General features: G+C 37.5%; 1 pseudogene; it reads left to right on the top strand.

Annotated features, from left to right (window-relative positions):
• The first annotated feature begins 38,000 nt into the window (after window positions 1–38,000).
• Window positions 38,001–86,892, top strand: LOC106846933 (heat shock-related 70 kDa protein 2-like; annotated as a pseudogene).
• The last annotated feature ends 57,287 nt before the right edge of the window (window positions 86,893–144,179 follow it).

Raw genomic sequence — 144,179 nt, 5'->3', positions numbered from 1 at the left:
TTTTAAAATATTAGTTCTGTCTTCTCCTCCACCTGTAGAATTTCTACAATTTTATCCTAAAGAAGACTAATTCTTCCCTCTATAAGATCAATTCTATTTCTTAATGATTCTAGATTATTAGTTATTTCATTAATTCTGTTCTTCATATCCAGAATTTCTGCTCGATTTTTTTTATGGTTTCAGTCTCTTTGATGAAGAGAGTCATTTTATTGCTGGGCTCCTTGAACTGTCTTTCCATGTTTTCTTGTAAGTTGTTGAGTTTCTATATGATGGCTATTTTGAATTCTCTGTCATTTAGGTTCTATATTTCTGTGTCTTCAGTGTTAGTTTCTGGAAAATTGTCATTTTCCTTCTGGTTTGAATTGTTGCTGCAGTTTATCATGGTGTTTGATGAACTATTCTTTTATCAGGACACTTTTGGTATTCTTAGGGAGCAGATTCCTCCTGTTACTGCTAATGCAGAGCAGGAACAGTGTTTCTGGTCCCACCCCATCTACTGGAAGCTGTATTATGGGTGCTTGCCCCAGCCTAGGATGCCTTCAGACATTTGTGTGGACTGTCCTTGGTGGGCGGAGCTTCCACTCTAGGCAAAGGCCACTCTTTGGTGCCTCAGGGTTCTGTGAGCTCCCCCTCCCTGCCAGAAAGTGATCACCAGTCAGTTCAAAGCCACCATGCCTATTCCCACAGCTGCCTTGAACTCATTCCCTCTTTAGGAGAGGTGCTGGGAGCATTTGTGCATGCCTGGGAAGTATTTGTCCCAGCCAGAAATCTGCTGAGGTCACTGTTTACCATCTGCAGTCCACAAGGCCACTGAGTTTGATGGGCGGGGCTTCCTCACTGAGACCTGAGCTATGGCTGCTCCTTAACAGCTCTGGGGCACGGTGGGCTCCCCATCCCCGCCAGGAGAGTAAGCATGTGTGAGATCAAAACTGCCACGTCTGTTCCCCCAGCCACTTGGGACACATTTCCTACTTGGGAGTGCTGCTGTGATCATTGACACACGCCTGGGAACTGTTTGTCCAAGTGCGGAAATCTGCCGAGGTCCTTGTTTTGGATCCACAGTCTGAGGGCCACTGAGCTGGTGGGCAGAGCTTCCCTGCTGAGACCGGGGCTGTGTCTGCTCTTTTATGGCACAGAGGCGTAGTGGGTGCTCTTTCTCCACAGGACAGTGACCACGAATGTGGGATAAGGGTTACTGCCTCCTCCTCTTATGGTCGCCCCTCTGTGTGTTCCCACTTTCTGGGAACTTGCAGCAGGTTGGAAAGCGTTTGTGTGCATGCATGGCATTGCCAGGGGAGAGCAGGGTGAGCTCACCTATCTCAACCACTTCCTGGGGGACCAGACCATCCACCCCCAGATGTATAGCTGTGCATGTCTGTCAGGCATCCTGTTTTTCTGTGTGGGCTTCCTTCATTGGTCAGCGAGTCTCCATTTAGTTGTAGCCCAAAAGGGGGAGAGATGAAGGGAATAGTTCACTCTGCCATGCTGCTGATGTCACCTTCCAGAAATTAACTATTTCAAAAGAAGTCAAGAATGGATCCAATTTTAAAGCAGAGATTCCTTTCATATTGTGAAAATCCATGCAATATTAATATGTCTTGTATACTTATATTGTTCCTTGCCACTGTTTTCTAACACAGAAAATGATAAAATACATGAGATAAAGCAATCCACTATTACCCAGACAGCATAGAAAAGTGTGAGATTCTGACTTTTTGAGCCTACAATGTGGAGTGAATGTTTTAGACATTCAGGGGGTCACTGGTATGTTGGTGGTGGCGGCTAATGTTGTTGTGTGTATGTTTCTTGTGTTTCCCATTCATGAGGAAATCTCATCCTCTTGTGTACAGAAAGACTTGCCTAGGTTTGCCTCTAGATCTTGAAGCTTGCCTCTGGCAGTGAAATTCCTAACCAGGCAAATCAGAATGAAATGGGGCTCTCATATGAATCAGACCCATTTAGGAACTCACCTGCTTACTGAACAAAAGTAGCAAACCCCAGTGGGAGCAAAAGTGCTGATTAGGAAGCGTAGGTGTCTCTTTCTAGCAGTTAGAATTAAACACTTTTTTGCAGTGTGGCCTGGGGACATTTTCAACTGTGACCTCTCCCATTACTTTCTAAGGAAACAAAATAAAAATTTTTCCATCGCTCTAGGACTCTATCCCATACTATAGCAAAGGTGAAAGTTTAGTACCTCTCTAACTAATTTCATGAAAATAATCTTTTCATTCTATAGGAAGCAGCCTCCAATTTGTGCTGTTGCTGCACTGTAAAAGAAAATGCAATGATAAGACTCTTGGAACATTCAGCAAGTACTTTTTATAGATTCTACTTTACACAAAAAGTGCCCAGCATGTGGAGTCAAAATAGGATTTAGTAAAAGAGGGAAACAAACCAAACAAAGTTGAAAAACATTGAAATATATAGCTATTTCAGTAGTTCTATTTTCTCCTACTGCAGTTTATTAATTGGGTTTTAAACACATATCTACAACTCCTCCTGAGTTCAAATTCGTCATTTACCTAAAACTATTGTCTGGTATCTCAAAGCATACACAACAAATCTCATGATTCTTCAGAAGTTCTTTACAAGTTAATTGGCAAGTGAGGAATTCTGGATCCTTTGATGAATGTGTACTGTGTGCCAGGCCAGAGATCTGGAGTAGGGACAATTATTGCTGGACACTGATCACATACTGATTTGAGTGTGTGCAATTTGTTAGGGCAATTTGGGAGCATGACTTAGAATTACAGATTGAGGCAGCAGTATAAACAGAAACATTTGTCTGCTGCTCTATCACAGATTCAGCCCATATAATATAGTCCACTTGTTCATTTCTTCCCACAATTGAAGATTTGTTGGCCCATTTTTTGCTGCTGGTAGAATATATCTCAGACCAACTATGGTTATAATCTTACATAATTTCTTATTTTTAAGTTAATATACTCTTATTTCAATTTTTACATCAAGGATGCAGTTTAATGAGTTTTGAAACAAGTATAATTGCGTATCATTGCACATAAGATATAAAATATTTCAGAGGGATGTCAGCATCATGGCAGAATGAGTTGCTCCCTTTGTCTCACCCCTTTAAGTTACAACTAAATGGACACCCATTAACCAACAGATTCCCTACACAACACAACAAGATGCATGAGAGATCCATGCAGCTATATGTCTGAATATGGGTGGATTGGAACCCCAGGAAGCAGTGGAACTAGGGGAGTGGCCCCCTCCTCCTCTCCAGTGGCAGAGATCCAAATTGTGGATCCTCACACAGTGGCCAGCACAGCTGTGAGTACAAACATGGGCAGCAGGGCCCATGGGTGAATGCTTGAGGAGTGAAGGTGGGCCAGCCCATGGGAGTGCCCACTGTGCTGTATCAGCCCCACCTGCACGAATGCTCCCCACCAAGTGGTGGTGGCTCAGCTTGCACAAAGGCACCCAACCTGAGTGGTGGCCCTGGCCATAAGAGTGTGACACATCCACTGAGCTTAGCAGCCCGGCCCACACAAAGGCACCCCACTGAGTGGCTGTGGCCAGTCCTAGTGAATGTAGAGCAGCTGACTGGCACAACTATGAGCAGATGGGGTGGAAACAGAAAAAAAATTCCCTACACCTCCAATCGTGGTAGGTGGAATCTATGACCAGAAGCAACAAGAACCATGGTGGAACTGGTGACCGAGCCCCTAGTGGCAGCAACCCTAATACCAGCTTCACCAGCAGTGGGGGCTGTATCCAAGTTCCCAGGACCCTACCAATGACAGTCACACCAATGAACCCAGCAGCCCTGGCAGTGGTGCAACCAGCACCCTAAGAAAATCCTGGAATAGCAGTGTAGGTGGTGTACGGGACATCAGCATTGGGTCCTGTGGTGAGACAGGACCAACACAAGATCCAGGTGACCAGAACCAAAGTAATCAATGCTGGACCCAAATAAGAAAAGGTGATTACTACCACAAATGTGCCAGCAGAGGATCAGTTCATCAAGCACCGTGCATAACTGCAGTAAAACTGCAGAGAAGAAGGAAAAGTACAACTGTCCATAAACCAAGCCTGAGGTCACAGAAGACTACAATCTGACAGAAAATTCAAAATAGCTGTCATAAAGAAACTCAACAAGTTACAAGAAAACTCAGAAAGATATTTCAATGAGCTCAGGAATAAAACTAATGAACAGAAGAATACGTCACCAAAGAGATTGAATCCCTAAAAAAGAAACTAAATAGAAATTCTGGATGTGAAGAACACAATTAATAAGATAAATATTGTAAAAAGCACAAAAAGTAGAGGAGACATTATGGAGGAGCAAATTAGTGAACTTGAAGATAGAAACCTAGAAGTGCTTCAGCTGGAGGAGGAGAGAGAACTAAGATTTTAAAAAGATGAAGAAATTCTTCAAGAAATATGCAACTCAATTAGGAAAAGTAATATAAGGATTATAGGTATCCCCGAGGGAAAAGAGTGGGAGTAAGGAGCAGAGAGCTTGTTCAAAGAAATAATAGCGGAGAACTTCCAAAACCTGAGGAAAGAACTGGACTTACAAGTACATGAAGCCAATAGAACTCCTAATTGCATCAACGCAACAAGACCTTCTCCAAGGCATGTAATATTAAAACTGTCAAAAGTCAATGACAAAGAAAAAACATTAAGGGCAGCAAGAGAGAAAATAACCTACCAAGGAACCCTGATCAGTCTTTCAGTGGATTTCTCCACAGAAACCTTTCAGGCTAGGAGAGAATAGAATGATATATTCAAAATACTGAAAGACAAAAACTATCAAGCAAGAATACTCTATTCAGCGAATTATCCTTGAGATATGACAGAGAAATAAAAGCTTTCCCAAATGGACAAAAGCTGAGGGGGTTCATTGCTACTAGATGTGCCTTACAAGAAATGCTCAAGGGATCACTCCTACCTGAAACAAAAAGGCACAGTTTTACAAAGCCTTGAGCAAGGGGATAAATAGACAGGCAAAATCAGAAAATTGAAGCTCTCCAATAGAATAGATTACCAAATAATTATAACATAAAGTATAAAGGGAAAGAAAGTATCAAAAATTTAGTCAAAACTCACAACACAAAAAATAATAATTTGTGACAGCAAAAACAGAAGGGGGAGAGGAAGGGATGGAACCTGTTTAGGCTAACGGAGATAAGAGGCTATGAGAAAATGGACTATCTGATCTATGAGAACATTTATACAAACCTCATGGTAACCACAATACAAAAAATCAGACCAGAGTCACAAATCATAAATAAAGAGAAAACTGAGAAAACCAAGGGAAAAGAAATAATGGAAATATAGAACAACCTGAAAACAATAAATAAAATAGCAATATTAATACCTCATATATAACTAATCACTCTAAATGTAAATTGATTGAATGCACCAGTCAAAAGATGCAGAGTGGCTGGAAGGATTAAAAAACAAGACCCAACAATATGCTGGTGCCAGGAAACATGTCAGCTCTAAAGACCAACATAGATTCAGAGTGAAGGGATGGAATAAGATACTCCAAGCAAATGGCAAGCAAAAGAAAGTAAGTGTAGTCATACTTATAACCAACAAAGAAGACTTCAAGATAAAAAAGTTAATGAGAGACAAAGTTGGATATTATATAATGATAAAAGGGACATTCTACCAAGAAGATGTAACACATTAATGTATATGCACCTAACATAGGAGCACCAAAGTATATAAAGCAACTATTAACAGAGCTAAAGGGAAAAATTGACAGCAACACAATAATAGTAGGGGACCTTAACATCCCACTTACATCAATGAATAGATCACCCAGATGGAAAGTCAACAAGGAAAGAGTGACCAGACCAGATAGACTTAATAGATAAATATAGGACATTTTATCCAAATACAGCAGAATACACATTCTTATCAAGTGTACATGGAACATTCTCAAAGATAGACCATATGTTGGGAAACAAGTCCAGTCTGAATAAATTTAAGAAGATTTAAATCATACCAAGCATCTTTTCCAACCACAATCCTATGAAACTAGAAATCAACTACTAGAGAAAAGCAAGGAAAGTCACAAATTTGTGGAGACTAAACAACATGCTACCGAACAACCATTGGATCAATGAACAAATCAAATGATAAATCAAAAGATACCTGGAGATGAATGAAAATGAAAATACAACACACCAACTCTCATGGGATGCAGCAAAACTAGCACTAAGAGAGAAATTTATAGCAATACAGGCCTATCCCAAGAAACAGGAAAAATATCAAAAAAGTAATCTTAAACTTAAAAGAACTAGAAAAAAAAGAACAAGCAAAGCACAAACTCAGGAGAAGGAAGAAAATAATAAAAATCTGAGCAGAAATAAATGAAATAGAGTCTAAAAAAATTATAGAAAGGATCAATGAAACTAAGAGTTGATTCTCTGAGAAGATAAACAAAATTGACCAACCCTTAGCCAGACTCACTAAGAAAAGAAGAGAGAAGATTCAGATAAATAAAATTAGAAATTAAAGAGGAGAAATTACAACAGACATCACAGAAATACAATGGATTATAAAAGAATACTATGAAAAGCTATATGTCAACAAATTTAATAACCAGGAAGAAATGGATAAGTTCTTAGAATCATACAACCTTGGAAAACTGAGTCAAGAAGAAAAAGAGAACCTTAATAGACCAATCACAAGTAAAGAGATTGAAACAGTAATCAAAAACTTCCCAAAAAACAAAAGTTCAAGACCAGATGACTTCTCTGGAGAATTCTACCAAAACATTCAAAGAAGATATAATACCTATCCTCCTCAAATTATTCTGAAATATTGAAGAAGATGGGACACTTCTGAACTCATTCTACAAAGCCAACAGTATTCTGATACCAAAACTGACAAGGACAGCACAAAAAATTGAAATTACAGGTCAATATCACTGATGAATATACATGCAAAAATCCTCAATGAAATATTAACAAATAGATTACAACAATATATTAAAAGGATTATGCACCATGATCAAGTGGGATTTATTCCAGGGATGTAGGAATGGTTCAGCATTTGCAAATCAATCAACATTATAAACCACACTAACAAAATGAGGAATAAAAATCACATGGTCCTCTCAATAGATACAGACAAAGCATTTGACAAAATCCAGCATCCACTTATGATAAAAACTCTCAATAAATGGGTATAGAAGGAAAATACGTCAACATAATAAAGGCCATATACGACAAACTCACAGCCAACATCATACTTAATGGTGAAAACCTGAAAGCCATTCCTCTGAGAAGAGGAAAAAGATAAAGATGCCCATTCTTGCCACTCTTATTCAACATAGTACTGGAAGTTTTGGCCAGAGCAATTAAGCAAGAAGGGAAACAAAAGGGGTCCAAATAGAAACGGAGGAAGTAAAACTCTCACTGTTTGCAAGTGACATGACATGATTCTACATATAGAAAACCCTAAATAATACACAACAAAACTATTAGAAATGATCAACAACTACAGCAAATTTGCAGGGTACAAAATCAACTTGTAAAAATCAGTTACATTTCTAGACACTAATAATGAATTAACTCAAAGAGAACTCAAGAATACAATCCCATTTACAACTGCAACAAAAAGAATAAAATATCTAAGAATAAATTTAACCAAGGTGGTGAAAGACCTATACACTGAAAAATGTAAGACATTATTGTAAGACATCAAAGAAGACACAAAGAAATTGAAAGATATCCCGTGCTCATGGATTGAAAGAATACACATAGTTAAAATGTCCATATTACCTAAAGCAATCTACAGACTCAGTGCAATCCCAATCAGAATCCCAATGACATTCTTCATGGAAAAAGAACGAAGAATCCTAAAATTTGCAACAACAAAAGACACCAAATAGCCAAAGCAATCCTGAGAAAAAAGAACAATACTGGAGGTATCACAATCCCTGACTTCAAAATATACTACAAAGCTATAGTAATCAAAACGGCATGGGAGTGGCAGAAAAAAACAGATACACAAGATGATCAGTGGAACAGAATTGAGAGCCCAGAAATAAAATCACACATCTATGGACAGTTAATCTTTGAAAAGGTGCCAGGAACATATAATGAAGCAGGAAAGTTTCTTCAGCAAAGCGTGCTGGGAAAACTGGACAGCCATGTGCAAAAGAGTGAAAGTAGACCATTATCTTATATCAGACACAAAAATTAACTCATAATGGTTTAAAGACTTGAATGTAAGACCTGAAAGCATAAAACTCCTAGAGGAAAATATAGGCAGTACACTCTTTGACATTGATCTTAGCAGTATCTTTTCAAATACCATGTCTATTCAGGCAAGGGAAACAAAAGAAAAAATAAATGGGAATACATCAGACTAAAAAGCTTCTGCAAGGCAAAGGAAACCATGAACAAAACTAAAAGACAGCACACCAACTGGGAGAAAATATTTGCAAATCATATATCTGACAAGCTATTGATTTCCAAAATATATGAAGAACTCATACAAGTCAACAACAAAAAAATGAACAACTCGATCAAAAAGTGGGCAGAGGATATGAATAGACATTTCTCGAATGAAGATGTATGGATGACCAACAGGTACATGAAAAGATGTTGAACATCACTAGTTATTAGAGAAATGCAAATCAAAACTACAATGAGACATCACCTTATGCCTGTCAGAATGGCTATTATTAAAAAGACAAGAAATAACAAATGATGGAGAGGATCATGGGAGAAGGGAACCTTCATATACTATTGGTGGGAATACAAACTGCTGCAGTCTTTATGGAAAACAGTATGGAGATGCCTCAAATAATTAAAAATTGAAATACCACATGACCCAGCTATCCCACTACTGAGTATTTAATCAAAGAATATGAAATCAACAATTCAAAGAGATTTATATATCCCTATGTTCATTACAGCATTATTCACAACAGCCAAGATGTGGAAGCAACTCAAGTGCCCATCAATGGATGAATTGATAAAGATGTGATATATATATATACAATGGAATACTTACTACTCAGCCACAAAAAAGACAAAATTGTGCCATTTGCAACTACATGGGTAAACCTTGAGGGTATTATGCTAAGTGAAATAAGCCAGACAGAGAAAGACAAACTCCACATGATTTCACTCATATGTGGAAGACAGAGAAACACATGGAAAAAGAGAACAGATTAGTGGTTACTGGAGGGGAAGGGGTTTGGTGGAGGGTGAAAGGGGTACATATGTATGGTGACAGATAAAAACTAGATTATTGGTGGTGAACATGATGCAGTCTATACAAAAACTGGCATATATATATCAGTTTCTGTGTAGATATATGACATACATATCATATATATATATATATATATACACATAGTATATAATGGGCAGAATAGTTTCTAAACCACTGAAGAAGATGAAAACAAACAGCAGACCAAGGACTTGTCAGGGAACAGACCACATGAGGGAACAAAATAACAATGAAAGTAAAATAGAATAAATGAGCAAAATGAGATGAAATAAATTTGATATGACAATAAAGATAAATGGTTTAAAATTTCATTTTGGACACTTGTTGACCTATCCATCTGTCATTCTCTCTGTTTCTTGCAAGCACAAGTCATCTGTCATGTGGAACCTAAAAATGCATTGAGCTCTCTCTGAAGGAACATCCTAGAAAACAAGATGTAAAGAGAAATGCAATGATTTTTCTAAAAGAATCAAGTATATGCTCTGTACAAGAGATAGACCTAAAACAAAGTGACACTAATATGTTGAACATAAAGTGCAAACAAAAACAAAAACTAAAACCAAATATATGCAAGTCATATCCAACTAAGGCTATATTATTAGAGAAAAGATTAGGAAAAATTCAAGATATTGTCATGTATTATCTTCCTGTTGTGGTTCCTATGTGAGAGAGAGAGAAATTTAGGCTGAAGGTGACTTATTTGAAAGCAGAGTGGCAAGAAGATATGACTTCACTAAGAGTTTCGTCTACCTACAAAAACAGAAAGCAATTTAAGAGACAAGGAGTTTATTTGGGATCAAAGAATTGCAATTCCAGGAGCATGGATTCAAGTAGAAATCCAAGTAGTGTCTCGATTACAGAGTAAAAGCAAGGAGTTTTCATGAGAAAAGGAAGGGGATAATTGCAACAGTTGAAAGAGGAAAGAAAAAAATTACTATTGGTGTTAGCAAGCTAAGCTACTCTTGCTTATAAATTGATTGGCTATTGATTCTATCTTCAGAAAGTCCACAATCCTCAGTCTTTGTGATCAGGATGTCCATTCTCCTGCTGACTTCCCAAACAATTACTTGTAAAACAATTGTCATTTTGGCTGTGTCCAAATGTTTGGCCCAGTTCAAGGTTCAAGAGAGCAAGGCAGTTTTTCTGGAAAGGCAGCTCCAACTCCATTTTACAGTGGTTCCACTACAGTCAATTTTGACAGTTTTAAGAAAATAGGCTGGATATTTATAGGAGGTTAGCACTGCAATGCAAGCAAAGTTCGATCTGAAGCACATCTACTAAGATCAGAGGAAAAAGAGAGAGAAAGATAGTGTTAGATAGTGCGCTCTCTGCTCCCAATATCTGGCTCCTAGTTAGACTAACCTACCTAGGGCTACAGCAATAATCCAGACAAGCTTTGACAGAGGAAAAGAGAGAAAAAGACACATGAAAAGCAGTATGAAGTATGAGTTTATTCTTGCCAAAATTCTTTACCTGAATAGAATGGAATAAAAAGACTCATCTTCCAGTTTAGAGCAGAGAAACAATTTATATGATACCAAGGGGAAACAATCAGATAAATTCAAATGTGGGACAGTGTAGAAAATAATTAGACTGATTTCTTTAAATATCAATGTTTTGAAATAGATAATATTGTAGATTAAATGAGACTAAAGATACATGATGACCAAATGCAAAAAGAAAAATATATGAAAGATATTTAGGGTACAGTGGTAAAATTTTAAAAAAGATTGTATATTAGAAGGTATTTAGAAATGTTAGTTTTCTTGGGCTGGTGATAGTTTTGTGTAATGTAGGGAAATGTTTTTAATTTTAGAAGAGACATGCTCAAGTTTTAGGGATGAAGAGTTATGGTTCCTGGGACTTCGTTCCAAATTGCTCAAGAAAAAACATCCACATATACACAAACATGCATTCGTATATATGCACATCTGGATAAATGTGGCATAATGTTACCAATTCTTGAATATCTGTGGTGAATTATGGGGAATCATTATTCCAGGAGTGGCTGCCTGGTTAAAAGTGTGGGCTTTGCTGTGAAACCCACTACTTGTTTGGTAATACCCCAACATCATGACATTCTGGAACTATAAAGTTTAAAAAAATCAGCGTAATTCTGAAGGAAAAAAAGCAACTACGTTGCATAGCACATAGCACTTTATTGAAAGGTTGGGTGGAGAGCACTGGATAAGGAAAGTAAAGGAATTCCAAGTTAAAACCGGGGGTTAGAATGTCATAAACGTGGCTTTCATCATGTGTGCCCCTTTGGCTTATGAAAGTGAATCAAGTTTATGTTTTTATTTTTGTTTCATTTGGGTTTTTTTGGTTAACATTAATCTGTTTTACTCATTTCTAACTGCAGGAAACTGACACCTGAATCTCAATTCCTGAATATCTCACAGCCATTTTAATCATATTCCAAACGATATGGACCTGTTCCCAAACTGGCAAGGGCTTGAACAATTCTCCCTGGTCTGCTAGACAGTGCAGAAAGTTCATCAAGCTTGTTTCTTGTTTATTGCATGGAAGGTCTATTCATCACCCAAAGCACCTCCAACGTTCAGTTGGAACCTGAAGAGAGAGATGTTTTGCTAACTGCATCTAGTACCTACAATTACCATGAAAGTGAAATGCCCTGTTTCCTGGATGGGCATGCACTTATTTTACTACTACTAAAGTGATTGATTTATGGATGGCTTTTAGGAGTAAATTTTAGTGCCTGTCTATGAAATATGTCTTATGAAAATACAAATTTACTGTCACAGAACCTGACCTCTGTTCTGTTATAGCCAGGAATAGAATCTGCTATTCTCCAATTTTGATGTCCCTTTTAAATTCTCTTCAATCTCAATCAGGTTTCAGTTTTCAATTTGACAATTTCTGTACAATCAGTCTTCTTTTTCTTCAAGTTCTTTATAATTAAAAGTCTATGTGTGTGTGTGTGTGTGTGTGTGTGTGTGTGTGTGTGCTTGCGTGTATGATAGAGAAAGAGAGACAGGACGAAGGAGAGAAAAGGAAAGAGTAAGGGAGGAGTACACAGATCATTTTTATGTGTTTGACTTTCACTAATTGAGACGCAGCTTATCAAAGATGTTGGGAGACCCAAGTGTTTATCTGTTCATTTGTTCACCCTTTTTCATTTATCAAAAATTAATTGTGTTCATTAAACATTTCTTGCGTATCCATTCTGGGCCAGGCCCACACTGGGGACATGGAGATGAATAAGACAAGCTTCTCCATTTAAGAAATTCCTAATCTGGTAGGGAAGACGGAAAAGTCCAGAGGTTGTCTTGGGATGCTGGGGTATAAGAGAAAGGATTCCCCACTCATTCTTGGAGGCCAGAGAGTTGGGTTCTAGATCTGCCACTTTCTGGATTTCAGGCTTTGGGCAAGTTACTTCTCTTCTTAGGATCTCAGTTCTTGTATCTAAAGTGAGAGAAATGTTTTAATTTCAGAGGAAAAGTTCCAACTATATCGAAAACTCCTCTGACTTGACTTAAAACCAAAGAATTAAGTTCAAAAGTAGAATATCAATATTGTGCTTCCTACAGGACACATTTGCATCTAGTTAGTCCTTCAGACATTCTAACTCTGAGAAATCCTTCACTTTGTCCAATAAATCCCTAGTTTAGAAGAATTTTTTTATGTGTCCATAGTGCTTCATCCTCATCTCATTCTGCTGATATTTATGAGCTCACCTGTCTGCCTAGATTATCATGTTGTACCATCTATTTTGGTTAGTCCTCAGTCATTCTGCAGTTTTTATTATCTATAATACTTGGTAAGAAATATGTAATATGACTGGCTTTTGTTTGCAATATATGCCTTTCTGATTCCAAAACTAGATTGTCACTCCTTAAAGGTACCCTGTTAGTCCTCTCCATTGTATCTAGTTCTCACACATGCATTCATTTATTCATCCAATTACCATTTACTAACCATTTATTGTAAGCTGAGGCATTAAGATAAATGCTTACTTATCTCATTTAATCTGAATAAGAACCATTTAAGTAGGCACAGTCATTATTCCCATTTTACACTTGAAAAACAGGCTGTGTAAAGGAGGAAAAATAATTTTCCCTCTATCCTTCTAGATTCTTGGCTGTGACACACCTTGCAATAAAAAAAAGTTAACAGGAGAAAAACAAGTCTAATACATATATACCTCCTGTATACATGGGAGAGACCCAGGAAAACCAAGTACCTCCCCAAATTAGTCCAAGCCTCCAAGCCACCATCTCAAATATCATCTCCAGCTAATGACAAAAGAAAGATGTTGGAGGGAGGGAACAATGAGCTATTGGATGTTTTCAGGAAAAGTAGAGTAAACAAGGGTAAGATTGTTATGCAGATTTAAGTTAGGGGCCTTCTCCATTGATAAGAGTTTCTAGAGATTTAGAGTCATCCTTCTCTTCCTGGTACAGAGAGGGAGACACCCTTACAAATGGAGATTTCCATTACAAACATAAATGTCCCTTAGAAAAGGGCAACTTCTACTGGTTTTCAGAGCTCCACCTGTGTCTGGTGTTTCTTAAAAATAATCAACTCTGGGGCCAGCCCAGTGGTGCAGTGGTTAAGTTCGCACATTCTGCTTCTCGGCGGCCTGGGGTTTGCCAGTTCAGATCCTGGGTTCGGACATGGCACCACTTGGCAAAAGCCATGCTGTGGTAGGCGTCCCACATATAACGTAGAGGAAGATGGGCACGGTTGTTAGCTCAGGGCCAGTTTTCCTCAGCAAAAAGAGGACTGGCAATAGTTAGCTAAGGGCTAATCTTCCTCAAAAAAAAAAATAATCAGCTCAAAATAATCATTATGCCAAAGAAGCATATTTAGGGTAACATATTATGCTCCCCTTCAACCTCCATCATCTAGCACAGTTGGGCTAGTATTTTGGAAAGGCAAAGACTAATAAAGTTTTAACATTAAAAGTAACAGTTTTGTCACTCAATACATCATTTTATGGGTTGTCTTTTGCACACATTTTCCTGTTTCCATAGAAATTAATAAACAAGTTATAGTTAATTTTGAGGGATACAAAAATTAATATTATAAAATTTTAAGTTTGAGACAAATGTTTCAAGTAAGACATTGAACTTTACATTTTTGATGAAGACGATCTTTGTTCTATAAAAATCCCAGTGCTCTAGATGGACAGACATGTTTCTGCTTTCTCCATTAATACTTTATCTTTCATTTCCAGGCCAACGGGAAAGAAAGGTGAAAAAGGAAAAATGATTAACAACAAATACAACTATATTTCCCTTGTAATTTATTTTCATGGCTGATGTTGGTGAAACAAAAATGAAAATTAAAACTCTTCCTTCCCTAAAAAAATACTAATAAAGTAGTGCTTCAATGTGATAAGATAAAAAAAAAGAAAAACTTAATATCAGCTTGTTTTCTGCATATATTTGTGAGTGGAGATGAAATATTGCTTGGAGAGTTGAAATTCTCAACATTGCAGTATTCATAGTTCTGATCATGAATTTCTGAAGCAGAATATGCATAATTTGTGATACATTTTGCCTAGAGAAGTTTCCCCAAAGCCCCACAGAGAAAACCCAAAATATAGCCAGATTCATCAAACAGGACTACTGTTTTCCACGCAGACCTTTCCATGTTTTATTTTTCAGTGATTCCTGAAGCAGTCTCTGAAATTCCAAAGCAGGCTGACTGAATTCTTTGAACATTGGCACAAATATTAATAGTAATGAATTCATTTGTGTTTCAGTAGTGGACAACTTTATTTCAGTTACTAAAGATGCCCAGTACCATTCTGAGGGTAAAAGAAAAGCATAAAGTGGTCACTAGAAAGCAGGACAAGGGGAGGGTACTAAACATTTGGGCTCACTTAGCAAACTTGCCCTTAGGCTGCTTTTCTTTCCATGTGTCTCTGACCATCTACATTACAGTCATGCACCATATAACAATGTTTCTTTCAATGATGGACCACACATATGATGGTGATCCCATAAGATTATAATGGAGCTGAAAAATCCCTATTGCCTAGTGATGTTATAGCTGTCTTAATGTCGTAGTGCAATGGATTACTCACATGTTTGTGGTGATGCTGGTGCAAACAAATTTACTGCACTGCCAGTCATATAAAAATATACACACAAAGTATGTACAGTACATAATACTTGATAATGAAAATAAACAATTGTTACTGGTTTATGTATTTACTATATTATACTTCTATCATTATTTTAGAGTATATGCTTTCTACTTATTAAAAAACCAAGTTTATTGTAAAACTGTATGCAGTGTTATGCTGGCAACAACTCATACATCTCATGTTTACCACATCTCTTGATTTCATCACTTCTTTTGTGCTTGATTTAATCTTGTATCATTTTGATCATCTTGGCTCATAAGTGTACAAAATCCACTGCTAATGTTGCCAGTAAGAGGCCACATAAAGTGATTAATCTGGAAGTGAAATTAAAAGTGATTAAGATCTACAAAGGTGGAAAGTCAGTAATGGTTATTACTCACCAGTCAGGCATGTCCCATTCCACCATAGCTACAATCTTGAAGAACAAGAACAAAGTGATGGAAACTGTTAGAGGGTCTGCTTCATTGAAGGCAACGAGACTTAGAAAAATTTGAGAAGGGCTAATATCAGATATGGAAAAACTTCAAATGACCTAGATTGAAGACCACACACAGAAGCATGTCCCTCTCAACACCATGACCAAAGCAAAAAATTTGTTTGTGATGTTGAAAGGACAGGCTGGATCCAACTACAGTGTTGAATTTACTGCTAGATCTGGATGGTTTAAATGACTCAAGACTCATTATTCATTACATGATGTGAAAGCGAGTGGTGAGTCTGTGAGTGCTGATGTGAAGGCAGCTGAAGAATTTTTGGAAATTCTAGATAAACTGCTTCTGGAGGAAGATTACTTGCCAAAGCAAATATTCAATGCGGATGAAAACTTCCTATTCTGGAAATGGATTCCTGAAGAGACTTTCATCCATAAGAAGTCCAAGTCAATCCTAAGTTTCAAGGCTTTTAAGGACAGGATGACCATCTTGCTTGGGGACAATGTTGCAGGCTACAAATTGAAACCAATAGTGATCTGGTACAGTGCAAATCCTAGGGCCTTCAAGCAAATCAATAATCACATGCTGCCAGTGTACTAAAGGAGCAATAAGAAGTCATGGATGACTCAGCTTCTCTTCTAAGATGCCTTCCAGAATTGCTTTGCCATCAAAATGGAGAACTACTGTTTGGAGACTAATATACTTTCAAGATTTTACTTACTGTTGATAATGCTCCCAGACATCTTCCTTTTATTGGTGATCTTCATTCCAATATCAAAGTGGTGTTTCTGTTTCCAAAACCATTATTGGATCAAAGACTTATAGCAGGTTTTAAGGCCTGCTACCTGAGGAAGATCTTTCCCCAGGCTATTGCTGCAACTGAGGAAGGAAGACACTGATGCAATTATGGAAGGATTAGAATATCTATGAGTACATCAGGAACCTTGCTTGGGCTTGGAGTGATGTCACCAAGGAGTTTATAAATGGTATCTGGAAGAAGACACTCAAGAGGTTTGTCCATGACTTCAAAGGATTTGCTAAGATTGAGGAGGTTGCAAACATCAACAGGGCTGTGGCTGAGACCGCAAACAGCTTTAACCTGGGTGTGGATGAGGGTGACATTGAGGAGCTCCCAGAGGTGCTTCCTGAGGAACTGACTAGTGAGGAGTTGCTGGAATTGGAACAGGAACACATAGCTGAAGAAGAAGCAAGAGAAAAGGAACTGCAGGAAAAGAAAAAGAAGGACTCCCAAGAAAATTCACAGTGCAGGGTTCAGCAGAATCTTTTGCAGACTTCAACAAGCTCATTAAAAAGTTTGAAAACATGAACCTCAACGCCAAAAGTTTTCATTAATAGAGAGGAATGTTCCTGGTGCATTATCCACTTATAAGCAAATCTATGATTAAAAAAAGAAACAAGCCAAGAAAACCACCATGGACATATTTCTGAAAGGTGTGGTGCCTCCTCAAGAGCCTCAGGTGGGTCCTGTAGGAGGTATTCCAGAAGAGAGCATTGTTATCATAGGAGATGACAGCTCCATGTGTGTTATTGTCCCTGAAGACCTTCTAGTGGGACAAGATGTGGAGGTGCAAGACAGCAATATTTGATGCTCTTGACCCTGTGTAGGCCCAGGCTAACGTGTGTGTTTGTATCTTAATTTTTAATAAAAATGTTTCAAAAATAAAAACAAAATTAAAAAGTAGAAATAGAAAGAAGCCTATAGAATAAGGATGTTAAGAAAAGGCTCTCTGGAGCAGAGACTTGAAGGATGAGTAAACTCTTCTTGTGAATAACAAGCGAGTGGGTGGTCTATCCCAGGCATTAGAGTGACATGAACAAAGGCAAGAGGTGAGAGAGAAGATGGCTTGTGTAGGAAATTACAAGTATTACTGGAAACTGAATAGGAGGGGCATTGTAAGAGCGAAGACTTACAGTCACCTGATCATGAAAGAGAATGTTTGATGCACTAACAAGTTGGGGCTTTATCTTGAGGGCACTGGGGAATGATTAGAGTGTTTTGAGCAGAGGAGTAAAGTGTCAGGTTCATGAAGCAAGTATAAATGTACTCTAAAACGCTTGTTGCAAGAAATGGCACAAAATTTAGTTTCAACTAAAATCAAGTTTAATTTGGCTTTGAGTGTACCCTCCCCTTTGCCAGGATAGGAAGAATTTAATATTGCTCATGTTGTCTTGAGTTCTTGCTCTTTTTTCTAACTTGCATAGATTCTTTGTCTGTTTTTATTTAAGTTACTGTTTCAGGGTGAATTCAGGGTGATTTTTTTACCTTTGTTTTTTATGATGCTTATAATATCAAATTATATTTTATTAATTAATACTTAAGTAATTTTAATAGGAAACCATAGACCCACATAGTTAAAAATCTATTTGAAAAAACAATTCTAAAATTTCCAGAAAGAAATAATTTCACATGTAGTTTATTTTAGATTTCCATGTGTATGGACTGTACCTTATATTATAACCTCTACAACGTACTGTGTAGTGTGCTATACGAGACGAAATGGAAAGAATGATGTGCTTGTCTCCTTCTTTCTGAAAATCCTACCCCCTTTCTCCCAGGTCAAAGGGCTTTGGTCTCCTCAACATCAGTGTTTCTCAATGGATGCAAACTCCAAAACGAAAGCCTGTATATGTGAGTGTCTTCCAGGTATTCTATAACTTTAGATTTTTAATCTAGTAGACACGGTAAGATGATTGTCACCTCCTTTGACAAAGAAGCTATAGAGAAGGAAAACTCATTTCCACTCTATTCTTCTAGGTTGTTGGCTGAGGCACCCCCTCCAGCAATAAAAAGACAGATTAACATGAGAAAAACAAACAGAAGTTTAATAACATGGATACCTTTTGTATACATGGGAGATACCGAGGAAAACTGAGTAACTTCCCAAAATGACCCAAGCCACCACCTTAAATACCATCTCCAGCTAAAAACAAAAGAAGATGTTGGGAGTAAGGGCACCCAGTTATGGGTGGTTATCAGGAAGAGCACAATAAACAAGGGTAAGGTTGTGATGCAGATTTAGGTTGTTGCCTTCTCCATGGATAAGAGTTTCTAGAGATTTAGGGCCATCCTTCTCTTCCTGGTACAGAGAGGGAGACACCCTTACAAATGGAGATTTCCCTTATAAATAAACGTCTCTTACAAAGAGTAGCTTCTATTTGGTTCTCAGAGCTTCTCCTGCATCTGCAGTTTCTCAAAATAATCAGCCCCAAATAATCTTTATGGCAAAGAGGCATATTTTGTGGTAGCAAATTTTGCTCCCTTTCTAAGCAAATACAGAAAACACAAAGAGTTTGACTGCTTTCTTGGGTTGGGAGAGGAAAGTGTATATTTTTCCCTGAGGGGAACAGACTATACCACCTCAAAATGTGCCATTTTGGCATGTGGATAATTTTGAGATGAAAGCAATTAAGACCTAGCAGACTCAACAAAAGCTTTTTACCTCTCCCTTAACTGACTAAAAGAAGTTAGGTGACCTGTGCCAAGAAGAGACCTATTACCAGAAGAACTTTTTGTATCAGAAAGACTTATCTGCATGGCAAGACAAAGATTTGTTCACCAAACATTTGCTCTTCTCATTTTCCTGTGAATTGTCTTCCTCCCCTTTGAAGCCCCAGACCCTTACCTTCTTCTGCTCAGCTCAGGATGGTGTATAAGCCTCAATTGCCTGACTGCCTTTGAGTCTTCATGTCTTTGTGGGGCTCCTGTACATGCATAATTAAATTTGTTTTCTCCTATTAATTTGTCTTACATCAATTTGATTATTAGACCAGCCAAAGGACCTAGAAAGGAAGAAAGGGAAAGTTTTCTGCCCCTACACTGGACTCTTCCAAAAGCACTTCAGCAAAAATAACAAAACACAAAGCAATATCCTAATAAGGTATCTAGGCACAACTGCTTTGAAGAAAGTTTAGTATCATTTCTGAGAGTAGGACTGGGAGTGTGGTTTGAGACAGACTGGACACTCGATAAACTAGTAAGGAAATTTATTCAATCATTCACCCATTACCTCAATAAATATTTCCTGCTCTGTGCAAAGCTCTTTCTAAGAACTGAAGATGCAATGGTGAATAAGAGAGATATAGATACTTGCCCTTATGAAGCTCACATTATTTTTGAGGATGAAAGCAAATAAACAAAACGAATTAGTAGAGATCATGGAATAGCAGATTGTGATAAGTGCTGTGGACAAAATGAAGCAGAGAAGGGACAGGAGAGATAATGGGGAAAGGTGAATTTTATATAGGGCAGTCAGGGAAGACCTCACTGAGAAAATGACATGTGAGTAAAGACCTGAAGATGTTGAGACAATAAGCCACAAGGATACCAAAGTGAAGAGAACCCTCCAGGTAGAGGGAAAAGTACATGTAAAAGCCTTGAGGTGAGGTGGGAGCTGGATCTCCTTCTGAGCTTTTACTTTTTGTTCCATGTGTCAGTCTCTCTCCATTTCTCCCTCTCTCTCTGCCAATATCACACTGCCCTAACAGCTATAGCTTAACAGTAAAGTGTGTGTAAACTCACTTTATTTTGTTTATTTAGTAAGGTCTTGAATATTCTTTGTTCTTTGATATAAATTTCAGAATCAGATTGCCAATTTTCTTGCAAAGACTTGTTAGGATTTTAATTGGTATTTAACAGAACCTATAGATCAGTTTGGGGAGAATATCTTTATGATATTGAATCTTTTACATGAACACTGTACATGACCCTAATTATTTAGCTCTTCTTAGTAATGTATTTCAATACCATTTTACAATGTTCTCTATACAAGTCTTGGCCATCTTTTGATAGATTTATTCTGAGGAAGTTCTTATTTTGTTAATATTATAGAACACATCCTTTAAAAATATATTTTCTAATTCTACTTCAAGTATATAGCAGTATAATTGAACATAGCATAGTGACTGCGAGCTTGGTCGGTAGAGGTAGCCTATCTAGGTTTGAATCCTGGCTCTGACACAACTATTAAATAAATATGCTTAAATTACTAAAATTCTCTGTGACTCAGTTTCCTAGAGTGTAAAATAGGAATAATACATTGTTGGGTTGTTGTGATTATTGAAGTTTGTTAATATAGCTAAAGTGCTTATGATAGCACCTGCCTCAGAATAAATGCTATGTAAATGAATATACTTCCTCTTGTTGTTAATATTATATATTAGTTTTATATACAGTCTCCATATTAACTTTTCATATGTCTCATAATCTGAGGTAATTTTTGTCTTTCTTTGTAGACAGTAAGCCAAATTGTCTGCAAATAATGACACTTTGGTTTCTTCCTCTCCAATTCTTACACCTTTGCTTATTTTTACCCTTGTCTCACTTTCTGGCTAGATCTTACAGAACAAAGTAGAATAATAAGGATGAGAGTGAACCTCTTTGTCTCTTTCCAGATTTTAAGAAGAATGCTTCAGATGTTACATAATTAATAATGATGTTTAGTATAGATTTTTAACAGATAACCCTTTTTTCAGATTAAGCCAGTTCTTTTCAATCTACATGGATGCTACAGAAGACCCCCCCTTCTCTTTGTGGAAAATTGGAATCATGTGGGCTAGTCCAACCTTAAGAGTCCATTATTCAGTGTTTTCACGAACCACGGTGAACTTTTAGATAATTTCTGAATTCTTAATCTAGCTACTGTAATAGCTAGTTAAATCCTGAAGCTTCAAAATAAGAAAATCAGCGTAGAAAAATTCTTAGACCTGTGCAAGGGGTTCAGGTTCAGTTAGTGGAAGCAGCAGAAGGTTCTCCTTATATCCCATGTTTTAGCAAGGCTCCTGTGAGGTGTTTAAATGTGAGAATGCACTTGGTGCTACTCAGTGAGGCTGCATTATGAATTAATAATGTTCTCTGGTGAATAGGCCTTTCACCACATTTCTGCATAAACTAACAACTTATAATGGTGGCTCTGCCTAGAACTAAACAACATGAGCAGTAAAAATAAGTTTGGGGAGCATCATTTAAGGACAGTTTATACAAAGGAAATTGCTGTCATGCTTTCTTGAAATTTTAATTATCCAATTAGATTCTGAATTTTAACAACTGTTTACCTTTAAGAAAATAATGCAATTATGTTCAGAGCAGTTATTTTACCAGACAATAAAACTATAGGAAACTAGAAAATTCTCTCTTGTGATTCATAGAAAACAAGGATGAGAACATATACTAAAGGGAAAACGAAAGATAGAAGTTAATGTGTTAGCGGCTCCCAAGGGACTCAAAACAGCATTAAATATCAGTGGGGAGTAGACTTGACTTGTTTTCTTTCAAAATTACTTTTACATTCCCACCCCAAATGTTGCATCTCAATGTTTTAGCTGGTGCCATTTTAAAATTCATCAAAGTACATACATATGGCACAGACCAAGTTCATCTGGAATCCACAAAGTTCAAAGGCTTCGTATTATCATCTTCACAATGCTGGGATGAAGAGAGCAAAAAAATCAGTCTTTTAAAAATTTAGGCCTTTATATTAAGCATCCTGGGTTCAGCAATATTAGAGGAGCTATTTTGAGTTGTTTGCATATAAATCTGTAAAACATCTTTTGTATGGATTACCTTGGAGGGCTAGGTTTTTCAGTAGACACTCATTTGATGAACAAGCATTTATTTATTTATTTATTTATTTAGAGGAAGACTAGCCCTGAGCTAACATCTGCTGCCAATCCTCCTCTTTTTGCTGAGGAAGATTGGTCCTGAGCTAACGTCCCTGCCCATCTTCCTCTACTTTATATGTGGGATGCCTGCCACAGCGTGGCTTGCCAGGCAGTGCCATGTCCACACCCAGGATCAGAACCTGTGAACCGCAGGCCACCGTAGCAGAACGTGTGAACTTAACTGCTGTGCCACCGGGCCAGCCCCAGCAAGCATTTATCAAGTACCCATGTGTCAGGCTCTGTGGTGAGTCAGTCAAAGTTGCTGTCTGGTAGAACTCACATTAGGCTAGGAATGACAAACAGAAAAGTACAATGTAGTATGATAAGTGTTCATAAAGGTAAGCATTGAGGGTTGCGAAAATATTGAGGAAGACTCAGCTACCCTTGTCCATAGCATTTGGGATGGGGTCAGGGAAGGTTTCAAAGAAGCACTGGCTTGTGAATGGGAAGTTGAAGGAGTGAGCTTCTCTGGTTCCGGAGGAGCAGGGCTAGCTTTATGGGTGTGCCACCTGTGTAGTCACTTCCAGCCCCATGCATAGAAGGAACCCATGCTTGGTTTAAGTTCTGCTGTTGCCATCTTGAATTTGTGAAGGTGCTCCACATTTTCACATTTTCATTTTACATGGGGCCTTGTAAATTATGTAGCCAGTCCTGCAGAAGAAATGAGACTATTTAAAAAATCTGCATACTCTCTACCTAAAGGGGCTACCAGACTGTAATGAGAGCAAGCAGTTCAAAGTGAGAAAGAAAATGATGCAATGAAATGGATTGAGTGCTGTAAAGATATGGATGAAACATCAAGGCAAGTGAGACAAAAGATCAATTAATTTTTCCTCAGCTGGGGTGGGATGGAGAAGGAGATACTGAGGTACCTTGTGAAAAAAAAAATAAAGCAATTGAGTTAGGCCTTTTTCCTACTTCACAACAGGTGAAGAAAGATATTTCAGTCTGAGAGCATAACAAATGCAAAGAAAGGAAAGCATTCATTCGCTGAATAAATATGTCTTGATTGCTGTCTGTGTTTCAGGCACTATTCCAGGTACTTGGAGATAGAACAGTTAACAAAATAAAGTCTCTTCCTTGATAGAGCTTACATTTTAGTGAGAGATCTGGACAATAAACAAATAAGTGATTAAACTTACAAGTCATATGATAGTAAGTACTATGAAGAAAAAATAAAGCTAGACAGGAAGATAGAGAATGGGGAGGCTGTGTTCAAAATGTGGTTTCTGAGGTGGTGACATTTGAGTAGAGACTTGAATGAAGTAAGAAAGCAAGGAATGTAGAGGAAACAGCCAGCAAGTTCAAATTCCTGAGGCAGGAATAGCACTAAGACCTAAGAAATTATGAATGCTAATGTGAGTGAAGCTGAGTTAGGAAGGGAAAGGGTGGCAGGCAATGATGTTGGAGACCTAGACAGCGATCAGGCCATGGAGGGCCTTGTAGACCATGGTAAGGACTTTGGGTTTGATTCAAAGTGAGATGGTTGCCATTAGAGAATTAAGAGCAAGGGAAGAGCATGTCTAAGTGGTAATGTGAAGGGTTACCTTGGTTGTTCTGTGGATAACAGATTCTAGAAAGGCAAGCGTGGAAACAGATGAGATAATGATGGTGACATTGTCTAGAGTGGTTGTGGTGGAGGCATTGAGATGTGTTTAGATTTGGGTATATATTGAAGGCAGAGGCAACATGATTTGTTGATGGATTAGATGTGGAGTGTACAAAAGGACGCTTCCATGTTTATGGATGGCCTGAGAAAATGGACGAAGTGAGTTGCTATTTACTTTGGGACAGTCCTGTACACATTATGCTCAAGGGGGCTGGCTTAGGTCGTGAGAAATGGAGTTTAAAATTTGAATAAGAAAAGGAGAGGAAATATGGATGAAGAGAGCGGTGGAAGCTATCTCAAGCTGGGTCTTATAGATTAGGCGGAGTTTGAAATTACCCTAAGGATTTTAAGTCACAAAATAGCATAGTAAATACTTCATTTCAGAAGGATTATTTTGACCACCATGTAGAAACTCCTTTGGAGAAGTGGGAGAGGGACCAATGAGGAGGCCACTGTAATAGTCCATACAAGAAATGGTAAAAGTGCTAGCAGTTGATTTAGAGAAGAGGGGATGAATTTGAGAGAAAGTCATGGATTCTTTTGCAGATCAAATATTTTCTGAGCACCTGTTTTCTAGGCATCATTCTTGGGGCTTGCTGATAGGCCAGTGAATAAAACAGATAACGATTTATGCCCTCATATGTCTTACATTGTAATGAGAGGAGAAAGACAAGAAAGTAAATAAGTACTGCATGAAGGAGTTAAAATAATGATAAATTCTATGGAGAAAAATGTTGCTGAGAAGGAAGATAGTGTAGGAGAGGGGTTGCAGTTCTAAATATGGAAATCACAACAGGCCTCACTGAGAAAGTGACTATTTGAGTAAAGATCAAAGGCTTTGATTTTGAATTTCTATAAATCCATTCATTCATTCTACAAATATTTATTGACTGTATACTGTGTTCCCAGATACTTTGTTAGGTACTGTCATTCAGTAGAGCTTGATTTTCATTATTCCATAATATCCGGAAGCATAAACAATGAAAATTATGTTTCTAAAAGGCCTTGGTAATGTTTGCATTGCAACCACCATGGCCCTTTGGGATCTTAGAAAGCTCCCAGCTATTCTTTATTGAATGCCCCCACAGGCCAAATGTCACTACTAGAATAGCTGTTATGGGAACTCAGTGGAGGAGTTAAAATATTTGGCCGCTGTATTCAAGGACTCTAGCGAACTAAATGGGGATATAACCTGAGGTTTAATCTGATAATAGTACTCTTTGAAAATACTTGTATAATTGAAATAATATAGGAGAGGATGTTGTAAATTATAAAGCCAGATCTCATTGGAGAGACCTTCCCTAGTGACCTTATCTAAAATAGCAGCATTCCCACAAACACCGTTCCCTTCTCAACTCTTCTGCTTCATTCTTCTCCATATCACTTATCACGTGCTGACATCTTATCTGTTTCAGTAAGTTATTTGAGTTTTTTGCCTGTCTCTTCAACCAGAATGTAAGTTCCATGAGGTCAGGGATTTTCTGTTTTGTTCACTGCTGAATTCTCAATGTTCACTACAATGCCTGGCACATGCTGTGAACTCTCATTCTTTTAAAAAGAACTTTAAGTTGTTAAATATATGCCTAAATATAAATATATTTAGGCAGGAAGAAGAAGTGGAGAAAGAAGAACAGGACAATCAGGAAGAGGAAGACTAGGATGATTATGTTATAAGCTCCTGACCCCGTAAAAGTTGGCATCAGTAGTAAATTTTGTGAGATGCGTCTGTACAGTCTGAGCCAATCTTCTCTGGTCTGTTGGCATGTATTTTTGGAATAGCTGGTCAGGTAGGGTGGCCAACCATTCCAGTTTCCCTGAGACTGAGGCTTTTTCCAAGACATGGGATCTTCAATGTTAAGACTGAGCAAGTTTTGGGCAGACAAGGATGGTTGGTCACCCTCTGGTCAAGGGTATGGGTGCCATTTGAGAATGCGAAATGTGACCAAGTTAGTACAATGTAATGTTCATATTCCAGCTCTTCTACTTACCCACCCTATGAATTTGGCAATTCCTTTTCCACCATGAGGTCTTTATTTTCAACATATAGAGAATAAAGACTTGGGCTGGCTGTTTTCTAATGGTCCTTCCAGCTCTAACAGTGTGTAGTTCTTATTGCTATACATAGGAATAGAACACATTATATTGATACACTGCAGTGACCTTCTTAACAACAAGTGAATTAGTTAGCCAACTGACTCCAAACATTTAATTTGATAATTGGAATAACATTTCTTGCCACTGGAAAATGGCATATACATGTGTTCTAAAATTTTATTCCAGAAGACCTAGCACACAATATTTGTGTTATTTTTTCAAATTCAAGTCATTTATGTTGGAGCTGACTCCAATAAGATTCCCCCCATGCTTTTGATGTGGTCCTTGTTGCCCTTAGTTTGATTAGGCAAGTGGAGTAGGCTGTTATTTTAATGACCCTGAGAAAAGACCTTTGTCTGCCCCAAATTGTTCACACATTTGCCCCTGATGCCTTAAAGTCTGTTAAAATAATGGTATAAAGTTTCTAAGAGAAATACATCTGTATGTATCATAATATATTCACATTCTCTCATTCAAAATGGAGTATAAATACCTGATATTACAATTTTTTTTCAGCATAGGTAATAAGGGGAGAATAAGAAGACACAGAGGGCTAAAAGACCAAGATTGGGAAGAAGGCAAAGAGCTTACGTTTGAACTGGAAAGGCTACAGAATCACACATCTCCATTCTGCCCAAGACATCATTATGGACCATATAGCCCCAGATCGTTGTAATCCTCTCAGAGCTGGGTCCCCAGATTAGTCAAGTGCAATGATAACTTTCTATCTCATGCTCCTTATTGTTTTTCTTTTTTCTCCCTCAAACTGATTTACTACTTCAGCACTGATGACATTGACATTTATCTGACCTACAATCTTCATGAGTTCTCTTAACTCTAATCAATTCCCAGATCGTTCACATGAAATTTGGGCTTATACATAACTGCAGTTAATATTAGATGTCAGAATGGAGTGAAAACATTTGCTGTGGGTGGTAAATTTACATGGAAAGAGTAAATTTTTACCTCTCTTGCTTTCTTGCCTGCATTTGGTCCAACTTCTACATGTACTCTGTCATATTCACTTGTACCTTTACCTTTCCTTCTAACCCTACAGTCTGTCTTGGTTTTGCCTTGATACTTCTTATTAAATCCATTTCCTCCCTTCAGTTTCAAACCGTATTGATGATAGCCTTTTCTTAAATAAAGCTAGTCTCATATTTTCAACCATGATTTAGAGATACCACGTTTGGATGCCATCCTTTAGTTTGTCCTTACTTTCCAAAATACAGTAGTTTTATATTGGCCAGACTATATAACTAAAAGCAAATATGTTCATATGCTCCTAGGATTTCTTGGTCTTCAAGGTGCCTCAGGGGCCATTTATTTGCAATTCCATATGTGGTGCTTGAGTACCTTCTGGTTTGTGCTTGAATATCTCAAATGATAGGAGCTCAACACTTTGGGAAGCAGCTCAATATAACATAGGACAGCTCCATCTGTTATAAATATCTGCCTTACTTCAGACTGAAGTCTGTCTCTATAGATGGATGGCCATGGATTCTAGCTCTACTCCTTGACACTACCCAGAACAAATCTCTCTTGTCCAAGTAATAGCCATTTAGAGATTTAAAGAGATCAATGTCATTGTGTTCTACCTAAATCTTACCTTCTCCAACTGCATGCTCCTGTTCCTACACAAATTCCTCATATGACACAGTTGCAAGTTGCTTCACTATCAGTGATTGTCTTCTCTGGTCATACTCCTGGGCATGGCACTCACTCCACAGACGTCTCTTAGAACTAATGGAGAATACATATTACCTGAAATAGGCAGAAATTTTGCTTCTAGCACCTAAATTTTCAGTAACTATTTTTTTAGCACTCATATTGCACTAGTGGTTCTCAAATAGTCGTCCCTGGACCAGCAGCATCAGCGTCAGCTTCACCTGAGAACTTGTTACAAACACAAATTCTGAGACTAGACTCCAGACCTATTAAATCAGACACTCTAGAGGTGGAGCCCAACAAACTGTTTTAACAAGCCCTCTTGGTGATTCTGATGTATGCTTAAGTTTGAAAACTGCTATACTCTAGACTGATTGATAGTCAGCTCCCTAAATATCTCTTCTACATGCTGCTTCTCTGCCAAACCTCCTGTACCCAGTTCTTATGTATCTGGCTTCTGTTTGCCCAATTATACTGCATATCATCAGATTCATTCCGCTGCCTCATTTTGTCAAATGCTTCTTAGATTCTGATTCTGGAGTGACATCACCAAGATGGTGAGATGGGTCATTCCTGACTTCACTCTCCCTCACAAGAAAAACAAATAACCACTCTTCATGGACAAGACAACACTGAGAGAATCCTAGAACATGGGAGTGAGGCTGAAGCACCCTCTGTACCACAGAGACCAAGACAGACTGCACTAGAAGGTTAGGAGGAGTGGCTACACACTGACTGTGTTGCCCCTCCCTCAGGCCAGCACAGCACCGTGCTGAGAGAATTGTGCTTCTGTTCGACAGTATACTTGCTAACCTTCATAAATTTGGCTCTGTGTCGACTGCAGTTTCATAACTTGAATCAAATATTTGTTTAGAAAATTTTCGTTTGTCTGAAAAGTTATGTTCATAATTTTCCTCAAAGGAAAATTATGTTTCTAAATCACAGAAACTGACAGCTTCTGAAGGGGACTGTGTCCGAAGCAATCTCTTGTGGTTCCATCTACTTGTCTGGAAAAGTTAGAGCTTGAGGCAAGTACTGGAGAGATATGTTAAAGGTTCAGAAACGTATTTCTCATTTCTCCCTTGGTCCAGAATGGGCCTCTAATCCACAAAGTGAACAGGAAGCAATTAATCAACTCTTCTGGCAGCTTTATCTCAGACTAGCTCTATGATTCTCACTCAGCCCTGACTTCACTTTGGAATCACCTCGGGAGATCTGAAAAATAGCGTACCTAAGGATTTGATTCACTTGGTTTGGAGTGAGGTCTAGGCGTGGATTTTTTAAAAATAGTTTCTGACATGAATCTAATGAGTAGCTAAGATTGATTGAGAAACACTGAAATAGGGATTTTTAGGGACTTTGGCATTTATCTGTGTGAGATGGGAGCCATGGCAGAGTTTTGAGCAATGGAGTGGCATGATCTGACTTATGGGTTAGTAGGATAACTGGTTTCCCTGTTGAGAAGAAGATAAGATATGTGACACAAAAGAGATGCAGACAAAGTGCTACGGGCTTTGAAAGAAATGAGAGCTCACTGCTCAGAGATGATTAGGGAGTCTTCACAGAGGACTAGGCTAGGATTTATGAGAAGTAGATTTTGAAGCTGGGCAAAGCAGACACATGAGAGGAATTCCAAGTATATGAAATGGCATGAACCATGGCAGGGAATATTTGCAGAATGGCAAGGACATATGGCTAATAACATTGCAAGTCAGAAACAAGAGAAGACAGGTAAATTGAGGCTTTAGGGGAGGAAAAATTTTTCCTTTTCTCCCTTCTAGGTTCTTTGGCTGGTCTAATACAGTTATGAGCAGCATAATGACATTTCGGTCAATGACAGACTGAATATGTGACAGTTGTCCCATAAAATCAGTACAATGTAGCCTAGATGTGTAATAGGCTATACTACCTAGGTTTGTGTAAGTACACGCTGATGTTTGCACAGTGACAAAATCACCTAAAGACACGTTTCTCAGAACATACCCCCATTATTAAGTGATGCATGACTGTAATTAAATAGACATAAAACAGATTAACAGGAGAAAAAACAAACTTAGTTTTGCATGTATGGGAGCTCGTAGGAAGATGAGACTCAAAGAAGTGACCAAAGCAGGCAGCTTTTGTATCTTATAGACAAAGAAACAATAAATTTGCGAAGAACTGACAACACAAAGCGGTTTGGGCCTGGGGTAGTAAATTAATAAAGAAACAACAAGGTTTGTTCATACAGCCTTCTCGGTCTTGGATTTCTTTTCTCTGGTGATAAGGATGTCTTTCTTTCTCCTAGTATATGGAGGATACTTTTCACATGGGAGATGTATGCTCTGCATTTAGGGGAGCAAAGGAGGGTCAGAGTGTCCTTGCACTGACTGTTTCTTAAGTATCTTTAATTCAAAATAATCAATATGCCAAAATGACATATTTGGGGGCAGTCTGCCTTGAACCCCATCAAGGCTATATCTTTGCAGGTCTTGAATGCCAGGCTCAGCATTTTAAACTTATTACTACAAGCTGGAAAAAGCAGTTGAGTGCTTTCAAGCAGAAAAATGACACTACCAAAGGTATGTTTGGCTGTTTCTTCTCATCTATCTCCCCACATCCAATTGCTTATTAAAAATCCATATTCTGTCTATGACATTTCTCCCAAATTCCCCCTCTCTCCTTCCTGACTACTATCACTCCCTCTGAGCTGAAGTCCCCATTCTCTAAATGAACAGTGCCAACAATCTCTTCATTGGCATGCCAGCATGTGCTATGACTTCTCCTCTCTAGTCTCACTGCCTCCAGTATCTTTTTAGCACAAATCTAAGTATGTTATCTTATTTCTTAAAAATCGTCACTTGTTTCCTACTGTCCTTACTATTGCACCTCTTAATTGGTGTAACTGAAGTATTTCTTCCAGCGGAAGAGTATGAACACATGCTTCCATGAGTGCAGGGGCTGAAAAGGCCTGTTTATATAAGCATGAATTTCCTTTGAAGTTTCATGATTTCATCTTTGCAATGCATGTGAATTCTGCTCTCTACTTTATATGTCAACTGAATATAAGCATTTTTCTTATAATCTTTCTATAAAATTAATATTTTTTGAAGATGTATTAAATTTTCTCATTACCTTCAAATATAGCAGTGCACTGTCTTCCTTTTGCATCCCATTGCAGTCAAGACCCTTTTTAATTGGTCCTAAGATTCTTCACTAGCTTTTCTCCTGTCCTGAAATGCACACACACACACATCCTAACCTTACTTTTCTCTTTACCTTACCAGCCACGTGGAAATTCTTTTTTTTTTTTTTTGAGGAAGATCAGCCCTGAGCTAACATCTGCTGCCAATTCTCCTCTTGTCGATGAGGAAGACTGTCCCTGAGCTAACATCCGTGCCCATCTTCCTCTACTTTATATGTGGGATGCCTGTGACAGCGTGGCTTGCCAAGCGGTGCCATGTCCGCACCCAGGATTCAAAATGGCGAACCCCGGGCTGCCGAAGCAGAACGTGTGCACTTAACCGTTGTGCCACTGGGCTGGCCCCACATGGAAATTCTTAGTAGTGTTGTATCACAAGCACTCCTTCATGTTGCTATACTTTTAAAAATCATTGCTTTCAAAGGTTGTATAGTATTTGATTGGCCATTCTCTGCTGTTAAACATTTAGGTTTTTCTTTTTAATTTTATTGCGGTAACATTGGATTATAACATTATATAGCTTTCAGATGTACATCGTAATATATTTTGAATTCTGTGTAGATTACATCATGTTCACCACCCAAAAACTAATTATAGTCCATCACCTCACATGTGAGCCTAATTACCGCTTTTGCCCTCCCCCCTCCCCCTTTCCTCTATGGTAACCACCAATCCAATCTCTGTTGCTATGTCTTTGTTTGTTGCTGTTTTTATTTTCTACTTATGAGTGAGATCATATGGTATTTGACTTTCTCCCTCTGACTTCTTTCACTCAGCATCATACCCTCAAGGTCCATCCATACTGCCACAAATGGCTGGATTTCATCATTTATTATGGCTGAGTAGTATTCCATTGTGTATATATACCACATCTTCTTTATCCATTCGTCCCTTGATGGGCACCTAGGTTGCTTCCAAGTCTTGGCTATTGTGAATAGTGCTGCAATGAGCATAGGGGTGCATGTACCTTTATGCATTTGTGTTTTCAAGTTCTTTGGATAAACACCCAGCAGTGGAATAGCTGGATCATATGGTAGATCTATCCTTAATTTTCTGAGGATACTCCATACTGCTTTCCACAGTGGCTGCACCAGTTTGCAGTCCCACCAGCAGTGCACGAGGGTTCCCTTCTCTCCACATCCTCTCCAACACTTGTTGTTTCCTGTCTTGTTAATTATAGCCATTCTGACTGGATTGAGGTGATACCTCATTGTAGTTTTGATTTGCATTTTCCTGATAGCTAATGATGTTGAGCATCTTTTCGTATGCCTGTTGGCCATCCGCATATCTTCTTTGGAGAAATCTCTGTTCAGATCTTTTGCCCATTTTTTTAATTGGGTTGTTGTTTTTTTGTTGTTGTTGAGCTGTATGAGTTCTTTGTATATTTTGGATACTAACCCCTTATCTGATATATGGTTTGCAAATATTTTCTCTGAGTTGTGAGGTCGTCTTTTTGTTTTCTTAATAGTTTCCTTTGCTGTGCAGAAGCTTTTTAGTTTGATGTAGTCCCATTTGTTCATTTTTTCTTCTGTTTCCTTTGCCTAGTCAGACACGATACTTGAAAATATCCTGCTAAGACTGATGTCAAAGAGCATACTGCCTATGTTTTCTTCTAGAAGTTTCGTGGTTTCAGGTCTTACATTGAAGTCTTTAATCCATTTTGAGTTCGTTTTTGTGCATGGCATAAGGTAATGGTCTACTTTCATTCTTTTGCATGTGGCTGTCCAGTTTTCCCAACACCATTTATTGAAGAGACTCTCCTGTCTCCATTGTATGCTCTTGGCTCCCTTGTCGAATATTAGCTGTCCATAGCTGTGTGGGTTTATTTCTGGACTGTCGATTCTGTTCCATTGATCTGTGTGTCTGTTTTTGTGCCAGTACAATGCTGTTTTGGTTACTATGGTTTTGTAGTATATCTTGAAATCAGGGAGTGTGATACTTCTAACTTTGTTCTTTTTTCTCAAGGAATCCTTTGCATATTTGGAGTCTTTTCTTGTTCCATATAAATTTTAGGATTCTTCGTTCTATTTCTGTGAAAAATGTAGTTGGAACTTTGATGGGGATTGCGTTGAATCTATAGACTGCTTTAGGAAGTATGGACATTTTAACCAGGTTAATTCTTCTAATCCAAGAGCATGTACTATCTTTCCATTTGTTTGTGTCTTCTTCAATTTATTTCAGCAATGTTTTACAGTATTCGGTGTACAGATCTTTCACCTCTTTGGTTAAGTTTATTCCTAGGTATTTTATTCTTTTTGTTGCAATTGTAAATGGGATTGTATTCTTAATTTCTCTTTCTGCTATTTCGTTGTTGGTGTATAGAAACGCAACTGATTTTTGTATGTTGATTTTGTATCCTGCAACTTGACTGTATTCACTTATTATTTCTAAAAGTTTTTTAGTGGAACTTTTAGAATTTTCTATATATGAAATCATGGTGTCTGCAAAGAGGGACAGTTTCACTTCTTCATTTCCAATATGGGTCCCTTTTAATTCTTTTTCTTGCCTGATTGCTCTGGCTAGGACTTCCAACACTATGCTAAATAAGAGTGGTGACAGTGGGCATCCCTATCTGGTTCCTGTTCTTAGAGGGATAGCTTTCAGTTTTTCTCCATTGAGAATGATATTTGCTCTGAGTTTGTCATATATGGCCTTTATTGTGTTGAGGTATTTTCCTTCTATACCCATTTTATTTAGAGTTTTTATCATAAATGGATACTGTATCTTGTCAAATGCTTTCTCTGCATCTATTGAGATGATCATGTGATTTTTATTGTTCATTTTGTTAATGTGATGTATCATGTTGATAGATTTGTGGATGTTGAACCATCCCTGCATCCCCGGAATGAAACCCACTTGATCATGATGTATGATCTTTTTAATGTATTGTTGTATTCCGTTTGCTAGTATTTTGTTGAGGATTTTTGCATCGATGTTCATCAGTGATATTGACCTATAATTTTCCTTTTTTGTGTTGTCCTTGTCTGGTTATGGTATCAGGATAATGTTGGCTTCGTGGAAGGACTTAGGAAGTCTCCCCTCATGTTCAATTTTTTTGAAGAGTTTGAGAAGGATAGGTATTAAGTCTTCTTTGAATGTTTGGTAGAATTCACCAGGGAAGCCATCTGGTCCTGGACTTTTATTTTTTGGGAGGTTTATGATTGTTGTTTCTATCTCTTTACTGGTGATTGGTCTATTCAAAATCTCTATTTCTTCTTCGTCCTGTTTTGGAAGGTTGTATGTTTCTAAGAATTTATCCATTTTTTATAGATTATCCAATTTGTTGCTGTATAGCTTTTCATATATTCTCTTATTAACTTTTGTATTTCTGAGGTGTTTGTTGTAATTTCTCCTCTTTCGTTTCTGATTTATTGAACCTTCACTGTTTTTTTCTTGGTCACTGGAGCTAAGGTTTTGTCAATTTTGTTTATCTTTTCAAAGAACCAGCTCTTGGTTTCATTAATTTTTTCTATTGTTTTTTAGTCTCTATTGCATTTATTTCTGCTCTGATTTTTATTACTTCCTTCCTTCTGCAGATTTGGGGCATTGTTTGTTCTACATTTTCCAGTCCCTTTAGATGCACTGCTAGATTGTTTATTTGGGAATTTTCTTCTTTGTTGAGGTAGGCCTGAACTTCTATAAACTTCCCTCTGAGACCTGCTTTTGCTGTATCCCATAGATTTTGGCAAGTCTTATTTTCATTTTCATTTGTCTCCAGGAATATTTTGATTTCTCCTTTGATTTCTTCACTGACCCAATCGTTATTCAGCAGCATTTTGTTTAATCTCCACATTTTTGTGGCTTTTCTGGTTTTCTTCCTGGAGTTGATGTCTAGTTTCATACCTTTGTGTTCAGAAAAGATGCATGGTATTATTTTGATCTTCTTAAAGTTATTGAGACTTGTTTTTTGGCCTAATATGTGACCAATCCTGGAGAATGTTCCATGAGAACTTGAAAAGAATGTGTATTCTGTTGTTTTTGGATGAAATGTCCTATGTTTATCCACTACGTCCATCTGGTCAAATGTGTCGTTTAGGGCCAGTGTTTCCTTATTGATCTTCTGTTTGGATGACCTATCCATTGGTGTAAGTGGAGTGTTAAAGTCCCCTACTATTGTTGTGTGACTGTCTATTTCTCCTTTTATGTCTGTTAATAATTGCTTCATATACTTAGGTGCTCCTATGTTGGGTGCATAGATATTTACAAGTGTTATATCTTCTTGTTGAGTTGTCCCCCTTATCATTATGTAGTGCCCTTCTTTGTCTCTTATTATAGTTTTTGTTTTAAAGCCTATTTTGTCTGATATAAGTATTGCTACCCCTGCTTTCTTTTCTTTGCCATTTGCATGGAATATCTTTTTCCATCCTTTCACTTTCAGTTTCTGAGAGTCTTTTGGTCTGAAGTGTGTCTCTTGTATGTAGCACATATATCTGTCTTGTTTATTTATCCAATTGGCCACTCTATGCCTTTTGATTGGAGCATTTAGTCCATTGACATTTAAAGTAGCTATTGATAAATATGTATTTATTGCCATTTTGTTACTTTTTTTTCTGGTTGTTTTAGTAATTCTTCTCTGTTCCTTTCTTTTTCTCTTGTTCTTGCTCTTGATTTTCCCTTGTGGTTTGATGGCTTTCTTTAATAATATGTTTGATTTCTTTTGTCTTACTTATTTGCTTACTTATTATATGTTTCTTATTTGTGATTACCATGAGGATCCTATTTAATATTCTATGTATATAACAGTCTGTATTGAGTTGATGGACTCTTTAGCATGATCTATTTCTAAAAGCTGTGCTTTCTCACTCCCCTCCTCCCACATTTTATGTTTTTGAAATCACATCTAGTCTCTTGTTTTGTGTGTGTCTATCCATTACCCTCTTATCACAGAAATAGGTAATTTTAGTACTTTTGTCTTTTAATCTTCATTTTATCTTCACAGCTGGTTGATCTGCTACCTTTACTATACTTTTATCTTTACAGTGATTTTATTGCCTGGGTTTTTGGGGGGCTTTTTTCAATAATTTTGTTTTATCCCTATTTGTGGTCATTGCTTTCCTACTTAAATAAGTCCCTTCAGTATTTCTTGTAGCACTGGTTTCTTGGTGATAAATTCCTTTAATTTTTGATTGTCTGGGAAGCTCTTTATCTCTCCTTCCATTCTGAATGACAACCTTGATGGATAGAGTATTCTTGGCTGTAGGTTTTTTCCTTTGAGCACTTTAAATACATCATGCCGTTCTCTTCTCACCTGTAGGGTTTTGGCTGAGAAGTTGGTGGATAGCCTTATGGGCTTTCCTTTGTATGTCACTTGTTGCCTTTCTCTTGCTGCTTTTAGGATTCTCTCTTTATCTTTAATTTTGGACATTTTCATTATAACATCTCTTGGTGTGGGCCTCATTGTACTTATCTTGTTTGGAGCTCTCTGTGCTTTCTGTACTTGGATGTCTGTTTCCTTTCTTAGGTTAGGAAAATTTTCATCTATTATTTCTTCAAATAAATTTTCTGCCCCTTTGTCTCTCTCTTCTCCTTCTGGGACACCTATAATACGAATGTTAGTGTGCTTGATATTGTCCAAGAGTTTTCTTAGACCATTCTCATTCTGTCTAATTCTTTTTTCTGTTCAGCTTGGGTGATTTCCTCTAGTCTTTCATCTAGCTTCCTGGTATGTTCTTCTGTATCCTCCACTCTGCTGTTGAGTCCCTCTCGTGAATTTGTCCTCCCCAGTATTGTATTCTTCACTTCTGATTGGTTCTTTTTTATATTTTCCAGTTCTTTGTTGATGAGCTCACTGTGTTCATCCAGTCTTGTCCCAATATCTGTGAGCATCCTTATGAGATTTTATTTGAACTCTTTGTCATGTAGCTCACTTATTTCTGTTTCATTTAGTCATTTTTCTGGGGTTTTGTCCTCTTCCCTTGCTTGGAATGTATTCCTTTGTCTCCTCATTATGACTCTTTCTCTGTGCTTATATCTATGTATTAGGTGAGTCAGCTGTGTCTCCTGATCTTGCAGAAGTGGCTTTATGTAAGGGATGCCTTTTGAGGCCCAGCAGTGTGCTTCCCTCTCATCACCAGTCCAAATGATCCAGGAGTGACCCCTTTGTGGGCTACTTGCCTTCTTCTACTGTGGCAGGGTTGCTCTTACTTCAGGTTCCCAGGGAGTCTAGTCTTTCCTTCCCTGGCCAGCTGTTTGTGAATCTGGTTTGGGGAGCCTCAGAAACATTGGCTACAAGGTCTAACAGCACACTTCTGTGGCAGTTTTCCTGTTAATTGGGTAGGTACCCAGTGTAGCTGGTTGCTAGGCTCAGGGGCTTACAGTTGCTATAGGCCTCAGGCCTACAAGGCTGTTGTCAGTTCTCTTAGGGGTGCAGCTGATTGGGGCTTGCCCTAGGCACAGGAGCACTCAATTATTTCAGGCTTTGGAAGGTGGGGCTTATCCTTTTTATGGCTATTTGTGAGGCACAGGTCTTCTGCCAGTGATAAACCTCACCCCGTACAGTACCACATACACTGTCAACACAGTCCTGGTCCAGGCACACTTCCCTACTCCCTGGAGCATACCCTGAGCCCCCACTGCAGAGGCCCCCACCTCTCCACCAAAGCCCCCCACAGTTCACCGCATCCTCACATAGGCCCTGCCCTACAGAGGTGGACACACTCACCTGCCTGTAGAGAATCAAGGCACCCAGTCAATGCAGGCTGACAAGTAGCCTGACTTGCTGTAGTAGTCTTGCTACAAGCAAAAGAAAAGGAAAAAGAATTAGGCAGAATAAGAATGGTCTAAGGGAACTCTTGGACAGTAGTCTTGCTGCAGCAAGTAGCAGGCTTGCTGTTGGGTGGGGCCAGTCCCTAGGGCAGGCTGCCTGCCCTGGCTGAACTGGAGTAAATCTGTGCTGTAGTGTGTGTGGCAGACCACTGGGCTAACAGGCCAAGGGAAGAACATCAATGGCATCCGCCGGGGTCTGTGTCAGCATGCTTGGACCAGGTCAGAACAATGGCCCCCACCAATTTCTCAGTCTTCAGAGAGATCCCTCCTCTCACTGAGATGCCCCCAGACCCTGCCAGGTGAGTATCTTTTCACCAAAGGACTGTCAGCCTTCTCTCTGGAGATTTTAGGTTGCTGAGACAGGTGAGTTTGTGCGTGGGCCCTTTAAGACATGGGTCTTTTCAGCTTTTGGCTGATAGCTTTTCTGGGGGTATCCACACTACAGTTAATAGCAAGTGAAGCCAGATAGTAAGACCCTCGTCTCAGTTGTGCTGAGTCTGAAGGCTGCTTATAGCAGTATCAGCACCTGCTCCAGACCTCACTCCTCCAGGGAGGGCTGTGTACCTTAGCGTGGCTCCTGCCTGGCCAGCTAAGAAATTCTGCTGCTCCTGAAAGTGGCTTTTTTTCTCTCCAGCAGGAATTTCTGCCTCTTCTGCTTTAGTCAGGACTCTCCCTTGTTGTGGGGGTTCTTTTTATCCAGTTTTCAGTTTTCAATCCAGGGTAATTTTTCCAAAAATAGTTGTAACCTGGTTGTGTTTGTGGGAGGAGATGAGTTAAGAGACTGCTTACACTACCATCTTGATGAGATCCAACATTTAGGTTTTTATAATTCTGAGATGTTTTACATGATCTTTATGTGCATATCTTTTTTTAATTCCTTAGGATAGATTTCCAGAAATAGAATTACTGGGTCAAAAGCAATGAAGAGCTTTGCGATTCTTCATATTTATTTCCAAATTGCTTTCCAAAAGTAATGTAAAAGAGTACTGGCTTCTCTGCCCCTTACCCTTCTCAAAGCTCTTACCAGTACTGGGGATTAGCATCTAAATCAATAGATCATAACTTGTATCTCATCTTTGTTTTAATGTATCTTGCTGATTCTTTGGGTCATGATATATTTGTTTGGTATTTGTTTGTTTTTGTGAAATTGTTTAATTTCCCTTGCTTATCTACTTGGGTCTTTATTGATTTTGATAATCTCTCTCTATATTTAGAATATTAATCCTCTGCTCTTTGATCTTAGAGACTTGTGCATTTGACCAAAAGAAGTAACACAGCTCTAAATTGTACTCAGAAATTCCAAATATTACAGTTTCCTAGGGAAAGAACTTCTGGGAGAATGGTATTGGTGAGAAATGTGTGGTGTGTTGGTTTAGCTGGTATATTTTCAGAAATCATAATATAATTTCACAATGAAGATATTTCTCAGTGGTGGGTAGGTTGTAATACCAAAATCTAAGCTTACCTTGTGTTTAATTTATCATTATTTCTCCACTTTTCCCTGTGCAATGCACATTTACTCATAATACTGTTCTCAGGACTTTGCTTTTTGTTCAGCTAGTTTTGCTGAATGAATACCCTAACTCACCCAAACTTTTCAGGTATGTGTGAACACAGACCATGTGACATAGAATTACTTGTATGTGTTTCCCTCCATTCATTAGAATGATAATTATGAAGGGTGTTTCCCCAAAAAAGGTTTTTATGAAAATTCTCAGAAAGTCATTTTCCATAACTATTTTATGGTTCAAATTAATCTAAAAAGTACAATTATAATATCTTTGATTACTAAAGTTACAAAAATATTCCATTTGGAACAAACCCCACAGCATCACTAGAGCTCATATGAAGATCTTGTCTCTAGGCGACAGTGGGGTAGAGGTGGGAGATGATCCAATTTTTTCTCTAGTTAGGCATGTTCTTTTGCTACAGTTCTCTGATGTGCAGTTATATTGGAAGTCCTCACCTCCACTTCCCATCCAAATCTAGACAGAATTTGAAATATTGGTGGCTATGTGTGCAGTGGTGGTGGCTGGACATAAAAGAGGCTGTTTATCCTCTCAGAGACAATCATAATGATGGATCTCAGCATTTTCATAGACTCTATACTTTTTAGAGAAGACTCTGAGGCTTTTCCTCTTGATATTCCTCAAATCCACTAAGGCTGTACTTTGCACATGATAGATGCTCAATAAATATCTGGGATGTAAGCAGGAAGTTGACAAATGTAAACCACTGTGGAGCGAAAATAGTGTGAATTTAAAAGTGAAACTCCTCAGTAAAGTGTACATATGGAAACATGCCGAAGAATAGTTGTAAAGACTATGGCAAATTTAATGTCAACTTTTTATTAGGCAAGTTTGTCAGTTGTTTGTGCTTTACTCATAGATTGGGAGCACTGGTTGAGAATGAGCTTCCAGCCAGGGGACATTTGTTAGTGATGTTGGTGGGTAAGGAAAATATGGCCTATCTCTGGGTAGCACTCTAATTCTACATTGAGAGGGGAGGAGAGAGAGAGAATAAATTATCATAATATTTCAAATTTCCCTGTCCCCAAATTAAGTGAAATCAAAAGGATGAGCATTACATACAGAGTATTCAGAATATTCAGTCTCAGTCTGCCCTTTGCCACCACAGCTTAAGATTTATTATTCAATTTGACTTTCAGAAAGAAGGATGCCACTTTCTACTGTAAAAATCTCACCACCTTTGCCACAGTTTGCTGAGAGTTCTAGCTTTGCCTTGATGTTTCTTCTTTGGAATCAGGACTAAGTGGGTGCTCTCCCAGAGAAATTTGAGGAAAATCAGGTTGATGTGTCCTATTGCTTTACCTGGTCTTCTGTTTCATATCAGGTATTAGGAAGCAAAGTAATGTGTAGGTGGTACTCTCATTCTCTCTCAGTTGGGGCTTGCAATGCCTTATAAATTGTAGACATAGTCATTTTGCTTCAGTTAAGTGATGGCTGTACCATCTGTCCACTTTTTCTGTGCTGTGCAGAATCTCAGATGATGTTTAATATTAAAAATCATTGCCCCAGGAGAATATTTTATGACATTTTACAAATTGCTTTTTTATGCAGTGTGAAGTGCTCTGAATCACTGCAAGTCAAGGCTTTTGTCAAGATGAGACTGAAGGGTGAATTCAAATAAGTGGAATTGAGTGAGGTTAAAGTGAAAAATGGAAAGTTTGGAAAGTGCAGAGAAAGGCCCCCAATCCAAAAGATGTAGACCCTTCTAAGGACTGTGTTCCCCACTCCAAAGCAATCTGAGCAAGAGTCCATTCTACAGGTCAGGGGCACTCAAAGCATGGAGTTGGGGAGTGCTTGGGTTAGTTTCTAGAAAACTGTTGTCAGTGCTGTTGTAAATAAGGTAATATATAGAAATACACTACTATATTACCTGGTATGTTGTAAGCATCGTAAATAGCAGCTATTAGGTACAGCAATATCATAGTAGAAAAACAATCATGTGACCAAATCTCAGTTTCCCCACTTCTTGACTATATGGCCTTGGGCAAGTAACCTGATGTATCTGAGCCTCAGCTTTCTTTGCGGTAAAATGGAGACAATGATAATACTTCAGCTCTTAGAGATGTTGTGAGGTTTAAATCAGATCAAAGCATATCTAACCCCTAGAACAAAATTTAACCCACAATAAGCTTTCAAAGAGTGGCTGCTATAACTATAATGACCATTGTTTGCAACATCACTGGATTTCACATGAGTGTTTCTGCTGCAGTCTTTTTTCTAGCTACTCCCAGACTGTTTTCTCTACTGCATTGGTTTTTCACCCTTCCCCAAAGAATGGATTGCTATGCTTCTCTTATGATAGTGATTGCGTTTGATCTCTTCTGAATTCACCATTAAAAAATAATTCAACCCCACTCATTTAGCATGAGAGGAAACAGGGTCCAAAGAAGAAAGAGATCGCTCAGCTCATGCAGTTTTGGGACTGGCAGGACTGAGCAGGGACTCCTTGTCTGGGGACCTTTCCTCAGTGCCATCATTGCCTCTCTTAAGGGCCTGCCTTCCTCAGTCACCCAGATCATTCCCAGAGTACATTCAGACTTATGAGGAGAAGCCTCCCTACTCACACCTTGCGAGTAGAGAGGTTATTTTCTTAGTTTTGCTTTTGTTTTGTATTCCTGACACTAGATTGAAATAAAATTAAAAATTCAGTTCCTCAGTCATGCAAGACACATTTCAAGTTGTCAATAGCCATGTGTGACTAGGGGCTACCACACTGTGTAGCATAGATACAGAACATTATTCTCATTGCAGAGAGTTCTATTGGACAGCAAGTTTCTACAGCCTTCTCCCACTAAGGATAGGCTTCAGAAAATCAGGCTCCGAACTGGGCCAGGTCCTACCTTGGCTGCCTCCTCGCTGGATTCACTGAACACAGAGTTTGCCCTCTTCTCTCTATCTATGGCCAGAGGGGAAAGTCACTTTATTTCCATTGTTGTGTCTTTCTCTATATCTATCTGATATATCTAGATATCAAAATATATTATATCCCGGTGTTGTTTTAGATGAGAAAGTCTTAGTTTCTTGTGCACTGTCTCTTAGTGGACCAGTCTGATAGGAAAAGAGCAAAGGAGCTGCTCTTTGTGCAGTCCATGGTTATGACACTTTCTGTTACTTATACATAAGAGTCCCTGGCCATCAGGAAGAAAGGGGTCCATCAGGTTGTAACACTGACTTATAGAGCAGCTATGCTGCTTTAATGGAGATGAGGGTAAGGGATTGTAAAGCACATAGTAAAATAACTTTTCCTCAGTATCTCAAAGAGACATCTGCACAGCCATGTCCATTGCAGCATTACATGCAGCCAAGATATGATAACAACCTAAGTGTCTGTCAACGGATGAATGGATAAAGAAGATGTCATACACACACACTGTAATATTATTCTGCCATGAGAAAGAAGAAAATCTTGCCATTTGTGGCAACGTGGATGGACCTTGAGGGCATTATGCTAAATGACATGTCAGACAGAGAAAGACAAATACTGTATGATCTCTCTTATATGTGGAATCTAAAAGAGCCAAACTTGTGAAAACAGAGTAAAATTGTAATTACCAGGAGCTGGGGAGTAGGGGAATTGGGGAGATGTTGTTTAAGGGTATAAACGTGCAACTACTAGATAAATAAGTTCTGGAGATCTAATGCACAGCCTGGCAATTATAGTTAACAATACTGTATTATAAATCTCAAAGTTGCTAAGAGGTCTTAATTGTTCTCACCACAAAAATGAAATCATGTGACTTGATAGTGGTGTTAGCTAACACTACTGTGTAATTGTATTGCAACATATAAATGTATCAAACCAACGCATTGCACACCTTAAACCTACACAATGTTATATGTCAATTACATCTCAATTAAAAATGTTTAAATTAGCTTTACATATTACCTTTCACATACTTGTGCATATACAATTCATTTGCTGATAATTTATGTTTTGGAAATTTGATTAGTTGCTTTTTTTCCTGGAAAAAAGTGGAGAAAAGGAGATTAATCAAAAGCTATGTCTTAAACACTTCTGTGACATAACCTTTACTGAGGCCTTACCCTGTGCCAGGAACTATATGCTTAACACTGGGCCAAAAGTATGGGGAGTGAGAGAGAGGGAGGGGCCAAGACTGGATTTGAGGGCTTGAGTAATAGGATGATGCCAAACGCTGAAATGTGGAAAGCTGGGGAGGGGACAGAGCAGTTTCCAACTCAGACGCAGATTCTCCTGCTGTGTTTTTATATTCCTAAAATCACGTTACTGGAAATCCAGTAGAGAGTGGAAGGGACCAGATTACCATCGCAAATCCTCATGGAAGTGTCATTTTAGAAGGATGTTTAACTTCCATAACATTTAGGCGGGCATAAACTGTCACAACCCAATAGATGTTATTTCTGAGGACAATTTCCACTGAATTTTTTCTAGTCTAGAACATTAGAGTATTGTTACTTTTTAAATTATGGAAGTGTTAAATGATTACAGAAATTTTAGAAAATACTAAAATGTATTAAAAGGTATTTTGAAACGTCATCCATAACTTCGTGCTTCAAAACAACATTATTAACATCTTGGTAAATTTGCTTCATGCCACAGATATTTTAAGGAGCATCTTCCATGTGCCAGGGACTTATTGGGCGATGGAAGTTTACAAAGAAATAAAACAGGCAGAGCTCCTACCCTCAGGGAGCTTACATTATAGAAGCAAAGAAAAACAATGAATTATTAAATAAAATAATGTAGAGTATTGTGAAGAAAAGCGTAGCAGTGTAAAGGCAATAAAGAGTGATGGCAGTACAATTGTAAATAAACAGACAGGAAGTTGAAGGACATGGTATTTGCTACTGAAGTTGTATTAAAAAAAAGGATCCAGCTATGTGGAGATCAGAGGGAAAAGCATTCCAGGGAATAGAAAATAGATCGCAAAACCTAGTGCTGGAAGCCATTGGATATACTCAAGGAGATAATGAAAGGTCAATGTGGCTGCAGCATTGACAGACAGAAGGCGAGTATTACAAGCTGAAGTTGGAGAAATAGGCCAAAAGAAAAAGAATTTTTATCTTGTAAGTGTGATGGGAAGACATCACAGTGTGATAATCATGGGAGAAATGTGACCTGATTTATATTTAAGGAGATCACACTGATTGACATACGAAGTGTGATCATGCTGGGAACGTCCTGTGTTGGATCCTTTGTTTGCTGGATCCCATCTTTTTCTCTTTCTTGGCTTCCTCTCTTATTTTGATGTAGCAAATTTTCCATAGCTTTATTTTTAAAAGTGCAAAGAAGATAAATTTGTAGGCACTGCTTATCTGAAAATATATTTTCCACACACTGTTGATTGATACTTTTTTCTTGACATAAAATTCTAAGTTGAATATCATTTTCTCTCATTTCTAAGACATTGTTTCATTATCAAATTAGCTTCCAATAATGCCGTTGAAGTTTGATGGACTATAACTCCAGATTCTTTGAATGTGACCTATTGTTCTAAACTCTCTGTAAACTTTCAGACCTTTCTCTTCATCCCTGGAATTCTGAAATTTCATGATATGCCTTTGTATGGTGCGTATATCATTTAATGTGATAGGGAAATGGCAGAACCTTACAAATTATAATCTCTTGTCCTTCAGTTCTAGGAATCGTTATTGTATTCTAGGAATCATTTAAAAATATGTCTTCTCTGTCTCTTCTTTCTTCCTTCTTTTCTCTCTTCCTCCCCTTCCTCCCTCTTTTCCCTTCCTTCCTACCTTCTTTGCTTCTTTCCTTTCTTCCTTCCATCCTCCTCCCTTCCTCTCTCTCTCTGCAACTCATTATAATTTGGATATCTTAAATTAATTCTTTAATTTGCTTATTTTTTTGTCTACTATGTTTCTGATCTTTAAGTTTCACTTTCTGCGCTATATACTGATTCTTATTACTCAGTTTGTAATGATATTTAAAAAAATTCTTGGAATCATATTTTTATTTTCTAAGACCATTTTCTTATTTGGGGGATGTTTCTTTTTTAATATTATCCTGTCCTATTTTATGGATTTAATATTTCATCTTATTTTTCTGAGATTAATGATTATTAATGATAAATTTTGCTCCTTAAATTATTTCTGTTTCTTCTTAGTTTTTTCTTGTTTATTTATTAGGGTCTCTATCTTTCCTTTGGAGAATTTTCTCAAATGTCTGTTGTCCCTTGGCTGTCTACATATTTAAGAGTGAAACAGTGAAAATACATTTGGACGTTTTGAGCAAATACAGTTGCTGTTGACTGGTGGACTTCAGTGTGGCAGATGCCCATGTATTCGTACTGTACCTTTAAGTCGTTTATCCAGAAATAAGTATTCTAATCTTCCCCCTTAGGATCTAGCCTGCATTCTGAGAACCATACTGGTGGAGGGAGATCAGAAATATACATTTACCTATGTTTTCCTAAGTTCTTTAATGACTTGATACTTTACATATAACTTCTTAATCCATTTAGAATGCATGATAATATAACACAATGTAATATACATATTGTAATGCAACATAACATAACGTAACATAATATAAATCAAGTTCCATATATATAGTCCAGTGGCCTCAGCCAGAGAGCCTGAGTTTGAATCTTGTCTCCACCATCACTAATTGCATGACCTTTTGCAATTTGTTGACTCTCTCTATGTGTCAATTTCCTCTGAGTAAAATGAGGATAATAAAGGAATCTACTACATAGGGTTTTTGTGAGTATTACAATGTGTTAATATATGTAAAACATTTAGAACAGTTCTTGGCATACAGTAAGCACAATCTAAGAATTAGCTATCATTATTAATGACTCTGTATCAGTACCAGAGTGTTATAATACTACAATTATAGTATTTTCAAACCTGTGAAAGAGGAATTAGACTTTTCTCTGTGGCCTCATCTGATAAAACTAGGACTAGTTAAAGGAAGCCTTGGGGAGATGAACTTTGGTCAAAATAAGGAAAAGAAGGGCTTTGCTAACCATTGTAAGTACCCAAAGATGGAACTGACCACCTCAAGATTGAATGAGTTTCCTGTCAATGAAAATGTTCAAAAGAATGTTTGTGAACCATTTTGTGGTACTGTTAGAAGGTGTTCCTAGTAGTAAAAGACACTTTGCATTCAATGAACATGGAAGCACTTTTAAAAATCTGATATTTTACAATCCCAACACTGTAATATAATCAGAGAACATGAATGGTAAAAAGGGCAGAAAAAGCAGCATCAACTTGATCCTAGTTTTTAACGAGTCTACAATTTTAACCAGGCAAAAATAAGAGGTCTTTGTTAAACTATGATGGGGGATCATATAGAACAGAGCTAAAATCACATGTATATGGAAAGAATTATGGGAAAACAAGTTAAGTACGGAGAAAATATAAAAATTTAGTTAAGTTTTAGGATGTCTAGGCAAAACTGGTTCACATGAACAAAAGAAATTAAATCAGATTCCTCCTCCTCAGTGATATATAGTTCAATAAAATGAACAATCGATGTCATTGCAGTTGGTATTAAATATAATGTTAAAAGTGGGTGGCCAATGGTTGTGAAGAAAAGAAAAATCATTTAAACTTTAAAGCAAAAAATCTTTCCCGGCTTAGTATGAGCAAGTGTGTTTGTTAATGCTCTGAAATTCAGAAATCATTCCCCTTCCTTCAAGTATTGAGTTATACTATTTAAAGACACCTTTATCTCCAATTTTATGTCTCTTAAATTTTATTTTCTTTTCGAATAATTACTGAATTCTGCTAGCAATAACACTCATTGTGACTGTTGTATGTATTTAAAGATCCTAAGTAAGCACTGAGGAGATTGAAAGCAAATGACCCTGAGTGTCCATGAGAAAACTAACTCACCAGGAGTGAGTCGTAGGCTTTGAGTTGTTTTTCCAGTAGGGAGATCATATGCACATTCAGCTCCTGCTCTTTCTGTGTACCCCAAGACACACATTTATGAAGCGCTAGGTTTAGGTACCACCCAGAGTCACAGAACCTGAATATCTTGAGACGTGAGATCTAGGTCGGGAATGAAAGTAGAGGATAGAACTTAAGAATACAACTTCCGGAACCAGCACATCTTGTACGATCTTGAGTATGTGCTTAACCTTGCTGAGCATCAGTTATCTTTATTTATCATGGGGATAATAATACTACGCCATAGGGTTGATGTGAGGATGAATAGAGATGATGTATATACAATCACTTGCAAGAAGCCTAGCATATAGTAGGCTCTTACATACTGAATTATGAAAAGTGATCCTTAGTCCCTGTAAGACTTGGGAAAAGGCACAAGGTATTGGAAATCAATATGGATAAAAGAAAGCACAAACCATATCTCCCTGTCTGACAGAGTTACTCTGGCCCTTCAGGTATAAAAATCTTAACCCCACTCATTCTTTCTACTCTCCCTCCAGCTCTCCAAACTTCTGCATCTTCCCAGCTCACTGGTGGTAACTAAGCCACTCAGTGGCGACTTCCACATCGACTTTCCTTGCACCCTCGGTGTCCCACACTTTGACTGACTCACATGAGGAACTGGATTGGGCTTTATCCCACAGGGAAGTATTGCAGGTTGTCCCTCATTAAACTCTTCCCCACTTGCCACACATCTTTCCTCATCCCATATTCTCGGGCTCTTGACAAACCTGTGCTGCAGATCACTGGACCATAGGTAACTGAGCTATGGGATAGGGTGACAAAGCCACCTTAATACATAGTCTAAACGTGAGTACTTCAATATTCTCTGTTAAATGTGGCTAGATGGAAGCATACATTTCCTAGTCTTTAAAAATAGATTCATCAACTTTCACCAGTACTGAGCTGACCTTGATAGGTGCCTTTCATTGTATTATAATTCAGTGCTGAAAGAAGTCTTTACCAACAGCCCAATTGCATAACATCAAGGGAATGGTAAAGTAAATTATGGTACATCCACATGATGGCTATTAAAATGATGTTTACAAAGGCTTTTTAATGACAAGGGAAAATGTTAATGATATAATGCCTACTGAATAAAAATAGGCTACAAAAATGTTCCGCATAATATGATTTAAACCATCTAATAAAATATGATATATATGTATATTACTGTATGTACAATAATAATTTAGAATATTAAGAACACATATAGCAAGTGTAAAAAGTATTTAAGCATGCACATATGCATATGTGTGTGTGTGTGTGTGTGTGTATAATATACTAGAAATAAACATAATGTTAACAGTGATTATCTATAGGTGAAGAAATTACAGGTGATTTTTATTTTTTATTTTCTCTTCTTTTTCCCCCTTGATATCCTACAATATACAAGCAATGCTTTTATAACCTGCAGAAAATAAACATTTCTTATTCCACAGTTATTTAACCAAAGTTAATTTTGTTTGAGCTGTGAAATCAATTCATCATCTAGGTATTTGAGAGCTGAATGTGACTGCTTCTCATCTTGAGTGCAAATGGTTTCCCTAGACTTGCAAGGCCAAAGGAGTAGCTTGACCCTGCAAACTGTGGTTTAAAAATATGCTAAGTAGGGGCTGGCCTAGTGGTGTAGTAGTTAAGTTCTCAAGCTCTGCTTCAGCGGCCTGGGGTTCTCAGGTTTGGATCCCGGGTGTGGACTTATGCATTGCTCATCAAGCCCTGCTATGGTGGTATCCCACATACAAAAACAAAAAAAAATGGAGGAGGATGGGCACAGATGTTAGCTGAGGGACAATCTTCCTCAGCAAAAAAAGGAAGATTGGCAATGGCTGTTTGCTCAGGGCCAATCTTCCACACCAAAAAAAAAAAATATATATATATATATATATATTTATATATGCGCTAATTAGTCAAAGAAGTATACAAATACAGACTGTGCTATGAGCCAAATCCTGTTCTATGAAGTGGGGTTGCAATAAGCTGAATAATGACCTCCCCCAAGATATTTTCCATGTCTTAATTTCTGGAACCTCTGAGTATCACTTTATATGGGGGAAAAAACAGGTTTTGTAGATGTGATTAAGTGAATATGTTGAGATAGTGTTCCACATGCAATCACACATATCCTTGAAAAGCAGAAGGTGAAGGGAGATTAGACACAAACAGAAGAGGAGAATACAATGTGACCATGGAGGCAGAGATTGGAGTGGCGTGAACACAAGCCAAGTGATGCTGGCTACCACAAGAAGCTAGAAGCAGCAAGGAACGGATTCTATCCTACAGCCTCTGCAGGGAGTAGGGCCTAGCTAACACCTCGATTTTGGCCCAGTGAAACTGAGTTCAGACTTCTGGCCTTCAGAACTGTGAGAGAATAAAATTCTGTTATTTTAAGCCACCAGGTTTGTGGTAATTTGTTACAACACCCAGAGGAATACAATTCTTGGTTATAGAGACATGCGTGAAACATGGCCCTTGGCTATGAAGATTTCAAAGACTACAGAGGTAGAGTAAGGCATAAAGAGAGAAAATTATTATTATGTTGTTAAAAGTGACTGACTCCCTGTGAGGTCTGAAGAAGTCTTCCTGGAGGAGAGGTGATATTGGAGCTAGGGCTTGGAGGATTAGTATGTGAAAGCAACAGGATTTGCCAGCCAGCTTTCTGGGATAGGGGGTATCAGCCCTTTGAGGGAAACGGTTTGTGGTTTCAGTCCCATTTCGTTAGCATAGTGCTTAACTGGGGCAGTAGAGGGTAGGGCACAGTGGAGAGGCTACTAAACTGAGAGTAAAGATATACGTGTTTGTCATTGTTATGTCACTAATTAACTGTGTGACTTTGGGCAAGTCACATCTTTAATCTATGCAAAACTTTAAAATGCAAAGTTTGGGCTAGATTTCTAAGGGTCTCTTGCCATTCTAAATTTTCCTTAAGTCTATGTTTTGACAACACTGGGGGAGTGAAAATTGAGAACCAGTGTATATACACTGGTAAACTGCAAGTATTTATAAGTGGTCATGAAACCTAAATTACAGGGGCCGGCCAGTGACCCAGTGGTTAAGGTTGCGCGCTCCGCTTCAGAGGCTCAGGGTTTCGCCGTTCGAATCCTGGGCATGGACATGACGCCACTCGTCAGGCCATGCTGAGGCAGCGTCCCACATGCCACAACTAGAAGGACCCACAACTAGAATATACAACTGTGTACTGGGGAGATTTGGGGAGAAAAAAACCCTCAAATTACAAACTTAAAATAAAGTAGAGAATGCATTGCTTTGAGAATGGATTTCTGTGAATGTAATTCCGTGTAAATATTTGCACACTTATGCAACACTCAGACACTTGGAAAACATACAGACATTTATTCCATAGTATTGTGTTTGCCAAATTTTCGACTATTCGAATTTTTATGTTAAGTTAAAATAGATTCCTGGCCTATGTTTAAAGAATAGAACTATAGACACTGAATTGGGATCCAAGGGAGAAAAGATAAATGAGAGCCCAAAAGGTTAGCACTGGGTGAAAAATGTTTTTTAGTCTCCATGTTATGTCACAGTGATGAATTGTAAGATGCAGAGGCTGAAATGGTTTAATCAACCCTGCTTCCTAAAAAAACTTGATCGGATTCTTTACTGAAGCCTTAATAAGAAGGTTAAGACTGTCCCCTAGGGTAGAAGGTTAGATGAAGCAACCTTTGCTTATGACAGCACTTCAGATCATGGGCAGGATTGACTCAGTGGCTTGAAAGAGCAGGAAGAGAGATAGAAAGTCAGAGCTATTATTCAATTTCTTTTCCCTACTAATTGAAGGAAGAACCAAGCTCATTGTTTGCTTTCCTCATGGCATTATGACCAGTCTCCTCCTATCATACTATAGATAGCATTGCATCCAGTGGCACATATTGGTACATGAATCTTAAGTCTTCTGTAAGGTAAGACTTTCCTGAGGAAGTGCTCTAAGAGGAGCCACAGTTAGTCTGGTGAAGGGAGAATTGGGTGTTGTGCAATGTGAGCTATCAGGCAAAGACAACAACAAGAACAATGGGCCAGGTGAGAAAAAGCTTGTTGTGAGGACAGAACTATGCCTGCCTCGATGTTGCCGGGACATAAATTGAGGGGCAGAGACTGTTGAAAATAGAGGCGAGAGAGTCCACCAAAAGGCCCCATCACAGAGCCTTTGTATTTCTAGCCAAGAAGCTTGGATTTGAACCTGTAAGCCAATGGAGAACCTTCAAAAGCAATGCTGACATTTGAGTCAGATGGCCCCATAGCTGGAGGGATCCACGCAGAGGAGGAAACCATTTGAATTCCATATGTAACTAGTGCTATGCATTTTACAAAGCTTACTGAATAACTGGTAGAATTGATAAAGGAAATGATAAAAGTACACATCAATCAATTGTATAAACTAAGGGTCAGAACAATGGTGCTAACTTAAGGCAGTGAGTTGAGGGCAGATTCAAGGGCCGGGATTTCTTCTGGGTAAGTTATTTACACTAGCAGTTCTTGCAATTCAGTTGCCTGAAGACAGATTCTATTTGTTTTAAAGAACCATGTCCTGAATTAAGGTGAAGTTCCCTAGTAGGACTTTTTAAAGTCTCTTTACTTATCTTTCTGTCTTTGGCCTTTCTTCCCTTAATTCCGTTTTACACAGTGTGATCTGATTTATCTATCAAAGCAAGACTGATCATGCCCTTGTCACAAAATCACCATTGACTCACATCCCCATTAAACCACTGCCTAAAAATACAAATCTAGATTTTTCTGTCCTCAGCTCTGTGGTTCCAAGCCAAGGTTTTCACATTCTCTCTCATTATTCCTTTTCGTATACCATATATTACATCCAAACTAAACTACACTTTGCTTCTAATATTGTGTGCTTCCAACCATACTTGTCCATAATGTCTTTGTCATCTGTGCACATTCGCCTTCTATCATCTTTTAGGGCCCAGCTCAGGTGTTGGCTCCTCTATGATGCTTTCCCTAATCCACCTTGCAAAATTCAAGCTGGATGTCTTCTCTCCTTCCCCCACCCTCTTCATGGTATTTTGTCTATGTCTGTCTTATAGTTCCTTGAATTTTCTACTTTGTATTGTATATGATGGTCCCTCAGCTAAGCTCACTGAGAAAGAAGATCATATCTTATTCATCATTCTAAACTCCATTTTTTATGTGGTTGCCTCTGTCTGGAATCCTTTTCTTTCATCTAGAGAAGGCCTGTACCCCTTTTAAGGCCTATTTCATTGATTATGTGACTTGTGTTTTTCCTGGCTTTCTTTTTCCCACCATAGGAGAACGTATCACCCACCCTTAGTACACCCATAACATTTTGTTCATTCCATTATGACCCCTAAAAAGTAAGCATTAGGTAAATACTGGAGTTCGGCTCATGCAGTTGTTACTCTTTTTGTTTGCTCATCACACTGACAATAAGGAACAATGGTATGGAATCTGAAAGCATGGACTCTTTCTAGACATGCAAGGATACCACAACCGATATCTTTTGTGAAAGTATAATCAAATCCATGAGTGATGCCAGTGTCCAGGTGCATTAAGCCTTGTGCCTTTGATGGTTATTCGACATTTCTTTCTTCTGATTGGCAATGTAGAAGCTACCACACCTAGGATCAAGCGTGCTGGAATGGCTCATCCTTCCTTCCTCATCACTGCTCCTCATTCTCACAGTTATTCTCTGAAACACAAAGATTTCAAACACATATAGAGTATTTCCAATTCATCTTCACTTGACTGATAAAAATATTGTTCTTTAGGAGTCATTCGTTTCTCAGAATCTCTACAGGAGTTATTTTTAAAAAAACATTATTTGCAAACTGACTCTGTTGTGACTTGAATGAGATTAGGATTGAACTAGCTCTCATGGAGTATGTAGACCCATTTTATCAAGAGGGATTTTCAGTGAGTATATTATTGCAGGCACCATATCTACATAGGTGAGTGTCAGATGAGGAGGACGGTCTTGCTCAAGTGCTTTAAATTTCAACTCACTTTGAAACTCACTTTTCAGGCATCATTTCAGGGCTGGAACCCAGGTGAGGTGAGTGAGGCATTCATCTGAAGTGACAAATTTAATATGGCACAGGGTGGAATTATGCCTGTATTTAAAAGTTTGTGTTTTTTTTTATCTAGATTTTGATCAATTTTGATTTTTAAAATGTTGTATTAAAGCATTGTTTACCTTGCTGACTGAGTTTTGTGGCATCCCCCTTAATTTTGCATTTGAGGTGAATGCTTCACTCACCTCACACTAGCCCTGGCCTTTCTTGGTTTATAGCATTGACACACCAAGGCTCACACTCCTTCTGTCTGCCTCACCCCTGGACCTTCACAATGAGTGACTAACTCTTATGTCAGGCATGATGGCATCTCTGCATGGTTTATCAGGATCAATGTATTCAATGTATACTTTCACTCATGAGTAACTCTTGATGTGCTATGTCTGGTCATGTGTTTTGGGTGCTATATTAACTTTACTGAGATACCCAAACAGTCCAAACTGTGCCTGTTTTGTTTGTGAAATCTGGAGTGTGCTTCAGCAGGTAGTGAGAGCTAAGGGATTGGTATGTTTTTGAGAAGTTTGGTAATTCTTCAGGATGAAGAGGACTGACTGTAAGGAAGTAAAATAATTTCTACTTTTGGTATAGTAGTGTGTAAGACATTTGTTTTGCTTAAAAGATTAATTCTTTATAAGAAATGCATTATCCATCTCTATTTTTTGTTTTCTTGATTCATATGCATCCAATGGTACTAGGTAAGGAGGAGCGTTTTTAGTCTCTAAAGACTGTGGCACATGATGATGGGCTTTTTCAATGACCTCTGCTATACAGCACTGTACCTAGCTACTTAGGAATAAAAATTAATAATAAGCACACGAATTCAAGGGCATCTGTCCAAATTCTCAGATGGATTTCCCCAGTGCCTTTAAAATCTAATAATAGTTCACACAGTACATGCTCTCACAGAGCTTTCCACTCCAGCTTATTAATCATCAGTGCTCCATGATTTTTCTTACAGAGCTTATAACCTAACTTTAATAATGTTGGGAAATGTCAGAGGAGCTAATGTTTAATCTTCAAGTATTTTTTATTTGAATCAGACAAAGATTGTGGTCTGCTTTTTTGGAACTTTAAGCATGACCAGAAATTTATATTTTTATATACAGCATAAATGTCAGCAATAGGATTGAGAACCAGAGATGTAAGGACCCTTGGAAGGTATACTTTGCAATGCTTCACTTTCACAGATAGAGATATTGAGACCACAAGGATAATACTGTTCTTACAATCCATTCTTCCTCACCTTAGACATGTGTGGCATGTGCCTTTATTTAATGAAAAAAAATATATGGATGTAAATACATATTTGTTAATAGTCATCTATGTGATGCAATCTTCTTTTCTGTTAAAAAATAATAAGTGTTCTCGTGTGGTATTGGGCTAATTACTATATACAGTGAATTAAATGGACAAGATTTCTCTGAGCTTTTATTACCCCCGTGCTTTTAAATCACTTTACAAATATTCTTCAGTAATTTTTTCATTTCTTCTTTCACATATAAATATTTCTTCTAAAAATTAAAATTATTTCATTTTTTTGAGCAAAATATGGGTATTGCAAAGGGAGAAAGGAGTAAGACAAAGCAGAACAGTTTTTTCAATAACATTTTGGGGGGTATATAAAACATTTGAGTCAAAAACATTAGATTTTTCGAAGTGTATTCTTATTCCATTGCTATCTAGTATATTGGGGTGCACAAAGATCTGGGTAAAGGGGCTGGAATCAGATCAGACTATCATTCCAGAATCTGCTGTCTTCCAGCCTGAATTTGTCTTGGTTGAGACTTCATGGTGCAAACCCCACGCCTATGGAAGTGGGCGTGTAGACTATTCCTGGTGTTTATGGAAGATTTCCCATTAGTTAAACTGAATGAAAAATACTCATTTAATACTATTTTTTCACGATTTGAGGCACTGGTTATATAATAGTGTACATGACTCAAGGAGTTACGTTGTTGTGGAAATAAGAAACACCCTCTAATAGGGAAATTCAATTCCTGACTCTTGGTTTATGGATGGTATATTGGCTACTATACTAACAAGGAGCTGAACTAAATGCTTCTCAGATCAGACACTGCAATTTCACTATAGAAGTGAGCTGGCTAACAGGAGCACACTTCTACTAGCATCTGTATAAACTATGGGCAGTGTTCAAAATAGAATGCAAAATGAAAACTTTGTCATGCCTCCTCTAGATTTATAGGAAAATCTTGAGTTGAAACTGCGTTTTTACTTAGGACATATCCTTCAAACACTTATTACATTGACAACTGAAGCCATGGTAGATGAACGAAGTGATTGATGGTGGCTTGTGCAAGTGTAGCCTAAAGGTACATGAAATCATGAATATCACCACATGACATTCTCCTTCATGGACACTTTAAAAAGTGTTTGCTTTGTAGAAACTGTGATAGAGAGATGTAAACAAAGGCAGTAGAGTGCTTGTGTATAGTTCCCCTGTGAACTTGACATGTGAATTAGACCACAATAGATGTACACAGCAACCTTCTTTCTTCTAGGCACTAAGTGTGCACAAGCATGTGATATGAGGCTCTTTCTATTTTTTTCTCTTAATATCCTTTTATTTCATTAGTTTGTTGGTAAGGCCTACCTGGGCATATTATTAACAACATAATGCTCAGTTCCTTAGGAACTTACTTGTCAGGAGAGTGAAAATATACTTATAAAATGCAAGAAACCTGACAAGATGAGGAACTGGCAAAAGCTTCTGGCTCACTGCTATAAAATGCACCCTGGAAAATCCACAGAAGGGAGGGGAAATGCATTTTAACCATGGTTGACAGAGTGTTTTCTCTCATGTCCACTAAGAATTTTGAAATATGATACATCCATTCATGTATTTTAAATTGATAGTTTAAATTTATCTTTGTGAGTTTACACAGTTGTAAAGTGTTTAATTCTTAATATACTGTAAATATTTACAATAAAACTGTTGTCACATTTTTAAATGGAATTCAGTGGAAACTAAATACCATTTATACAGGAGCTCAATATACAAATGAAGGGGAGGACCATTAATCATGGGTAGAGGAGGATTTAGTAAATTATATTAGGCAAATGAGCTCATTATATGGAGAAAAATGGAGCTGATTTCATATCCATCACCATATACAATATGGGACTCCAGGCAAACTAATGAGCTAAATGTGAAAGGTAATACCATAAAGTTAATTGAAGAATTTATATATTATTTTTATTATCTAGGTTTGGAGAAGGACTTTGTTATGGACTGAATGTTTGCATCCATTCAAAACTCACATGTTGAAGCCTAATCCCCAAAATGATGGTGTTTGGAGGTGTGGCATTTGGGCAATGATTAGACCATAAGACTAGAGCCCTCATGAATGGAACTGTGCCCTTATAAAAGAGACCCCAGACAGCTTTCACTCTCTTCCCACCATGTGAGGTTACAAAGAGAAGTCAGCAGCCTGCAACCCAGAAGAGGGCCCTCACCAGAACCTGACATGCTGGCACCCTGATTTTACTTCCAGCCTCCAGAACCGTGAGACATAAGTTTCTGTTGTTTATAAGCCGCCTGATCCATGGTATTTGCTTATAGCAGCCCAAACTGACCAAGACAGAGTTTTAAACGAAACTCCAAAAGCACCAAATACAAGGCAAAAATGTGATGAACTTAATCATGCTAAAATTAAGGATTTCTCTTTCACAAAAGATAACATGGATGATATTAACAGAAAGGAGACAGAATGAGAGAGGATACTTGCAATGTCTAAAACAAAAATGAATATACAGATTATTCAAGGAAGTATTCTAAATCAATAAGAATATAAAACAGTAACCTTGACTGAAAGATTAGCAAAGGATATGAACTACCATTCTGCAGAAGTGGAAACCCAAAAGGCTAAAGGAATCAGAGAAATGAAAATTTAAAAAACAATGAGATATTTTTCATCTATTAGACTGATGAAATTTATAGAGCTTGATAATACCAAATGTTTGTGGAAATGTGAAGAGAAGGGAACCCTCGTGTCCTGCTGGTGGGTGTCTGGACTGGTGCAGTCATTCTGGAAAGCAAACTGGAGGCATTAGTCAAAGTACAATAGAGACACACATACTCATGGATTTGATAGTTTTTTTGAGTATCCCAATGGGAATTATACGTTGGTCCATGCATTGACATATATGAAGGCACTTGTTGCAGTTTTTATTTTATTTTTTTTTGCTGTGGGAGATATTTGGATGCAACATTGTCCATTACTAGTGGTTAGGAGTAGTTAGGTAAATATGGTGGAAGTGGCAGTTAGACAGAATGGACTAAGTCCACATATAGCAAAATGCTGCATAACAATAGTTAGAAAGATGATGACATCTACAACCCAATACTGTTTACATAAATTAAAAAATACACGTACACAAAAAGATACACAACTTACAGGACATGTGAATAAAGGAATACATGTTAAAGCCATTACAATATCTGTGGTGGGAGGAGAAGAGGAGAGCAAATTGGGGATAAAACCGAATAAACAATTGTATGCAAATTTGAGAGGGGCTTTACAAAGACTAATAATTACAATGTGTCATGAATTGAAGAATATGATTAATGCCTCCCTTTCCATTTGAGATATCACTAACAGGGATGGGGGAAAAGGCTCTGAGGAGTTTTGAACTTGAGTCTTGCAATATGTTCTCTTTCGATTGTGTTGCCCTAGGTGCCTGTGCTACCACACCAGTGGGTGGGCACACAAGTCAATGTCTCACCACAGACAGTTGTGTGTTGAGTCTTTTTAAAGTGAGCATAAAAAGTTAGGCCTGTCAACTAATTTGAATAAAAATGTAATTCTGATGCTGCCATCAATTCTTCTAGCTTCAACTATTTTGGGTAGAAAATATGGCAGAGTGGGAAGAGAATGGACCTCAGAACCAGATACACCTAGGTTTGAGCACAGCTCTGCCATTCATAGCAGTGTGGCCATGGGGAAGGCACTTAACCTCTCTGCTTCTCATTTTTTCATCTATAATATAGGGCTAATGATAACTATCTCATTGAATTGCGAGGATCAGTGATAATGTTTATACAGTATTTGACCATCAACGAATGTGGGATGATATTATTGCTGTTGCTACTGTTGTGTTAGCCTAGATTATTCTACGAGACACAGAAATGTGCCAGCAGTAGACTGGCCTGCTTTGTTGTGTTTATTATGTGTTTTAAACAGTAATCAAAACATTAGCAAATAAAATATTTGAACCCAATAAAAGAAAAATTCCCCTTAATTCAACATGACATGCTTTTATAGTGGACTTACTATGGCCTAAGCACAGTGCTAGGGACCGGAATGGGGTAGGGAGGGAGGGAGGAGGGAAGTATGAGGAATCAGTCACGGACTGGGTCTGTCTTTGTCTCAGCCTAGGGACACTGACAGATACACAGGGTAATGAATGCAATGCAAAATAGACTCTGATTATAAATACTTATGGCTCCTCTTCCTTTTGTTGACTCTGTAATCTTTCCCAAACTCTGCTTTGCTTTGAGTAGTGGTAAGGCTGCTACAGACAACTAATTCCTTCTCTAAACAAGTACTCTATTAGTGCCTACTCTGTGCTAGTCACTGAGGTAGATTTAATGGTGGACAACAATACAGTCGACCAGAAACAGATATGAAATATCTTGTTTAAGAGTCACACTTTGGTGATGTTGGCACCATATTCTGAACTAATTGAAGAAACTTGAATGTATCTTGGGTGTTAAGAGTTTGATCAAATGTGTTCCATTGTGACATCATTGAATTTTGGGTGGAATCCTGTATAGTATTTTGTACGTCAATTCAGAGAGGAAGTGTCCATTTTTCTGATAATTTATGGCAGCTGAAATTCTGTCTGCTTGACATTAAAGTTGGTTCTCCTGTCTAATTCTCTCTGTCTCCCACCCTCTTTCTCTCTGTCTCAATTTCTATCTTTATTCTTTCTTTCTTTATCTTTATATGACTTCCTCCTGCTTACAGGCATTTATAAAGTTTTAAAAAGCTTCAGAAAAAAATGTGGTTAATAAACATAACTAATATTCACTATTGTAATTTACAAAGTATAAATATTCGTTATCTCATTTGGATCTCAATATAGTCTTTTAGGTAGATAGCATCATATTGTAGGGGTCAAGACATGCATCAAAATTTGGAATTGGACTCCAAATCCACTCTTGTGGCTATTTTTACTTTTCCATAATCATTGTCAATATGGGGGGGAAAGCCCATTTCACATTTTTACTTATGAATATTCATTAACTTATTAAATTAAAAACACATTCTGTAGACTATCGAAAACTCCATCAACTATTAAAGTTGAAATTTCCCTTTGCCTTTTCATTTCTACTTTTTTTCTATTCTATGGTATCTTTAATCCCAGGCTAACCCCATAACAATGTGCATTTTGTCCTTTCCGCACTGCCTTCTTTGGGCCCTTACTCCATTAAGAATGTCTTCTTTCTCTTATGTACTTTTGATTTTTCTCCACTAGCTACTTCTTTGTCATCAAGCATGGTCAAACATTTCCTTTCTTAGGTAGGAAAGATTTCTTGTCCCATATGCAACCTCATCTCCTTCCTTTATTCTTTAAATAGTCTAAGTTTCTTGAAATAAATAGCTCAAGCTTCTCAAAATAACCTAGTCCTATTTTCTCAGCTTCTGTCCCTCTTTTCTCCTCAAATCTTTGCAAACTAGTTTCTTTCCACACCAACCTACTGAAACCACCCTCTATAAGGTTAGCCTGTTAACCTGGTTGGTCCAAGTTTACCTGTCTTAGGCATGGTCTATTGCATAAGGTGATGTGATCATTACTGCTCTTATGACTTGTCCCTGTAGATGATACAGTGGGTGGGTTGATAGTGTCTAAACATTGCCTTCTTTTGGTGTCTCTTACTTTGGTGTCCTAATTCAGCAGGAAGTTTTCCAAATGAAATGAAACATACTTCCTAACAAGGCAGAATCAACAAAATAACGGGTCTTGTAGAGGAAAGATTCTAGTTGCCTAATGTTATCAAGCTGTTAAGTGACCTTGAGCAAATAATGTTTCCTCTCTGAATTTTGATTTCCTTCATGGCAATACCTAGCTTGCTTCACAGGATTGTCGTGATGATTAAATGACAGAATGTGTGTAGAAACCTTTTGTAACCTCTAAAGTATAGCATACACTTGTGCTTGGACTCCCAGCCTGTGTAGTCTGAAGCAGTGGCCGTCAATGGTCTGAATAGTTATCTAGACTTGTATGATGAACTGTGGCAATGACCTGTTAGAAAACTCTGTGTGTGGTTAACCGAGGGGCCTCCTGAGCAAAAACATATGGAAATGGGAAAAAGAAATGGGTATAACATGCTTGATCCAGTGGCTTAGCCTTAGTTGTTGGAGGAGAGGAGTGGTTTTAAGGACAGTTTGGAAGCTGTTGTTCAGTGTTTCCCTGGTCCAGTTCCCTTTGGGTTGATGTCAGGGTCCTAAGTAGAGACAGAACTGTAGAGGGCTAATTTACTCTTCAGATTTGTGTCTTCTCTAACAGAATGTAATACAATGAGAAGCTGAAAATTTTCTCCCATTCACTGTAAACAGTTTTGATCATTTACTGGATCCAGTGCACCAGTGGCAGAGCCTGGTAGGAGATGGTGGGGATGTCTGTGAGAGACTAGTGCCTGGCACAAGACTGAGAGCTTTGGTGGAAGACTGCCGTCTCCAGCAGGGTAGAGTAGCAAGGCCTGTCAGAGGCAGCAATGCTCAGTGAACATGGCAATAGTTAAGAGCAAATGGTGGTGGTGTACATAGCTGCTTGGACTTGTTCATGAGAAAATTTGAGATCCACGTTGGGACTTTCCAGAAATACTTGAAAATACAGGGATCTGAACCAGAGGCTGAGGTCTTTCTGAAGTGAACGGATAGGGTAAGCGGATAAGAAATTTGAACTGGAGTTCTTAATGCAATCCAGCTAGTCCTGATAATCTGTTAAGACCTGGAAAAAATTGAGTTACAGATGTAAGCTACTATTTTGTTATCAATCAGTTCATTTATATTTCTGCAGATATATTTTATTTGCTTGCACAAACACAGGGAGAATCATTTACATCATAATCTATGTGAATGACACCTCTTTGAATTATGTACCCCTGGAGTTACCTGTTCTCTAGATAATTGGATTTTTCTCTGCTCCCTTGTTGTCACGTAGACCTTACCTTCTTTTGGACATGCACTATAATCATGAATATTTTATGTAAAATTCAGGCATCTCCTCCAAAGAGGAATATCTTGGGAGAAGTGTATTTAAAATTATGTAATAATCATTCAGCACGACATAGTTACATGTACAGCTTGAATGAAATCCAAGCCTCTCAAGGATTAGAATGTCAACAAATGACAACTGGGCTACCTGGCCCCTTATTCTTGAGAGCTTTATCATGAGGGAAATTGAGAAGGCAGTTCATAGTGATATTTTAGGGCCTATGTGGAGTCCTCACCCTGTGCCCAAGTAAATCAAGTGAATGTGATGCAATCACTTCTTTTTTAATATCTGGATTTATCCATGTTAAAGACACTGCTATAAACTAAAGTCGGAAAATATCATTGAATGCAATTGCCTAGTTACGAATGCTAGGCGGTCTTCCTTCTAATTCATACTATAACCAAATAACTCATATGACAAAACACTTGAGATTGCAAGTTAAAAAAACCAAATGAATCTAGGATATTTTTCAAGAAGCAAGTCAGTCTTGCACAAAAATTAAACAGCCTTCATGTAGTGATACAGGAAATGATCTTATAAGTGACTATCATAGCAATATTGTGAAGTCATAAGGCAGGCCTGTTTCTGCCAACTAAAATGAAAAAATAAATAAATAAAAATAACGTTCTATTGCATGGTGATTCTCATTGAATTCCTTAGTTTATGTATTGGTTATAACACAACCTGGAATTGTGTTCCAGTTTAAAAGAAACATCTTTTGTTGTGGCAGCCTCTGAGAAAGTGTGTATCTGACTAGACTTGCATGTAACAAAACCTGAAAAAAAATTGTTAAAAATGAATTTACTTGTAAATTTAGAACTTTAAATATTTCCAAAAGTCATCTGCGTTTACTTGTGAGGAAAAATTTTTAAACGAGGACATTTGAATTACATGTTGAAATGGTTCTGAAAAATTTATAACCCCTTTCAATAGCTGATTATCCTAGCATTACTAAGGAAAATGTAAGTGTTATCTTCTCATCTGTGGTAAATAGTCACTTACTGAGTATGCGCAGCATTCCTTTGTCAAGTCTTTCTAGAATATTTTTAGAAATATATGAGTGCCATAGTGAGCTAATTTTCATTAATAAAACATGAGCCAAGTGAAAATTTTACCATACAAAATAGAACATTCAATTTTTTCTGTTTTGCATATCTTCTTGAAGAATATCATCATTCTTAATTTAATATTTCAGAACCTACTCCGAATATGTGATGGTAATATTGAAACAGCAGATCATTTACTGCTCATTACTTCTCCTAGTTGGTAACTTTACAGAGTTTCTAAGTACTTAAGTCAGTCACTTTAAAATTCCCTGATATATTGCAGTAAATTTAGAATTTAGAGTTAGAGGGATTCTGTGCTCAGTGTAACTCATATGTTCAGTTTCGGCTACTTCCTTTGTCTTGAAAATGTTTGCAAATAAACAAATGCCTGCTATCTGATTCAGTACTTGCCAGAATTTCTCCCTTGTCTGGTCAAAAGATAGATGTTTTTGGTAGCTCTTCTGTAATTTACTAACTAAATGACAGCTTTTCTGGGATACAGTTTTTGATTCTGTAAACTGGAATTGATAATAGCTGCCTAAGAGAGCATTTTTTAAGGGGCCTTACAATCAATGCAGTTGGAAGATTTGTAAAACTGTCAGATAAAGTACAATAGAACTTTGAATTTACAATACAACTGTTATTAACATTTCGGCCAATTAGTGAAGTTATCAGATCACTTTCAAATAGAGCATCTTATTGTCTTTTAAGCCTTACTAAATCCAACAGGAGCCACATAGATCTGCATTCCTGCCCCAGCCATCTCATAGGGTCATTGGGATGGTTACGTGAGAAAGTACTGTGCTGTAAACGTAATGCGCTATTGGTATTGTCCTGCTCCATAACATATTTACTGTTTCTTTGCAGCTTCAAAGATGCTTTATTCCTTTTTCTTTGAACAAAATTGGTACAAAAATCTATTTACGGAAAATATCAGAAATTGTCTGTGCCTTTACTCTTCTGAGAACAGTGACTTTCAAACATAAACCTACATCAACCTTTTCCCTCCTTTCTTCCTTTGCCAGGCGCCAACTATAGACTGATTTACATATTGTCCTTTATTGACTAAGCCAATGTCAGGGATCAATCCATTTCTTGTGAAGAAGTGAATTTCATAGGTAGGTTACCCTTGGGCTCGAAGCAAAAGAGATATGTTTCTGAAACCAGAACTCACAAGAATAAGTATTGTTGAGAAAGAGAAGGAACATGCAAGATTTCATTGTTTTAACTTTTCAAGACCCCGTGTCTTTGTCAATAATGTAGTATTTTTGAAAATTTATATAAATGATATTGTGCTATAGGTATCACGGTTTCAGATGTTTTCACTCAGTGCTATGTTTCAAAGATCTACTCAGGTGGCTGTAAAGAAATCTAGTTAATTGCTTCTACTGCTGCAGGGTATTCCATAGTACATTTCCACATTTTCTTTATCCATTCTCTTGGTGATGGACACCTTGGTTGCCACCAACTTCCAGTATGACAAATAACTCTGTGGTGAACATCCTTGTCCATACTCTTTTATGGTTCTGCAACATGAGTTTCTTTAGACTAATATTCCAGGAGTGGGCTTTGCTAAATCATACAGTATGTATATATAAATATATATATATATTTTATATATATATCATATATATAAATCATATATATGTAATCATACAGTATGTATGTATAAATCATACAGTATGAACGTATAAATATATATATATATTTAATTTCACTAAATATTGCCAGATTGATCTCCAGAATGGCTGTACTAGACTACACTTTGATGTAGGTTAGGGTACATGGTACCCATCCACATTTGGTATCAGATTTTCACATTTTGGACAGTAGTATGAAGGTCAAGTGTTAGTTCATTGTTTAGGTTGCATTTCTTGATTACTAGTGTTATATATTCAAGTTTTCCATTTCTGTGAATTGGTTGTTCACATTTTTGTCCATTTTTCCTATCAGTATCTCTGATCTTGCTTTTACTGTTAATTTGAGCATCTTGTATAGTCTAGATATTAATCCTTTATCAGATTTTGACATTGAAAATTTCATCTCCCAAACTCATACCTATTTTTTAATTTTGTATGTCATTTGCTGAACAGAAATCCTTCTTTTGACACATTTTATCACACAAATGCATCACTAGGAAACATCCAAGACACACAAAAGAATTTGTTATGCTTATATAAGTCATGAAACATGATGACAAAATCAACCTCTATGAATCCACCACCCAATTTAAGAACAAGAAATTACCAACAGTGTTTAATGTATCTTCGTCTTCCATCACAATTTTACCCCAAAGTAACTCCCTACCAGACGTACTTGTTATTCAAAAAAAATTTTTGTATTCTCCTGCATGCTAAATTTTAACCAGTTGTTATATATGTCCATAAACAATGTACGGTTAATTTTTTCCTGTTTTAAAACTTAATAAAATGGTATCAATTTGTGTATGTTCTTCTGACTTGGTTTTTTCATTCAACATCATGTTTCTAAGATTCATCCATGTCAATGTGTGAATCTGCAGCTTATTCATTTTCTCTGCTGTATGGTATTTCATTCTGAAATTTACCACAATTTATTTATGTATTCTGCTGTTGATGGATGCTTGAGTTGCTTCTAGTTTTTTGTTGTTGTTATTGTTGTAGGGGGAGGAAGGTAGGGAAAAATATTCAATGCTCCCACGAACATATCTCTTATTTTACATGTACAAAACTTTCTCTAGGCTATACTCTACGAGCAGTATTACTGGATTGTTGGATATCAGCCAATGTAATTTTAAAGATAATGCCAGGTTTATTTTCAACCTGGTTACACCAATTTCTTCTTGCACCAGCAGTGTATGAGAGTTGATTCACAATTCTCACTGGAAATTGGAACTTCCAGACTTAACTTTTTCTCAATATAGTGAATATAAAATAGTGTCTTGGTGTGGTTTTATATCTGCATGTGCATAATTCCTAATTATGTTGAGTATAATTGAATATGTCACAAGAAATTCAAGTGCTCGCTTACATAAAGTGTGCATTCACATTTTTTCTCATTTTTAATTGAGTTGTAATTTTTATTAATTTTTAGGACTTTTAAAAAATCTTCTGGAAACTAACTTCTTGCTGGTTATATGTGTGGCAAATATATTATCCCAACTTGTGATTGTTCTTTTCAGCTGTTTTATGGTCTTTCCTTTTTGGAAAACATAAATTCTTAATTTTAACATAATTTAATCGATCAAACTTTTCCTTATGAATACTGTTGTCTGGTTTTAGAAAAATTTCCCTACCCAAGTTATAGAAATATTATGTATTAAATTCAAAGATATTTAGAGTTTTGCATTTCATATTTGGGCATTTGATATATCTTAAGTGGTTTTTTATGTGTGGTTTGACATAGAGATCTATTTGCATTTTTTCCATATGGATAACCAGTTGTTTCAGCAAAATTTATTATATTTATTTTAGCTATTTCCCATTTATCTGAAATCTCACCTTTTTCATCAATCAGATTTTTATATATTTTTGGGCCCATGTCTGGTCTTTTCTTTTGTGTTTCAGGTACATATTATCATTGCACCAGGATCATTTATTCCTTCAACAAATATTGAAGATCTGCTATATGCCAAGCACTTTTCTGGTTTATTAAAATCTATCAACGAACAAAAGAGGAAAATACCTGCCCTTGTAGGTCTTATAGTTAGTGGAGGAAAGCATCAATAAAGTTGTAAGTAAATAATTAAAAATATATAAAATATCAAATGTTGACAAGTGCTATGAAGAAAAATGAAGCAGAGATGGAGGATGGGGAGCGCCAATTGGGTTGAGGTTTGCTATTTAAATAAGATAGAAAGGGAAGCCCTCACTGATCTTAGCAGAGACTTAAAGGAGATGACGGGGTGAGTCACACAGACATCTGAGGATAGAATACACCAGGCAGACGGAGCAGCAAGTACAAAAGTCTGATGGGGATAACAATGCAAGGAGGCCAATAGAGCTGGGAATGAAATGAACAAAGAGGAGAAAAAGTCAGAAAGATTACGGTGGGGCAAGAACAATTATTATACTACACTGTTTTAATTACTAAATTTTTATGAAAAACCTTAGTCTTTTATAGTTTGAATCTACCCATCTTATTCTTCTACGGGAGTATCTTAGTGACTTGACTATCTTTGTATCATTGTTTCTCTAGATAAAATTTAGAATCGACTTACCAAGTTCCTCTAAAAGCCTATAGAGATTTGATTGACATTACATTGAAACTACATATCAATTTGGGAAAATGTGTTATTGTTCTGTATTTCTGATAGTGAGTCTCCTTATGTAGAAAACATGGTATCCCTTTCATTGATTCAGGACTTTCGTGTATATTCAAGAATGTTTCACTATTTTTTCCATGAAAGTCTTGTACATACATTATTAGTGTAAAAACCTGTTTACATTGTTAATGTAAAAACAAGGCCTATTAGCCACTTTCTTCACCACCTGGTCTGCACTGTTGCCATTGTACTGCTCTCCTTTCTGTCCCTCAAGCACATCAAGCACACTTTTGTTGCAGGACATTTGCCCGTGCCGTCTTCTGCTCCTGGAATTCACTTCCTCCAGGTAACTGCAGAGATCACACCCTCACCTCTTTCAGGTCTTTGGTCACATGTTACTGAATCAGTGTGGCCTTTCCTGACTGCCCCATTTAAAACAGTCCCATCCCACTGTCTGCCTTTTCTTCTTTTCATTTTATTTTCATGGTACTCATTACTCATCGATATCTATTGACAGTTTGTTTTCCCCTCACAATGATTAAGTTTGTGGAATAGATATAAAAATCTCTAGAAATTATCTGAGATGACTTGTGGAATAAAGCCATTGCTAGCAGTAAGTGGAGATAGAGGAGAGAATAAATACAGTCCACAAGTCAAGTGACTCCTAAATCACTGCTCCCTAAAAGAGTGAATGTGACACGTTCTTCCTTCTTCTCTAGTCTGGTTTGGAAAAGCAAGCAGGTGCTTAGAGAACAGTGGCTCTGAAAACTCAAATTTCACCACTGCAAATTGGATGTGCTTTATGGCTGAGCCCAGTTCATAGGTATTTGATTAATTTTTGGCCAGGACTTTTATCACTAGGGTTAGAGTGCCGGATCATCTAGTAAAGGACAAGTTAACATCAGTTGAGGATATTACTACATTGTTATTCAAATATATATTTCATTAAGGAGTTTCTTAGAGACTTCGCCCTTAAACATAGTGTTTCGTTTATGTATAAATTCACTGGTCTGACACCTATTTGCAATATTGATCACTGAGGTGTGAAAAAATTCCTTATTAAAGGCGAAAGTCCAAGAAGAAAAGATCTGAAGTGGAGAAATCTCCACCAGTTGCAGAAAGTGTGAATTCTGCACTGTCCACTGATAAATATTAATATGAAAATAGATTCTTCTGAGCAGATTCATCTTAGTTTGTACTTAGCAGTATTCATTATCAAAACATCTTGTACGAAAATATGGGGGATTTGAATCTTGCCATTTAGAGCAGGAAGCATTGTTTGCCAAATGAGGGTAATAGATAATATTGATGATGTCGCTACCTTTAGTTGAGTGCCTACTATGTACCAAGTATGGGGCTAGAAATGAAGAACCATTATCTAATGTAATCATCAAAGAAGTCTGGGAAGTAGGTAGAATTTTTATCACCATATTAATAAGTAATAAGTAATTTGCTGAAGGGACGTGCCTATGATCACAATCACATAACAAAAAGTGGAGAACCTGGGATTCCAACCCAGGGATCTGGATCCCAAAACTTTCATGTACATCATGTTGTAGGCTACATGGAGGGCTGAGGAAACTGAGAACATTTGTAACTACAAAAAAATTATAGAATCACCATTTCACATCTAGAACACTACATTCTTTTTTGTAGGGCTTACCATCCAATCAGTCCAATGAGGGGCATGTGGAGAGGGTAGCTACGGAAGTTAAATGATTTTTCATTTGTATTGATCTTTACAGTTTATGAAGCATTTTTTTCATGTTATCTCACTGAATTCTTATTATAATGGCAGATACAAGTTCAATTTTCCATTTGGATGACGTAAGGCCCAGAGAGATTCAGTTATCTGCTCAGAGTCATTTAGAAGCCAGGACTCAAATCCAAATCTTCTGGTACTAAAAGACTTATATATTCCTACTATCTGGTGCTCACTTGTTCTTTCTGCTCCAATATACATGTGGTGGTATCTATATAAAAAGAAAGATTTTTAACCTTATTCTGAGTTATTTAACTGGTGAAATTGTTTAAAAATATTAAATTGATTTTGCATATATAAAATTAATCGCTGTTCACTTTTTTCAATTAAAACTACATGTGTGTATATGTGTGTGTGTGTATGTATACATACATATGTATGTATATATCTATTTTCCAAAAGCTCTTTACTCAAAGAAAATGTCTACAGCTTTCTGGTTTAACCTTAAGTTATAGTAGTGTTGGTAGGAGGGGGCATTAGAGTGGAAATATAGCATGCCATCTCTTTTGCCATTCTAAAACACATCTCCTTATTTTAAAAATGTAGTTATAAAAAGCATAGCTTTAAATCTGCAACATATGGCACACATTGGGGATAATATATGTTTGATGGTTAAAATAGTGCATTTTATTATTCCATTGTGATTTCTATTTCATTATTTATTGTCTGTAGTTAGCAAAACGTTATTATCTTATCTCTAGGCAATTGTTCTTTGCTTTAAGGAGATGAGGTTGCTTTTTGCCATATTCATATATCTTTGGAATAGCTATTTTATATTTATTCAATCTTGACGTCTAGATCACAGTATGTATAATGTAGTGTAATATCATTAGAAGCTCTAGAAATAAATAGATTCAAAGAATATGAAAATATAAAACAAATAAAAGATAAACAGGCAAGAGACCATACTAGTGGAAGATTTCAAGGGCATATTACTTTTATCATACCTTTTCCCGTATTTCATGTTATAAAAAGACATGTTACAATTTCTTGAATTCTTGTTTTTCACTACAATAGACATAGCAAACAATATTTCTAAGCACAGTTAATGTCTCCTTTCAGATTTGCTTATTTTCTACCTATTTCATCTTATCTTGCCCGTGACTGCTTTCTGTTCGCTTCATGCTGCAGATGTAGAAAGCTTGAATTCTACGGTATCCTGTGCTAAATATTAATAACAAAACAAATTCTTCTGAGCAGAGTCACCTTAGGTTATATTGAATTGTATTCATCACTAAAAACTATCTTGTTAAGATCACAGTAACAACAAATTATTCTTTGATTGTATTATATTATGACTAATTAAAATAAAAAACATAAGTCTGACCTCAGCATGATCTAATATTCTCCTGCTATTTCCCTGGACTTATGACCATTTTCTCTAACGTAACTTTCTATACTGGACAAAAGAGACACATTTTTTTTCTTGTGGGTATATATATTCCAAGATAGAAATGACAGATAGACTGACTTTACATTTTCAGAAAGAATTGAAATAAAATGTATGATCAAGGTTAAATTAAATATAACTACATAGCCAAGCCAAAATGCTTTTCTTAAACAAAAGGATATCCTTTCCCAGCGACCATGATAGTTTTACAGAAGTATAATCAAATGCGTGTGTGTGCGCGTATGTATTTAAAGGTTAAAGATTAGTGTTCAGTCCTGCTTCTGCTGCTAGGTAGTTGTGTAGCTGTGGGCAGGTCACTTCATGGTTCTAGGCCTCCTTTTTGTCATCTGCAATGTAAGGAACTTGGCTTTCCTAAACACTAATGCTGTTTCCATTTGTGCATTTTATTTTGTAGCTTAATCGCAATTTCCATAGGTAAACTGGAACAGAAAAACAAATAAGACCCAGCTTTGAGATAGTGTAGGTTGCAAAAATATTTTGTAATGAAATATAAATAAATATTGAAAACGGCACGGTAAGCCTATGTACTCTGCTCAACGTCCTCTGCTCCAATGGTTTGCCATTGGGGGCTTCCAGGTAGAGCAGGTGTGGTACTGTTAACTTAGTGGTGACCCAGTGCTCACGATTGTCCATTATTTGCCCTCTGACTTGGCTTGACTGAACTTTAGTCAGGCTTCTGTCCCTGCAACAGGCCCCTGAAATTTGACTCACCGGAAGCTTAAGCAAGCACCAAGGTCCAGAATACACCTCATTAACAGCTCATTCCGAGAACTGAGAATTGGTTAACCATAAACAGAAATATTTCCTGTTGAAGCACCCTGATTTTACAAACTTGCTCATCCCCGCCACTCTTGTCCCTCCCCCCACAAAGTTGCTAGTAGCCCTACTTCTTCCGCCCTATATAGGAAAATCTTTGTTCTGTTTGATTTTGAGACTCTTGCAGCTCCTGAGTTTGGAGTGTTCTCCTTATTGTCATAGTCCTTTCGAATAGTTTCTCCTTACCTAAGTCCATGTTTGTTTTTATTTGACAACGGGCCTGCAGACTGTTCACAGTTACACTTTGCCTGATTCACACAATTAAGCATAAAGATGAAGCTATGCTGGTTCTGTTCCTCTACTGGAATTTTTCTGTTGAGGCCTCCATCCTCTGACTTCACTGAAACTCTGCTTTGAATATTTAGTCTTCCTTGTGGTCAAATATAGAATTGAGTCTAGACCATATTTTCTATTCAGTATCCCTAAAACTGTGACACTTCTAAAACATTCCTCGCACATGATCCTTTAAATTGTTTGGTTTTTTTTCAGGATGTTTGCTCATTCTTTTCCCCTCATCTGGTTTTTGTAACTTGAATATACGTATCTAAGGGCTTTGTCTTAAACTTTTCTTTTATAACCATTACATTTTTTCTTCAGTTACTCCCATGGTTTAAGGATACTTGCAATGATACATTTCCCATCCCCAAGCAGTGCATTTATTTCTATTTTCCCATCTGTCTGGACTTTTTCACTGGACATATAGAAAATGAGTTTAACTGGACATATAGGGAAAGGGTTGGGCTTCTTTGTGACATAGTTGGGGTCTGTAGGACACTGAGAGACCTCAGTGAGATGATCCTGTGAGGAAACAATTTGCCTAAAGTGGGATTGGTTGAGAACTTCGAATTGAGACTTCCTCAGTCCCTTGGTGTTTCCAGAAATTTCTGTAACTGAGGGGTAGGATTGTTGACATCTAATAGGGGGCTCTTGCTAGGCCACACTCCATTGTAAAACACAGTTATCATCTCTGGGTAGGCTTGTTTTCACCCTCATTTCATCTGGGCTTGCACAGCGTTGGCTTCACCATTCACTTGCACTGGCCGCTAACCAGTCAGTTCATTGACCAGCAGGCATCTGAGCACTAGTAAACCTTTTCTTACATAACTCTGTTAGACCTAACAATTACTGTTAAACATGAGAGGGAAAAATACTGCGGAGAAAGTGTGAAATTGTATGTGAGAGAAATGTGGGAGAAAATAATATGGGACAGAATATGAGTAAAAATAGGGAGAGAGTGAAAGTTAGTAAAGGAGCATAATACAAGGAATGAGAAAATAGAAAATAAAATAAAAGAATAAAGTATAATCTGTGATACTGTGGAAAGTAAGAGTAAGAAAAACAAAGAGACAGAAAATAGAAATATATAAACATGAGAGGGGGAAAAGAGAATGTGAAAATAAGAGAATGTGAAAGTTTAAGGTGGAAGGAATGAAACACTAAGATGAAAATTGAGAATCATAAAATGTGAAACAGAATATGCTGAATATATGAGATTAAACGTGACAATACCGTAAAATAAAGTACAAGAACATTGATGGGGAAAAAGTGAGGAAATTAGTAGAAGATAAGAGGCTTTTCTAATGAGAAAATAAGAGTGCCAGATAATAAAATGGGAGCAAGAATGAGAAACTAGAATGAAAGAGAAATGGGACAAAAATAAAAGAATGAGCAACTTAAAAGAAAAGACAGATGAAAAACGAGAATTAGAAAATAGATAAAGGAGAACATTTTTTGGAGTTTGCCAAAAAGTGAGCGAAGGGGCCACATGGGAGAACGAAGGGAGGTGGCGTGCCAGATTCCCATGGATTTGGGAAAGAGTGGAGGCGCAGGCGCAGATCCTGGCATCGGCGCAGCAGGAGTGTCTCCTGGTGGCTCCTGCGCGCCCACCTTGTGGCTGCCCGGGTTGGGGTGGCTGCTGGGCCAGATGTCAAGGTTTCTGGAGTCAGGTCAGAAGGCAGGGCGCTGCAGAGGTTCCAGAACACTCTGAAGGGAGTGGGCGAGGCGAAGCGAGGCAGGGCCTGGTGAAATTTGCCACCTCCCCGGAGTCTGGTGATTTTAGCTTTAGTGAGTGAGGGGAGTGTATAACTATTTCCTTCTGAAGTTTGAATTTGCTATAACTTGGCTAACCTCTAGAGTCACACAGTTTGAGCTTTGAGTCCATTATCATTTCTTTACCTTTCCCTTGAGGTTGGATTTTGTTTGCTGTATTTTAGCTAATCTGGAGAAAAAGAGGCTTCTACTTCGTAACGCCCATCTGGCGTCATCACTTGCTGTACTGAAGTGGGAAGCACTGTTGTGACGCAGACAGGGTTACTTTGGACAGCTCGGGTCTCCTGTAGCTCATGGAGAGCCCTTCCCTTCGGCGCATGCGGGCTCTGGAAACTCAGAATTAGCTGACTGCTGTCTCTGTTTTGCACTATTTTACCGTTTGGTCAAGTCTTTGCTTGTCATTGCTTTTTAAAAATTCCTTTTTTGTTTGTTTTACAGATTTTCAACAGGTTTGTTGTTGATCATCTATAACCCCACTATCAAACGAATGCCTCAATGGTCATTTATTTAGATTCTATTTTAATGACAAGCAATACTGCTTTAAGGGAAGGGAACAGAGCTGGTTTGTCTTTGCTCTACTAAATCAAACAGGTGATCTTGCATCTTGTCCTAAGGATAAATCTTCCAGGAAATGTCAGTAATCTTGTGATTTTTGAAATGTGAAACAGCTTATTAAAATTTTGTATAAGCCACTTTTCAAAGAATATTACATGTTCTGTTTTTAGAAGCTTTATATGATGAATGAATGAAAGTGAATCAGTAGGTTTCAGAAATTAGACGTGCACTTGAACAAGCGAACAAAAGAGAATTTTTTTCCCTAAAAAAATGTGTATTCACGGTACCATCTAAACTAGAAATTTACAGATGGAAAAAATGCCTCAGGATAATTCAGTAAATCCTTTTACCATGCAGATTTTTCTCTGTGGAAATTTCAGTTTCTTTAGAGAAGAAAAAATTACCCTGATGGAGTATATGTATTTTTTCCTTGCAAAGAATAGAAAATTCAATGTGTAGTAATGATATCTATCAGGAACCGTAACTTCTAGCCAGTGGGCTGGTATTTGGCTTTGCTGAGACTTGAATCTAAGAGTTTACTTAGCAAGTTAAATTCATTTTTTTCCCACAAGTGCTTGCTTCTTCCAAATAACCCATTCTTTGTTTGTTTTTTTTTCATATTAAGTGTTTTTTAAAAAGTCATTGTCAGTACCTGGTGTGTTTTAAAAAGGAGTCACTTATCTCGTCCCTTGTCTCGTTTGTTAAGGTCTACTCCTGGAAATGTTCTATTAACGATTGCAACGTGTTTCATATGGACATCTTTCAAAGATCTTTGACTACTGTAAAAAATAAATATATGAAATCCAAGAAAAGGGCTATTCTATGATTATCTAATAAATATTTATTTAAATGTTGTAATGCCCAAATAGATTATGTTTCTAAATTATTATATTTAATAAGCTATTTTTATTTCTACATTTTATCTTATTGTAATTTAACTTTTAGATCTACATTTGGTTGCTTTTTGATTTCTGTTTGATTCATTTTTACTCTTTAGACTTTTGAGTTATCAGAGAACATTTGAATCAGCATTTCTATAAATTAACAGTAGCAGTTTTACAGACTGTAGAATGCAAAGAGAGAAAATTATCCTTCGAATTGGACGCTCCAAGGATTATTTAAAAGATGTTCCCCTTGTCAATGTAAAGAAATAATGTGGCAATTAGAATTGAACCATATAAATGTGTCCTCCAATTGTGAATCCTAGAAAGGTGACAGTGTAATGAGATTTGACAGCATGTAGAAAGGTGAAAACTCATTAACAAGCTGGGATGTGAATTAAAAAAATTGATTAGCATTTTTGTATTATGTAAGAACATTGCTTAGCATTTCAGGAGAGGAGCAGCAGTTGTGTGGCATTTAAATCTATTCTGAATTAAAAATGATCAGTTTAAAAAAATTATAGAAAATTCTTATGCAAATAAAGTGTAATCAAGCCATTCTTCAGACTCATTATGCATGATTGATATGCACTGTAACTTGCTTACTAATTCAAGGAGCAGAGGAATTCCAATTATCATATTGTTTATGCAGTGCTGTGCCACACTGCTGGAAGTGATATTAAATTGATTACGATAAACGGTGTAAACCAACAAGATGGGTCCTTATCCAACTTGACATTTATTTTATATGAAATGATGAGAATTTCTTACTATCTTGTAAACCTCAGCTTCCTCATAAATGTTGAAACCTTTCTGAGGTTCTCAAAGAGATCAAAATCAAGAAGATGAGAGAGAATGTAGATGAGAGAGAATGCCACTTTGTAACACCTTCAGTAGAAGACATAGGCTTGTTGACCTTAAAGTTTGTTTGTTTATTCGTGATCTGTAATTAGAGATTTCCCTAATGTATTTCTTTAGTGAGTTCATGTCTAGTTGTGAGAATACTTGGTAATGAAATTGCAAATTGGGCTAACCTTGGAAAACTGTGAAGTTAACATGCCCAAATTTCTCACAGATTGCATAATTTTAACAATTCCTAAGTATATCAAAACCTACCATAGTGCTCCATTTCAGCAATTCTTGCTCTAACTTTAGGATTTTGACAACATTGACTGGTTCAGGATAAAAGCTAAAGTTGACATATCAAAAGTAAGTGTTTATTTTTTTTAAGTTTTACGAAGACAGATTTTAAGATGCTCTTTTTGATATTGCTTGCAAATTGAGAGAGCCTTGGGAATCTATGATGACAGCATGCTCAAATTTTTCACAGCTTTCAGAGTTTTAGAAATGAACTTTTCAGTTAATATTTTTAGGCTTCTTTTTAGCTAAAAAAAACAAAGCACTGGTTGGTTCAAAATAAAGCCAATGTTGGCATATCAAAAGTCTTTCTTATTTTGTACATTTTATGTGACTAATTTTAAGATGTCTTTTTCATACTAATAATATGTGATTTCTGATTTTAGAGGATTTTGCTAGTAGTAGCATTTTTTGTCGATATTTTAAGTGATATTTAATTTTTATGATTTTAGTAGTAATGTATATTCATGGTAGAAAATTTGGAAAACAGAAATGTATGAAGCAAGTGTGGGAGATCAGGATTGGCCATCCCAAAATGTATCTCTTTGGCATGAAGATTATTTCAGCCTGGTTACTTTTAAGAAATTGCAGACACGAGAGAAGCTCTGAAAATGAGTAGAAGGTACCCTTTGTAAGAGACCTTTCCATTTGTAAGGGAAATCTCCATCTGTAAAGGTGTCTCCCTCTCTGTATCAGGAAGAGGCTCATGACCTTATCTCTAGAAACTCCTATCAATGGGGAAGGCAAGGAATTAAATCTCATAATAACCTTACTCTTGTCTACTGTCTTTTCTGGTTGTCTCCCATAACTGACTGCCCCCACTCCCAACGTCCTCCCTTGTCTTTAGCTGAAGTTGGTATTTAAGGTAACAGCCTCCACCATTTTGGCAAGTGGCTCAGTTTTCCTGAGTTTCTCCCATGTATACATCTTATAAAGCTTTATTTGATTTTTCTTCTGTTATTATGTCTCATGTCAATTTAATTCATAGCCCAGCCGAAAGGACCCAGAGGGTAGAAGATTTGTCTTCCTTCCCTACATAAGCAAAAATGATAAAAATCATATTGAAGGGGAGCAGAATCGGCCACCCCAAAGTATGCCTCTTTGGCATAAAGATTATTTTGAGCTGATTATTTTTTAAGAAACAGTAGACATAAGAAAAGCTCTGAGAACCTAGTAGAAGTTACCCTTTTTTAAGGGCCATTTACATTTATAGGGAAATCTCCATTTGTAAAGATGTCTCTCTCTCTGTACCAGGAAGAAGAGGGTGACTCTAGGTCTCTAGAAACTCTTATCCATGCAGAACACAGTGACTTAAATCTGCATATCAACCTTACCCTTGTTTACTGCGCTTCTCCTGGTCACGTCCCATAACTGACTTCCCCCACCCCAACATCTTCCTTTGTTTTTAGGTGGAGCTGGTATTTAAGGTGGTGGCTTGGGCCATTTCAGTGAGTTACTCAATTTTCCTGGGTCTCTCCCTTGTATACAGGAGGAATACATGTTATGAAACTTGTTTGTTTTCTTCCTGTTAATCTTTTATTACAGGAAGTTCTCAACCAAGAACCTAGAAGGGTAGAGGGAAAATTATTTTCCTCCCCTACAATATGTACTGTAGTTCAGAGTTAACCATGGTTAACATTTTGTTATATTTCCTTCCATTCTTTCCACTATGAGGGTTCTTCAATGTTTATGAAAATCTAATAGAAAAATTTAAATATCTGAATATGGGGCCAGCCCAGTGGCTGAGTGGTTAAATTCACATGCTCTGCTTTGGTGGCCCAGGGTTTCACTGCTTTGGATCCTGGGTGCGGACGCAGCACCGCTCATCAGGCCATGCTGAGGCAGTGTCCCGCATAGCACAAACAGAAGGACCACAACTAGAATATACAACTATGTACTTGGGGGCTTTGCGGAGAGGAAGAAGGGAACAAAAGTAAGTTTGACAACAGATGTTAGCTCAGGTACTGATCTTTAATAAATAAATAAATAAATAAATGTCTGAATATTATGAAACATAACTGAGATCTGTAACCTCGGTGTTGAAACCAAGGATTATTCATTTGAAATGTTTTGTGATACTTATACTAAAACTAAAAACTTTGCTTCTATATGTTATTGGTTGTCAGTGAGTTCATCGAGAAGGAAAGAAAGTTGTTTCCTTTTTCTGCTGAAGATTGTTAGAAATGTATGGAGTCAGAAAATTTTCGTATGGGGTGGTAATCTCTAGAAGAGGGTTTCTCAAAGGTAGCACTACTGACATTTTGCTCCAGATTATTCTTTGTTGTGGGGGACTGTCCTAATGTATTGTAGGTTATTGTTGCATGTTTAGTAGCATCCTTAGCTTTGATGGAACAGATTTCAGTAGCACTACTCTGCGTAGTCGTGACAACTGAAAATGTCTCTAGACATTGAACTTTTCCCTGAAGTGTGGGAGGCAAAAACACCTATGTTGAGAAATGTTGGGTTAGAGAGAGAATACTAGTAGGAAGGAGGATTGCAGAATAGAGCAAGTGCACAGGAGGAGAGAAATTGCAAGAAGGAAACAGGGAGAGTACAGGAGAAATGGAGAATGTTGGAGGGAGGGAAGAAATGAGAGTGAGAGTGTAGAGAGAGAGAACAGGAGGAGGGAGCTTGCTAGAAGAAAGGAAGGAGACTGCAGGGGAGGGTTTACAAGGATCAGGCAACTGCCCTGAAAGAGTAAAGCAGCCCTGCTGTAATCCTCTTGTAGGGAGTGTGGGGGCTTATGGTGAGCTGCAGAACACGTGCTCCACTCAAGGCGCTACTGGTCTGCTGTTCCATCCAATTATCCCTGTGTAGAAAGGCAGGCTCAGGGAACTGGGTCTCCTTTTTTTTTCCCCTGGGGAGACTGAAGGTCTGCTTTGATTTAAAAATCAAAATATTTCAAGTGAAACCTCCGATTTTTAAATTACTATTATAAGTACTTACTAATGACCCACTAGATGCTAAACACTGTTCTAGGCGTTGTGGGTAACAAACAGGCTGTGTTCCTTCTGTCATAGAGCCTCAGTTGAAGTGAGGTGAAACAGACAAGTATATGTCAGGTAATGATAAATTATATGAGTAAAAATAAAGCCAGATAAGAGTGTTTTAGTCACTATGGGATAGTCAAGGAAGGCATCTCTGAGATGAAGTAATCTCTGAGTTGGGACCTGAAGCAAGTAAGGGGATGAGCTGTGTGAAATAGGAGCATTTGAGCATTTCAGGCAGAAGGAACAGTAAGTGCAAAGTCCCTGTGGCAAGAACAGCTTAAGAAAAGCAAAGAGTCCATACTAGCTGAGGATAGTAAGCAAGGAAGAGTGTGGTATGGTAGAAGATGAGATCCCCTGCGTCATGAAGAGCCTTGTGGGTCATGGTGCCTCCTTTGTCCTTTAAAGAGTAATAGAGGGAGCTAGTTGGAGGGATTTTGAACAGAGGAATCACATTGTAATATACCTTGTATTTCAGTGGTTTTCAAATGTCAGTAGTGTGGGGATCACCTGAGTGTTGCCCAATTGTGGATTCTTTAGTCCTGCCCCAGACCTCTGAAAGCTCTGGGGTGGTGCCTGAGAATCTGCATTTTCTAATAAGGTTTGTCAGGTGACTCTGGGTGAGGTATGCAGGGGAGGACAGCTTTTCCTTTCTTCTCCTTCTAAGTTCTTTGGCTGGCCTAATAATTAAATAGACATGAAACAGATTAACAAGAGAAAAGTAAAATTAGTTTCATGTATATCGGAGCTCATAGAAATAGGAGATTCAAAGAAGTGACCGAAACAGGCAGCTTTCATACCTCTTAGACAAACAGTAAATTTGTGAAGAATTGACAAGAAAAAGAAGTTTGGGTGTGGGGTAGTAAATTGGCAAAGTAACAAGTTTGTTCATACAGCCTTCTCAGCCCTGAAATCCCTCTCTCTTTCTCTTGGTACACGGAGGGCACCTTTCACATGGGAGATTTATTTCCTGCTTTCAGGAGCACAAAGGAGGGTCAGAGCGTCCTTCTTGCACTGTTTGTTTCTTAAGTAACTTTAATTCAAAATAATCAATGTGCCAAAGTGGCATATTTGGGGTGGCCTGTCCCAAACCCCATCAGGAGCACACTCTGTGCAATACTGCCTTTGAAGGACCTGTCTGGCCACTGTGTAGAAAACACAATAAGGGCAAAGGCAGAAGCAGGGAGAGCAGCGGGAAGTCTGTCACACTATCCTGAGCCAGAAATGTTGGTGGCCTGGACCAGGGTGGCTGTGGATCTTGCTTATCACCTTGACATACTTGTTTTCTCTGAATTTGCCTCTGCATCTCTAAAATGTGCAATATGAAATGTTTGCAGGCCTTAAAGATTAGAAATATGTATAAAATATTTGAAAATATATTTCCAGAATATGATTAAGGCCAGTAAAATAGACGATCTATAGATTGACTCCTGACTTCCTCCAGTCTGACATCAGCCTCTGATTTAGGGAGACTATATGCTCATACCTCATTCCCAAGCACCATTTGCAATTGATGCATCCACCTTCCCACTGACACTCTAAGAAAGCACCATCTCCAAAGATAAGCTTATGTCAAATATGAAATATCTTTTTCCTTTTCTATGTACATAGGCAACTTCTGATTTGATTTCAGGCTCCAGGTAAGTGTTCAATGCAATGACTGGATAGGCAAAAAGGTCCTTCTTCATCACTTCAACACATACTACCCTTCCTGCTTAGTCAACACCTTATTCTGATATAGTGGTTTTTCACTCCATACCAGGCTTTTTTCTGTATTATACTAATAATTTTCACAATGGCCCTGTCTAGGTATTAAAAGTTTCATCTTTAGGCAACTCAACTGGGCCTCAGCAAAGTTAAATGACTTGTATAAGGTCAATCCTCTCAGATGTGGTGGAGCCAAAAACAGATTTCCAAGTTTTCTGATCTCGTTACATCGTGTGTTAATGTGTGTATGCATGTGTATGTGGGTGTGCTTGTGTGAAAACTTGAGTTTGCATTTTGTTCTGTAGCTGAACAGCAGTTAGATATTTTCCTTTTTATTTTTTGTTTCCCTCTCACAAATACTCACAAACATTTAGAATAGAGCATTCTTTATCTTTAGAATAATATTATCAATTAGTTAAGAATACCAAACTGGTGAAGGAAATAATACAGTGATGACCTGTGTACCCATCACCTGGCTGAAGAGATAGAATATTACTCTACGGTTTAAGCCTTTGATAAGCCCTCCCTGATCCCATAGTCTTCTCTGCCCTTACAGGCGATGCTGCGTTTTTAGGGTGTACGTATTGTTAAATGAGTACTCTTTTCAAATATTAGCAGTTTATTTTGTGTCTAAGAATAATTGCATATATATGTGTCCATATATATGTATGAATGTGCATGTATACATATTTGTATAGAAATGTATGCTTGATGTTTCACAAGTTGATTTACTGTAACCTTAATTATGATTAATAATATATTGCATTTCTATAGCAATTAACATTTACAAAGTACTTTGAAATATTTTATCACATTTTACTTTTATTAATTGATACGTGCCTTAGTCCTCTGGATCTTCAAGGTCTCTGAAAGTCGAATAGATATGCATGTGTGAGCCTGGTTAGGGTAATCGCTTTAGATAATCCCCTGTCCTAACAACTGTGCATCTGCTAGAGAATAATGCTTCAGAATTCTCATTTCTGAATAGGCATTAATGTGAAGCAATGGGGTATATTCCACTTTTGAGTTGTAATCAAATGTACCATCTATATGCATAAATACATTTTAATTCATCACATATAATTAGACATAAAATGTTGACATATATTTGACTAAGAGCAACACCTGCAGGTTTCTTGGAACTTCTTGACATTCTGTTGACAGTTCTCATAAGTCAGATTTTCTCCGATGGTTTCTTTCCCATTTTCTGGTTAGAGAGAGCTGGATGAATTATCTCCCTCTGTTTCGTTCCTTAGCTTTTCCAGAGGCACATTTTGCTCTGGAAAAGAGAAAGAAAAGTCAACTAATTTTCTTCCTCAGACTCAGAATGGGTGCAATAATTTTCTGTAATATATTTCACGCCATTATTCTCATCTTACAAAGCAATTTATCATCTTTAACCTGATTTTTTATCCCTAAGGCTAAATCATCATTTTTATATTAGGGATAATACAGCTGCCAGAGGAATGTATAAAGGACCAAAGAATAGTCAAATTGGAAGGAAAGTAAAGTTTACCTTTGACCAGCTGGTATCTGCTAAGTAATGTAAGGAAATGAATGGAATAGGGTGGTAGCCCCAGACTAGCATAGGGAGAGAGGGATCCAACCTTATTTATTAGCAAAATCCTGAGCAATAGAGCAATATAAAATTCACTCTTCAGAATGTGGTGGAGGGTAGTGACAGATCCTGGATAAAGGCCTACAAATAGTCTGTTTTTGTTGCATGGATTTCCTACATTACCAAATGCAATGCTTATGGTAATTATTATTTTTTAAATAACTGACTATATCCATGAACCTCAAAGAGATGGATCTGTTAGTTAAGAAATACCAAACTTGTGAAAGGAATAATATAGTGATTACCTGTGTACACATCACCCAGCTGAAATAATAAAACATCGATTACAGTGCAAGACTTTAACCCACCATTTCTGCCCGTTGGAAGTCTGAAAATCTTTCATCTGGACTAAAGTAACTCTCTCAGGTGGTTGGGGCTATGAAATAGAAGATTTATACCACTGTTAGCGTGCTGTTTGGAAAGATGGTGGTTAGCGTTTTACAGATTACCAGAGTTCCAAAGTAAGTAGAAGGCTCTCTAGGAGAAGGCGTGGGGTATCTCAAACCCAGGCCGCTATGGCTTAAACACTTCCAAACTTTCACTCCAAGGACGTGTCTAGCAAATTATTTGTCAGATTTCAAATTGAGGTTTCCACTTTACATTGAATATTGGACTTAAAGCTAGCTGACATAGTAACTTAAAAGATATTTTGTTAATAGCTGCCCAAAGAGAGTAAAGGGCAACTTTACTCACAATATAGGCTAAAGAAAGCATATTAAGAAAAGATTACAAATGAATCCAGATGTCATATCATGGTTAAGAAAATGTGATAGAACCTGCTAACATGGAATTATTTTGGCATCATAACACAACAAAATACTTGACAATATTGCCATATAACCATTCTGGATGCAATGGGGCTTGGCTAAATCTAGACTGACAACACAGTGGCTGGTTTAAATTGTAGTTCAGCTGACTACTTAGCAGAAAGCAAAAGTAAACATGTAATTCCTGAAAACAAGGGATGTTTTATGGAATAAACATTTTCTGCTTTAGAAAAAAACCTTTATGAAATTCAAGAGGGTTTTGTTTTTAAAACATTACTTACTAATTGCATTTAAGCATAAAAAGAGCTCAATGTTTTTCTCTCAGTCTGCTCTATACTGTTGCATATATAATATTTAATTAGATGATTCATTAAATTTATGAATGTTTTCAACTCGTGTTGAATATAACTTATTAAATTTTAATTTTAAATGAAAGTGTAATAACCACTTTTGGAATCACCCTGCTTAGGCTGGCTGTGACTACAGACATTTATATATCCTGCCTGTGCCACTGGAGCTGCATGCACACATGGGACGACTGAACAGCTCTTCTTCCCCCTTCTCTCTACCTGCCTTCGGCTCAGGTTTAACTTGTCAATTTATCTTTATTGTGGTGCTCTGCCCAGACATCTGCACATAGGAGGTATTCAACAACTGCTACATGATGAAAACATTTATGTTTGATCAGCCAGTGTAGTCAAATGGAATAATTGCAAGGTTTTAAAAAGTCGGGTGTCCCAGCTTTATCTATAAATATCTGTATAATCTTAGGCCATCCATTGATCTCACTGGTTTTCTTACCTGTCATCTGAATGGCTTAGACCCACTGTTTTCTGAAGACCAGCCTGGGATTAACCTTCTATAGTTTGATGACTCCCTCCTCTCTCATTCTGCCCACTATCTTCAGTTCCATCTTTACCTCTGCTAGATATGCTACTATATGTTACCTTAATGTCATACAGCTAAGTACTTGTTGTGCTTTTAATTTTTCAGATTCATCAATAACTTCTACATTGACATTTGGAGAAGAATAAAAACAGCCCTCCCCTGTAAACAGAGACCATTGCTACATATTTGAAATCTGAATCATCAAGTTTAAACACACTTCTGCTTGAGAATGGCCCTTGCCTTCCTGCCCTTGAATTTTCCCAATAAGCATTTCCTGGATGCTTCCATGTACTGCTTTGATGGGAAGCCAGGAGGACAAGCTACCAAATCTTCTAAATCCCTTTGTCACTGAGGGCCACTCTCTTCCAAAATTGCGCCTCAGTTTCCACAGCTGTCAAACTAGGGAGGTTTATTTGATGATATCTAGAATCCATTATATTCTTATGCTATATGAATCTATGTTTGGGGATGTCAATTATTTAAAGACAAGGAAAGACAGAAGAACTCTTTTTTTTTGAGGAAGATTAACCCTGAGCTAACATCTGCTGCCAATCCTCCCCTTTTTGCTGACGAAGACTAGCCCTGAGCTAACATCCATGGCCATCTTCCTCTACTTTATATGTGTGATGCCGCCCACAGCATGGCTTGACAAGTGGTGCCATGTCCGCACCCGGGATCCAAACTGGCTAACCCCAGGCCACAGAAGCGGAACATGCGCACTTAACCGCTGCGCCACTGGGCTGGCTGACAGTAGAACTTTTAATGAGCACCTATGATGCACTAAAATGGTAGGTATACTTTAAAGGTAAGAAAACAGAAGACCAGAGAGGTTAAGCATGCCTAATCATTAATAAACTAACACAGCTACAAATAACAGAGTTAAGACTTGAATCTGTGTCTGTCTGATTCCATAAGCCATACCGGCTGGAAGGGTAAATTGGATCTGTTTTATTTTATTTATTTTATTTGGTAGGTAGTGGGGAACAAGTTTTTGAGCAAGGGTTAGTGTAATAAAAGGCATAATTTAAAAAGGTTAGCATGATGGTGTTCCTAGAGGATAGCAGCGGTGTTTAATTCATCTCTTTACTTTCAACATCTAACAGTATTTAGCAAATGGTAGAAACACAATTGAAGTTTATTAAATGAATGGATGGATGGATGGATAGATAAGTGAATGATGGTGATGAATAAGTCATAAAATCACAGAAAGGAGAAATACTAGTGATAACGTTACTGTGATAATCTGGATATGAAGTAATAAAACTTTGAACTAGAGTGATTGAAGTGGGAAAGGACATATGCAAAGAGGAAAAATTGACTGGATCTGGAAAAAAATTAGATGTGGGCATGAGAGAAGTAAAAATTGACCCTAAAGCTTTTGAAGTGTTGTTGGTTGCCATAATGGTTTGATGCCATTCTCAAAATTCTAGCGGTCATCTTGTAGTCAGGCATTTATTACCAAGTGCAATTGAGGTCAGCAAACAATAGAAAACAAACGGGACACACTACCGTCTGAATGAATTGTAAAACCGAATCTGTTTATAATTGAGTTTAAACCACATAAGGACTGAATAGAGTGAAAAGAAGGTGGTGGAGAAAATAGAAGATTTAGGTCCCATGTAGAGATTAACTGCAAGAGGCTATTGTTGACACTGATTTATTTTAAACTAGTTTCTGTCTCATTTTTTCCCCTTTCTTTCTTTAATCAAGTTGTCTGCCAATTGGTATTTAACTGGGTACTATTTATTAGTGTTTGAGGTCCTTCCAGCATGGAAAAGTAGAGTTTATTGCTAATTACCAAGGCAGCTGTACCAGCCCAAGTTATCTACCTTTCACAAACCAAACATCTCATTGATGCGGTTGCTAAAAACCTAGAGGAAATGAACTTCACCAATACCATCTTTGATGCCAAGAGGCTGATTGGTTGCAAGTTTGATGATGCCACAGTTCAATCAGAATGAAGCACTGGGCTTTCCAAGTGCTTTCTAAAAGGGGAAGGCCACGAGTAATTGTAGAATATAAAGGAAATAATATTTTTCCCCAAAGGAGATTTCTTCCATGGTTCTAAGCAAGATGAAAGAATTTGCTGAAACCTATTTAGGGGGACAAAATAGAAAATGCAGTAATAACTGTTCCAGCTTACTTAAATGGTTCACAGTGTTAGGCCACCAAGGATTCAGGGTCTGTCACTGATCTTAATGTCCTGAGATTCATTAATGAGCTGACTGCAGCAGCCATAGTCTACGACCTGGATAAAAAAAAATGAAGGTTTAAAAAATAGAAACGTGCTCCTTTTTGGCTTGGGTAGTGGCCCCTTTGATGTATCTATCCTAAACTTCCAGGATGACAACTCGGAAGTGAAATCCACAGTTGGTAACACCCATCTGGATGGGGAAAATTTTGGTAACTGTATGGTGAATCGCCTGATTGAAGACTTCAAAGGTAAACACAAGAAGGATATAGCCTCCAACAAGCAGGCAGTGTGCCACATCCAGACTACCTGTGATAAGGCAAAATGTCTTGAGTTTCTTTGCTCATGTCAGGATTGAAACTGATTCATTCTAGAAGGGTGTAGATTTCTACTCTTCGGTTTCCTGATCCCACTTTGAGTAGCTCAATGCTTATCTCTTTCCTAGTACCCTGAAGCGTGTAGGGCAATCTCTGAAGGATGCCAAACTTGGCAAGAGCCAGATTAATGAAATTGTGGTAGTGTGTGGTTCTACTTGTATTCCAAAGTTCCAGAAATTGCTGAAAGTTTTCTTGAATGGAAAGGAGCTCAACAGGCCCATCAACTCTGATGAGGCAGTGGCATATGGTGCAGTTGCACAAGCAGCTATTCTCGTGGGTGACAAATCAGAGAATGTGCAAGATCTCCTATTCCTCGATGTTACCCCTTTCTCTCTGGGCAATGAAACAGCAGGGAGGATATGACATCCTTTATCAAGAGAAACATCACCATTCCTACAAAGCAAACCCAGATGTTCACAACTTACTTTGACAAGCAGACTACTGTCTTAGTGAAAGTGAATGAGAGAGAAAGGCCTTTAACTAAAAAAAATAAACTTCTTGGCAAATTCATGGTTTTTGGGATCCTCTAGCTTACTGTGACAGTCCTAAAATGCAGGCAGCCTTGGACATAGACACCAATATCATTTTCAATGTAACTGCTGCAGACAAAAGTTCTGGCAGGAAGAACAAAATCAACATTACTAATGACAAAGGCCGTCTCAGTAAAGATGATATTGATGTGATCGGAGAAGTTACAGACAAATATAGATTAGAAGATGAAGTTAACAGAGAGAGGGTAGCAGCCAGAAATACTATAGAATCCTACACCCTCAATGGCATGCGAACCATTGAAAATAATACTCTGAAACTCAAGATCAGTAGAGAAGGAAGGTTCTTGAAAAGTGCCAGGAAGTGTTAAGCTGCCTCGAGTGTACCCAAATTGCTGGAAGAGATGAGCGTGAGTTTGAAAAGAAAGAGATAAGCAGAGAGAGTTTGAAAGAGTCTTCATTCTGAGTGTGATGCAGGATCTGGGCACTATGGCTCCCCCAGCTCAGAGGAGCCTGGGTCTAGTACTGATGAAGTGGACTAAACAGTCATTCTTTGGAAAAACTCTCCTGTTCGCTACAACCATTTATGCAGTTTCTATTTCGATATTTCATGCTTAGTTTGTAGCATCAGTGTGTATGAAAAAGGAAAGATTCAAAACATAGTTTAATGATGAAAATTTGTAAGTTTATTCAACGTTTAATATTAATGCTTCTACATCTTGTGTGTTTATGAACTTCAACACATTTTTTAACACCTGAAGTTTATGTATAGTGACTTGGTTGGGAATTAGCACTTATGAAATATTTAAACACTTAACTTTGGCAATAAGGAGGAGGTTGTATTACCATCCCACAGTCTCAACACTTTAATAACAATTACAACTTGTGAGCAAATATTGTGGCCGCAAATTTGTATAAACATTCTGTTCTACTCATCTACATACTACATTAGAATTTACCACTTTTAGTCACATGTCTGTGTATTACTTCAAAAAGTCTTCATAACCCACTGATGTCTGCATCTCTCAATTTACAGAAAAATTACACTCCTTCCAGGTCCAAGTTGCTATGTGAGTTTTTTTGTGTGTGTGTGAGGAAGATTAGACTTGAGCTAACATCTGCTGCCAATCCTCCTCATTTTGCTGGGGAAGACTGGCCCTGAGCTAACATCTGTACCCAGTTTCCTCTACTTTATATGTGGGATGCTGCCATAGCATGGCTGGACAAGCGGTGCCATGTCCACACCCAGGACCCGAACTGACGAACCCTAGGCTGCCAAAGTGGAACGTGCAAACTTAACCACTGTGCCACTGGGCTGGCCCCTGCTGTGTGAGATTTTGTCTTCTCATTGTATGTTGCTTAACAGGGGCCAGAAAATTTTTTCTTACCACAAATTGTTCACACATTAACTTCTCAGTGACATATTTAAAAACAGCTGTTGATTTAAGGAGGAAAAGATGTTTCTTGAACTTCTTAAACTCAACACAACTTCCATGAAAATATGGTTGTAATGACAATTTATCAATGAATCCTATGGCCTTTGTGAGTTATAGAAAAGAAATATTTCTTTATCACAATTATGGTACTATATTTTTACTGTCATTCTTAAGGGTAGGAGTATATTTAATATACTTAGAATAGAGAAAGCATATTAAAGGGAGGGATACTGACAATAGGAACAGTTATAATAGAATTTAAAGGAAACCATAAAGAATGTATTAATTTTGGTTAGGTGAAATATCTGATTTTGTGAAGTAGCTCAGAGCTTCCTTTTTTCCATAGACTTAGAATACAGAAAGGAAAGTTGATCATAGGTTGGAGCCTAAGACCAGAGAAGTGAGTATTTGGCACCTTGGGTCAGTGCATGGCATAGAACATGTACATAAACCAAGGACAGAAACATCCTACTTATGGTAAACTCAGTTTTCCAATCTTAATTGTGCATATTAATATAAAGTATTGAATTATACAAATCAATCTCTGAATGAGATCAATTTCTTTTAGCTCAATTATCAAAGCTTTGCTGAACATTTTGTATTCAAATACCTGAATTAAAGCACTGTGTTGACCCACAGAAACCCACATTCCAGTGAAGAAGTAATCGCAAAAGGAGAGAGCTGAACATGTGGAGGTTACAAGATGATCCAGAATGGCTGAGGGTATCACACTGGCTTTAGAGAACAAGTAGATGAGGGAGCAAGGTAGTCCTGACAGAATGCCTGGCAGTAGGAGTTGTGCTCCATAAATAGTAGTTACCTTTCTCCTTCCCAAGGGTGGGAATGGATCTGATTTCTTAGGGCCTTAAAACTGGGTATTTCAAGAACAGGAAGTTGTGAGAAGCAGTGAGTCAGGGGCCAAATAGACAATAATATTGGTGGGGGAGTGGGAGTGGATAAATACCAGAGGGCAAAATTAACGTGGGATTTCTAAAGTCCATGCAAACAGCAACTGGGGAGTTTTGATGGGAGGAAGGGCAAGGTAAGGCTTATGTTAGAAGATTTGGCCAAAGTTTGGAGGAAGCCCACTGAACTTGAGGGAACAGGAAACACCACCATCCACAGGAAGTGCTGTATGAGTTTGTTAGGACTGCCATAATAAAGTACCACCAACTGGATGGCTTAAACAACAGAAATGTATTCTCTCACAGGTCTGGAAGCTAGAAGTCTGCAATCAAGCTGTCTGCAGAGTTGTTTTTTTCTGAGAGCCATGAGGGAAGGATATGTGCCAAGCCTTTCTCCTTGGCTTGTAGATGATCATCCTCTCTCTCTGTCTTCATGTGATCTCCCTTCTGAAGTTGTCTGTGTTCTAATCTTCTCTTCTTATAAGGACACTAGGCATATTCGGTTAGCACTCACCCTAATGACCTCATTTTAACTTAATTACTTCCATAAAGATCCTGTCTCCAAATCCAGTCATGTTCTGAGATAGTAGGGGTTAGGACTTCAACATACGGATTTGGGGAGAAGACACAATTCTATAGCAAGTACCTTGGTTTTAATAAACATCATCTCGTTTTCTAAGTAACTGCTAGACTCTGAGTCAGATAAAACAGATGAACAAGATGTCTCTTGCTCTTAGAATGCTCCCTGTATATTGGGGTAGGTGTTTGGGTGTTTATTCTCCCTTGGCATCTGAGTAAATGTTCATAGGACTTGGCGATTGGAATGAACCTAGAAAAATAAGTGAGAAGGATTTGGGGGGCATGTGCTGAGACATCTCAAGCAGAGGGAAAATGAGACAGGTTAAGGAAGAGTGCAAAATTTTCTTTGAAGATGCAGAATTTAGATGGTAGAATCATACAAGCCTAAGGAATATTAATATAGAGATGTCTCAAATATAATATGATTATGTATTTGCACCAATTTCAGTAAAAATGAGGCTTTGTTTGACTTTGGTTTTTCTAAAACATTAGACACCCTGTCTTGATGACAGCTTCTTGGGGACATGAAATTTAAACAAAATTTACAGGATACAAGTGTTCATCCATCTGCCTGATGTGAATTTAGTGGTATTTAGAACTAAATGATTTTCCAGAATTTCACATTAGGAATACAGTTTCGCTAAATTTTGTTTGAGAGGCAGGAACGAATAAATGTTGCAGTGTTCCATGAAACAAGGCCTGAGACAATATTTTGAAGCTATTGGCAGTTATTTCTGTGTTGAGAAAAAAGATACTATGCTGGACTTAGTAACTGCTCAATAAAATAGCTCATTGACTAATAAATTCTTAGATTTTATGGCCTTTAAAAACAAAGTTATATATTACTGGTGGGTTTACAATAGTATTACATTGAAAGTCTAAAGTCCAGTAGCTAGAAGAGATCAGTGGATTTAATTAATCAAACATAGGTTATGTTTTCTCATATAAATTATATCTGCATACTTACATGCTTTTGCTTCTTCACATAGCGAAACAATGGTGATTTATCACACACACATACACATATATAAAATTAATGTGTCAAATAAGGGCCACATAAAATTGTTTTTACTGTTTTATCCTTCTATTAACATCTCGTAACAAAATAGTCAACAAACACAACAGACTAAAAAGTTTGCATGTGGCTCCATGATGCCTTCAGACCCCACCAGTAAGTACTCCTGAGCTTCCTCTGTTTGTGGTTTGTAACGTGCCTCAGAGAAACCAGAGAGAAAGTCCTAAAGGAACAGAATTGTTGTTTTCAGCATTCAGGTAAATTCTTCATGAGAATTACACTGGATTCAGTTTGGCATAGATTATTTTCACTGTGACTCACCCGTGGCCTGTTTGTATTTTAAGGCTGCTTGACCTCACTGTTTAGTCACTTCCCCATACACTCTGGGCCAATTTCTGAGATGTAAATTTACCCTACCATTGGCTTCAGGAAAACCCACAGAAGCAGGACAACTGTGTCAATATCGTTGTTGATTTTCCATTATAAACATTCTGTTCACTGAGCTCTTAGTTAATGAAGAAGATTGAGCCCTTTCCACTTCCTATAAGTCGAAAGCAATTTCCATCAAGAGGTACCAAAGACACCTTCTCAAGAGTGCAGTCTGTTCGAGAAGACGGGACATACCATGAAAGAAGATAGCATAAAGTAACACACAAACAAAAGCCAGTCACTTGTAGGCATTCATCATGTAAACCTTGGGCAGGGAACCGGGAGGGAGGCAGGCTGGATTGATAGAGGAAGGAACCCTGGATCCAGCTGACCTCTATTTACAGATTCTTAGTCTGTCCTTGCTCAGATATTGAGGAACTCATATATAACAGCAAATCCTTATATAGCACTGTATGTCAAGTGAGTATGTGTGTGTGTGTATACACTAATTTGATCCTCACTTAAAGCTCTATGAGATAAATACTTTTATTTTCCATTTTACAGATGAGGAAACAGGCACAGAGGGGTTATGGAACTTGCCCAAGGTTATGCAACTAGTAAATGTTAGAGCTGGAATTTGAATCCAGAGAATGTCTCCTAAGAAATATTTTGGTCACTAAATCCTTGCACACACACCCCATACACATACTTAGAAACAGACACATAGGGCTTGAGACCTGTCTCTGAATTCCAGCCCTAGCCCTGACCCTCATGCCCTGTTCCTACAGCTATAAGGGGCCTCTCTGTTAGTATCTGTCTTTATAGTTGATTTTTGTTTTTGTTTTTCAAAATTGTGTTCCACATAGCTCCAAGAAAACTCTGCTTACCTCTTCTTGGACTGCCCTGTTGCAAAGTTCCTGTTGCTAAGTCTCCTTCCATCTGGATGTTTTACTTTCACTAAGTGAATGCTTCTCCTCCCGCCCACCCCCACACACATTATCTTCCAGATCAAAGTAGTGGTGCCCTTCCGATCTACAAAAAGCCAGCTACTTTCTTAACCCTCCCTGTTGTCTCTATACCAGAATAGTTGTATCTATTGTTCTTGGACTCAGATGACATATGAAAGATATGTGGTGACTTGTTTTTTGCAAGGCATAACATGCAAAGTGGAGGGAGTGATGTCGATGATAGTATCGGCAAATACCAGCAGAAGTAAAGGCTGGATATTGTAAAAGTAACTCACTTGGAATATTATTCCCATATCGAGAGTTGAGCTCCTTTCTCAAGTACTACTTTATTTACATCCATTGAGTAAGATAATAAAATGTAACATTTCCACTTCACTATCCTTAACAATGGCTCTTAAATTTTATGGTTTATTATATTCCAGTACCTTCCTTTAAATTCTGGGAATGCAGCCTATCACAGTCCATATTGCAGTGGTAAAGTCTTACCTTACTTATGGATATTGGGAATAAAATTGGCCTTACTAAAATATTTGACCACTTCATGTCCCCACAGTCTTTCTCTACATCTTAGGGTGTGTGATATTTCTAAATGAGCCACAGCAAAACAAATGACTAATATGACACAGTTTTAAGACAAAGAAGGAAAAACGGTCTGAAATGTCTTCTTATGATAGTTCATTGATGGCAGTGGCTCCTATGAGGAAGCATGTTGAAGTGGAGAATGGTGCTCAAAGGCCATAGTCCAAATCTCAGCTCTCTCATTATTTGGATGTTTGACTTAATGCAAGCCACTCAGTGTCCTGCAGCCATAGATGACTCACCTATAAAAGGTGGGTTTTGGAATAGTTCTCTCAATAGCTTGCTTCAGTTAAACTAGTAGAACTAAAATATGATGTTGGTGAGGCTGTGTAGAAATAGGTATATATTACCAATAGTGTTAAAATTGACCCATTTAGAGGAAATTGGCAGAGTATAAATAGTGCACCTTTTGGCCTAGTCACTATGTTTCTTCACATTTAAATTTACGTTAAGAAAACTAATCCAAACTGAGAAAAATTCTCTCTCACTAAAATGCTGTTTATAATGGCACATTATTTTAACACCCATCCACAGGAAGAAAAAAAAGTAAATGCTCAGTGATAGAGTAATACTCAAGTAAATTAGTCTCCACTACATAGAAGATTGTGTGGCCATTAAAAATGGTGAATATGGAGCCCATTTTACTACAGAGACAGCAAACTATTGTCACTTTGGACCAAATCCATCCCACTGCCTATTTTTGTAAATAAATTTTTATTGGAACACACTGATGCCATTCCTTTATGTATCTTCTGTGGCTGATTTTGTGCTACAATAGCAGAGGTGAGGAGCTGTGAGAAACTGTATGGCCATAAAGCCTAAAATATTTACTATACGGAGCTTTACAGAAAGAATTTACAAATCCCTGACTTAGAAGATACTTATAATGAAAGGAAAGCAAAACCCTGAATTGCATATACAGTGATGATAACTGTAAAATTTATTCTGTATGCACCTTGAATATACATGTACAGATAACATGCAGATAAATAGAAGACTCATTGATATGGCTGGACTATAGAGGTGAAATAAGGTGATTTATTTTTCCAAATCCTTTTGCTCTTCCTGTTTTAAATTCATAAATCAACATTTTAAACCTTGAATGTGTCCTTCTAGGCCAGGGTGATGTGGCAAAATAAATGTGAGTATGCTGGCCTACAGTAAGTGCACAGGGTATAGCCATTGCTGTTTGGGCACTGGCAGCCTAGCACTGTTGGCCAGTGCCAGTGATTCTGACATTACATATTATTCATGTTGGCTACCCTCTCATTGACAGTGTTGCTTGTGTGCTTTCAATTGATAGTTCTTTCCCCTGGTACACCCCTAGACTATAAGCAATTAAAGGGTTGAGTATAGCACTGATGACAGGAAGAACATATTCTGTTATTCTCACAGCCCAGCAGTACTGAAAGTAGCAAGAAAATTTGTTGGGCTCTACACACCATTGGTGCTTCAAAAAGTGGTACTTGCTCTTGGAACCTCCCAAGGCTTCAGACAGTCTACAAATTGGAGAAACCAAACTCATAGGGAGTCTACTAATCTTTAAAGGGGATGGATCAAAAGCAATTCAACATAGTAGTTCTCTCCCAATGACATGAATAAGGCTCCTCACTTTAGCCTCGGAATCATCTTATGCTCTCATTGCCAAGAGGAAGTTGCTAGAGTTGTAAGGTTCCAAAGTGAGTAGAGACCTTTGCCAAATCAGTCATTTCCTAGGCCTCACTTTCCCATCTAGAAAAAATGAGCCCACCATCAAATGAGTGCTTCTCAACCATGGCCACAGTAGAACTGCTTGGTAGTTAGAATTGTCGGGGGCAGGGGGAAGGCGGGTGGGAGGAAGGAAGAATTGGGGCATCTTTTAACCATATATTCTTTGAAATCCATCTGGATGATTCCGATGTGCATCCAGGATTAATCATTGGGCTAGAAGATATACACAAGTGTGTTTGTGTGTGTGTATGCACATGTTGTGGAGGTATCTGTTTTATTTTGTCATCAAATGGTAATCATAAGCTATGTAAACAAATTATTATTTTAATAGTATAGCTACCATTTATTGAACTCCTATATGTGCCAGGTACTTGCTAAATCTTATCAAAACCACGATGAGGTGTAACCCTACACCAGATGAAAAAAGGAATGAGAGTCTTTGCTGTTAAGAAAAGAGACTACTTCATACTTCTTAACGTCATGATTTGGTATGTAACAGGTACTCCAGTGTTGGAAGTAATAGAGAACACTTTAGTACTAATATTTATGCCAAAATCATCAACATTTGTATTATAATCTTCTTTTACTCTTTGGGTAAATTTCATGATAGATATATTATGAATATAAGCCTACAATCGATACAATACTTTAGTCCAAGCGTACTTTGATGCTGGTGGAATCGACATGATTTTAGAAAATCTATTAACTTCAGCCCCAAAATCAGTACATTTGTGGCAATTCAATGAAATATTTCCAAACCTGGCTGTTTCATATAATAAATATAGGCCGTGATCACAACTATCCAAAAAACTGATTCAGTGAATTTATTGGAGAGAAAAAGAGAAAGCATACCTAGTTCCTTAGCATCCTAAAGGATACTATCTAGTCAACACATCATTGTTCCAAGTTACTCTTTTACTGGGTGGTTGTCCTGTCGTGAAATGAAACTAAAAATTACAATGAGCTTAATTATTCTATTGTCATTGTCTTCTATCTCACCAAGAACACCTAGGGGCCTATTGAAGATAGCGTGAGTTGCTATATTAAAAACAATTGGTAAGACTTTTTAAACTTTGGTTTAACTATGTAGATATACATCTGTACAATACTTTGTATTTTTGAAAATCAATATAAATAGGTATTCATTGAATACTTTCTATGTGCTAGACTCTTCATAAATATAATCTCGTTTATTCTTCTCAGCAACCCTATTTGATAGGTGCTGTTGTTTCATTATAGATGAGGAAACAGAGGCTCAGAGTCCACACAGTTGTAAGTGGCAGAACTGAAATTTAAACCTAGATCTGTCTGACTCTTATGATGTGTTCCTTTCATTATGCCACCTTGTGTCTCAGTAACTTCATTCCTTATTCTGTTGTGCAAAAACAAGTCTCCTTATTTAATAGCCAAGCTAATATGCTTATTATTTAAAATTATATCACTATAGATTATTTCAAAGTTGTCCAACATTGTCATTTGTCACATATTTTGTTAATAAGTTTTCCTTTGGAGCTCTTCTTGTCTGATAAAAGAAATAATCATTGTTATATCTGCTTTAAGAAATCTGTATTAAAAATGAATGCTTTGTCCAGTCCCCTTCTATACGTCATGTACTAGAGTACTGGACCAGGGATGTTCCTTTCTCATGAGGAGCATGCTTTTTATTTTCCATACTTGCTGCAGTTGTCCAAAGATGTGTGGCACATAGTTACTTGGATTGGTCTTTTCTTCTGAGACCTCTTGCTCATATGCTCCATCTTTTCACATTAAGAAAGCACATGAGAAATCATTTTAAAAATATGAAAATGGACTTTGTAGTTTTTCCATTTGAATCAGATGTGCATCAGATGACATCTGGCCGACTACATGATGGGATCAGTGAGGTAAAAGGAAAACCAGAGGCAGCATTTTGCCAGATCCTGCTGTAAATGAACCTTAAGGAATATACCTGAGCTAATGATAATGTGACCATATAATTTACCTTCCTAGATAGGACCCTTTGGAGAGTGAAGTGTGGCTGTTAAGTTGTGAACGTGCTTATTTTGGGATGTAAATTAGACAACCAGTTGGAGATGTTGAATAGGAAGTAAAATACACTAGTATGGAGTTAAGAACAGAAGTGAGGGCTGGCAATAGAAATTTAGGAGTTATCAACATGCACATGGTACCTAAAGCAAAGGGGAGAGTATAGATAGAAAAGAGACCAGATCTAAGCACTGAGCCCTGGAGCACAACGGTGTTAAAAGCACAAGGAGAAGACAGCAGCCAGCAAAGAAAGCTTTGAAGGTGCAACCAGTCGGGATAAAAACCCAGAGTGTCTCCTTCCTGGAAGCTAAGTGAAGAAGTGTGATAAGAAAAAGGAAGCGGTGTCTGTTATATTCAGTGCTGTCTATAGGTCAACAAAGATGAGGACTGAAAATTGACCAGGGGATTTATAACGTGAAGGTCACTTTTCAGCAGGACAAGATCAATTTTGGTTGGGGTGGATCAATTTGAGGTGGGGCTGAAAGCCTGATTAATAGTGGATTTAAGAGGGAAAATCAGGAGATGAATTCAAGGGAGGATGTGTAGAGAACTGTTTCCAAGAATTTTGCTGCAATTGGAAGCAGAGAAATGAGATAGCTGGCAGGGGAATTAGGGTCAAAAGAAGTTTGTGTTGTTTGTTTTGTAGCCAGAGAAATGATTGTATGCTCATTTCTGTGTTGATGGCGATAGTCGGGTAGAAAGGGAAAACTGCACGAGTAAGAGGGGGAATTGCTGGAGTGCTGTCCTTTAGTAGGTAGGAAGGGAGGAGATCTGGGGCACAAGTGCAGGTACTGGCCTTAGAGAGGGGCAAGGATATTTCATCCATAGCAACAGGGCCTTTTAGATATGTTAATGGAATGTAGCTAAATCTATAAGCTAATTATAACACTAAAAAGTTCTCAGATGTCTGTCTCATCACAAGGTCTGTTCTGAAATTCCTCATGCCTACAATTGACTAGAGAGAGTCTATATTTTAGATAATGTAGCTGGGGGCCTAATTACCTCCTAAGAACACACTGGGAACATTTTGAGGAGATTGCTGATTGAAATGGGCTGGAGTGGAGGAGTGACCCCACCCCCCCACAGCACTCTGCTTTTAGTCCTAAAATTTCAGCTTCTCCTCATTTTTCCTACTACCCCAGGCAAGGCCGAGAGTGCAGTGATTTTAGAGCATGAATTACCTCAATTAAATGTACCTAATGTTACACTTAAGAAAATCCTTTTAAAACTAGTGCTTGCATTTTCAAACTAAAGCCAGCAAAGAATGTTGTGATTTTTTTTGTAGCAAAACTGTATGCCTTATTCCTAGTGTATGAATGAAATTGTGTGCGCATTTTATGTTCATCTGTATTTATATTTTCTGTCACAGTATTAGCTCATTTAATGATTCACAAATATAACAATACAGCTATTTTAAACCCTGTAAATTAAACATATAAATGGTCTAAGAGTTATGATCTGACATCGTAATCCTTCTTAGTATAATTTATAATTTGACAGTAATGAAATTCATAAATAGGAATAGCAGTGCTAAAATAGGCAGAAAAAATTTAACTTTTATAATGACCAGTTACAATAAGAAAATAGCTTTTTGAATTGTTAAAGTTGATAATAGCTTAATTGCAAGCTATTAAATCTGAGAAATAATCTTTCAATCTTCTTAACCTTTAAGTTAAATATTTCTAATACCAATTCTTGTCTGCCTGCAGTAGTTTTATAAGAAGAATTCCAATTACTTTATCATAATAATCCATCTCTACAATAATTCTTTCAAATTGCCATTGTTAAAACTTTGGGGTAAAAAACGAAAAACCAGCAATTCCACTCCTGGGTATATAGCTAAGAGAAATGGAATCAGATGGCCACACAGAAACCTGTACATGAAGGTTCATACAAGCATTATTCATAAGAGCCAGGAAGTAGAAACAACCCAAATTTCCATGAACTGATGAGTGGATAAGCAAAGATGGTATGTCCACAGTGGAATATTATAACAATAAAAAGAAATGGAGTACCGATATATGCTACAATGTTGATGAACCTTGAAAACGTTGTGCTAAGTGAAAGAAGCCAGACACAAAGGTCACATATTATATGATTCTATTTATATGAAATGTCCCAAAGAGGCAAATCTATACAGAGAGAAAGTGGATTAGTGGTTGCCTATGGTGGAGGGAGGAGAGGGTCTCGGGAATGGACAGTGACTGATAATTGGTGTGACATTTCTTTTTGGGGTGATTAAAAAGTTATAACAGTAGATACTGGTGATGGTTGCATAATTTTGTGAATATTAAAAACAACTGAATTGTGCACTTTAAAAGAGTTAATTTTATGGTATGCAAATTATATCTTAATAAAGTTGTTAAAAAATACTAGTTTCAAAAATGACAGCATGGAAGTTATTTGAGATAGTCACTTAAAACCACCTTCCAAATAAGTTCAGAAATTTTATTTCCATTCTGCTCTCTAAAAAACATAAAGTCAATCCCACACCTAGAAGGACCTGCAACTAAGATATACAACTGTGTCCAGGGGGGGTTTGGGGAAATAAGGCAGAAATAAAAAGCCAATCTATGACTCATTGTGAAAAAAAATTAAGTAAAATGATAGGCATTTTCCTGTTTTAGCAAGTGACGTTGAAAGGTTGATTAAAGGTCAAAGGGGCACTGTACTTCTAGAAATATTTTTTAAACTGCTTGAAATCCCGGACAATAAGTGTTGATTGTACAAGCAGACCAGCACAAATGGATATGAAAAAGTGCCATCGCAATGCCAACTCAATATTTGGAAATTTCTCTCTAGAATAGAGTGATTTCTATTTTTCTCTTTCTTTTGTTTAGTCTTTTCCCCAACTATAAACAACTGTGAGAGCCATACAGTAGGTTCTGTTGTGGATGAGCCTGTGAGGGCCACAGTGGAATGGGAAACACTGATGTAATGACATACAGGTCCATCAAGCTGCTGGTGATCCAGACTAGTGTCTTTGATCAGACCATTCAACCAAGGCATTCAAAAATGTCACATCAATATTTGTCCCTAAGGGAACTCGCATTTCTTCAGCTCTTCTGAAGAATTCAAGATATGGACAGGATATAGAAGTTGACTGAGTACAGCAGCAGAAATGCTAACAGCTCAAAAAGGCTGCTTTTAACAGGATGGTAAATTATACTTCCTAGTTTACACAGCACACTTACAGGCATTACCTTCTTTGAGCCTCTTGACAAACCTTGATTTAGGTAGAATTTGTGCCCTTATCTCTACTGTGCAGATGAGGAAATAATCTCAATGGTTGGAACTCACTTTTGGTCCCATGTCTAACAGGTATCTTAGCCGGAAATTGAACCTTCATCACTGACTTCTCTTCAGGGCTCCTTTCATTGTACTCTGCTGCCACCATCAACCAGGTGCCTTGTGAATAAGCCCTCTGGAACCACTTTGGTGAGGAAGTTGCTTCTGATCTTCTGTGAACACTTGAGCGCAGGTCCTGATGGAACACTCATGCCGTCAGGCTCAAATGAACCCAATTCCAACTTTGATCTCTTTGCATAGCACATCATTTCTTCAAATATTTATTCTATTTTGCCTTATCACTTTTATTACTACCTCATATCTACTTAGTACTTCTATCTTATTTCGTCCTTCTTCTTATGGGAGACATCAAAGCAGAGTAGTCAAAAGCATTGACTTTGGAGTCAGATAGGACACACGTTTTGTAACCTGATTTTGTCACTTATGAACTTTGTGAATATGTACAAACTAGTTAGCCAAGTTGGGACTCAGTTTTTTTTATATGTAACAAATAGAAGGGAACCAAATCCTCTTCAAATGTTGCAATATTTAAATATAGGGTGGCAATATAATTCATCATCCAAATAACCACAGAGGGCAACAAGTGCAAATGAGAATGCTGTGGGCAGCCAGGACATGACACCCTCCCTAAATGAAACAATGCATGGGCTGGGACTAGCACACTGCCTGGCTCATGGCAAGGCTTTCACACATGCTGTACTCTCTGACTCAAACTCCCCCCCCCACCACCACCAGTCTTCCCTGGTTGGGTCTTTCTCATTCTTCAGTTCTCAGTTTAAATGCCACCTCTCCAGAGAAGCTATCCCTGACCACCCTATCCACGTCTGTCTTTTCTTTTCTTTCATAGAACTTATTGTAATTTGAACTTCACCAGTGTATTCTCAGAGGCTAGCTTAATGCTTGGCAGGGATTCAAATAATTTATAGAATGGATGAATGAATGTATGAATATTAATTCCTTTTCCCTATACTAGTGGTTCTCAGTTAGGATGATTTTGCCCCCCAAGTAACATTTGGCAATATCTGGAGACATTTTTGGATGTCATAACTGGGATGGGGTTGCTACTGGGATCTAGTTGGTAGAGACCAAGGATGCTGCTAAACATGCTGCAATGCACAGGGCAGCTTCTCACAACAAAGAATCACCCAACCCAAAATGACAATAGTACTGAGGTTGAGGACCCTGCCCTCTACCTAGTGATCTAGGGATTTTATTACCTTGAGTGGGTGCCAAAATAATGGCTGTACTGGAAACGTTATTTGCATTTTAAGCTTAAGGATGCATACCATTAAAATGGTGAAAGATAGCAATTAGACTCATTTTGTATCTCAAGAATTAAGCAGTAGATGGCACTAGAAGACACCATAATTTACTCTTAAATTTCTTTGTAGGTAAGACTTCTTTATGGTGTCCAATTTATCATAGTAATTTCACCCCCTTTATACACATTTATTTTTCTATATAAACTAGATGTATGAAAATTATATAGCATTATTTCTACCATTCGATTCCACAGACATTCAGCTAGTGCCTAATATGTGCAAGGTACTTTTCTGTGTATGGACATAAGTAAGTCACTCACAGGCTTTGTCCTCAATAAGCTTACACTCCTTGACTAATCCCATATTATAAGCATCTCATTCTGGCAGCCCCAGACCAACACTTGGAGTAATTTATCATTATCCACAACTTCCTAGGTCCTATGTAGGTATGTCACTACAGTAGTGTGATGCATGGCATAGATATGCGTGAATGAAGAGAGAGCCCTGTTTGGCCTCCTAAAACATTCCCAAGACTTATCAGACATCTAGAGTTTTTATTCCCACAGAAAAGAAAACCCACATTCTTTCCAGGTTGTAGTGAAAACTGGATCTGTGCTTCAGATCAGTTAAAGTACAAAGAATCACAGAAAGCATTTTAAATGTTATAGATGATTTTTGTTATATGAAATCTAGCAGATCACTTCTTCAACTTACATTTATCAGGTGCTGCTTGTTTTCAGGCACTGCACTAATCACTGGGAATACGAAAATGAATAAAACACAATTTCTGCACAGGAGGAAGAGACACTCAGGATGTTCCCTATCTCAGCAGTTGGTGGGATGGCAGCATTCATCCAATTGCCCAGGCCACAAACCTTGGAATCATTCCTGACTCCTGTCTCTCTCTCACCCCTGTATACAATCCATCAGCAAACTGCGTTGACTCTATCTCAGCGAGGTCCACTTCCTACATAGCTATTCCCACCTCTACCACCCTGGTCCAAACCATTGTTATCTCCCTCCTGGACTACTGCAATGGCCTTGTGACTGGTCTCTTTTCTTCTACTCTTTTAATATTGGTTTCTCTGCTTGATAAGAGTGGCTCTTGTAAAATAGAAGTCAGATTTGCCATCCCTGTACTATCTTCCCATTATAATTAGAATAAAATCTAAACTTACAGGGTCAAACTTATGTCAATTTCTCTGACCTATGCTTCTCATTGTTTACTCTGCTGCAGCCATACTGGCTTCCATTCTGTCCCTTGGACAAGTCAAGTACCCTCTCCCTCCAGGGTCTTTGAATTTGCAGCTTTCTCCATGTGGAATGCTCTTCCATACTTTTTCTCAAATTTTGTACCGCTTCCTGATCAAATATCACTTCTCAGAAAAGCCTTGTCTGATTATCAGCTCCTGTCTTTCTCTGCTCCTTACCCTGTTTTATTTGTCTTCAGAGCTTTCAAGTGAATAGAGTATTTCAGGGTAATGTATAATTTTGAATGCATTTTCATATGTTAGTTTTCAGAAAAGTAAGGGCAAGACTATGCCTAATATTCTAGCATGAATTTGCTCCTTGCTGTATTGCCTGTCACATCACTGTAATGGAAACCCCATGAAGGCAGGGAACTTCTCTTTTCACAATTGTACACTTTTGCTAAGAACAGCTTCTGGAACATGATAGGTATTTAATTAGGTATTTAATAGATGTTGAATGAAATAATTTTCCAGGATAATTTCATTTAACATGCAAATATCCATGTTGGAGATTATTACATTTTAATTGGGGTGTTTCTTTGGTAATTTGATGATTTCATTGGCATATTTGTAGTTTTCCTAAGAAATTAATTAATTATAATTATTAAAAGAAGAACTTGTTTGACAGATTAGCAGCAGCGGTTAAGGGATTTGAGTTCTTGTCTGGGCTCTGCAAGATGTATGACCTTCAAGAAGTCATTCAAGTTTTCTAAATTTGTTTCCTCGTCTGAAAAATAAGTGAATAATTTTCGCCTTGTCTATCTCATGCAGATTTGATGCTCAAATCAGATAAATCCTGGTAGACTATACCAGCTCATAAGTTTAAGTGTGGATTTCTGTATGTATTCCTGTTTTTGGAAAATATAGGGTTTTTCAATGGAATTGATTGTTCTTTTTCATAATATAAAAAACCAATGAAAAACTGCAATATGGTTGTATTTTGGTGTATCTTTGTTTGTTTTTTTTTAAATCTCCAGTATTGATTTAGTGATATAGTCAAACAAATGAGAAATAAAGAATGATATTATTGGACCAACAAAGTAGAACGTATGTGTTCTACAATGGGATTGGTAGCTCATGTATAATTCCAAGATGATACACTTTTCATATTCTGCTGAATGAAACATCTCAACAACCGCCTTATAAAGATGAAAAGATTCTAGCTTATTTGAAATTTGCCATCTGAAAAATGTGTTTTTTTGAAAAGCACCTGATCGTTTAAGTATTTGCCAATATCTTAATATAGCCAGTTGTTAGATGGCAGACCAATACATTTCTACATATCATTTAAAATATGCTCCCTGAAGGTCTTCCCACTGAACAGTTGAGCTCTTCACCTACTATGTAGAACGTATAGTCTGCATAATCTCTAAATTGATCCTCACAGGTGGATTTTTTTTTCTCTTTTTTAGATAAGGAAATTTTTAAGATGAAGTGACTTATATGTTGACATAGAACAAATAAGTGGCATGCAACTAGCAATCCGGTGCTTTCTTCATGAGCCTATACTACTGTCCCCTCTACTATAAACCTAATACACCAGGTTCATACCAACTGGCATCATCAGCTGATATTAACTTAGCACACTAGGAGGACAATTCAGGTAGAGGCTGCCTCCACCTTCAAAAAGTTGAGCATCTGTGGGGGAGGTAGGCCAGATTAATATAGCAATGAGATGAACTGGGTCAATAAGTGGTTTCTCATGATGTGGGGAAGACTTTCTGGAGCAAAAATAAAGTTCTATCTTGGAAGATAAAAGGGGCTACAATAAAGTAGATTTGAGGATAGAAGGATAAGTTAACTTGAATATGAACAGAAGAAAAGAAAGGATGACAAATGAAAGCCTCCTGGCGTTCCCTAAGGCTGTGACCTAGAACTGTATTGTATTGTGCAGGCAAATGTCTATTGAGAAATAGGCATTTTTCAACATCTGCATAGCTGTTTCTTAACAGCAAATAAAGGAAAAAATTACTTAAAATCTGTCTACTCTGTACCTTGTCAGGCACTGTACTAGTTACTTTCTGTAAATTATCTCATTTGATTCTTGCAACACTGATAGGGCCTCAGTGGTATAATCTCTTTTGAAAACATAGGAAACCGAGGCAAAAAGAGGTTACCTTACATGCCAAAAATTATACAGTAAATAAGTGGCAGAACTAATATTTGAGTCTAGGTCTATCTGTTTCCAAAATCCATTTTTTTCCCCTCTAAGACATACTACTTCCCTATTATGCTGTTAAACTGTTACATACTATAGTTTCTCCCCAGCAATGTCACTAGTCACAAGGTGAAATTCCACAGGTGATTAGGTAAATGGAAACTACTTTTTGAAAACTTTGGCTAGGTGTTTGAACCAAGTCAGGTTTACTTACTTTGTTTTGCCTCAGTGACTCTTTGGAAAATCACTTTCTACCAATACAAATATATTTGATCTGTTAAGACTGTTCCAAATGAATTTCTCATTTGCCTAAACATAAATTTTATTTGGAAAACACTTGCAAGTGTAGAGACAGCTTCAATATGAGTTATGGTGCTTAGAGTGTTCAAATAAGATTGATAGTGGCTGGACTCAGGATTAATGTCATATTTTTCTGCAGAAGAGCCTTAGTAAGTTTAGTTATGGCACCATTTGAAGTCAGCTTAGTCAGTTGGGAATTTTAATTAAGTTCTGGGCAGCCACTACATAGACCATATTCTGAGGCCAAATTTTTCCAAGTAGCCATAGAAAATTGGGCATGTGTACATGAACACCATTCATGGACATAAATCATAGCCAGCAGAAAGGTTCAGAGGGTAGAAGGTTGGCTAAAAGTGAGGTTTGCAGAAACTTCAAGCCAACTTAACCATCAGAGATCCATATTGGTTTCTACCTCTTTTAAAATAATATTTGAAATTTTTATTCTGGCTCTGGAAGGCTATTTTATCACTTATAATCCTATCTAGCCCAGGAATTCATTTTTCAGAACTTCAGTGAGTGTTCCCTATGCCCTAAGCTCACAAAAATTTCTAACCTTTTCTTATGGGTACAATTATATACTTTAATTTTGGTTATCTTTAAGTATATTTCTCCCTACATCAAACCTGTGCCTTTAAAAATATTTACCAGTCTTTGGGTATGGCAGACTAAGATGTAACTGGTGATGAAGCCATACAAATGTGGGGTGGGCTGAGGCTGCTACCTCTGGTTCAGTGTTTGTTATTTACAGTGCCGTCTATCCTTATGACACTATTGATGAAACTGCTTATTTAGAAAATTGCTGTTCTCAAGTTGAAACTTCAATATTTTCTATGTTGAACAAGACTTAAAACTGTACTTCTGGGGCTGGCCCGGTGGTACAGCGGTTAAATGTGCACATTCCGCTTTGGCGGCCCAGGGTTCACCCATTCAGATCCCGGGTGTGGACATGGCACCGCTTGGCAAGCCATGCTGTGGTAGGTGTCCCACATATAAAGTAGAGGAAGATGGGCATGGATGTTAGCTCAGGGCCAGTCTTCCTCAAAAAAAAAAAAAAAACCTGTACTTCCTGTGCACTGCATAAAAAAAAAACAGATTTTAAGTTTAAGGAGAAGGTTGTGAAAAATAAAAGTGAATATCTATTTTTTAAAATTCTTTTCCTCTTTCCTTCTCTTAGAATCTTTACTTTGGTTAATAGTATTACCATGCTTGCAATCACCCAGGCTTAAAAAGCTCACTCATCATTTTATTTCTGCTTGTTCTTCAAAACCGTATTGGTTGCCAAGCCTTATAGTTCTGCTACTAAAATATTCCTCAATGGCCCTTTTCTTCCCTTTGTCACTGTTATCACTCTTTCATCCAAAAATCAGGGTGACATCCTACGCTCATCCTTTCTCTCATCTCACAAGTGCTATAGATTTTTCCTCTTAAACATCTGACCCTCATTGTTTCTTGCCTGAACAATTAGAAGAGTCTCCTAGTTGCTCTGCTTGACTCCACTCTCGTCTCCATTGCAATGATGTGTTTCCATGTCTGTTTCCCTTTTCTAAACTACTAGCTGCTTGACAACAATACTATCTTATTCAATGCTATCTCTTCAGTACCTATTACAGTGTCTGCCATACAGTTTTAGATCATTAACATTCATTCAAGAAACAAATGTTTATTGAACACCTACTCTGTGCTAAGTGCTGGGATTATAGAAGTGAATAAAACAGACATGGCTCTGCCCTCATGCCACCTAAGCTCTAGTGGGGAGAGATAGACCAAGAACAAATAAGAAACAAAAATTAAGTTGTATTAAATCTTATGAGTCAACAAAGTAAGGAGATGAATAGAGAATAACAAAAAAGTTCCTACTTTAGATACGGTTTGCAGAAGCCTGATGGAGAAAGGAGGCAAGCCACCTAATGAATGGACAAAATGTACAGCAGACAAAGAAAGCAGCATGTGAAGAGGTCCTGAGGTGGGAATAGCTTGGTTTATTTGAGGAACCAAAAGGAGACCAGTGTGGCTGGAGCCTAGTGCCATGAAGGTTGGTGGGATACCTAGCCTAGTGCCAGGCAGATCAGGTCCACATCATGAATTTTCATGCAAGAGCAAAGAGTTTTAAGGGTGAGGATATAGGCATCGGATAAGCATTTGGAAAGGATCAGTCTTGTTCCTGTGTGGGGGGCCAGAGAGGGGGCAGAAAGACCAGTACTGCTGTTGTAGGGATCCAGGTAAGAGTGGTTCTTGCATGAAGAGGTTGCCTCTTGTCTAGACTTCTGTAATTGCCTGCTATTTTTATATCATCCTAATTCACTTTCCACTCTAGATTTATTTTTCTAGTGAAGCTTTACTCACAATTCTCTATTCTACATTTTCAAGTACGTACAGATTTCAGTTCAAACTCCGGGGTATGGAATTTAAGACTTCTTATGACACTCCTCTGTGCAGGCTTATCTCCATCACTTTCCTAGATACATCCCGTCCTCAAGCCAAACTGTATTACTCATCACTCCGCAAAGGCGCCCTTCGCTTTCCCACTTCTGTGTATCTAATCAGAAGATTCTACTTGGAATGTTTTCTTCCTCATTTCTTTCTAGTAAGTGTTTGTGCTTCCATTTGGGACTAGTTCAGGTACTCATACTTAACATGAAACATTTTCTGATATCACTAACCGGAAGTAGTGCTTCCCTCATTTGAATCTCTGCTTACAGTATGTTTTTCTCCCTTTCCAACCTTGCTGTGTTATCTTAGATTCCTCTATGTCATTCTTTTTTGAATCTAGTAGTATCTTGAACGTAACATGAGCTCAATTAAGTTTTTATTGAAATCTGTGCATTTCTGTGTATTGTAGTATCTAACAAAATAGTATGTGTTCATTGCCCCATAGCTTAGTAGTTACTGCATAATTTTAAGATTATTTTTTAAAAAACAAATTTGCTTTAGAACTTTTAAATTCTTGGATACATACTCAGTTTGAATCTTTGAACATCTGGTTCTCAGATATAACTATCTCATGTGCACACGTTTCCTCCAGAAAATCCCCCTACTTCATAAGAATAGTAAGAACTTGGCAGTTACCTCTAAATCATAATCTTTAATTAAATATTGAGATTTCAGAAGTTAATGTGTATGAGGGGATAGCAAGGAGATTGCAGCTGTAATAAAGAAACAGTGCAAGGGAGGCAATTATGTTGGGGTTGGCATTAGCTCAACTGGATATGCCAGGAAAAAGCTGAGACATGATTAGAATCCCAAATGTCAAAAAGGAACGACTCCAGGGCCAGCCCAGTGGTGTAGGGGTTAGGTTCGCACGTTCCGCTTCGGTGGCCCAAGGTTCACCGGTTCCGATCCCCGGTGCAGACATGGCACTGCTTGTCAAGCCATGCTGTGGCAGGCGTCCCATATATAAAGTAGAGGAAGAAGGGCATGGATGTTAGCTCAGGGCCAGTCTTCCTCAGCACAAAGAGGAGGATTGCAGGCATGTGTTAGCTCAGCGCTAATCTTCCTCAAAAAATAAATGAATGAAGGCCATCAATAGTAGGAGGTATGTAACCCTTTCAGAGAAGCAGATGTTTATTTGTCAGATGGTTGAATGATTCAGGAGAGACGTTCTAACATGCTGCATTTCAGGATCTACGATGTGACCAGTATTGTGGACAAAGCATAAGCCTTGGTCTTGGACAGACATAAGTTCTACCTTGTGCCTTTCTGATATGGAAGAATTTTCTAGAATTGCAGAATTGTTTTCAGTGAGATTACAGTATGGTCAGGTATACAGCCTCTAGATCCAGGCAGAACTGGCTTCAAATCATGTTCTTTCCTCTTTTTAGTTTGATGCTATGGATAATTTAGTTTATCACTGTTAGCTTCATCTTTCTCATTTTGGAAATTCGCAGTAACAGTACTGCTTACAAACCAAGGTTGTTGTGAAGATTAAATGAAGAATTTCATGTAAAGCATTTAATATACAGTCTGGTGCATAGTAAAGTGCTGTTAAGTTCTCTCTCCTTCTCTTTGCCTTTCCAAGGAGACAAATGGAGATTGTGTGTATATATATGGCCAGTTGTATGACATTGAGAAGTTACAACCATTTTAACGTGCCCATATTGAAAGGTCAATGATTATTACTAATGATTGTATTGAGAGCTATACTAGATTACAGGGGGAGTAAAAATGATCTCTGCTACAGGCTTTTCACATTTATCCTATAGATAAGCACTAGAGTGAGATGAATTATATGCAACATCCAAAGGATCATTCTGACGCTTTGGGGTCAAGAATGGATGGAGCATGGGCAATTCCAAAGTTAGGAAGACTACTTAAGAGACTGTTGCCTGTTAACATAGGTTACTTCAGAGGATGGAATTAGAAGAGACAAACAGGAGGCTTTTAACTTGTTTATAAGCTTATATATTGCTTAACTTGTTACAAGGAGTAAGTGTTCATTTTATAATTAAAGATAATAAATTGATGAATTAAGGGGAAAAGTTTCTTTTACGCAAGAGGTGACAGTGTCCTAGTCTAAGGTAGTGGCAGTGGGGAAGGCAATAATTTGAAAATTATTTAAGAAGCAGAATTGACTGGATGTAATTATTGAAAATTAGAGAGGAGGGGCAGGAGAAGATGGAGATCAGGATGATGTACAGGCTTTTGACTGAGATAAGGAGACACTGGAAAAGCAATGAGTAGGGGGGATGGAAGACTGATTTTTCCAGTTAATTTTCAACAGTGAGTTTAAGGTGTGTGTGGGTAATTCTAGTGGTAATGTTTAAAATTACCACTGGCTATAAAACTCTGGAAATCAAGAGAGAGAAGTGGACAGGAGATACACAACTAATATTTATCAGCATAGAGAAGCTATCAAGGCATGTAAATTGATCGTTTAGTGCCATAGACTGAATGTTTGTATCCCCCCACCCTTCATATATTGAAACCTGCCCTAGTCTACCCAGGCTGCTATAACAAAATACCAGAGACTGGGTAGCTTATAAACAACAGAAATTTATCTCTCAGTTCTGGAGGTTGGGGAGTACAAAATCAAAGGACCAGCATGATCATTTTCTGGTGAGGGCCCACTTACTTGTTCATAGCCAGAACCATTTTGCTATGTCCCTACATGGCAGAAGGAGCTAGAGATCTCTCTGGAACCTCTTTTATATGGGCACTAATCCCATTCATAAGGGCTCTACACTCATACCCTAAACACCTACCAAAGGCCCTACCTATTAATACTGTCACCTTTGGGAGTTAGGATTTCAGCATATGAATTTTGAGGGGACACAAGCATTCAGAAAATCACAAAATCTAATCCCCAATGTGATGGTATTTGGTGGTGGGGCCTTTGAGGTGATTAGGTCTTGAGGTTTAAGCCCTTATGCATGAATGTAATTAGTGCCTTTGTAAAAAATACCCCAGAGCGTTCCCTACACCCTTTGACCATGTGAGGTCACAGTGAAAATGTGGCCATCTAGGAACTAGTAAGCAGACATATAATCTGCTCGTGCCTTGTCCTTGGATTTCCCACCCTCTGGAACTGTGAGAAATAAATGTTTGTTGTTTAAGCCACCCAATCTGTGGTAATTTGTTACAGCAGACCAAATGGACTGAGACATTCAGGGAAATTATATAGTGTGAGAAGACCCATGATGATAGAGCCTGGTACTTTAAGGGATGAGTGGGGATGCATAAAGGAGATGAGAAAGTATGAGTAGGAACCAGTTTTATTGCTCAATCCTATATCCCCAGAGCCTGGAATAATACAAACCAAATAAATATTTGTTCAATAATGAATGGTTTACTCAATTAGTGATTAAATGAATGGATGAATGAAAGTGTTCACTATGAGAATGGCAAAGATAAGTCTAGGGAGGCAGGCATTAGTCACATTATGAAAGATCTGATTGGCTAAGCAAATTTGCTTAGAGTTTATCCAATAGCCCACTGGATCGCAAAACTCACTGTGCATTAGAATTACCTTGGGAGTTTGGAAAATATTGACTCCCATTGCCCACTGTCTTTTTCAACAAGTCTTAAGTGAGACCCGCATTTTCACATATTTGATCAGCTCAATAGGCACTTCTCTTGCAGGCGATCTTGAGTTACATTTTGAGAAACACTGGCCTAATTTAGAGTATGAGGGGGTTAAGAGTGAGAACTTTTTCAAACTGGAAATTCAGCTGTATCAATTTTTATAGTTTAGCAACACTGTCCCTTAGCTCTTAGAGCAGGATTGCCTTGAATGGCAGAGTAGCTTAGAGACCTAAAACAAAAGCATCTTCCCCTGCACATAGAAGTGGAGGGAGGACCAGGAAGTGGAAATAACATCATAGCATTTCCTAATAGGTAACATCTGGTGGGCAGTTATCAATTTTGCAATTACACTTTTTGTAATTACAACTTTTAGTAATTACATGATTTTATGTGCATAAAATTTTGGTCTTTTATATAAAATTTTGGTTCACAAAACCAATAGTATCCTAGAATATATGAAATTTGGAAGAAAAGAGAGCATTTTAAGACACATCTATGACCCACGGAAACAAAGAAAATTCTTTAGGCTTCAAAACAAAGATAGACAGCAGTCAATGGAGGGGGTTTTATGAAAATTGTTCGACGAGCTAAGGGAGCAAATAGGAAGGGAACTGCTGCAGAGTAAAGCCAGTATTTCAAACAGGAAAGAAGTGTGATTTGAAGATATAGTTCCCAGCTCAAGAAGGAAGACTTAGAATGCATCTGTTACGGGCTGGGGCTTCTGATGGCTGGAGGTTTCCTTACTGATTGATACTATCTTTCAGAGATGAAATGAATGAACCTTTTGCTCTCGCATTTTCAATGCTCAAGGCTGGAAATGACCTTTGGAGAGAAGCCGGAGAAGGAATTACCAAGACAAAGTATATGTCATAAAGACAGGTCAACAAGGGCAATGCAGAACAACGTGAGGGTGAAGCATAGGGCCCAGGGAACACTTGGCATGCCCTTTGGGGAAAAGGAAGACAGAGAACTGGGAAATGACAATTCGAGTATCAAAAAATAGAATGGAAAAATGTTTTCTGGCAGAGGTTAAGACTTACCTGATAGTTTATGCTACCCGAGTCCCTGTGTTTAGCCATTTTAGGATGTATCCCTATCTTGGTGGCCTGGAAACAGCTTTGCTGCTGAGACTGGAGCAAGGAGCAGGATCAATGTCACTTGACAGTGAATCTTGTCTCAAATGTTCCCTCCATCACTCTCTACCCTCCTCATCCTGCTTTATTTTCCTGCATAGCATGTACCACCACCTGATGTACTGTGTTTATTTTATATATCCCCTCACTAGAATAAGTTCCATGAGAGCAGGATATTTCCTGATTTAGTCAGTGATGCATCCCTGGCATCAAGACCAGTACCTAGCATATAGTAGCCAGTTGTTAAATATTAAAAAATGAATGAAGAAATGCTATTTGGCATTGAAGATAGCAGAGGTCAGTAACTAATCATAGGAGGTAGCTAGGGGATGGCAGCTTCCAATCTCATCAACCCATGAGAAAGCTTATTGGGAAGGGAGAGGGCTTTTCAGGAAGAAATGGAAAAGGGCAACTCAGGATAACATGTCTAAAGAAGGTGGCAGTATAGGGGAAATAGATCAAGAACTTCAAAAAGGAAAATTTGGAATATAATTTAATCCGAATATTCCAGGCCTTACCAGTCAGTGACTACAAAGTAAAGTCTGTTAGAAATAGTGATGAAATTTGCGAGTAATTGAGTGGTATTGTATCAAGATTCTAGAAATGGTCTAATCCAAGACTAATCCTTGATTCTAATCCAGAATCAAGAACCCAGGAATATTTAGCCCAGAACTCCTCCTTGTGAGATTCCTGAGAGACACAGGCACACAAAGGGAAATGGCAAATAGAAAACCAAAGGGCCACTTGATGATGATTATGTGAATAGTACTGGATAAATTCTCCTACTAGGGACCACTCTGGTCAACTGTGCTATCACACATGGCTAATGCTCATGATCCAAGGAACAGCCTCTGTAAGAAACCAGCTATAAGTGGGTCTGGTTCCTTAGAAGTGACCAGCAGGGGAGGTAATCTGAAAGGTTGTACAAGGCAACTCACTTAACATGTCCCATTGCCTCATTGAGTTACTGATGAAGCATGAAGTGTTTACACTTGTAAAGGGATAAGCATTACTGGGTTTTTTTTTAGAATCTTATTTGTTGTCTCATGCATTAGAATGTAAGGTCCATGAGAGTAGAGATCCTTTGTTGCTTTGTTCACAGTTCTCTCCCTAGTGCTTAGAACAGTGTCTAGCACATAGCAGTTGCTCAGTGAATAGATGCTAAATGAATGAGCAAATTTGCATTTTCCACCTCTCAAGGAAAGGTGAGAGCAGTTGAATTCTGTGGAGAAAATAAGTGCCAAAGAGCTGTCCCTTCTGCCCCCAACCATTACCAGTGTTGTGTGTGTTGGGAGGTGCAACCCATCAGGGGCTAGACGTGAAGAGCTGTACACAGGAAGAAGAAAGAGGTGACTGGGACGAAGAAATGGTAACAGGATTTTAAATGGCAGATGCTATGAAATAAGCACTTGGACCCCATCAAGTGTTTGAGGGAGGCATAAGCAAATATTGAAATTCCTGTTTGGGATATATTTCTATTAACTGAAACATTGCTGTAAAATAGAGCTACAGAGACCACAGGTTCTTCATGTACATGACAAGGCTAGGGTCACATGAGATGCTAAAGGGGACTGATATTATTTAAACCACTGAAATAGAGTTGGGAGGCTGATTGGCTAAGATGCTGTAATGAGATGGCCAAGTTCACCCAGGGAGAAACTAAGAGTAAGCTATAAAATGGACTGTGGAAAATCAACAATTTGGCAGCTAGGAAAGTCTTTCTGTCATGCCCAGCAGTGAGAACACTTTTGTTCTGTTTGTTCTGTTTGGACAAGCATCTCACATATCTCAGATGGAGGGTAGCTTGAGACTTAGGCAAACAGATCTTTGAAGAAGCCTTACTTAAGAGGAGAGGTGCACAGCTTAGGGGACTGTGTTTTACTGATATTGGACTTAGAAGACTTTTTCAATTGCCCATAATCCAGCTATGCATCCTTGGAATAAATTGTGAACTTTGGAATTAAGAACGATTAACATGAATCTGTGTTACTGTGGACTGATACAGCTTCTTCCTCCCTCTAAACCCAGCTATTATCACCAGTGGACTGCTCATGCACTGGAGTCCTGATAGCTTATACATGAGAGGAAACAAGCGAGATCAAGGTCTTCAGGCCTACTTCATGGGCACCAGTTCCTGGCTCAGCTTACTATTGAAGGCATGATGTAGCACAGAAGAAAAAGAAGTTAAGGTGGCCATTTATTCCCCTAGGATGCAGGCCGAGCACAGTTTACCAGTCCGGGAGTATGGATGGAGGAAGATGAACAAACGCTTTCTGGTGAGAGTCCAATAATGTTTAAGAGTCATATTTTTTTAATGTCCAATTTGGATAGGATGAATCTCCACAAAATTGATTGTCATGAATTAACTCTCTTAAAATAAAAGAAACCCTCCTCTTATTTCGAGAAGTCCCTGAAGTTATGCTTCACGTGTATTTGCAAGCCAGTGTGGCAGCTGCAGTAACCATGCTTTGTCTGGGCCTGCGTCTTCCTTCCTCTCCTGCTCTGGTTCCCACTTGTCCATGTCAAAGCAGCGCTGGACAGGCTTCATTTTCATCATTGTCTGTCATGAGAACACTAAAGTCTATACCAAATGCACTTCTTTTGGTTGCTCCAAAACATGAAGTTTTTAGGGTGCCATTAGCAATGGCTAATGGAAAGACCTCTGAGGGCTCCAATTCTGGGCCTCTTTTTGGAATTAAGAAGTTGAACTGGCTCTGCTCCTGAACTGTATCACTGAGTCTCCTTGAAGAGTTCTGTCAGCTTCTGCCCAGATCCTGACAAATTAGCTCCTGAAAATCCTATAGTATGACCTTAGCACAATCAACTGAAGAAGCAGGAATGGGGACAGAGCTGACTGGGGAAAACTTTGCCATGACTTTGTTTTGCAGGCAAGGGGAGACATTAATGTTTTTCTTTGAGTAATCGTATGGCAATCATTGTGCACTTCAAGAGCATTACTCTTCCAGGACAGGCAGGCCTACAAAGATTTCAGTTATGTGACACTTTCAGTATTCCAAGCAGGTGGTTTGGAGAGGCAGGGGAAATGGAGATGCGATGGATTCAAGAAAAAATGTAGAAGAGGACTAAAGCAGATTACATGTGGTGAGCCAGGCATGAAGGCAGCCAAAAGGCTGAGTTTTATTCAAGAATGATGGGGAATGATGGCCCCAAGACTATCCAATTTCTGTCTACCATCTCCTTTTCAATCTTATGCTTTGTACAGCATAGTTTTTCACATAGACATCTCATATTGCAGTGAAATTTGACTCTTTTCTGCTGCGTGTGTGCCACCACGCTTTCCCTTTTATTTGCCTTTACTAATATTAAAACCTCCATATGAAATCTCTTTCTACGAACCTTATATTCCACATTCTACCCTTAAGACCAAACTCATGTATTTATTAGGTTTACAGAAGCAGGATAGGTGAATTATTAAGAGCTCAGACTTGGAAGAAAGACTGCCTGAGTTCAGCTCTTGGCTCTGATACTTAAGACCTGTGTGATCTTGAAGATATTATTCAGCTCATCTGTGTTTCAGTTTCCTAGTCCCTAAAATGGAGATGAGTACTGACCTCACTGTGTTGCAGAGAAGATTAAGTGAGAATGTCTCTCTAAAGCATCTGGGACGGCACTAGTATTATTCAATTCAGTATTTACTCAGCAATTCTTATGCATTAGACATTGTGCTGAGGGTTGGGGATCCAGCAGTCACTAAAGTGTGGTCTTTGCTCTTATGGGGCACAGAAATTATATGGAGGCACATATGTCAACAAATAACTTGAATATACATTACAATATGACAGACATATGTATAAGGTAAAGTGGTAGAAGACTTGGGTGGGGTCTGCAAGGGAAAAATATTTACTCTGGGGGGAAGTAATGGAATAACATATGCAAAGGGAAATGTTCTTTAGTACTTCCATCTCCATAAAATTTTCCTAATTCCTCTTAACTCAAAGGATTTTTTTCCTTCTCCTGAACAATACAAATACAATAAGGAGCCATTACATTTTTATCTTGTATTAGAATTATTGTTCTAAAGGTATTATCTCCTCAACTAGACTGTCAACTCCTTGAAAGTAGGCACTACTGATATCGAACCTGAAGTGAGTTTGCTCACCCATTGTGCAACAAGCCAATCTCTGACACTGGGTATAGTGGAAGAAAGTAGGTATTTTATTATTGCACAGCGCTGAGCAAGGAGAGAGGACAGCTAACGTTGAAATCCCAAACTCCCTAAAACGCTAAAAGGAAGGGTCTTCATTTGGAGTTTTAGGTAGGGGAGGGGGAGCACATGGCCTTGATGGTTGGAGCTTTCCCACCAGCCTGTCTTTGGCCTTGAGATTACTTGCAGAGAGGAGGGAGCCTGTGATCTTGCTGGTCAGCAGCTTTCCCACCAGCCTGTATCTCTTTGTGGGGAGGAGATAACGAATCCAGCTGCTTGTCCTTGGTGGTGTCTGTCTCCATGGAGGATAGTGGATTCTGGAGCCAGGAAGCCAGGGAGTAAGCAGGGAAAGAGTGTTTTTGTTTTAACCTCATATATGCTGGGTTTAATGTAAGGAAACTGATATCAGGGTTGGTATCACTATGTTTTATTATATTTCAGATTCTTCTAAGCAAGGACTAAGGGACCCTGCCTAGAGTAGGTGTGCTTGCTCATTATAGGGGAAGGGGAGGGGAGGAAGTGAGTGGCTGGCAGGAAGGACCTGTGAAACTGAGACTTGGATGCAGTAGACCACAGTTCACCTTGAGGTATGGGGTTGCTAAGCAGAAGACCTATTGTAAGAGCTCTTGGGAACTCTACCACAGAAGAAGGCAACAAGGTATGGCTGCTCTTGTAGTCAACCCTGAAGCAAGGGAGAGTCCTGATTTTAGGTTCCCAGTCTGAGAAAATGCTAGCAAATTTTCTAGAAACAAATTTCTTCTCCACAGTTCAGAAATCCTCTTGAAACTGAGGTAATGCTGAGCACAGGTTCCAGCTCTGAAGGTTTTTGGAGAGCAGAATATGCTTTGCACAATTCTCTGTTCAGGAATCTTTGAAACTTATCAAGTAAAATGGTGGCTGGTCTCCTTAAGGATTTTTCTCAAAGGGGCACCAGGACACCTATTTAAAATCAACAAATAAAAGTTACCTGCAGTGTACAAGTTTAGTAGACAGGGCTTCTAATATACTTAGGTACAGGAAAGAGAGTGGTTATAGTTAGAACATTTTGGCTGGTGAACGTCTGATTCAGACCGGCTATCAATGCATATGCCTGGCAATTACATGCTTGGGGGTTTTGGTCTTCAAAGGGATTTTTTTCATATCAGATATTTTTTTAAGAGAAATACGTTCTTTATACAAAGAATCCAATGAAAGTCATGCATAAATAGGCATAGGTTATGCATTCTTTGACATATAAATTTTTTTTTATCCACAGAGTAGTTTTTTCTCAAAAAGAGTATGGTGCCGATTTTACTAATTCTTTCTTCTTATTATTCTGTGTATTAAGGGATTCGGGGGGGAAAAATAAGCTTCCAGTAAAACCTGATTTAAAATGTCATTTAAAGATGGGAAAGCCCTGCTTACTGCATTATTAAATCTTTTCCTGCCTAATACTGGGAACCGACAGAAACAATATTCTGTTTGTTCAGATTTAGAGAGGAAAGAAGTGGAAAATCAAATGCTTGCATTTTCATATTCTAAAGCTTTAAATTTTCTGTATGTTATGTTTCCATTGTGAGGTACATATGCTTAGAAATGAGGGGAGATTCAACAATAGAAGACAGTCTATACTCAGATGTTATCGCTTGTTTTTCATCCATTGCCGATTTATGATTTTGAAAGCTTTAACTTGATATAAAAACAATTAATTTTTCACTCATTAATTTTCTACCCTGTTTGATTATGAAGGGGGCAGAATTTGCCACCCCAAAATATGTCTCTTTGGAATAAGGATTATTTTAGGCTGATTATTTTTTAAGAAACAGCAGACATAGGAAACGCTCTGAAAACTGAGTAGAAGTTACCCTTTTGTAGGAGACATTTACAATTATGAGGGAAATCTGCACATTTGTAAGGGTGTCTCCCTCTCAGTACCAGGAATAGGAGGGATGGCTACATCTCTAGAAACTCTTATCCATGAAGAAGGCAATGACCTAAATCTGTGGAACAACCTTACCATTGTTTACTGTGCTTTTCCTGTTCACTTCCCATAACTGACTCCTTCCAACCCAATATCTTCTTTTGTGTTTACAAGGAGATGGTATTTAAACTGGTGGCTTGGGCCATTTCAGGGAGTTACTCAGTTTTCCTGAGTCTTTCCCATATATACAGGAGGTATACATGTTATTAAACTTCTGTTGTGTTTTTCCTGTTAATCTGTCTTTTATTACAAGGAAGTCTCAGCTAAGAACCTAAAGCGTAGAGGGGAAATTACTTTTCCTTCTCCACAATTATTTGAAACATATAAAAATCAAGTCTTAGAAAATCAATGTCTTGCTGTTTTGTTTGTCCATTTTTCCCAAGTTTAAATTATTTCTTTAAAGGAATCTATGTTTATCATTAATCTGTAAAGATGGTATTATTTATAACTTTCCCCTTAAATATGTAAATATGACCACCAAGGAAACTCCAAATCTTTTTTTTTTTTCCTTAGATGCAGCATCTATCCCTCCCCCTAAGGTTACAGCTGAAGTGTAGTGTGAGTCAACTAAGCCACTTGCACCTGTGAGGTGATGGTCCTATAAGATATGAGGAGATTTCCTCTGGACTGACCAAATTTTACAAAGCTAAAATAAAAGATGTGTGAATGTGTTAGGACAGGATTTTGTGTCTCATTTTCCCCCTTTGTTCCTATCTTTCCCCATCTCTAGTGGGCAGGATTTTGATTTTAAGCACAATAACACCTTAAAATTTGATAACTAGAGGCAGTCACTATTTTCACGAAATAGGTTGATCTTGTAATTTTCTAATCTGTCTTAAAAGGCAATACAGTGTTTATGAGCCTTGATTCCGGAAGCAGACTGCAGAGGTTTGAATCTCGGTGTCACAATTTGCTAGCTGTGTAAACTTGGGTGAGTCATTTAATCTCTCTGTGCCTCAGTTATTTTTTAATCTGTAAAATGAGGGAGACAATAATTACATTAACTCAGAGGGTTGTTGTGAGGAACAAATGTATATGTAAAGTAATTGGACAGTTCCCAGCATGCAGTGAGTGTTAGTTGTAGTTCATTGTTTTTCTGAAAGTCCTAAACTGACTCTGGAATGGGCTATAAGGATTAACACAGTAAGAAGCCAAATCTCCCATTAGGAAGCTGAGAAAAAAGGTTCCCTGATTTGGCACTACTGGGATGGGATCCAGGGAAGAAGGAGGTAGGCAAAGAAGAGAAGATAGGGGGAAATCAGGGAGGAAAGCAGACTTCTTATGCCCATGGAAGATGTCTCCATTTTGAGAGCAAGGCAACGAGATAGGAAAAGGAAAGAAAACTTTTGCATCATCCTTTGGACAATGAGTATGGTCATGATCTACTAATAGTAAGAATGTTCTCTCTCTATTAATAGACCACATCTGAATACGCTTCCAGATGTGGTGGGGCCTAAAAGAGTAGTGACACAAAAGATCTATGTTTTCCTTTTGAGAACAAGATACATGCTGGTAGAAGTAATTTGAATATTGGAACATTCAGAATATTTTAATAATTTATAGAAACCATGGAAAAAGATACTTGAAATGGAGACTATATCACAAAATCTGGGCTTTTTGCTTTTGTGGTATCCCTGTAAGGAGAGTTCAGCAGACACCTGGCTACCTTCCTGTCCCACTGTTGTAGGAGGCTCCCTGTTGAGATGTATAACAATGCCTCTATTTTTTGCTAAGCTACTTGATATATAGGCATAAAAAGTCACTCAACATTCACTTGGCTCCATCATGAGTTTAGGTCAAGCTTTATTACTCAGTATATACCTATGTGGAAAGTTCATTTAAGTTATGTGAATTATTCTCTTTTAGCCAAGGTGGAATGCTTTAGTGATTTATTAGTGAAGTGTAAGAAAGTTGTCTTGTCAGAAGAAAGATGGCAGGTTTTTAATAGGATGTAACCTGAGAGAATAGTCTGGAAAACAGATTAATTGAAGAGTCTCCAGACTCCTTGATATGTTGCTCATTAATGCACGCTTGTATCTTTCATTTCCCACATGACCATGAGCTTTGGAATGCTTTATAGAATAGTCAAACACAAAATAAATGAGCTTAAAATTATGTCCATCGTTGTAAATGTCAAAATACTACATTGAACATTTTGATTAATTAAAAAGTCTATATCTTCTAAGTGAATATTAAAAACTATTTATAAATTGAAAGAGATAGTTCCTGAGAGCCACAGAAGTGTGTATGACACATGGAGAACAGGAAAAAGAATTTGCTTGATAATCATAGAATGTTAGAGCCAGAAGGAACATTGAAAGCTATCCAGTCTAGCCTTCTCAATTTGTAGATGAATAAACTGAGACCCAGATACTTAAAGAGTCTTGTTCACATTCAACACAGTTAATTACTCTTACTAGCCAGAACTAGAACGCATATCTTCTATTGTTCTGGGGACTCATTCTTTCTAATTCCCCACAGCAGTAAGACCATTAGTTGGGTATATGTCTGTGAAAAGCAGGCAGAAGCTAACCTTTCCTGTACTCTTCTAGAGTCACCCTCAGTTAAAATTGCCTCAAGAAATCTCGTGATTGGTTTTAGGATAAAGTTTGGATTTGATGGTTTTCTGCAAGCTTCTTTATGTTAGAGTTTCACACATGGAGGCTAGCTTTGCTTGGGGCATTTTTAATCTGCCAGCAGTCATGATAGTGAGGATGGGGGTACATAGTGACTCAGTTTCTGGCCATACTCAACAAATTTGGGGGGATAGCAAAGTTTGGCAACTGTGGAAGCAAAAGCTCTGCTCTAAAACAGACTTTAGGACTTTAGTCACTGAAGAAATCTCAAGATTTTCCCCGCCAAGGAGTTTCTTTGGGGACTTTTTCCCAAAGAAATTATATTCTGCATCACATTCTACCTTATGGGTGGGATGCCCTAAGATTCATCTGGGGTTATTAAAAACATATCTAAGAGAGTCTGACACACAGTCAATGCTCAGTAAATGTTGGCTGTTAAACTGTCCTTGATTCTGCGCTACTGATATAACACTTCTCTGCTATAATTTCTTCCCAGGGCATTAAACACCTTGTTTCCAAAGTCATAGGGGACCCTAAGTGTATAAACTGAATTTGAGACTGTCAACACCTAATGGCACCTTTCAAATTCTGCAGCCCAACACTTTCCTTTACAGATGTGAAAATGGAGGCTGAGGATGGAGAAAGACTGAATCTGTGTCACTCTGGGAGTTAGTTGTGTTGTGCCATGAGTCATCTGTAATTGTGGTCATATTTCTGAATACCACCAAAGCATGGCCAGAGTTAAAATCTTCATCTTGAAAGAGAAAAATGCATTTTGGCAAAGGGTAATGAATATTCTTAAGCTATGGCTGATGGACTCGGGAGCGGAGGCAGTGTCAGTAGGACTTGAGATAAGCTCCATAAATTGTATACAAGCTGTTGGGAGTCTAGAGTCAAGGGCGGTGGAAGCAAATGCTATAATGAGATAAGCTTTCAACGTAGACTTTCCTCATGGTCTGTGATGTACAGCCTTTGGGAATCTCAGAAAAATTTTGGGTGGTTACATTAATGAAAAATGTGGGGCTTTTTAAAGGGGGTATAAATCCAATAAAACTTCCAACTTCAAGATAGCCTAACTAGTTAAACATTTTTTCCCCTTCTTAATGAATAAAAAAAAATGCTGAACCAGCAGAATATTTTCTCTGCTGGACTATGATTATTTCAGAAAATATATTATTGGACAATTTTGACAATTGTGATTAGAGAATGTTGACTAAATTAATGGCTGCTAGTAGGCAGCTGTCTCATCAGTTTCTTCCCTTAGAATTAAAGTCTTGAAAGAGATTTACTCAGGGATAACTGAGTAATCTGAAGGATGATCACACTCACTTCCTGAGGCATTAAAAATATAGATGAGATGATGTGTCATCTTTCTATTTCACTCCATATTTAATGTCATTTTATTATTCCCCTTTTACTACAGGCTGAAGTTGAAAATCCTTTGATCATGATTTTCAAGGTCCTTACCAATCTGACTGTAGACTGCCTCTCAAGACCTCTCTTCACTCTATCTCTAAGCCTCTGTAATCCCCAACAGTCATACGAAATTCTTATCCTTTCATCTAACAAACATGCTTTTTCTTCCTCCATGCCATATCTCACATTCTTTTCTCTAACTGAAATATTGCCCTTTTTATCCTTTCATATTCCTTCTTCAAGGGATACTTCAACTGTTTTCTTCTACATGAAGATTTACCTGATATTTATAGCAGCTGCTATTTATTTAGTACCCTTTCTGTGCCAGGAATTTGCTAAGTGCTTTTTCTCATTTAAATCTCATTACTATCTTCATTCTAGGGATGAGAGACTTGAGGCTCAGAAAAGTTAAGGCTCTTTTCTAACATCACACAGCTTGTAAGTGGAGAAGTCAGAATTCAAACCAAGTTCTCTCTGACTCCAAAGCTCATGGTTTTGATCACTATGCCTACTACATATACATACGTGCAGCTTTGTCCTCCCTCAGCAGAGTGAATGATTTCCTCCTTAGTACCTGTACAGCCCTTTAGTCATTCCATTTTCATACCACTTATCCGTTTGGGTTGTTTACATATCTGTCTCCCCTTCTAATCTATGAGTTTCTCAAAAGCAAAGACTGCATCATATACATCACTGTAACCCTAGGACCTGAAACTGTGCCTGGTACTGACTAGATGCTCAATAAACATTTGCTACACTGAAGGTTACAACTGATGCAATAAATAATATTTCTGCCCAAAGGAACTTATCCATATATATTCAGGGAGATTAAACATATTCATGCGGAAAAAATTTAAAAAGACAAATCTGCATCTGTCACTAAATATGTCCAAAACTCTAGAGAGAGTGTCAGTGTGTCTGTATGTATTTGTGCTCATTCTCCTGTCTTGGGATGAGACAGACCAAAGGCTCACTGAAGTGGCCTGAAATCCAAGGAATGGGTAGGTGAGCAGAGCCAATTGTGAAAGCCATGGGTGTTTCTGCTCCTAAGCCAAGTATGGCTACAGCTAATGTGACTGTTTGGGGCTCTACCCTGAGGAAGGATAACATCACCACTGAGCTCCTGGCAAGTCATCTGTGGGTACTTGAACGGAACAAATGCAAGCTGGCCTGGTCGGAGGTAACAGAGTGTGGTAAATAGGAACATAGAGTCTGGAATCAGCCTGCCTCAGTTTGAATCTTAGCTGACTCTTACCAGTTTTGTGACCTTGCAGTCTTCACTTTCTCCCTCAGTTTTCTTACCAGTAAAGTAGAGATAATACTAAAACTTAGCTCACAGACTTGTTGAGAAGGTTAAATAGGTAAATAGATATAAAACACATAAAACTGTGCCTGGCACAGGGTAATCATGTAGCACACGTTTGCTTTTTATCACTGAGATTGGTATTTCTCTTCTGCCTCTACTCTCATGAACAGTTTTATATATCAAAAGTGTATAATGAAGTCAGGTCATTAATACTGCCTTATTAGATTTTTTGGTCTTAGTTTCCCTTAAATTGATATTAATTAAAACATGAGCAAGTGATACCCCCCACTGTGAAATTCTAATGTAAATAATTGACATGGATGTCAATAAACTTTAGAGCTCGAAAGGGCTTAAGAGCTCATTTAATAAAATCCCTTCTCTTTACCGACGAGGAAAGCAAGGTCCAGAGAAGTCAAGTGGCTTGCCCAAGGTCACACAAGAAATTAATGGTGGAATTAGCCCCAGATATAGTTTATCATTTATTCAAAGATAGAGAAAATATATGCAAAAGAATTTTCTCACCAACAAATTGACACTGATTTAGACATATTACAGTAGTCAGGGCAGAGAACTATGGTCATGAGAATGAAGCAGGACATGCTATTTTGCTAGAATGACCCTCTCTTAGGAGAAGTGTTCAGATTTCATGCCAATTAAGCAACTTTTTTGAGCGATCATTCAAAATTGAACTATTGTGTCTCAGTAGGGGAAGAATCTGGATGAAACAATGTATTTATTATTGTGAGTTGTTCTAAATATGTTGATTTTGTTATTGTTCCTACAGTGGGTCTCAGGGTTATTTATGCAAACTAGATTGGACTAGGTAATGTACTTAAATAGAGTAATCTAAAAAAGAGATATTTTAGAAAATTCTAGATGGAAGAATAAAAATAAGTGCATGTTATTTGAAAGGTCATTTGCTTATAAAACAGTCAAGTGTTACTGAAAGTAAGGGCTTAGATTTTAACTTACTCACCCCTGAAGATACTATTCAGAAGCTTATCATAATAACACTAAATTCAATATTAAGATAATATTGCAGCTTTCGTTGCCATGGAGATCATGGAACTCCAATAGAAGCTAAAGTAGACTGCACTGTTGCTATCAGTATAGGAAATGCACTTATATACATATCATTTTATGATATAAATTGGTTTTTGTAATTATAAAATGATATATGCTCATGGTTTAAAATTTAGAAAATGCACACAAATTATACAGAAAATAAAATTCATGTAGAGTCTCACCACCCAGAAGCAACCATTGCTGATATTTTGGTGTACTTTTCAACAAATACATTTTAGAACCTCCCGTGAATCAGTCACATACTATTCTAGGCACTGGGGATATAGCAATGAACAAAGTAAAGATCCCTGCCTCATGGAACTTACATTCCAGTGATAGGAGACAGATAAAAAGGTAGATAGTTAAGACAAATTCAGATTATTACAAGCGCTGTGAATAAAATAAAATAGGACAGCAGGATAGATCAGTGGTTCTCAAATTAGAAGGTATGTCAGAATCACTTGAAGGGTTTGTTAAAACGCAAATTGCCCACCCTCAGAATTTCTAATTCCGTAAGTTTGGAGTGGGTCCTGAGAATTTGCATTTCTAACAATTTGCATTTCTAACAAGTTAGTAGGTGATGCTCATGCTGCTGGGCCGTGGACACATTTTGAGAATCACTGGGATAGGGAAGAGTGATGGTGGTAGAGTGGCTATTTTAGACATAATGGTTGGTCAAAAAATGATCCTGAAGAGATGATCTGCCGCATGAAAAGATGAGAAAGAAGCCAGAAAAATAACAAAGCGGAAGAGGTTTTGATGGAGGGATGGGAAAGTAAAAAGATGGGAAGATTGGAACAGGCTTATGTGTTCTTGAGGAATAGAAAGAAGGAAAGAAGGCCAGTATGACTGAAGCATAGCACATGAGTGAATGTTGGAATGAATGAGTATTTTGTCTATTTCAGGGTCATCTGTTCTCTTTAATCACTCTTTCAATTTTTGACAATGTCCGACAATGTTTTCTCTCTTTTGGTAAGTCCCTACTTGTATTAACATACATGAGCCTATAATAACTAGTATTCATTTTAATAGTTTTTCAATTTCTTTTCTAACTATGATCAAAAAAATCCATAAATAAAATAATTTATCTTCTTTTCTAATAGTTATACTTATTTTAACCATTTCATATGTTAATGCTTGATTATATTTTCAAAGCGAATCTTTTCTGCTTCCTGACTTAATTTTTCACCATAAAGTATAATGTTCACATCCAATGAGAAAGTATTCTTCTGTATCTTGTTCTCTAATAACCATGAAAAATGAACATATAAAAGATGTTTAACCTCATGAATAAAGTAATGCAAATTAAAATGATAACAAATACAGTTTTTCATCTATCATTCTGCAAAGATAAAAAAATATTGATACACCCAATTGCTGGCACAGATATGAGAAAACAGATACTCATATTCTTCTATATTTTATATATTCCAAAAGTTTGATTTTTGTTTTCTTTTCAACTGAATATTTATTCATTATTGAGTTTTGTTTTTTCCAAACGTGTAGGTAGGTTCTCGTTTAAATGTACTGTTTTTATTGTTACCATATTATAGTCAAAGATTTGGCCTATCCATTTTTCCATTTGTCAAATTTACAAAGCTTTTTCCATAAGGGGGGGGGATTTTAGTGATTTCCCACCTGATTGTATCATAGATGCTTTTATAAAAAGCATGTTTATATTCATATGAATATAATATTTATATCATATTTATATTCTACAAAAATAGGTCAACTGAATACTGTATTTGTTCATACATATTAATTATATCATTTAGATGTTCTGTATCAGAGGTCAGCAAATTATGGTCCATGAGGTAAATTTGGATAACCTCTTGTGTTGTAAATAAAGTTTTATGGGAACTCAGCCATACCCATCCATTTATGAATTATCTCATGACTGCTTTCATTGTACAACAAAAGAGTTACATAGTGCCTGCAAAGCCTAAAATATTTACTATCGGCCCTTTATGGAAAAAGATTGCTGACTACAGTTATATATCTTTTTTTTCCCCTTTGGTCTGATTATTTGTCAGAGTAGAGGTGTTTTAGAAAACTCTAGAGATTGGTGTCAAGATGGCAGCATGGGGCAGATCTGAAGGCATAGTGGTTAAGTTCACACGTTTGGCTTCTTGGCGGCCTGGGGTTAGCTGGTTTGGATTCCAGGTGTGGACATGGCACTGCTTGGAGAAAGCCATGCTGTGGTAGGCATCCCACATATAAAATAGAGGAAGATGGGCATGGATATTAGCTCAGGGCCAGTCTTCCTCAGCAAAAAGAGGAAGATTGGCAGTAGTTAGCTCAGGGCCAATCTTCTTCTTCAAAAAAAAGATGGCAGTGTAGGTGGACTCTGAACTCAACTCCTCCCATGGACACATCAAATTTACAATTACTCTTGGAACTATTACCCCTGAGAGAGAAATGAAAACTGGATGAAAAGAACCCCTGCAACAAGGGGCAGTGCTGACTGAAGTGGAAGAGGCAGAAATTCCTTTCTAGAGAGAAAAAAAAGCCAGCTTCCTGAGGTGTGGTGCTTCACAGCTGACCAGGAGCAGTCTTAAGGTATGCAGCCTTCCCTGGAGGAGTGGGGTACCTGAGTGGAGGAGCGTTACTGTTATAGGCAACTGTTGACTCAGCACAACTTAGATGAGCATCAGACTATCTGGCTTTGCTGGCAACTAACAACAATGGGGACTACCGCCAGAAAACCTTTTGGACACAAGGGAAAAAAGCCTGCTGTTAAAGGGCCCAGGCACAAATTCACCCATTTCAGAAAGCAACCTAAAATCACTGGAAAGAAAAGTGCACAGACCTTTGGTGAAGAGACTCATCTGATAGTTTCTGGGTGCAACTCTGTGAGGAAGGAGACCTCTCCAGGGACTGAGACATTGGCAGCAGCCAATACTGTGACCTAGTACAGGTATGCTGACACAGACTGGGAGATGCCATTGGTGTACTTCTGCTGGCCTGTTAGCCTAGGGTGTGCCCCACCCACTAGAACATTGATTTAATTCAGCTCAGCCACCCTAGGGACTTGCCCCAGCCAACAGCAAGCCTTTGGGAAACTTGGGAGACTGCATAGGCAAGGTGCCTGGATCCTCTGCAGGCAGTCAAATAGATCTGCCTCTGTGGCACAGGGCATGCATGAGGAGCATGTGTAGTGTGTGGGGCCTCCTCATTGGGTGACTAGGTCTACCTTAGGGGGTTAGAGCATGCACAAGGGGCAGGATTTTGTTGATGGGGTATGTGGCCCTGTGGGCAGTGGGGTTTGTCAGCTTAAGAAGACTTGTGCTTCTCAAAAAGCCGCATAGGGGGTTGGCCACACCTTCCAAAGCCTGAAACAATTGAGTGCTCTCATACCTGGGGCCATCACCAGTCATCTGCAACCCTAAGAGAGCTGACAACAGCCTTGAAGGCCAGAAGCTTACAGTAATCGTAAGGCCCTGAGCCTAGCAACCAGCCATGCTGGGGGCCTACTCATTAAACAGAAAACCTGCAACAGGAATGTGCTATTAGACCTTGCAGCCAACTGGGTTATCAGATGCTGGGGCTCCCCCCCCCCCCGATAAAGTGACTGAGGGGTCCATAGCAGCCACATGCAGCTGATTATTACAACCAGCCAGCCAGAAGGACAGCCTAGCCTCCCTGGGCACCTACAGCAAGAACAACCCTGCCACAATAGAAAGACACACTTAGCCCACACAAGGGTCACTCCTGGAACATTTGGAACTGGTGATGAGAAGAGATCACATTGCTGGGCCTCATGAGGCATCTCTTACATAAGGCCACCTCTCCAAGATCAGGAGATGTAGCTGACCTACCTAATATGTAGATAGAAGCAAACAGAAAGGGGCAAAATGAGGAGACAAAGGAATATATTCCAAGCAAGGGAACAGGACAGAATCCCAGAAAAAGAACTAAATGAAACACAAATAAACAATCTGCATGTCAAAGAGTTCAAACAAAACATCATAAGGATGCTCAATAATCTTGGGAGAAGAATGGATATACACAGTGAGAACTTCAACAAAGAATAGGAAAATATAGAACATAACCAATCATAAAGGAAGAATAGAATACTGGAAATGAAAAATTCACTAGAGGGACTCAATTGCAGTAGATGATACAGAAGAATGGGTCAGTGAGGTGGACAAAAGACTAGAGGAAATCACCCAAACTGAACAGATAAAAGAAAAAAGAATTAAAAAGAACTGGAATAGTTTAAGGGACATCTGGGAAAACATAAAGTGCACTAACATCTGTATTATATGTGTCCCAGACGGAGAAGAGAGAGACAACAGGGAGGAGAATCTATTTGAAGAAATAATAGCTGAAAGCTTTCCTAGTCTAAGGAAGGAAACAAACATCCAGGTACAGGAAGCACAGAGAGCACCAAACAAGGTAAATCAAAAGAGGCCCACACCAAGATACATTATAATTAAAATGTCAAGAATTAAAGATAAAGAGAGAATCCTAAAAGACACAAGAGAAAGGCAACAAGTGGCATACACAGGAAACCCCATAAAGCTATCAGCTGACTTCTCAGCAGAAACCTTACAGTACAAAAGGGAGTGGCATGATATATTTAAAGTGCTGAAAGAAAAAACCTACAGCTAAGAATACTCTACCCACCAAGGTTATTAATCAGAATGGAAGGAGAGATAAAGAGTTTCCCAAACAAGAAAATATTAAAGGAGTTTATCACCAAGAAACAAGTCTTAGCAGTAATGCTAAAGGGACTTATTTAAGTGGGAAAAAGAAGAACACAAATAGGAGTAGAAACATCCAAAAAAATTAAAATCATTGGTAAAGGAAAAAATACAGTAAAGGTAGCAGATCGACCACTTATGAAGACAGTATGAAAGTCAAAGGACAAAAGTACTAAAATTACCTATTTCCATGAGGGTAACAGATATAAACACACAAAAAGGAAGTTAGATATGATATCAAAATTATAAAACATGGGAGAAGGGTAGAAAAAGAGTAGAGCTTTTAGAAAGAGATCAAACTACACAGACCATCAACTTAATATAAATTGGTACATATGTGGGTTATTATAGATGAACGTCATGGTAATCACAATCAAGAAACCTATAATAAATACACAAAAAATTAAGAGACAGTAACCCAAACACAATATTAAAGTAAGCCATCAAACCATGAGGGAAGAGAACAAGAGAAGAAAAAAGGAAAAGAGATGAACTACTAAAACACACAGAAAAAAAAGAAACAAAATTTCAATAAGTACATATTTATCAATAGCTACTTTAAATGTCCATGGACTAAATGCTCCAATAAAAAGGCATTGGGTGGCTGATTGGATAAAAAAACAAGATTCATATATATGCTGCACACAAAAGCCACACTTCAGACCTAAAGACACTCACAATCTGAAAGTGAAGGAAGGGAGAAAGATACTCCACACAAATGCCAATGAAAAAAAATCTTGGGTAGCAATACTTAGAGAAAATACACTTTAAAACAAAAACTGTAACAAGAGACAAAGAAGGGCACCATATAATGATAAAGGGAACAATCCAACAAGAGGACATAACACTTGTAAATATCTATGCACCCAACAAAGGAGCACGTAAATATATAAAGCAATTATTAATAGACATAAAAAGAGAAATATACAGTAACAAAATAATAGTAGGAGACTTTAACACTCCACTTACACCAATGGATAGATCATCCAAACAGAAGATCAATAAGGAAACACTGGCCTTAAATGACACATTAGACCAGATGGACTTAGTAGATATATACAGAACATTCCATCCAAAAACTGCAGAATACAAATTTTTTTCAAATGTCCATGGAACATTCTACAGGATTGACCACATATTAGGCCACAAAACAAATTTCAACAAAGTTAAGAATGTTGAAATAATACCAACCATCTTTTCTGACCACAAAGCGAAGAAACCAGAAATCAACCACACGAAGAAAATCAGAAAAGCCACAGGTATGTGGAGATGAAACAAAATGCTACTGTACAATGACTGTGTCACTGAAGAAATCAAAGTAGAAATAAAAAAAAATTACCTAGAGACAAATGAAAGTGAAAATATGACATGCCAAAATCTGTGGGATACAGCAAGATGTGTTCCAAGAGAGAAGTGTATAGCAACACAGGCCTACCTCAACAAACAAGAAAAATCTCAAATAAACAATCTAAAACTGCACCTAAAGGAACTGGAAAAAGAAGAACAAACAAAGCCCCAAAACAGAAGAAGGAAGGAAATAATAAAAACCAGAGCAGAAATAAATGAAATAGAGACCAACAACAACAACAACAAAAAATAGAAAAAGTCAGTGAAACCAAGGGCTGGTTCTTCGAAAATACAAACAAAATTGGCAAACCTTTAGCTAGACTTACCAAAAAAATAGAGAGAAGGCTCAAATAAATAAAATCAGAAATGAAATAGGAGAAATTGCAACAGATACTTCAGAAATACAAAGGATTACAAGAGAATACTATGAAAAGCTATACACTGACAAATTGGACAATCTAGAAGAAATGGATACATTCTTAGAATCATAAAATCTTACCAAACTAAATCAAGAAGAAATAGAGAATTTGAATAGACCAACCACAAGTAAGGAAATCAAAACAGTAATCAAAAGCCTCCCAAAAAATAAAAGTCCAGGGCCAGATGGCTTCCTTGGTTAATTCTATCAAACGTTCAAAGAAGACCTAACACCTATCCTTTTCCAAATCTTCCAAAAGATTGAAGAGGAGGGGAAGCTTCCTAATTCATTCTACGAAGCCAACACTACCCTGATATCAAAACCAGATAAGGACAACACAAAAAAAGAAAATTACAGGCCAATATCACTGGTGAACACTGATGCAAATATCCTAAACAAAATACTAGCAAATTTCATACAACAATATATTGAAAACATCATCCACTATGATCAAGTGGGATTTACTTCAGGGAGGGAGGGCTGGTTCAACATCCACAAACCAATCAAGGTGATACACCACATAAACAAAATGAAGAATAAAAATCACATGGTCATCTCAATAGATGCAGAGAAATCATTTGTCAAGATACAGCATCCATTTATGATAAAAATTCTGAATAAAATGGGTATAGAAGGAAAATGTCTCAACATAATAAAGGCCATATATGACAAAACCACAGGTAATATCATTCTCAATGGAGAAAAGCTGAAAGCTGTCTCTCTAAGAATAAGATCCAGACAAGGATGCCCATTGTCACCACTCTCATTTAACATAGCGTTGGAAGTCCTAACCAGAGCAATCATGCAAGAAAAAGAAATAAAAGGGATCCAAATTGGGAAGAAAGAAGTGAAACTGTCACTATTTGCACATGATATGATTTGATATATAGAAAACCCTAAAGAATGTAGCAAAAATACTTTTAGAAATGATAAATGAATATGGTAAAGTTGCAGGATACAAAATTAACATACAATCATCAGTTGTATTTCTATACACTAACAATGAAGTCACGTAAAGATAAATTAAGAATACAATCCCATTTAAAATTGCAGGAAAAAGAATAAAATACCTAGGAGTAAACTTAACCAAAGAGGTGAAATATCTGTACACAAAAAAATTTAAAACATTGCTGAAAGAAATTGAAAACATAAAGAAATGGAAAGATATTCCGTGCTCTTGGATTGGAAAAATTAACATAGTTAAAATGTCTATACTTCCTAAAGCAATCTACATATTCAATGCAATCCCAGTGAAAGTTCCAATGACATTTTTCACAGAAATAGAAGAAAGAATCATAAAATTTATATGGAACAATAATAGACCCCGAATAGCCAAAGGAATCCTGAGAAAAAAGAACAAAGTTGGAGGTATCATACTCCCTGAATTCAACATATTCTACAAAGCTATAGTAACCAAAACAGCACAGTACTGAGACAAAAACAGACACACAGATTGATGCAACAGGAGTTAGAGCCCAGAAATAAACCCACACAGCTATGGAAAGCTAATTTTTGACAAGGGAGCCATGAACATACAATGGAGAAAGGAAAGTCTCTTCAATAAATGGTGTTGGGAAAACTGGACAGCCACATGCAAAAAATGAAAGTAGATCATTATCTTACACCATACACCAAAATTAACTCAAAATTGATTAAGGACTCAAATGTAAGACCGGAAACCATGTAACTTCTAGAAGAAAACAGGCAGTAGGCTCTCCGACACTGGTCTTGGCAGCATAGTTTCAAGTAACATGTCTGACTGGGCGAGGAAAACAATAGAAAAAATAAACAAATGGGACTACATCAAACTTAAAATCTTCTGCCCAGCAAAGGAAACCATCAACAGAATGAACGGACAACCTAACAATTGCAGGAAGATGTATGCAAACCGTATATATATATATATCTGATGAGGGGTTACTATCCAAAATATATAAATAACCCATACATCTTAACAACAACAAACAACTAACAGCCCAATTAAAAAATGGGCAAAAGATCTGAACAGACATTTCTCCAAAGAAACTATACAGATGGCCAACAGGCTCATGAAAGAGTGTTCAACATCGTTAGCTATCAGGGAAATGCAAATCAAAACTGCAATGAGCTATCCTCTCACTCCCGTCAGAATGGCTATAATTAAGACAGGAAACAAGTGTTAGAGAGGATGTGGACAGCAGGCACTCTCATACATTGCTGGTGGCAGTGCAAACTGGTGCTACCACTATGGAAAACAGTATGGAAATTCCTCAAAAAATTAAGAATAGAACTATCATATGATCCAGCTATTCCATTGCTGGATATTTATTCATAGAACACGAAAACACAAATGTGCAAAAATACATGCACCCTTATGTTCATTGCAGCATTATTCACAATAGCTAAGACTTAGAAGCAACCTAGGTGCCCATCAAGGGACAAATGGATAAAGATGACATGGTATATATGCACCATGGAATACTACTCAGCCATAAAAAATGATGAAATCCAGCCATTTGTGAACAACATGGATGGACCTTGGGGGTATTATCCTAAGTAAAATAAGCCAGAGGGAGAGAGTCAAATACCATATGACCTCACTCATAAGTAGAAGATAAAAACAATGACAAAGAATCACATAGAGACAGAGATTGGATTGGTGATTACCAGAGGGGAAGTGAGGAAGGAGGAGAGTGAAAGAGGTGATTAGGCACATGTGTATGGTAAGAGATTGTAATCAGTCTTTTGGTGGTGAATATGATGTAATATACACATAATTCAAAATATGATGTACATCTGAAATTTATATAATGTTATAAACCAATGTTATGTCAATAAAAAAGTGAAAAAAATTTTAAATCTCTAGTAAAATTACATTTTTGTCAATTTCTCATTTCTAAACAGATATCAGTTTTAGATATTTGCCACGTAAAGGCCATTGCTATCCTATAAATGACCATCTTTTCCACATTTAATACTTTTTGTCTTGCAAATAATTTTGTTACTCCTATATGTGGTTTTATGTTTCCTTGGTAAATCTTTGTCAGCATTCTTGTTTTTAATTTTTCTCCACTGCATTGAGAGCAGGGGTAGGGTGATAAAGGAAGACTCTAGTGGCTCAGAAAGCAGCTCCTAAGAACAAGGAAAATGAGATTCCATGCTCATGGTCCTTAGGTTAGGCTTTCAACTCTGATAGTGGGATATGAGCTGTGGGTAGGTGGAAGCTGTTTTCCCGCTCCCTGTGTGGTCCTGTTCCAGAGGGTTAGGCATGAGTTGGCTTGTAATTATATTATTTCAGTTGGGACCATCTATTTTAAGGGTAATTCTTTTTGAGGATTAACGTATTATTTATTGATACCTTTATTTCACGGAGTTGTTTCAACTTTGCACTTTTCATGTGCTATTTTAAATCTAATATTTTTAGTGGCAGAATGGGTGAAGAAAGTAAATTAAGTATAGTAGATGGCTATATCAAAGCTCACAATCCCACGTGACTTTGTAGAAATACCTAAATGTTGAATAATTTTAATTAAATCACGTCTACACTTTTAATCTGGTATTACATTTTATAGCACTGAATGAGTCATTCATGAATTCTTTAAGTATATATCAAGTTCCTACTATGTACCAGATGCTGTGCTAAGTGCGAGGGACGTCACCATGAACAAGATTGGATCACTGCTTAGAGAAGCTGAGAGTTTAATGTGTGAGACACACAAGAAATTGACAATTTCAACAGTACGACTTTACAGGTAAGAACACGGTTGCAATACTCACTTATTTAATCCAGACTTTAAAGAAATTACATTTTTATTGAAATATTAAATACATATAATTACTATCTATAGAAAGGATTGCCTTTTCCACAAATGGTACTGTAATAACTGGACATCTACATGGAAATTTATTTTAGATGCTGACATTAACCCTTTCACAAAAATTAACTCAAAGTAGATCACAAATCTAAATGTAAAATGCAAAACTATAAAACTTCTAGAAGATGACATAGGAGAAAATCTAGGTGACCTTGGGTTTGGTGATGACTTCTTAGATACCATACTGGAGGGATCTCTATGAAAGAAAAATTGATAAGCTGGACTTCATTAAAATTAAGAACCAAAAGTGTCTGCATTCTTAGTTCATATTTTTATACTTCAGCTAATAAATTAACATTTCTGATCATGGCATGGTGGTGTCTCCAACCAGCCAGCAATTCAACTCCTTTAGTGTAACATCCTTGTCTGTTCTGCAGTGTTTGTACAGTTATTTTTTAAAATATTTCAGTTTATTATTATTTTGTTAAAGACTAGAAATGAAAAAGATAATCTTGACAAGTAATAAGAAGTGTAGATCTCATCATTTAATAAAATTGATAAAAGAGATTATCAGGCCTGCTGAAACCTACGATTTTTAAGTTTTAATTTGATGCTCATTGTGTTTATTTGAAAAAAAGAATGAATTTTTATCATGAAAAATTACAATAATTTACACAAAATACAGAATAAGTCATAGACTTAAACGTGAAATGCAAACTATACGACTTCAAGAATAAAACATGGGAGAAAATCTAAGGGATCTTGGGTTGGATGATGAGTTTTTAGATACAAAAGCAAAAGTATGATTCATGAAAGAAAAATCAAATAAATTGAATTTTATCAAAATAAAATACCTCTTCAGTATTAAAAACATTGCTAAGAGAATGTAAAAACAAGTCACAGACTTGGGGAGAACATTTGCAAAAGATATATCTGATAATGGACTTGTTTTGAAATTTTACAAATAATTAAAACTCTACAATAAGAAAACAACCCAGTTTTAAAAAGGGCAAAGATCTGAACAGACACCTCATCAAAGAAGATATACAGATGGCAAATAAGCATATGAAAACATGCTCGATATCATTTGCCATTAGAGAAATCCAAATTAGAACAACAATGAGATACCACTACACACCTATTAGAATGGCTAAGCTTCAAGCAAACAAGCCCGAGTGCTGTAGAATCTGTGGAGCAACCGACTCTCCCATTTACTGCTCATGGGAATGCAAAATGGTACAGCTACCTTGGAAGACTGTTTGGCAGATCCTTAAAAAGCTAAATAAGGTCTTACTATACAATCCAGCATTGCACTCTGAGGGGTTCACCCAAATGAGTTGAAAATGTATGTCTACACAAAAACATTCACTTAAATGTTTATACCAGTTTTATTTATAATTGTCAAAAAATTGGACACAGCAAAGATAATTTTCAGTTGGTGAATGGATCAAGCAGCACATGTACATCTATACAATGAAATATCAGTGATAAACTAGGCAAAGACATGGAGGAACCCTAAATGCATGTTACAAGTGAAAGAAGCTAGTCTGAAAAGGCTCCACACTGTATGATTCCAACTATCTGACGTTCTGGAAAAGGCAAAACTATATAGAGATAGTAAAAAGATCAGTGATTGCCAGAGGTTGGAGTGTAGTGGGGGAAGGAATGAACGGATGGAGCACAGGGGATTTTTAGGGCAGTGAAACTATTCTGTATGATAGGATGTGGTGGATACATGACATCATGCATTTGGCAAAACAATTAGAACTGTAGGACAGAGAGTGAACTCTAATGTAAACTATGGCCTTTAGTTAATAATAATGTATCAATATTGGTTCATCAGTTGTAACAAATGTACCATACCAATGCAAGATGCTAATAATAGGGGAAATTGTGGGGGTTGGAGTAGGTGGAAAGTGAGTATATGGCAACACTATGTATTTTCTGTTCAATTTCTCTGTAAACCTAAAGCTGCTCTAAAAAATAAAGTCTTTTAATAAAAAAATTACTGTCTATATCTTTCTGTCTATCTATCTATAACTATTTAACTATCAATCTACAACTTTTACTTGGAAAAAACCTAAATATCATGGCTATATGTTACAGAGAAAATATTGCCTTATATGCATTAATTATTTCTATTAGGCTTAACTTTTGTACCTGATTGACATTGTGTTACAGAGGTGGATAAACTGGACTGGAAAGCAGAAAACCTGGGTTCAAGTTTTGGTTTTGCCATTTAGGTGATCTTTTGCCTGAGTTAGTCCAAGACATATGGATGCAGAGGATGGGGACTACTGTCAGCATGTAAAAAGCCCCCAAAATATTATACATTCCCCAAACTATTTTTGTTACTTTTTATTACAGAAATAATATATGTTAATTTCAAAGAATTCCATGAAGGCAGAAAATTCCAAAGACGAAAATAAAAATTATCTGTTTTTGTATATCCCAGAAAGAACCATTATACAATTTTTTAACTTTTATTTTTTGTTTATCCTTAAATATGCATGTATACAATTTACAGATAAAATTGGGGTCATAATATACATACTTTTTATATTATACTTTTTCACTTCTAAACATTTTCAAACATAAGTAATTTTACAGTAACATTTTGAATTGAAAATTATGTAGTGCATGGATATAGTTGATTACTCTCTTATGACATATTCAGATTGGTTCCAGTTTTTTGGTATTGTAAATAATGTTGTGATAAATATCTTTGTGCCTGCGTAATGTGTGGAATTTAGAATTATGTTTTTTAGATTAATTCCTAGAAATAGAAATATGGACAGACTGGCCAGATTTAACGAAACAGGGGCTTATACGGCCTGTAAAGTTAACTCATAAGATTTACATATGGAAAAACATAATTGTTAGCAACACACTGTTTTCTCTTTGAGGACACTTCGTTGTGTTTTCTCCTGAGAAACTAGATCTTATTTGGTGGACACTGAGAATACTGTACTTAATCACATCCCCTTTTCACATTGGCTGCTGTGAATCTTAGACCCACTTAATTTACGGTTTTCATAATATTCTGTGTGTTACCCTCACTCCAGGCTTGGCCTCAACTTTCTTTCCTACACCGTTAATTTTGTCTCAACTTATTTTCACTTGTATTTGATATTGCTATACTATGTGCATATTCTTAAATGTCCTTAATTCTCTTGCGAATATAGTGAGGAATAAATACATGAAAAATGAACAACAATCTTCATAACTGTAAATCAGTGCAGATTTCATGACAAGGAATGATGTGTGGATTAAGGATCTAATTAGTAACATGATTTTCTTTACAATACTCAGACTGTCTTTTATGTGGTATAACTTTTATTGGCTAATTTCTGAGCCTTGTTTCCAGTTTGCCATATCATCTTTATATTTTTCAAGTTTTCAGGCAGGCTGAGTGATAATATCTTGTTCTACTTGGATTTGTGGGAACAAATGGCATGCAGTTGAGTCTATGCTCTAGAAGTGTAAATAGCCAAACGTATTCATTTTTCTTTCTTTTGGCTGACTGTAGGTAATAAAATATTGAAAAATGTACAAATTTAAGCAGAGAAAAATGTTAACTGCCCAAATGTTAGTAGTTACTGATGAAATTGCATGTGTAATGATGTCTGTCAAGAGAGTGATTCTGTAAAGGACAATTAGTCTCACCAGAAAACACTTATTGAAATTTATTTGTAGTGAAATGAACCTGAAAGTATCACATGAATTGTATTTGACAATTAAATTTGATTGGAAGCTGCTGATCTGAAGAACAGACAGATTATAGGTGTGGACTTAGCAGTACTGATCAAATGTTCACTGTCTGGCACTTTCTGGTAACAAAATTCCCTCAGGATAAGAAGCACCATATTTATCAAATTTAACAAATGTAGAGAGTAAGTGAATTAATTCGAACATCTTATGTACCATATGCACATCAACTGCTAGCCTCATCAGCAAATATGTTTCATGTTTTGCAAGCATTACTTTTCACTGACTTTCTTCATCAGAGGACTCAGGATTAAGACTTCTGCTTCATTTCTCCAACACTGAGCATCTTTGAGAATAAAAAAGGAATTTAAAAGATCAACTTTGCTGATTTCTCAAAGTCGTTATGAAGGCAAAAGTTTGACAATGAATTCAGATCACAAAGGTGAGAGGACAGCCTATTATAAGAGACTTGGAAAAACATAAACTCACAAAACTGAATATCACACCAATAAATAAGTGAATAATATCAGGCTTTCTTTGTTCTGGAAGAAAGTAGTTTAATGTTTAAATCCATGGGCTCTGCGTTAATACCTCAGCTCTGCCACTGACTCTCTGAGAGACCCTGGGGCACTTACTTAGCCTTTCTGAGTCTCAAGTTTCTTATCATTAAAAAGAGTATAGGAACACTTACCTAAGGAGGAGTGTAAGGATTAAATGACATAGTATCAGGCTTTTGGTTCTATGCATAAAGCATAACTGAAAACTTGGATTTGTGAGATAGATAGTAAACAGTAAATGCTATGTGTGTGGGTAGATGGGTGGGTATTCTAAGAAAGTTAAATATGTACATATGTGCATATACATAAAGTCAAATACCAATGTGTGTGTGCACATATATGTGTGTGCCTGTGTGAGTACATACACAGCCACCAATTATACCTTTCTTGAAGTGCAGAGGGTTAATTCAATCCTGCTCTTTCCTTCGGGTACAGGATCATGCAAAGCCCACTTCTTATTCTAACTTATTTTTTCTTCTTTGTCCCTGATCCCTTCACCCTTTCCCTTCTTCCACATAAGTACTCATTTTTAATCATTTGATATGTCTGTTTATATTTTTAAAATTTTATATAAATAATGTGATGGTTACTTTCGTATGTTAACTTGACTGGGCTAAGGGATGCACAGATAGCTAGTAACGAATTATTAACATTATTTCTGTGTGTGTCTATGAAGGTGTCTCTCTAAGAGATTAGCATTTGAATTGTAGACTGAATAAAGAAGATCTCCCTGACCAATGGGAGTGGGCATCATCCAATATGCTGAGGGCTTGGATAGAACAAAGAGGCAGAGAAAGGACAAATTCACTCTCTGCTTAAGCTGAGACATCCATCTGCTGCTGCTCTCAGACATAGGTGCTCCTGGGTTTCAGGCCTTTGGAATCAGACTGAGTTTTACACCACTGGCTTTCTGCTTCTCAGGGCTCTGGACTCGAACTGGATTTCCTCGTTCTCCAGCTTGCAGATTGCAGATCGTGGAACTTCTCAGCCTCAATAATCACATGAGTCAATTCTTATAATCTCCTCTTACATGTGTATATCTATATGTATCCTATTGGTTGTGTTTCTCTGGAGAATCCTAATACAAATGGTACTGTGCTATGAATCTTGTCTTGTTTCTGTTTCTTTATTCAAGACTGTATTTTTGAGATCCATCCATGCTATGTGTACATCTAAGTTCATTGCTTCAAAATCCATTGCATGCAACCTCATGCGTCCTTAATCTGTCCTCAGGTGATGGACACTTAGGTTGATCAATACCACAACCACTACAGTGCTAATCATAATCATACATGTCCCCTAATGAGCAGATGTGAAAGGCATGAAAAGTTCTCTAGGGTATATAAGCAGGAATGGGATTGCCTGAGGCATTTGAAGTATGCACATTGAATTTCATCAAACCCTGCCTGCGTGCTCTCCAGCATGGCTGCTCAGGCTTAAGTTCTCTCAGCAATATACGTTGCTTTGCATTTTCCCACACCCTCTTTAAGACATGATATTATCCCACTTTTCATTTTTGCTATTCTGATAGGTGTCAGTCTAGTGGTATCTCATTGTTTTGATGGTTTTCCTTGAGTTGAGCGCTTCTCCATGTATCTGTTTTTCCCATCTATGAATTCTCTTATGTTCCTTGCCCATTTTCCTATTAGATTTGATGTCTTTTTCTTATTAATGTGCACAAGTGCCCTGTATACTTTAAATATTAATCCCTTGTCAGTGTCAGATGCTACAAACATCTTATTTCAATGTGTTATCCATCTGGTAAATTTGTCTTTGGCTCCCTTAATTGACCAGAAATCCTCCATTTTGATGTAGTTAAAGTTTTATTTGTAAAATTATGATTATTGTTGTTTTGGGTCTTGTTTAAGAAGACTTTCTGTAATATTAAGGTCAAAAAATAAAATCTCTTTCATTTGTTTACTCCTGGTAACTTCCCTTTCACATTTATGTCATTAATCCATTTGATGGGTCTGTTTTCTGAACAGCATATACTAAACATCTTTTCCCATTGATTTGAGGTGTTACTTTTATCATAAAACTGCTTCTGATCTCTCTTTTCTGTTTCCTTCATCTATTATTTTGCGTATTTGTGTCATTTTTGTTATTGTGACACAGTGGTAGTTAAAGTAATAATAGTTGATACTTAATATGTCCCAGGCAACATTCCAAGTACTTTACCTATATAAACTCATTTAATTCTCACAAAAATCTATGAGGTAGGTAATGCTATTATCCTTATAAAATGTGATGGACTGCTCAGGCACAGAGAGGTTAAGTTACTTGCACAAGGTCACACAGCTAGGTCCTGGTAAAACAGAGATTTGAACCCAGGTAGTCTGATTCAAGAACCAGTGCTCTTAACCATCAATGGCAGCCTGCTTCTCCACTATCTCCTAATACCTAGTGGGTATTAGTATAGTATAGTAAATAAGTGTGATATTGTAATTTATGAGAAATATATTATTTGGTCATTCAGATGAGCAAAATACATATTTATCATATATGTTTGGTCTTTGTCCACAGTTCTTGCCTCACGGCTCCCCAAACCCTTGGAATTTCCTGAGCAATAAGACCAATGGGAACATCTTTTGTCATAATATTTGCTTTCTTGTCCTCAGTTCCTAAAATTGCTTCAGAGCATAAAGGTGAAATGGGTGTCTTATTTATAACAAGCCTCTTTCCACCATAATTGGGTTTATGTTACTGAGTGGACTTTTGGACTGCACCTAAGGATGGGAGCCGGTTCTAAGGGGAACCAAGGATGTGATTAGAGGGTGGAACTTACAGTCCCATCCCCTGACCACCGAGGAGGAGAGAGAGGCTGAGAGGCTGGAGGTTGGATCAATCACCAGCGGCCAATGATTTAATCAATTATGCATATGTAATGAAGACTCCCTAAAAAACCGAAAGGAAGAGGTTCAAAGGATGTCCAGGCTGGGGAACTAGAATGCTTCAACCTGCCACTTGCACCGTGCTCAGGTCCCAAACCCCATGGGGACAGAAGCTCCCTTGCTCAGGACCTTACCCTATGCATCTCTTCATCTGGCTGTTGATTCATATCATTTAATATCCTTTGTAATAAATCAGTAATCTAGTGAGTAAGCAAGTTTCTTGAGTTCTGTGAGCTGCTCTAGCAAATTAGTCAAACCCAAGGAGGAGGTTGTGGGAACCTTTGATTTGTAGCCAGTTGGGTCAGAAGCGTAGGTAACGACCTGGTCTTGCATTTGGCATCCTGAGTTGGAGTGGGTCTTGGTGCCTCTAATTTGTAGCTGTTCATTTAGAAGCACAGTTAACACCTGGGCTTGTGATTGGCCTCTGAAGTAGAGGGCGTTCTTGAAAGATTGAGCCCTTTACCTGTGGGATCTGATGTGATCTCCCAGTAGATAGTGTCAGAATTTAGTTGAATTCTCAGAGACCCTGCTGGCGTCTGAGAACTGCTTATTGGTGCGGGGAACAAAATATGGGGTTAGTAAAGAGATAGAAATGAGTCTGTTGATTCCCCCATAAATTCTGCTGGAATTCTTATTAGAATTGTATTGAATTTGTAGATTATTTTGGGGGAGAATTGTCATAGTTACAATGTTAAGTCTTCAAGTCCATGAACATTGCATATTTCTCCATTTGTTCATATAGTATTTTAGATATTTTTAGAGTTTTACAGCTTTCCGAGAATGAGTCTTATGAAGTTGTTGTTGGGTTAATTCTTAGACACATTATAACTTCTGTTATGAATGGTGCCTTAATTTCCTATTGCAATTTGCTTACTATTGCTGCTGTAAAGAAAAATGATTCATTTATATAAGTTAATATTGTATCTGGGTTCTTTGCTGAATTCTCTTAGTTTTAATAAATTGTGAACTTATTGTGTGGCATTTCTATGTACGTCATCCTGTCATGACAAATTGCGACAGTTGTGCCTTTTCACTTAAAATCCATAAATATTTCATTTATTTAATTTATCATACTGTTATGGCTAGGAACTACAGTGCTATGTTTAAAAGGAGCATTAACAGTGAGCTTATTTTCTTGTTTTAGATCCTAAAGTTAACGGCTAGCAGTTTCTCTATAAATAAAATGTTTACTGGAGGATTTGGGGAGAGTGTGGTTTTTTTTCTCAGTCAAATTAAGAAAGTCTCTTTTTAACTTTGAGTTTTTGCTTTTATCAAATATTTACTTTGAGAATAAGTAGAAATAATTCTGTAACTTTTAATTTCTCCTTTAGACCTTTAGGATTTTAAATATATTGTTACATTGTCTTCTGGCTTTGGTTTTAACTCCCTATATGCTGAGTTTAATGTAGGGGAGAACCAGGAAAGCCAGAGAATATGGAATGTCTGTTAATATCCTCTGCCCATGTTTTGATTGGGTCTTTTTGTTGTTGTAGTCGTTGTTGAGTTGTATGAGTTCTTTATATATTTTGGAGATTAACTCCTTGTCGGATAAATGATTTGCAAATATTTTCTCCAAGTTGGTGGGTCGTGTTTTCATTTTGTTCACGGTTTCCTTTGCTTTGCAGAAGCTTTTTAGTCTGATGTAATCTCATTTGTTAACTTTTTCTTTTGTTTCCCTTGCCCAAGTAGACATTTTGTTTTGTTTCCCTTGCCTGAAAAGATGTTGCTAAGACTAACGTTAAAGAGTGTACTGCCTATATATTCTTCTAGGAGTTTCATGGTTTCAGGTCTTACATTCAAACCTTTAATCCATTTTGAGTTAATTTTTTTGTATCCTGGAATAAAATGTTCTTTCATTCTTTTGCATGTGGCTGTCCAGTTTTCCCAACACCATTTATTGAAGAGACATTCCATTCTCCATTGTATGTTTTTGCATCCTTTGTCAAAGATTAACTATCCATAGATGTGTGGTTTCATTTCTGGGTTTTCAATTCTGTTACATTAATCTGTGTGTCTGTTTTTGTGCCAGTACCATGCTGTTTTGATTACTATAGCTTTGTAGTATGTTTTCAAGTCAGGGATTGTGATACTTCCAGAATTGTTTTTTTTTTCTCAGGATTGCTTTGGCTATTTGGGGTCTTTTGTTGTTCCATATAAATTTTTTGGTTCTTTGTACTATTTCTGTGAAGAATGTCATTGGGATTCTGATTGGGATTACATTGAATCTGTAGATTGCTTTAAGTAATATGGGAATTTTAAACATGTTTATTTTTCCAACCCATGAACATGGAACATCTTTTCATTTACTTACATGGTCTTCAACTTCTTTCAATAATGTCTTATAGTTTACAGTGTAAAGGTCTTCCATCTCTTTGGTTAAGTTTATTCCTAGATATTTTATTCTTTTACTTGTGATTGTAAATAGGATTCTCTTCTTGATTACTCTTTCTGCTACTTCATTGTTAGTGTATAGAAATGCAACTGATTTTTAAAAATTTATTTTGTACCCCACAACTTTGCTGTAGTTGTTGATTATTTCTAATTGTTTTCTGGTGGATTATTTAGGGTTTCCTATATGTAGAATCATGTCATCTGCAAATAGAGAAAGTTTCACTTCTTCCTTTCTAATGTGAATTCCTTTTATTTCTTTTTCTTGCCTAATTGCTCTGGCCAAAACCTCCACTATTATGTTGTATAGGAATGGGAAGAGTGGGCACCCTTCTCCTGTTCCTATTCTCAGAGGGATGGCTTTCAGTTTTTCACCATTACATATGATGTTGGTATGGGTTTGTCATATATGGTGTTCATTATGTTGAGGCACTTTACTT

Source organism: Equus asinus, chromosome X (genome assembly GCF_041296235.1).
Source record: "Equus asinus isolate D_3611 breed Donkey chromosome X, EquAss-T2T_v2, whole genome shotgun sequence".
NCBI classification, from domain to species: domain Eukaryota; kingdom Metazoa; phylum Chordata; class Mammalia; order Perissodactyla; family Equidae; genus Equus; species Equus asinus.
The sequence above is the reverse complement of the archived record's forward strand: the minus strand, read 5'-3'. Positions and strand labels throughout refer to the sequence as shown.